We start from the raw sequence: 144,179 nt of genomic DNA on the forward strand, positions 1-144,179 counted from the left end.
TTATAGTCTGGCCAAGGCTCTGTACAACTGAAACATCACTTCCTCACTTTAGTATTCCAATCCGCTTGAGATAAAAGCCAACATTCCATTATCCTTTTTGTACCTGTGCACTAGCTTAGCGATTCGTGTACATGGACACCTAAATCTCTTTGCTCCTCCACAGACCTTAGTCTCTCACCATTAAGAAAATAATGCAAATTGTACTACTCGAATAACCTCACGCTTCACCACATGGAACTCCATCTGTCATAGTTATACCCACTCTCAGTCTGTTTATGCCCCTTTGTACTTTGCTACTCCCAACTACACAATGTATTATGCTTCCTAACTTAGAGGTTGATTTTAACCATTCCTGCCCAAGGGTACTGAGTGACAGTTTGGTGTAGTAGACCATCCCTTTCTCCTTGCAACTGTTTTCACTTTTTTGCCACAAATGTCATAGTTTGTCCTGCATCTCAAAAATGGGCTGAACAAAATCCTTCCATTGTACACCTAGAAGCTCCATGAAAGAGAACTGTTTGCACATGTGCCTTTTAAAACAAGCTAAACTTGCATTGAGACTTTGCTGTCATTGAAGAAACATAGGAACAGGAGTAGGCCATTTAGCCCCTCAAGGTTATCCGCCATTCAATGAGATCATGGCTGATCTGTGACCGAACTCCATATACCTTTGGTTAACAAAAATTATGAATTTCAGATTTAAAATGAACAATTGACCATAACCAACTGACGTTTGTGGGAGTGAGTTCCAAACTGTGTAGAAGTGTTTCCTAACTTAATTCCTGAAAGATCTGGCTCTAATTTTTAGGCTATATCCCCTAGTTCTAGACTCCCCAACCAGCAGGAATAGTTTCTCTCTACCCTATCAGTTCCCCTTAATATCTTGAAAACTTCGATCAAATTATCTCTTAACAATCTAAATTCCAGGGAATACAACCCTAGTTTATGTAATCTCTCCTCGTAATTTAACCCTTGGAGTCCTGGTATTATTCAGGTAAACCTACGCTGCACTCCCTCCAAGGCCAATATATCTTTCCTAAGGTGTGATGCCCAGAACTGAACACAGTACACCAGGTGTGGTCTAACTAGGGCTTTGTATAGCTGTAGCATAACTTCTACCCCCTTGATTTTTTGTCGTCTAGATATAAAGCCAGCATTTCATTAGCCTTTTTGCTTATTTTCTGTACCTGTTCATGACATTTTAATGATCTATGTACATGGACCCTTAAGTCTTTTTGGACCTCCATTGTTTCTGGCTTTCTAGAAATGAGAAAGACGAGAATGACCTTTTCCTCCTCACACTGGGGACCTGAAGAACTATGTTAAAGTTAAAATTGGCATCCACCAAATCCCCAGGTACCAATATCAATCAATTACTCTGACAGATGATTTTTGTATCTTCCAATTAATACCCTTTAAGATCTTCCCTTGAGCCATGCAAATTCCTAATGTATTTGGGAGACCCACTACCATATTGCATAGATTAACTCATTGTTCAAAAATAAGTAGAGTTCAGTACATTGCCAGGTAAGTTTCCAAGCAACAGCTGCAAAAAAGCATCACATTTCAGATCATAGTTGTGTTTTTGAGGAAGTACTGAGTGGAGACCAGGTGCTCTCCACAGGAGGAATAGAAGTTGGGAGAACCGTGATCCTAGTTCACTGTTGCACAGTAGTTAGGTGTGTGTGTGTGACATTTTGGCCTATGAGTGGATCATCCACCTGCTTCCTTGACATCAGGAGATAATGATGGGCTGCTGAGAAAATAGAGGAGTAAAAAGTGAAATTTAGTTTAACGTTTTTAACCTAGAACTTTAAAAACTAGTTAACAGAAGCTGCCTGCCAGTGGCAGTTAACTGTCAGTCAGCTGTAAGTGTTTCTCTTGAATAGGTGTTAATCACCAGGAGAAGGGGAGTTGAGTCAACACAGAGCAGGATTAAAATGGAGTGTACTTAAACAGTGTGTTTTATTTGGGAAGAGGTTGCTGCTTTTTGCCTACACTACTTGTAGTGCTTTGTGTTCCAGCTAGATATTTAATTTCAGTACCCATTACTTAATCTAGATCAAGTAGTCAAGAAACTACACTGTAAACTAAGTTACCTAATTACAAATTAAATTAAATAAAACAAGGTCATATAGGGATGGCAGTGCAGGTGGTGTGCCGCAACTGCAACATGTGGGAGTTTGTGGAGAGCAGAGTGATCCCGGACAACCACGTTTGCAGTAAGTGCCTGCATCTTGCGGAACTTCAGCTCAGAGTTTTTGAGCTGGAGTCTGAGGTGCAGACATTGCGGGGCATCAGGGAGAGTTACCTGGACACTTTGATCCAGGAGGCAGTCACACCTGGAATATTGTGTACAGTTTTGGTCTCCTTACCTAAGGAAGGATATACTTGCCATAGAGGGAGTGCAACGAAGGTTCACCAGACTGATTCCTGGGATCGGGGGGGTTGTCCTATGAGGAGAGATTAAATAGACTAGGCCTATATTCTCTAGAGTTTAGAAGAATGAGGTGTGATCTAATTGAAACATACAAAATTCTTACAGGGCTTGACAGGGTAGATGCAGGGAGGATGTTTCCCCTGGCTGGGAAGTCTAGAACCAAGGGTCACAGTCTCAGAATAAGGGGTCGGCCATTTAGGACTGAGATGAGAAATTTCTTCACTGAGGGTGGTGAATCTTTTGAATTCTGTACCCCAAAGGGCCATGGAGGCTCAATTGTTGAGTATATTCAAGACAGAGATCGATAGGTTTTTGAATATTAAGGGATATGGGGATAGTGTTGGAAAGTGGAGTTGAGGTAGAAGATCAGTCATGATCTTATTGAATGGCGGAGAAGGCTCGAGGGGCCAAATGGCCTACTCCTGCTCCTATTTCTTATGTTATGTAATTAAAAACAAGCTTAGTTTATGGTAATTTTATTTTCACTTGTACTTGGATATACACTTGAAGTGCCATAACCTGCAAGGCTACGGACCAAGAGCTGGAAAGTGGGACTAGGCTAGAAAGCTCTTTTTCAGCCGGCACAGACACGATGGGTGTAAATTTCTATGATTCTATAAAGAAAATCTTTGACCTGGTAGTCCCTCTTAAAGAGGTAGTAATGTCTTGTTGAGAATAAAATTGCTGGAATTATATCCATTTTCATTACTAGTGGGTTAATAGAAGTAAAGCAGCATAATATAAAACAATAATATTGAAAGGGGAAAGAATTAACATTTGATTATACTCACTGCATCAGTTTTATGCAGTGTCTTGTGTATTCCTGATTTTAACTGAGCCAGTAGGAGGCAACACAGTTACTGTTGAATTTGTTTAAAGGATCAAAAGACTCAAGGCGGGTGAAAACTGCATTAACATGGCATCAGCACTGAAGAAGCACTCAAATGTAAATATGTTTGCTGTTGAATGTCTGAGGTGCTGTCTTCGGATGAGATGTTAAACTGAGGCCCCGTCTGCTCTCTCAGGTGGACGTAAAAGATCCCATGGCGCTATTTTGAAGAAGAGCAGGGGAGTTATCCCTGGTGTCCTGGCCAATATTTATCCCTCAATCAACATCAATAAAACTGATTATCTGGTCATTATCACATTACTGTTTGTGGGAGCTTGTTAGGCACAAATTGGCTGCTGTGTTTCCTACATTACAACAGTGATTACACTTCTAAAAGTACTTCATTGGCTGTAAAGTGCTGTGGGACATCTGGTGGTCGTGAAAGCCGCTATATAAATGCAAGTCTGTTTTCTTTTATGTATTTTATGTGAATCCCCTGATGGCAAATTCCCAGCTTTTTAAATTTGTTATATAAGCTTATATTCATCAAAGCTTAAATGACAACAGATTTGGCTTTATTTATCATGTACAGTGCGTATACGTCTTTTAAATTTTTCACTGCACTTGAAAAAGTTTTAATTGGTTTCCATATTACAGAATACAAAATAAAGTCCACGTGCAACACAAATACATCTGTTATACTTTTGGGTTCACAGTTTGCCAAGGTTAATAAATGCTTGACAGTTTCATAATTACTTTTATGCAAGTGGTAATAAATTGAAAAGCACTGAACTGTCAAAGAGGGGAGGAGAAGAAACTAACTCATTGTTTCTATAAATTAAAATATATTAAAGAAATGAATAGATTTCAAGACCAAATCAAACTTGGAGAATTTTCTTTGAAGATCAAAAGTACATGGGGTTAGAATAGCTTTGAAAAAGGTCTCCCTATCCAGGTAATGTTAAAAAAGGCACTTCTACTTTTAAGGAGAGATTCATGTATTTAATCTTTCCCTGTGGATCAGCTACTGGGATACTATCAAGTGGTTCCACAGAGAAACCTGCAGATTGGCATCTGCCTGAAAGGATTCCAATCAGGTGCTAACATCAGCTGGGTACATAGCAGTACAACTTTCCATTAATTTGCAATTAATATAAAAATTAGTAGTTGATTTGAATCTGTTCCAAAATTGTGTTTCACCAAATGGCTATTAAATTAACTTGCCAGAGTCAAGGTACTCTGGGATTTTTAGACATTGTCTTATTCCAGTTTTATTTGACTAATGCACTGATGGACAATATGGTACACATGAAGCCGAAACAGGTTTAAAATGTAATGTTTTTCATATTGATGCAGTAAGTTGACCAGAATATTAATTATACAGTAACCTAGTGGCATAATTGGTAAATTTACTAACATGCTGTGAATCAAAGCAAATTTTGTTAGCTGATAGACAAGGGATAAATATGCCAGAACTCAGGTGCATTACAGCTAAAGAATGAAGTATCCTTTTGATTATTATTTTGTGTGTATGTGTTCCCTAAGGTGAGGGGTGCTAGCATCAAGCCAATCTAGGTCATTAAGGATGGCTAGATACAGAGTACTGATTTTTAAGGTAGTCATAATTGCCATCACATCACATTTGTTTTCTTAGTTGTATAGCAGAGGCCCAGAACTGGGACAGTTCGGTTGATCTGTAACTTTCATCCATGGGATACTTCTGCCTCTTTTCAAAACCAAAAACCTATACTGTGAAGTTAATGGGATTATAAACATAAAATTCATTATCAGTGGCAGATTCCATGTGACCTAATTATTTACACAATTGTCATGTCAAAACAAGGGGATAAAAGACAGAACCTTTCTTTTGTTCATCAATTTTTACTGGATTTCTGAAGGTTGTTCAAAATAAAAAGTTTTGTTCATGTGAAACATAGAGATACAGTGAAAGACTTTCTATCAAGAGGCTGTAAGAAGGAACTAATGGAACATTGAGCTGTAATGGACAAATTATGCATATCTTTTAAAATATTGTACTTTTGTCCAGCTCAGTGAGATTACTTGGCTTTGTTTCAACCTTACTTATCTGATGGTAGCCAGAAAATCTCCAGCAATGGCCACTCTTCCCATACCACACGGTTACCTTTGGAGTCCCCCAAGGGTTTATCCTTGGCCCCCTCCTCTTCCTCATCTACTTGCTTCCCTTTATCAAAATCATCCAGACATCAGATCAGTTTCCACATGTATGGTAGTAGTGCCCAGCTCTACCTCTCCACCACCTCTCTCAACTTCTCCACTGCCTCCGGATGAGCAGCAATTTCCTCCAGTTAAACTTAGGGAAGACTGAAGCCATCGTCTTTGGACCCACCACAAACTCTATAGCCTTGCCACTAATTTCATTCCCCTCACAGCCATTATCTCAGGCTGAACTAGTGTTTGTAATCTCAGTGCCCTATTCGACCCTGACCTGAGCTTAGACCCCATACACTCTCGATCAGAAAGATCGCAGTTAGAATATTTTAAAGTGGTTTAAATGGTCAAAGTATCCCAGCATGCTTTGCTTTAGCATTTTAGCCAGGGAGCAAATGAGGAAGAAAGGGTTTTGTGTTTGTACCGCTATACACAACTACATCTTATATATATATATATATATATAGATAGATATAAAAGGATCGTGGTGTCTGTCTGTCTGTCTGGGGCATCACTCAAAAGTTATAGAGCGTACCTACACATATGTTATATCAAAAGAAAGCTTATGATTAGGGGAGTCTCATAGGTGTATTTACTTTTTGGTCAGACAAAAAATTTTCGGACAGTATACAAAAAACGTTCAAAAATCTTCTCATTAGCGGTTGGCCAATCATATGGGGGAATCCGCTCATTAGCATTGAGTGACGTGAAGGTTGACCAATCCTACAGGGGGAGCGTGCTGCGTCATGGGGGGCATTTCATAGTGTGTGTGGGCGGGGCCTAATCTTTCATACTGCCGTTAGTGCCTCACAAAATGGCGGCCGCCCCTCTTCACCTGCAGATCTCACACCGGTTCTTACCTTTTAGCGGGGGAGAGGCTGCTTTAAATTACACTCTTCACCACTTTTGTTTTTCTTTTCTCTGGCCGGCTGCGCGGGAAAACAGACAACCACACGGCCCGAGAGACAGCGAGTGGGGGAGCAGTGGCGGCGGGCCGCAGCGGGAGCGGGCCGCAGCGGGAGCTGAGCTCCGGTGAGCGGCAGCGGGCCGCAGCGGCAGGTGAGCTCTGGTGAGTGGCGGCGGGCCGCAGCGGCAGCTGAGCTCCGGTGAGCGGCGGCGGGCCTGAGGCGCTATGCCGTGCTCGGGGGCTCTGCTTCACCGGAGCGGGAGCTCATCGGGGGTTTTGCGACGGGTGTTTTTGCTGTCTCTCTCTCCTTCCCTCGCTCTCTCTCTCTCTCCTTCCCTCTCTCTCTCTCTCCTTCCCTCTCTCTCTCTCTCCTTCCCTCTGTCTCTCTCTCCTTCCCTCTGTCTCTCTCTCCTTCCCTCTCTCTCTCTCCTTCCCTCTCTCTCTCTCTCTCCTTCCCTCTCTCTCCTTCCCTCTCTCCTTCCCTCTGTCTCTCTCTCTCCTTCCCTCTCTCTCTCTGTCTCTCTCCTTCCCTCTCTCTCCTTCCCTCTCTCTCTCTGTCTCTCTCTCTCTCCTTCCCTCTCTCTCTCTGCTTCCCTCTCTCTCTCTGTCTCTCTCTCTCTTTCCCTCTCTCTCTCTCTCTCTCTTTCCCTCTCTCTCTCTCTCTCCTTCCCACACAGACAGACAAACTCATTTATATATATAAAAATTATTTCTACTTTTTTCATAACAACATGCCCTCAAAAAACCCTCGGCACCGCCGGGCACTCTAGCTAGTAAAATAATAAAGCAGCAGAGACTGAGAGTAACTTCAAGTGATCTTTACTGGTTAACTGGAACTTCGGCACTGACTATACAAATCAATACGCGTCTGTTATATACGCTCGCAACTAAGGATGTACATCCGCAAAACAAAGTAGTCCCTTCAATGTTGTATACATTACACTTCCTCCCCCTTTAGTTTAATAGTATATTAACGCAAAATTTCTATAATTAACATACAGAGCCTGTCTTTACAGTAACCTTTTTTGTTTTCTTAAAAGTAACAAAATTCAAATTCCAACATAACATTTTATTTTGTCAACAGCCCTTTTACAAGTCAAGTCTCTGGGGAGGCCTCCTCTGCCTCTCTGGGTAACGTCTCTCCAGACTCTTCTGCTTTGGGGAATGAGACTGTACAGGTACAGTTGCATCAGGTGAGCTATCAGCACAGGTAGAGCTCTCAGCTGTGGATGAGGCTGGTGCTGATGCTGATGAATCAGGAGTGTCTGTTTCCATGTCAGGTGAGTCTGGGCGAGGGATAGGGGTGTTTTCCACCTGAACATCCAGAATTTGGTCCACATGACGTCTCAAAACGTTCTCTCCCACATCCACTGTATACATCAGTGGTCCCTCTCTTGTGGATATTGTCCCTGGTTGCCACTTTTCCGTCCGGAAATCACGAGCAAGAACTGACTGCCCCACACTGAAGCTTCTTGTTGGCTTAGCATTCAAATGTTTGAACTGTTTGTTCTCTACATCGCGACGTACATTCGGTTTAAGAAGGTCCATGCGAGATCTCAGGTTCCTGTTCAGAAACATCATCGCTGGTGTCTGATTAGTGGCTGCGTGTACTGCATTCTGAAATTGAAGAGGAAATTGTCTATCTTGTGTTGCAGTGGTAGATTCTCGCTGTACATTGCTTTGATGGCCTTCTTGAAAGTCTGTACAAATCTTTCTGCCAAGCCATTTGTAGCTGGATGGTACGGGGCAGATGTGTAGTGCTGGATTCCATTTTTCCTCATGAAACCTTGGAATTCGTCAGAGACAAATTGTCGTCCATTGTTTGTGCAGATTTGTTCTGGTAGGCCATTTCTAGTGAATATGGTCCTCAGAACTGAAATGGTCTTTTCAGATGTGGTTAATTTCATTTTAATGACCTCGGGCCATTTGGAATGTGCATCGACTGCAATCAAGAACATGGAGTCCATGAACGGTCCAGCAAAGTCGATGTGCACATGTTGCCATGGTGATGAGGGCCATTCCCATGGATGGAGAGGGGCTTGTGGTGGTGCGTTCTGGACCTTTTGACATCCTGAGCAACTCTTTGTCAGGTCCTCGATCTGTTTGTCAATTCCCGGCCACCACACGTATCCACGGGCAAGGCTTTTCATCTTTACCGTACCTAAGTGGCCTTCATGCAGTTCATCTAGCACTCAGTTACGAAGCTTGGCAGGATTCACAACTCGTGAGCCGCACATCAGTGTTCCCCGACACACTGATAACTGCTCCCTCCTAGCTGAGAATGCTGGAAACAACGAGTCACCATGCGCTGGCCATCCTTTCACAGTGATGTCATAAACTTTTGACAATGTAGGGTCATTGCGTGTTTCTCTTTCAATGAGGGAGTTTGTCACTGGTAGCTGCTCAACTATTGTTGTGTGAAATACCTCTGCTGAGTCAACTGTTGTAGTTCTCTCTGAGGTCGGCAGTGGTAAACATGACAAACCATTGGCGTTGCCATGTTGCTTGGTCCCCTTGTATTCAATATCATACAGGTGAGCCCCTAGGAAGAGTGACCATCGCTGTAGCCATTGTGCCGTCATCACTGGAACGCCCTTCCTTGGGTTGAAGATTGAAACGAGAGGCTGGTGGTCAGTTAACAGTGTAAACTGTTGACCATACAAGTAGTGGTTGAATTTCTTGACTCCCCACACAAGGCTGAGGGCCTCTCGGTCAATCTGTGCATAATTGCGTTCAGCTGTAGTCAATGATCTTGAGGCAAAGGCTATTGGTCTTTCTGAGCCGTCTGGGAACTTATGTGACAACACAGCACCAATGCCATGGGGTGAAGCATCACATGCCAGTCGAATAGGTAAGGATGGGTCAAAGTGAGCTAGCACCTCTTCTGAAGCAATGAGTCTTTTACTCTCTTGAAAAGCTTGTTCTCAGCTGTCACTCCACTTCCATTGTGACCCTGTCTGTAGCAGTGCATTTAGTGGATGTAACACTGTGGATAGGTTGGGCAAGAACTTGTGATAGTAGTTCACCAGTCCAAGATATGATCTCAACTGAGACACATTTTCAGGTGTTGGTGCATTAATCACAGCTTCAATCTTGTCTGGAGACTTGTGTAAACCGTCCTTGTCAATCACATGTCCACAGTATGAGATTTCCTTTTTGAAAAACTCACACTTGTCTCGGTTCGCTCGGAGCCCACACTCCTGTAACCTGATGAGCACCTGTTTGAGGTTGGAAAGGTGATCGTTGTCATTCTTGCCAGTAATGATGTCATCAAGATAACACTGAGTACCTGGGATCCCCTGCAGGACTTGGTCCATTGCCCTTTGCCAGATTGCAGGAGCTGATGCTATTCCGAATACTAGCCGATTGTACTGGTAAAGGCCTTTGTGCGTATTTATTGTCAGGTACTTCTTTGATGCATCATCAATTTCCATTTGGAGATAGGCCTGGGCCAAGTCAATCTTTGTGAAGCGTTCCCCTCTTGACAGGGAAGCAAAGATGTCCTCAATGCGAGGCAATGGGTTGTACTGTGTGGAGGACTGGGTTAACAGTCACTTTAAAGTCTCCACAGATGCGCACTTTTCTTGGCTTTCCTGGTTTTGTGCTGGAGGTTTTCTTCATCACTGGAACTATAGGTGTGGCCCATTCACTCCAATCCACCTTGGACAGGGCCCCTAATTGCTCCAAGTTCTACAGCTCTGCTTCTACTGAAGGGCGAATTGCATAAGGCACTGGTCTGGCCTTGTGGAACTTTGGATTTGCGTTCTCCTCAATCTTAATTTTTGCTTTCATGCCCTTAAGTGTTCCTATTCCCTTCTTGAACACTTCCTGAGAGTCAGAGAGTATTTGTGACAGTCTCTCAGGAGTGGCGTTGCTGTCCTCCTTTGCTGACACAAACAGTGCTTGGATGGTGTGCCAATCCAACTGTATTTTCCTGAGCCATCCGCGTCCCAGCAATGGTGGTCCTCCATTGTCCACTACATAGAGGTTCAATTGTGGTATTTTTTTTTCTTTGTATGTCACTGTCACTTTTATTTTACCTTTGGGGCACACTCTTTGTCCTGTGTATATCTTTAACAGTACTTTAGTTGGCCTTAGCGGTATGTGTGAAAACAGTCGTTTGTAGTCATGTACAGAGATCACTGTTAAAGCTGAGCCTGTGTCCAACTCCATTTTCAGCCTAACTCCTGCCACTTCTGGAGTAACCCATATTATTCTGTGATCCCCTGTCTCTTTCACACTGTGTAGTTTTAGACAAGCCAGATCCTCTTCCTCTGAGTCTGTGTCACTTTTTTCTTTATCTGAACTGTCTTCAGTCATGTGGTGTACCTTCTTGTATCTATCTTTGAAAGGTTTCTTGTTTTCAGTCACTTGATGTACCTTTTTGTTACTCTGTATTGTATCAGTTTTCGGCTTCTTATTTGCTATGCAGACTCTTTCAATGTGCCCTCGTCTGCCCCATTGTCTGCAGTCTTTGTCTTTAAACCAACAGTCATTGTGATCATGTGACATTTTGCCACAGTGATAGCACTTCTTTTCTTGTTTCAGTGACATTTTATTAGTTGAATATTCCAGGAATTTTTGTTGAATTTCTAAAGCGCCACGTGCTGCTGCTTCCATTGATATTGCAATACTTAGAGCCTTCTCCAATGGGAGGTCTTTTTCAGACAGGAGCTTCTTTTGTGTGCTTTCACTTTGCATGCCACACACAAACCTGTCCCTCAATGCATCTGATAAGCCCACTCCAAATTGGCAATGTTCTGATAATTTGCGCAACTTTGCCAAATATTCAGGAATGCTTTCATTTTTGCTCTGGTTCCGTTTATGGAATTTAAATCTTTCGGCTATGAGCAGTGGTTTGGGACTTAAGTGGTCTTGGAGTGTGTCCACTATTTGTTTGAATGTTTTGTTTGCTGGCTTTTCAGGGGTTAAATAAACTACGTAGCAGCCCGTATGTCTTTGCGCCCATAACACTCAGCAAAACAGTGGCTTTCTTTTCTACCTCCACTCCGTTAGCCTCACAGTACAACTCCACTCTTTCAATGTAAGTTGCCCAGTCTTCAATGCTGCTATCAAATGCTGCAATAGTGCTAATCATCGCCATTTTTTTTTTCCAAACCTGTTTTTCTTTCTTTACTAGTTAGCTAGCGTCATGCAAGTCCTGTGCACTTTTCACTTGACTTACGTATCCCCTGCCTAGCTTAGCAAGCGTGCTCCGTTTTCTCTACCTTCTCGCTCCTTTCTTCCAAGTTTCGGTGTACTCTGGATGCGATGCCAGAATAGGAAGACGTAGGTTCATAATTTTCGTCGCCAATTTGTTGTGTTTGTACCGCTATACACAACAACATAAAATAATAAAGCAGCAGAGACTGAGAGTAACTTCAAGTGATCTTTACTGGTTAACTGGAACTTCGGCACTGACTATACAAATCGATACGCGTCTGTTATATACGCTCGCAACTAAGGATGTACATCTGTAAAACAAAGTAGTCCCTTCAATGTTGTATACATTACAAAGGGGAAATTGAATCTTGTCTCAATGTATGAACAAAGACAGTTTGGAAACTCAAAAGACAGAGAATGATAAACACCCAGGTCAAGAAATGGCCCATACAGAGATAAGGGGGCAGTTGCTAAGACACCACATAACACAGTAAAGGATAGCATTGAGATACTACTAAGGCAGTCAGAACTATGAAAGCCTGCAAGGCCACTTGGCCTACACATTTAAAGTACAATAAACAAAGCTTGTAGAATGGAGGTGGAAGCCAAAAGTTAGAAGTGGGGTAAATACCTCAATATGTGGCCTCGGCAAACGTGCACCAACACATACTGTTGTGCGTAGGTGAAGCCCAAGGTAGCCAAATAGTATAAGAATGGGACCTGTGTCCTCTAAAAGCTAGAGCGTTCCCGGGACAGTTGGAAGTCCATTCGCCTTAATGGTGACCCACAAATGTTACAAATCTGATCAGCTTGAACAAGACTTCATGGAGGAAACAGGTTGTATTAATTGCTCACCATTTAATGTAATACTGTAGAATAGTTGTATAAAAATAATACTGTTATCAGTCAATGTATATTAAAGCTTATTGTTTAATACCACTCGGGCCTGAATCATGCAGAGGTTATCATTGCTGAACTAACACCACCTAGAGCGATAGTAGCTCATTGTTTTAATAGAGCTTTCATTATCACTACGAATGCGAGGAGAGCCATCCATTCCTGGTGATCTCTTGCTTTCTCTCACTTTTCACTGACAGAAAGCAAGAGAAAAAACATTTGCAAATCCCATAGTAATCAGAAGTGTTATGAAGAGAGAAAGATGAGGAAACAATTAAGAGGAAATGCATGAATACCACTTGACTGGCCCATAAAAGGACATGCAGCCTAAAATTTTTAACTATATTTAGGTTTTTGGCAATGAGTGGATGCCTCAGGTATACAGCTCACAACTAAAAATTGAGCTTGGATTTGTCCAGTGCTGGCACTTTAGATACAGTGCCTTCTGTAAAGTCTGTAGGTATTATGGCGAATTAATACACAGACTACAAGAGTAACTTTAACAGGACTTTACTATTCGAAGGTCAGGGCGAATCTGCCCAATAAATCCTGACACAGCACTTATATACCGGTGTGGTCACCATCGGTATTACAGTATACAGCAGCCAAGATAAAGTAGTGCCACGCCTAAAATAGTTCCCTTAAAGGTGGACGGTTACATACAATAGTTCTCGTAAAGGTAGAACAGTTACATACACTACAATCCTCCCTTTTTAGCTTACAACATACTTATTCCCCATTAACATAACATCATAACATATATAGCTCTTATGCAAAACAGTTCACAGATTCAGTCTCTTGGGAGGCTTCCTGACTCTGTCCGGATAACGCCTCGGTGGTGTAGTAGCTTTCGGCGGGGTAGTAGGCTCTTCTGGCAAGGTCGATTCGGCTTGAAGGACAGTGTCAGGTTCATCTGATTCCAGTATTACCAGATCGGAGGTAGGTGCTCTGGGTATCTCTGCTTCAACATTAGCCGTGTAAGGTTGTGGAGTAGGTTGGTCCTTTGTGGATGACCCTATGATCTGGTCAACATGGCGCCTTATTATGCTGTCACCAATGTCCACGGTATACATCAGCGGCCCTAGCCTTTTCCCAATAGTTCCAGGCTGCCATTTCTCGGTACGGTAGTCCTGGGCCAAAACTTGTTGACCTATCTGAAAGGATCTAGTTGGCCTTTCATTCATGCCCTGAAATTGCCGGTTCTCTACGTCCCTTCTGACGTTTGGCTTAATCAAATCCAGCCGGCATCTTAGTCTTCTATTGAAAAACATCATGGCGGGAGTTTGGTCTGTGACCGCATGTGTTGCATTCCTGTACGCCAACAAGAAGTTATCTACCTTATGTTGTAGGTTGATGTCTTCATTACCCATGGCCTTTATGGCCTTCTTGAAGGTCTGGACAAACCTTTCAGCTAATCCATTGGTGGCGGGATGGTATGGGGCTGACGTGTAGTGCTTGACCCCATTCCTTTTTAAGAACTTCCTGAATTCTTCGGACACAAATTGCGGTCCATTATCAGAACAGATCTGTTCCAGCAGCCCATTCCTGGCAAATATGGTCCTTAATACTGTGATGGTTTTTTCCGTGGTGGTGGAGGACATCTTTATTACCTCCGGCCACTTGGAGTGTGCATCCACCGCGATTAGAAACATTGAGTCCATAAATGGACCAGCAAAGTCGACGTGTACCCTTTGCCAAGGAGATGAGGGCCACTCCCATGGATGCAGAGGAGCTTGTGGTGGCGCGTTTTGGACCTTCTGGCATCCTAGACAGCTCTTGGTTATTTCTTCGATGTCTCCATCAATACCTGGCCACCACACAAACGCTCTTGCTAGGTTCTTCATTTTCACTCCACCCAGATGCCCCTCGTGAAGCTCCTTTAGCACCTTATGCTGAAGTTTGGGTGGAATCACCACTCTAGATCCACACATCAAGGTTCCTCGGCACACTGACAGCTGTTCTTTTCTTTGCGAAAATGTGGGCAGCATTGGTTCGCCATGTGCTGGCCATCCCTCCACTGTTAAATCGTAGACTCGTGAGAGAGTCGGGTCATTTCTTGTTTCATTTTCGATCATCGAATTTGTTACTGGTAGACATTCCAGTATGGAGGAGTGGAACATCTCTACCGGGTCCACTGTAGCCGCCTCTTCTACTACTGGCAACGGTAGGCGCGATAACCCATCAGCATTTCCATGCTGTTTGGACCTTTTGTATTCGATGTCATATTGGTGTGCCCCAAGTAACACGGACCACCTCTGTAGCCTTTGCGCTGTCATAGTGGAAACGGCCTTGTTAGGGTTGAATATGGACACCAACGGCTGGTGGTCTGTCAGTAATGTGAACTTCTTGCCCTGCAGGTAATGATTGAATTTCTTTACTCCCCACACAAGGCTGAGGGCCTCCCTATCTATCTGAGCATAATTCCGCTCAGCGGAGGTCAATGATCGGGACGCAAATGCGACTGGCCTTTCCAAGCCATTTGGTAACTTGTGTGAAAGTACTGCTCCAATTCCATAAGGGGAAGCATCACAAGCTAGACGAAGAGGTAACGTTGGGTTGAAATGAGCCAACACTTCCTCAGAGGTAATCAACGCCTTGCTTCTGCGAAAGGCCTTCTTACAGTCCTCGCTCCACTTCCATGGTACTTCTTTCCGCAACAGAGCATTCAGCGGATGCAGCACCGTGGATAGATTTGGCAGAAACTTGTGGTAATAATTAATCAACCCCAGAAACGATCTCAACTGTGATACATTTTCCGGAGCGGGGGCCTTCACGACAGCTTCTATCTTGTCAGGTGACTTGTGCAGCCCCTCTTGGTCAATGACATGACCGCAGTACGAGATCCGTTTCTGGAAGAACTCACATTTCTGGCGATTAACTCGAAGGCCATATTCCTTCAACCTGGTGAGCACCAGTTTCAAATTTGTGAGGTGTTCCTCCTCGTCTTCTCCCGTAATCAGGATATCGTCCAAGTAACACTGTGTGCTTGGAATACCCTGTAAGACCTGCTCCATGGCCCTCTGCCAAATTGCTGGAGCTGAAGCTACTCCAAAAACCAGTCTATTATAACGATACAAGCCTCTGTGCGTGTTGATTGTGAGATACTGGCGCGACTCTTCCTCGACTTCCATTTGTAAGTATGCTTGTGCCAGGTCTATCTTGGTGAAGTGTTTCCCGCCAGACAATGAAGCAAAGATATCCTCAATCCGCGGGAGCGGGTATTGTACCGTGTGAAGCACCGGATTAACTGTGATCTTGAAGTCTCCGCAGATGCGGACCTTTCCCGGGCCCCCTGGCTTGTTACTTGATGAAGACTTCATGACGGGAACAATGGGCGTGGCCCACTCACTCCAGTCCACCTTAGACAGTACCCCTGAACGTTCAAGCTCTTCCAGTTCTGCCTCCACAGCAGGTCGTATCGCGTAAGGTACCGATCTGGCTTTGAAAAATTTTGGGCTTGCATGTTCTGCAATCTTGATTTTTGCTTTAATTCCTCTCAGTGTTCCCAGTCCTTGCTGGAATACCTCTTTAGCTTCGTCCAATATTCTGGACAACCGTTCAGGTTTGACATCTTCCTTTCCGGAATCTACCGTCATTGTGTTTAGTGAATGCCAGTCTATCTTTATTTTCCTGATCCACTCCCGTCCCAGAAGTGGTGGACCTCCCTTGGGCAGCACATACATGTCCATCCCTTGGTGATCTTTGTCCTTGTATCTCACCTTGACTTTTATCTTTCCGATGGGGTATACTTTGTGCCCCGTGTATGTCTGCAATACTATCTCCGTATCCCGTAGGGGAATATGTTTGAATAACTTTTTGTAATCTTGCTTATTCATGACCGTCAACGCCGATCCGGTGTCCACTTCCATCTTCACTTGGACTTTTGCAATCTGTAGTGTGACCCAGATAGTTTGTCGGTCAGCTTCTTTACTCACATTGTGAATCCTCAGACTACCCAGTTCCTTGCTGTTGGAGTCTGAGTCCGAATTCTGTTCATCTGGACTCTTCCCAGTCACCTTATGTACCTTTCTGTACTTCTTCTGCGGTGACTTATTATTGCTGGTCTTCTTTCCTGACCGGCATACCTTAGCTATGTGACCAAGCTTGCCACATTTTCTACATTCCTGGTTTTTAAACCAGCATTGGTTCTGGTCGTGTGTTGTCTTCCCACAACGATAACATTTCGTTGTACCCGAAGTCATTTGATCCACACTGAGTACCGCTGTCTTCCGCTGCATTTCCGCCGTGCCTCTCGCTGCGGCTTTGTGCGATGCTGCAATAAGGACAGCCTTATCAAGTGTAAGATCGTTCTCTTCGAGCAGTCGTTTTTGTGTTCCTTCCTTCGACATCCCGCACACGAACTTGTCTCTCAGTGCCTCTGTCAGATTTACCCCAAACTGACAGTATTTTGCTAGCCTACGCAGTTCAACCAGGTACTCCGCGTTGCTTTCCTCTTTTCGTTGCGTTCTCACGTAAAATTTTGATCGTTCCGCTAACATCAGCGGTGCGGGGTTAAAATGATCCTTCAGGACAGCAACAATATTAGCGAAAGACTGATCCGCCGGTTTAGCTGGTGATAAAAGATGCTTCAATAACCCGTATGTCTTCGCACCCATTGAGTTTAGTAAGGTTAGAGCTTTGTCATAATTTGCTATCTTATTGACCTTACAATATATCTCGATGCGTTCTACATACGTGGCCCAATCTTCCACATCAGAATCGAAACCGTTGATGTTACTACGCTTAGGCATCTTCACACTCTTCCTGAGAAACAACAACAAAATATTTCTTTAACTTTTTTTTTTCAAAATGGCGGTTTCCCGCGCTTGTCTTCTTTCCCCGCCCACTGGCGGCTTCCCGCGTTTCTTCCCCTGGCGGGAGGGGTAAGCTTTTCCCTCGGGCGACGACCGCTGGCTTTCGGGGTTCGCAGCCTGCGCGTCGGCTTCAGTGCGTTCCTTGTTCCCTTTTCTCGGCAGGGCAACCGGCGCTGGGTACAACCCGTTGACGGCGAACAGTTTCAGCCGCTGGGCTGGATCTTGCTCAGTCTCCCTCGCTCGGGCTCTGTCTCTCCCGCTCGCTCGGGCTCTGTCTCTCCCTCAGCGGCTTCCAATCGCGCCTCCCAGCCCTCTCGCAGTCAGGTGCTTTCCTCCCCGGCTGCGGCTGAGTTCTCCGTGATTTATTTATTTTTATATCTTCCCGCGCCTTACGATCCCGGTCGCAGCGCCTCGTGGCCTCGGTAGCTGCCCGGCCTTTTTCGCCGGTCACGGTCTAGCTGTCTCATGACGCCGTTGCGTCTCCCAGCCCGCTTGTACCGCGGCTTCCGTGCTCCACGCTGCCCCAGTCTCAGCGCCTCTGGGCCCGACTTCTGTCCGGCTCCTTTCCCCCGACCGTGGTCGAGTTCACCGCCCTTATCCTCCGTTTATTTTCCCTTTACTCACAGTCACCGTGGCCGACTTGCTTCTCGTGCTGATCGGCTCACTCACCACCGTGGCAGAAGGGACAATCAGTGCCTGTTGCTGATGGAAGGCTTCGTGTCTGAATTCTTCCTTCTTCCTTGCTCTGCAGACTCGAGTTTTCTCTCAGCAGAACGACGAGGGCGGGTGCCTCTTCTCGACGCTCGTTAACTGCTTCGGAAGTATTGTTGCCACAGGGTAAGATCGAACTCGTCGCCACTGTAAAGTCTGTAGGTATTATGGCGAATTAATACACAGACTACAAGAGTAACTTTAACAGGACTTTACTATTCGAAGGTCAGGGCGAATCTGCCCAATAAATCCTGACACAGCACTTATATACCGGTGTGGTCACCGTCGGTATTACAGTATACAGCAGCCAAGATAAAGTAGTGCCACACCTAAAATAGTTCTCTTAAAGGTGGACGGTTACATACAATAGTTCTCTTAAAGGTAGAACAGTTACATACACTGCACCTTGCACACACAGTAAGCAGCATCAGAAGACAACCACTGTAAAGGCTCTTTAAAGAAAGGGGACAGCAGGCAGCACAAGCTGTGCAGACACACACACACAGGAAGCGGCACAGGCGCAGGATCTGCAGACACACAGACAGGAAACAACACACGAGCTGCACCGAAACGGCTTGTGTCAGTGCGAAGTATTTTGGGCAGAGCCAGGGGCGCCATCCCGGGAAGGGAACCTGCTGCTGGGCCGGTAAAATGACGCAAGTGGAACAGGATAACGGCAAAGAGAAAGAAAAGGAGAAGGAGCAGCGCGGGGTGAAGCGGCCGATAGTCCCCGCCGCCATCCCAGAGTCTGTACTCGAGGTGAGTACGAGAGAGGAGTCGGCGCCAACCACGGGCCCGGGGCAGAGGGGCCAGAGACGGTAACTGGCTTCACCGCGGTACATCCAACACAGCGGCCTTCGTCTGCTGGGCATTGGGGCCGGGCCTGGCCTGGCGGTGGACTCCTAACCTGCAGCTCCTCCCCTCAGTACCAAAGCGATGGGAATTTGTCCCTAACTTTGGGTAAAGATGTACCTTTCTTCCATAAACTGCCCACGAGTGCAGCAACACAACTTACTGTGCGCTATAATTAGGGGGGGGAAAAGTTAAAATCAAGCTGAAAATATAATATGTTGAAGAGGATGCAGAGGCAAATAGTGCTCAAGAGCAAAGGGGATGAGTTGTGACTACTGAGAAATGAAATTAGCACAAGGTGCTTTAAACTTTTTTTATTAAAACTTCTGTACAAAATTTGAATGATGCTGTTCAGGCTACATTTATTGGCGCTCCTAAGTTGCCCTGAGAAGGTGGCAGTCTGCCTTCTTCAACTGCAGTTATTGTAGTGATGGGTGCTAGCGAGGGAATTTCAGAACTTTGACTCGGTCACAGTGATCGGAATGGTGGACGATATATGTCCAAGTCAGGGTGTGTGTGACTTGGAGGCTATGGTGTTCCTATGACATTGCTGCTCTTGACCTTCTCGGTGGTGGAGGCCGCAGGCAGCGAGGTACCACCATTGCTCCTTTTCCGCCGCCTTCGTCTCCGTGCCCACTCCTTTGGCCAGGAGTCTTTTCCCCCCCCCCCGCACGACTGACCCTTTCTCCCGCTTGCAGAATTCCCGTTCTACCTGGACCCCTCCCCCTGGCCTCTTACCCTCTCTAGATCTTTTCATCGCTAACTGCCGCCGTGACATCGGCCGTCTCCATTTCTCTGCTCCCCTCACTCACTTCAACCTACCTCTCTCTGAACTTGCAGCACTCCATTCTCTTAGATCCAACCCTGACATTGTCATTAAACCCGCTGACAAGGGTGGTGCTGTTGTTGTTTGACGAACTGACCTCTACCTAGCGGAAGCTGAACGCCAACTCTCCGACACCACCTCCTACCTCCACCTGGACCATGACCCCACTACCGAACATCAAACCACCGTTTCCAAGACTGTCACTGACCTCATCTCCTCTGGAGATCTCCGCCCGCCCCCCGCTGCCACCAACCTCATAGTTCCCCAACCCCGCACAGCCCGCTTCTACCTCCTTCCCAAGATCCACAAACAGGACTGCCCTGGTAGACCCATCGTTTCAGCCTGTTCTTGCCCCACAGAACTTATCTCTTCCTATCTCGACTCGTATCTTTTCTCCCCTTGTCCAGTCTCTTCCCACCTACATCCGCGACTCTTCGGACGCCCTCCGCCACTTTAACAGTTTCCTGGCCCCAACCGCTTCCTTTTCACCATGGACGTACAATCCCTCTACACCTCCATCCCCCACCAGGATGGCCTGAGGGCGCTCCGCTTCTTCCTTGAACAGAGGCCCGTCCAGTCCCCATCCACCACCACCCTCCTCCGCCTGGCTGAACTTGTTCTCACATTGAACAACTTCTCCTTTAACTCCACTCATTTCCTCCAAATCAAAGGTGTTGCTATGGGTACCCGCATGGGTCCTAGCTATGCCTGCCTTTTTGTGGGATATGTGGAACAATCTTTGTTCCAGTCCTACTCAGGTCCCCTCCCTCACCTCTTTTTCCGATACATTGATGACTGTATCGGTGCCGTTTCCTGCTCTCGCCCCGAACTAGACAATTTCATTCACTTTGCCTCCAATTTCCACCCTTCTCTCACCTTCACATGGTCCATCTCTGACTCTTCCCTTCCTCGACTTCTCCGTCTCCATCTCTGGGGATAGGTTATCGACCAATATTCACTACAAGCCCACTGACTCCCACAGCTACCTGGACTACACTTCCTCCCACCCAGCCTCCTGTAAGGACTCTATTCCATTCTCCCAGTTTCTCCGTCTCCGCTCCGACGATGCCACCTTCCACACCAGTGCTCCCGACATGTCTTCCTTTTTCCGCAACCGAGGATTCCCCTCTACCGTGGTTGACACGGCCCTCGACCGTGTCCGTTCTATCTCCCGCACTTCTGCCCTCACCCCTGCCCCTCCCTCCCGGAACCATGATAGGGTTCCCCTTGTCCTCACCTTTCACCCCACCAGCCTCCACATTCAACGGATCATCCTCCGCCATTTCCGCTACCTCCAAAGTGATCCCACCACCAAACGCATCTTCCCCTCCCCTCCCCTTTCAGCATTCTGTAGGGACCGCTCCCTCCGAGACACCCTAGTCCACTCCTCTATCACCCCCAACAGCCCTTCCCCTTCGCCTGGCACCTTCCCGTGCAAGCGCAGGAGATGTAACACCTGCCCCTATACCTCCCCCCTTCCCACTGTCCAGGGCCCCAAACACCCCTTCCAGGTGAAACAGCGATTTACTTGTACTTCTTGCAATCTAGTATACTGTATTCGCTGCTCACGATGCGGTCTCCTCTACATTGGGGAGACCAAACGCAGATTGGGTGACCGCTTTGCGGAACACCTCCGTTCAGTCTGTAAGGGTGACCCCGAGCTTCCGGTCGCCTGTCATTTTAATTCACCGCTCCATTCCCACTCGGACCTCACCGTCCTTGGCCTCTTGCATTGTTCCACGGAAGCTCAACGTAAACTCGAGGAACAGCACCTCATCTTCTGATTAGGCACTTTGCAGCCTTCCGGACTCAATATCGAGTTCAACAATTTCAGATCATAACCTCGGCCCCTAAGACTTATTTACTTATTTTTTTCCACCCCTTTGTTTTGGGTCCTCCTTCCCCCCCCCCCCCCCCCTTTCCTTTTGTTTCTCTCTCCCACCTGGCAGCTGTCTCTTATCCTGCCAGTACACTTCATACCTAATCTCAGCTGTCTTTTGTCTCCACTGGCCTATTACCATCTCGTCTGGTTTTGAATACCTTTTAATGTCTCTTTTACTTCTTTTGTTCGATCGCAGCCCTGCCTTCGATCTATTTTATTTCCTTTCCAGTTTTGAAAAAGGGTTTCGACCCGAAACGTCAACTCAAATTTCTCTCCACGGATGTTGCCTAACCTGCTGAGTTTTTCCAGCATTTTCTGTTGTTATTTTGGATTTCCAGCATCTGCAGTATTTTGCTATCGCATTAAGCTAATGTAGGTCTGTTGCTGCAGTGCATCCATAGATACTACATACTGCAGTCAGTGAGCAGTGGTGGTTGAGTGAACTGATATTGACCCAGAATTTGCGGTCCTGATGACCGTGAAGTGGCAGCGTTCGCCGTCATTCTGCCTTTAAAACTGACCACAACTTCAGGATTTAGCGCATACACAGCCTATTGCAGAAAGCCTGAAGTTGTGGTCTGTCATTCACTGCTCTGACATAGCCTGCGCTGTTCCCCCTGCCCCCACACAGCCGGCAATTGGTGCAATCTCAAATCATGGAAACTGATGAAAACTTCAGCTCTTCCCCAGTAATTACGCTGTTAAATACCCCATAATTTAAATTTTGTGCAGTGTCAAATGTATCAATTTTAATAATTTTTAAGAAACTAAAAAAAACCATCTTTTTTAAGGTTCATCTTTATTTCAGGTTTGTCTTTTCCCCATGTGAGAGCTGCAATTTTTGTTTTGCTCTCTAACATTTTTAAAAAAGTTATAATTTTAAGAGTCCTGTTTCGCTGTCTGAGAATTCTGCATTTTGATTGGCTGCTTAGACAGTTTGTTGACGTCACAGCAGTTTGTACTATGGGGTTCCCACTATACTACGTTGATTTGAATTACGAGTCGGAAAACCCGAACTTCTCGACACAGGTATTGTGAGATTTTTGTGCAAAGCTTATTTTGGGATTAGCGGTGAACGCCTTTGCTTCGCCGCTGGCCGCAAATTCTGGGCCATTAAATCTAGTGACGGGCGCCAATCAGACTGCTATATTCTGAATGGTACTGAGCTCGATTGTTGTGGCTGCATCCATCTAGGCGAGTATCGAGTATTCCATCACACTCCTGACTTGAGCCTTTTAGATGGTGGAAAGGCTTTGAGAGATCACGAGCCATCATCACAGAGTACCCGACTTCTGCCCTATTCTTGTTAACATGGCGTTAATACGGCTGGTCCAGTTAAGCCCTTAGTCAATGATTTAAAAAAAAAATGTATTCATTCCTGGGATGTGGGCGTCATTGGCAACGCCAGCATTTATTGCCCATCCCTAATTGCCCTTGAGAAGGTGGTGGTGAGCCGCCGCTTTGAACTGCTGCAGTCCTTGTGGTGAAGGTACTCCCACAGTGCTGTTAGGAAGGGAGTTCCAGGATTTTGACCCAGTGACGATGAAGGAACGGCGATATATTTCCAAGTCCAGATAGTGTGTAACTTGGAGGGGAACTTGCAAGTGATGGTGCTCCCATGCGCCTGCTGCCCTTGTCCTTCTAGGTGGAAGAGGTCACGGGTTTGGGAGGTGCTGCTGAAGAAGCCATGGCGAGTTGCTGCAGTGCATCTTGTAGATGGTACACACTGCAGCCATGGTGCGCCGATTGGTGCAGGGAGTGAATGTTTAAGGTGATGGATGGGGTGCCAGTCAAACAGGCTGCTTTGTCGTGGATGGTGTCGAGCTTCGAGTGTTGTTGGAGCTGCACTCATCCAGGCAAGTGGAGAGTATTCCATCACACTCCTGACTTGTTCCTTGTAGATGGTGAAAAGGCTTTGGGGAGTAGGGGGTGAGACACTCGCCGCAGAATACCCAGCCTCTGACCTGCTCTTGTAGCCGCGGTATTTATGTGGCTGGTTCAGTTAAGTTTCTGGTCAATGGTGACCCTCCAGGATGTTGATGGTGGGGGATTCGGCGATGGTAATGCCGTTGAATGTCAAGGAGCAGTGGTTAGACTCTCGCTTGTTGGAGATAGTCATTGCCTGGCACTTGTGTGGCGCGAATGGCACTTGTGTGGCGCGAATGTTACTTGCCACTTATCAGCCCAAGCCTGAATGTCATCCCGGTCTGCTGCATTCGGGCATGGACTGCTTCATTATTTGAGGAGTTGTGAATGGAACTGAACACTGCAATCAGCAGCGCACATCCCTCCATCATAAGGTCAGAAATGGGGAAGGTCATTGATGAAGCAGCTGAAGATGGTTGGGCCTAGGACACTGCCCTAAGGAAATCCTACAGCGATATCCTGGGGGTGAGATGATTGACCTCCAACAACTACAACCATCTTCCTTTGTGCTAGGTATGACTCCAGCCAGTGGAGAGTTTTCTCCCTGATTCCCATTGACTTTAGTTTTATTAGGGCTCCTTGATGCCACATTCTGTCAAATGCTGCCTTGATGTCAAGGGCAGTCACCCTCACCTTGCCTCTGGAATTCAGCTCTTTTGTCCATGTTTGGACCAAGGCTGTAATGAGGTTGGGAGCCGAGTGGTCCTGGCGGGACCCAAACTGAGTATCAGTGAGCAGGTTATTGGTGAGTAAATGCTGCTTGATAGCACTGTCGACGACATCTTCCATCACTTTGCTGCTGATTTGAGAGTAGACTGATGGGGCGGTAATTGGCCGGATTGGATTTGTCCTGCTTTTTGTGGCCAGGACATACCCGGGCAGTTTTCTACATTGTCGGGTAGATGCTAGTGTTGTAGCTGTACTGGAACAGCTTGGCTAGAGGCGCGGCTAGTTCTGGAGCACAAGTCTTCAGCACGACAGCCGGGATATGGTCAGGAGCCATAGCCTTTACTCTATCCAGTGCGCTCAGCCGTTTCTTGATATCATGTAGAGTGAATTGAATTGGCTGAAGACTGGCTTCTGTGATGGTGGGGACTTCAGGAGGAGGTCGATATGGATCATCCACTTGGCACTTCTGGCTGAAGATGGTTGCTAACGCTTTAGCCTTGTCTTTTGCACTCGCGTGCTGGGCTCCGCCATCATTGAGGATGGGGATATTCATGGCGCCTCCTCCTCCTGTTAGTTTACTTGTCCATCACCAATCACGACTGGATGTGGCAGGACTTTGATCTGATCTGTTGTTTGTGGGATAGTTTAGCCCTGTTTATACCATGCTGCTTCCGCAGTTTAGCATGCATGTAGTCTTGTATTGCAGCTTCCCCAGGTTGGCGCCTCATTATTAGGTACGCCTGGTGCTGTTCCTGGCATGCTCATTTGCACTCCTCATTGAACCAGGGTTGGTCCTCTGGTTTGACGCTAATGATAGTGAGGGATATGCCAGGCCATAAGACTACAGATTGTGATCAGTTTTGAGCTGCTAGATCTGTTCCGAATCTATCCCATTTAGCACGGTGGTAGTGCCACACAACACGATGGAGGGTGTCCTCAGTGTGAAGATGGGATTTCGTCTCCACAAGGACTGTGCGGTGGTCACTGCTACCAATGCTGTCATGGACAGATGCATCTGCGACCGGTAGGTTGGTGAGGATGAGGTCAAGTAGGTTTTTCCCTCATGTTGGTTCTCTCACCACCTGCCGCAGTCCTAGCCTGGCAGCTATGTCCTTCAGGACTTGGCCAGCTCGATCAGTAGTGGTGCTACCGAGCCACTCTTGGTGATGGACATTGAAGTCCCCCACCCAGAGTACATTCCGTGCCCTTGCTACTCTCAGTGCTTCTTCCAAGTGGTGTTCAACATGGAGGAGTACTGATTCATCAGCTGAGAGAGGACAGTAGGTGGTAATCAGCAGGAGGATTCCTTGCCCATGCCATGAGACTCCGGACCCCAAGTTGAGGACACCCAGGGCCACTCCTTCCTGACTGTATACCACTGTGCCGCCACCCCTGGTGGGTCTGTCCTGCCCATGGTGATGGAGGAGTTTAGGACATTGAAAGGTATGATTCTGTGAGTATGACTGTCAGGCTGTTGCTGACAGCTCTCCCAATTTTGGCATCGGTCCCCAGATGTTAGTGAGGAGGACTTTGCAGGGTCGACTGTGCTGGATTTGCCATTGTTGTGTCCGAAGCCGGTGCTGAGGTCATTCGTCCGGTTTTATTGTTATTATCTTTCGTAGCGGCTGTGTACAACTGAGTGGCTTGCTAGGGCATTTCAGAGTCAGGCCAGACCCACAGGATGGCAGATTTGCTTCCCTAAAGGACATTAATGAACCAGATGAGTTTTTACAACAATCCGATAGTTTCATGGTTACCATTACTGATACTAGCTTTTTATTCCAGATTTATTTAATTGAATTTAAATTCCTCAGCTGCCATGGTGGGATTTGAACTCCTGTCTATGGATCATTAGACCAGGCCTCTGGATTACTGGTCCAGTAACATAATCACTATGCTACCCTTCCCCTCTCCAAGACGTTGATGGTAAGGGATTTAGCTGTGGTGGTGCCATTGAAGATCAGGCGGAGATGGTTGAGCTTTTTAGCGATGGTTATTGCCTGGCATTTATATTCCAAACCGAGATGTTCAGTTCCTTCTGTAGGCTGACATTGCCTGTTTCGTTATCAGAGCTCTACTCCTGAGCTTATTTTGAAGGAAACTTAGAAAAACATACACGCGCACGGGAGAGGATGTAGAGGCGAGCAATACAACTAGTCTCCAAGTGCATATGGGATGAGTTATGACTGAGGATAACACTTATGTACCACCTTCAACATAATATGTGACCCAAAGTGCTTTAAACTTGAGCTGTACAGTAAAGAAAGAAAGCAGTTATAGGAGGTACACTTAATTAATCACTTTAGGTTTGCTTTATCTAAGCCAGGAAAGTAGGATCAGAGGTTTCAAATTAAATTAGTGAAAAGTGAATTAAAACATTGTTAGAAAAAACTTTACCCAAGGATTAATAAATGTTTGGAATAATCTACCAGCAAGGGTTAGGGTACTAGAAGTGGTAATGCTTTTTTTCATTCTTGACTTTTCTTGTATATGTTCTTAGGATGGATTATAAACTGAGGTTTTTAATATTTACTTTTGAAGCCAATACAGAGTAACTTCATTGTGGTTATTCACCCTGGTTCATCCACTCTGAGGATTGGTCGAGCTGCAGATACACTTCCTGTTGGTGTATCTCATGTCATTGCCCGAAGACATAAACAACAAGGACAGACTCGATATGAGGACCCATGGCTCCAAAGGGATGGCCTCAATGTAAGCTTGTTTTTTTGTTGTGTCCTTTTTTTTAATCGTGACTAAGTTCAGCCTTTTAGTCTGCAGACATTCAGGTTGTAGATGAGGCGAAGAATTCATGCTTAGGGTTAAATCCTAGCAGGCCAATCGTTGCCTGAGAAAACCAATTTCATTTTCACAGGAGAAATGTGTTTTTTATCTGATGATTAACTTAATTGCTAATGTGAAGATAATCTAAAATTGAAAATCCACAAATAAATTAAATTGTGTTTTTTTTTTAAGAAACCAGAAAGTAATGACCAAAGACAGAATGGTCTTAAAATGGTGGATCAGGCCATATGGTCCAAAAAGATGTCAAATGGTGCGAGGCGAATACCAGCTCCACCAGATCAGGTAAAGTAATACAGTTTGCTGGCGCAAGATTACATTACAGCACTGATTTTGAACATGGGGAAAGATGGGCATCTTTTTAAAAAAAAAATAAAAAAAAACTGTTGGTTAATATCTGCCTTCCTTATTGAAATATTACTTTGATGCAATAAAGTATGATCAGCAATTCAGAAGATCACTTATTATTGTTAAACACTCTTATAGTTTGACATTTTCCATAAAGTTTAGACTGTAAATTTTTGTGCAATGGAAACAGACATTTGCTTGAAACCCAATATGGTAAAAAACTACAGCTGGTGGCAAGGCAAATGTTTCCCCAGTACACGTGGTATGAATTTGAGAGCTTTTTGAGTAGTGGATGGCACATTATAACATTTTATGTACTTTTCAGGTGAGGGCATATAACAAGCAGATGAGACCAGCAGTCTTGGACACCAATTCTGGGGTCAAATGGACAAACACCTCACATCAACCTGAGTTTCTTGTAGGAGAAGAGGTCATTTTTTTTAACTTGATATGTAAACCTTGTGTTGTGTATGTCCTATATAAATAGACATTTTACCATTGGATGATATATGGATTATACGTGAATAAGCCCTGGTGCCTAAGGTTCTATAATCTCAAATGTGGCTGGTTATCAATCCTTTATAAAGTCAGAAGAGGAAGTGAACCACACAGTTGTTATTTAACATAGAAACATAGATGATAGGAACAGGAGTAGGCCATTCGGCCCCTCTAGCCTGCTCCGCCATTCAATGCGATCATGGCTGATCATCCAAATTCAGTACCCTGTCCCTGCTTTCTCCCCATATCCCTTGATCCCCTTAGCCTTAAGGAATATATCTAACTCCTTCTTGAATATATTTAATGAATTGGCCTCAACTGCCTTCTGTGGTAGAGAATTTCACAGGTTCACCACTCTCTGGGTGAAGAAATTCCTCCTCATCTCAGTCCTAAATGGCTTACTCCTTATCCTTAGACTGTGACCCCTGGTTCTGGACTCCCCCGCCATCGGGAAAATCCTTCCTGCATCTAGTCTGTCTAGTCCTGTTAGAATTTTATAAGTTTCAATGAGATCCCCTCTCATTCTTCTAAACTCTAGTGAATATAAGCCTAATCGACCCAATCTCCCCTCATACGCCATCCCAGGTATCAGTCTGGTGAATCTTCGCTGCACTCCCTCCATGGCAAGAACATCGTTCCTCAGATAAGGTGACCAAAACTGCACACAATACTCAATGTGTGGTCTCACCAAGGCCCTGTACAACTGCAGCAAGACATCCTTGCTCCTGTACTCTAATCCTCTCGCTATGAAGGCCAGCATACCATTTGCCGCCTTAACCGCCTGCTGCACCTGCATGCTTACCTTCAGCGACTGGTGCGCAAGGACACCCAGGTCTCGTAATGATCTAGACAAGGGAACTAGATGTAATATCTCCAAATTTGCAGACGACACAAAGCTGGGTGGGCGTGTGTGCTGTGAGGAGGATGCCGAGAAACTACAGGATGATTTGGACAGGTTGGGTGATTGGGCAGAAGCATGGCAGATGCAATATAACGTGGATAAATGTGAGGTTATCCACTTTGGTGTCAAAAACAGGAAGGCAGATTATTATCTGAATGGCAATAGATTGGGAGAAGGGGGAAGTGCAACGAGACCTGGGTGTCCTTGTGCACCAGTCGCTGAAGATAAGCATTCAGGTGCAGCAGGCGGTTAAGAAGGCAAATGGTATGTTGGCCTTCATAGCGAGAGGGTTTGAGTACAAGAACAAGGATGTCTTGCTGCAGTTGTACAGGGCCTTGGTGAGACCACATATTGAGTATTGTGTGCAGTTTTGGTCGCCTTATCTGAGGAAGGATATTCTTGCCATGGAAGGAGTTCAGCGAAGATTCACCAGGCTGATACCTGGGATGGCCGAATGACTTACGAGGAGAGATTGGGACGATTGGGCTTGTACTCGCTGGAGTTTAGAAGAATGAGAGGGGATTTCATTGAAACTTATAAAATTCTGGCAGGACTGGACAGACTAGATGCAGAGAGGATGTTCCCGATGGTTGGGGAATCCAGAACTAGGGGTCACAGTATAAGGATAAGGGGTAGGCCTTTTATGACAGAAATGAGGAGAAATTTCTTCACCCAGAGAATGGTGAACCTGTGGAATTCTCTACCACAGAAGGCAGTAGAGGCCAATTCATTAAATATATTCAAGAAGGAGTTGGATATATTCCTTAAGGCTAAGGGGATCAAGGGATATGGGGAGAAAGCAGGGACTGGGTACTGAACTTGGATGATCAGCCATGATCGCATTGAATGGCGGAGCAGGCTAGAGGGGCCAAATGGCCTACTCCTGCTCCTATCTTCTATGTTTCTATGTTTCTCCTTTTCCCAATCTATTGCCATTCAGATAATAATCTGCCTTCCTGTTTTTGCCACCAAAGTGGATAACCTCGCATTTATCCACATTATACTGCATCTGCCATGCATCTGCCCAATCGCCTAACCTGTACAAATCGTACTGGAGCTTCTCTGCATCCTCCTCACAGCACACACGCCCACCCAGTTTTATGTTGTCTGTAAACTTGGAGATATTACATCTGGTTCTCTCGTCTAGATCATTAATATATATTGTGAATAACTGGGGTCCTGGCACCGATCCCTGCGGTACCCCATTAGTCACTGCCTTCCACTTGGAAAAAGACCCGTTTATTCCAACTCTTTGCTTCCTGTCTGCCAACCAGTTTTCTATCCAAGTCAGTACCTTACCCCCAATCCCATGTGCTTTAACTTTGCACGCTTGTCTCTTATGCGGGACCTTATCGATAGCCTTCTGAAAGTCCAAGTACACCACATCCACTGGTTCTCCCTTATCTATTCTACCGGTTGCATCCTCAAAAAATTCCAGTAGATTAGTCAAGCACGATTTACCTTTTGTAAATCCACATTGACTTTGTCCGATCCTGTCACTGTTTTCCAAGTGCTCTGCTATTACATCTTTTATAATGGACTCTAGCATTTTACCCACTCCCGATGTCAGGCTATAATTCCCCGTTTTTTCTCTACCACCTTTTTTAAATAGTGGGGTTACGTTAGCTACCCTCCAATCCATGGGAACTGTTCCAGAGTCTATAGAATTTTGGAAGATGGCCAGCAATGCATCTACTATTTCTAGGGCCACTTCCTTAAGTACCCTAGGATGTAGATTATCAGGCCCTGGGGATTTATCGGCCTTCAATCCCGTCAATTTCCCTAACGCCATTTCCCTACAAATACTGATTTCATTCAGTTCCTCCCTCTCGTTCCCCGACATCTCTGGGAGATTATTTGTGTCCTCCTTTGTGAAGACAGAACCAAAGTATGTATTTAATTGGTCTGCCATGTCTTTGTTCCCCATTATAAATTCCCCTGATTCTGACTGCAAGGGACCTACGCTTGACATTACCAATCTTTTTCTCTTCACATATCTATAGAAGCTTTTACAGTCAGTTTTTATGTTCCCTGCAAGCTTACTCTCATACTCTATTGCCCCCTCTTAATTAATCCCTTTGTCCTCTTTTGCTGAATCCTAAAATGCTCCTAATCCTCAGGTTTGCTGCTTTTTCTGGCCAATTTATATGTCCTCTCCTTGGATCTTATGCTATCCCTAATTTCCCTTGTTAGCCAATGTTGAGTCACCTTTTTTGTTTTATTTTTATGCCAAACTGGGATGAACAAATTCTGTAGTTCATCCATGCAATCTTTAAATATTTGCCATTGCCTATTCGCCGCCAACCCTTTAAGTAACATTCCCCAATCCATCCTAGTCAACTTGAGCCTCATACCATCGTAGTTTCCTTTATTTAAATTCAGGACCCTAGTCTCTGAATCAACTACTTCACTCTCCATCTTAATGAAGAATTCTATCATATTATGATCGCTCCTCCCCAAGGGGCCTCGCACAACAAGATTGCTGATGAATCCTTTCTCATTACATAATACCCAGTCTAAGATGGCCTGATCTCTAGTTGGTTCCTCGACATATTGGTCCAGGAAACCATCCCGTATACACTCTAGGAATTCCTCCTTCACAGTATTGTTATTAATTTGGTTAGACCAATCTATATGTAGATTAAAGTCACCCATGATAACTGCTGTGCCCTTATTGCACGCATCTCTAATTTCCCGTTTAATGCCATCCCCAGCCTCAGCATTACTGTTTGGGGGTCTGTATACAACTCCCACTAATGTTTTCTGCCCCTTGGTATTTCTCAGCTCTACCCATACAGATTCCACATCATCAGAGCTAATATCCTTCCTTACTATTGTGTTAATCTCCTCTTTAACCAGCAATGCTACCCCACCGCCTTTTCCTTTTTGCCTGTCCTTCCTGAATATTGAATACCCCTGGATGTTGAATTCCCAGCCTTGGTCACCCTGGAGCCATGTCTCCGTAATCCCAATTATATCATATCCGTTTACATCTACTTGCGCAGCTAATTCATCCACCTTATTTCGAATGCTCCTCTCATTAAGACACAAAGCCTTCAGGCTTGTTGTTTTTTTAACACTCTTAGACCTTTTAGAATTATTGTTTACTGTGGCCATGTTTGATTTAAACCCTTGATTTCTCTGACTTCCACTTTTGCTTTTCTCCTTGTCTTTTGCTTCTATCCTTGCTTCCCTTTGCTCTGTCTCCCTGCACAGGTTCCCAACCCCCTGCCATTTTAGTTTAAACCCTTCCCAACAGCACTAGCAAACACTCCTCCTGGGACATTGGTCCCCGTCCTGCCCAGGTGCAAACTGTCCAGTTTGTACTGGTCCCACCTCCCCCAGAACCGGTTCCAATGTCCCAGGAATTTGAATCCCTCCGCCTTGCACCATTCTTCTAGCCACGTATTCATCTGAAATATACTTCTATTTCTACTCTGACTAGCACGTGGCACTGGTAGCAATCCTGAGATTACTACCTTTTGAGGTCCTATTTTTTAATTTACCTTCTAACTCCCTATATTCAGCTTTTAGGACCTCATCCCATTTTTTACCTATATTGTTGGTACCTATATGCATCACGACAACTGGCTGTTCACCCTCCCCCTCCAGAATGCCCTGCAGCTGCTCCAAGACATCCTTGACCCTTGCACCAGGGAGGCAACATACCATCCTGGAGTATCGTTTGCGGCCGCAGAAACACTTATCTATTCCCCTTGCAGCAGAATCCCCTATCACTATAGCTCTCCCGCTCTTTTTCCTCCCGTCCCGTGCAGCAGAACCACCCATGGTGCCAGGAAGTTGGTTGCTGCTGCCTTTCCCCGATAAGCCATCCTCCCCAACAATATCCAAAGCGCTATATCTGTTTGAGAGGGGGATGGCCACAGGGGACCCCTGCATTACCTGCCTGCGCTTACTACTCTGCCTGGCGATCACCCATTCCCTTCCTGCCTGTGCAGCCTTTACCTGCGGTGTGACCAACTGATTAAACGTGATATCCACGACGTCCTCAGCATCGCGAATGCTCCAGTATGTATCCGTTCGCAGCTCCAGCGCCGCAATGCGGTCTGCCAGTAGCTGCAGCTGGATACACTTCCCGCACACATGGTCGTCAGGGACACAGGAAGTGTCCCTGATTTCCCACATAGTGCAGGAGGAGCATGCCACGGCCGAGCTTTGCTGCCATGACTTATCCTTTAATTAATTTAAATTAAATCAATACCACCAATTATACTACAATTAAATGATATACTCAAGGGCCATTGTTTCCTAGCACTCCCTGCTACACAAGAGACTTTAGAAACTATAACCACAAAATTAAGACCTTCTAAACTTTATAAACTATGAACCTTAACTGTCGAGCTATAGAGTAGTATAAGTACTCACCCAATCAGCTGCTTCCACCTGCCCGCGTCACGTTTAGAATCGTGACGTGGTTCTGGAACGCCGCCACCGGTCTGCGAGATTGGGCTTTTTTTTTCCACAGGCTTACCAAAGAAGTGAGTTTAAATACTCACTGAACCTCTGCTCTCACCACTCCCGACAATGACCTGTGGGAAAAAAAGCCCGCGAAAGTGAGTTTAAATACTCACTGAACCTCCGCTCTCACCGCTCCCGACAATGGCCTGTGGGGGAAAAAAAGCCCGCGAAAGTGAGTTTACATACTCACTGAATCTCCGCTCTCGCCGCTCCCGACACTGGCCTGTCTTAAGGTCAAGCCCTTTTGTTTATACTGGGAACAAAAGAGCTGAACATCAACGTTGTGTCAAATAAAAACACTCCGACATTACAACACAAATACAATAGCAAAATACTGCGGATGCTGGAAATCTGAAATAACAACAGAAAATGCTGGAAACATTCAGCAGGTCAGGCAGCATCTGTGGAGAGAGAAACAGAGTTAACGTTTCAGGTCAATGACCCTTCATCAGAACTGGAAACAGTTAGAGATGTAACAGGTTTTAAGCGGGTGCAGAGGCAGGGAAAGGAGGAGGGGAGGAAAAAACTAAAGGGACGGTCTGTGATAGGGTAGAAGGCAGGAGTGGTTAAATGTTGCAAATGGGGATGGAGAATCATCAACAGCTGCCGCCTGAAAAAATAGGGGCAGAGGTTACAATCTAAAATTGTTGAACACAGTGTTGAGTCCAGAGGCTGTAAAGTGCCTAATCAAAAGATGAGGGGCTGTTCCTCGAGCTTACGTTGAGCTTCATTGGAACAGTGTAAGAGGCCGAGGACAGGGATATCAGAGTGGGAGTGGAGCGGAGAATTAAAGTGACAGGCGACTAGAAGCTCGGGGTCACCCTTACGGAGATGTTCCGCAAAGCGGTCACCCAATCTGCGTTTGGTCTCCCCAATGTAGAGGAGACCGCATCGTGAGCAGCGAATACAATATACTAAATTGCAAGAAGTACAAGTAAATCGCTGTTTCACCTGGAAGGTGTGTTTGGGGCCCTGGACAGTGGGAAGGGAGGAGGTAAAAGGGCAGGTGTTGCATCTCCTGCGCTTGCATGGGAAGGTACCGTGGGCAAGGGAGGGGCTGTTGGGGGTGATTGAGGAGTGGACCAGGGTGTTGCAGAGGGAGCGGTCCCTTCGGAATGCTGAAAGGGGAGGTGAGGGGAAGATGCGTTTGTTGGTGGGATCACGCTGGAGGTGGCGGAAATGGCGGAGGATGATCCGTTGAATGTGGAGGCTGGTGGGGTGAAAAGTGAGGATAAGGGGAACCCTATCGTGGTTCTGGGAGGGAGGGGATGGGGTGAGAGCAGGTGCGGGTAATGGAATGGACATTGTCGAGGGCCATGTCAACCACGGTAGAGGGGAATCCTCAGTTGAGGAAAAAGGAAGACACATCGGAAGCACTAGTATGGAAGGTGGCATCGTCCGAACAGATGCGGCGGAAACCAAGAAACTGGGAGAATGGAATAGAGTCCTTACAGGAAGTGGGGTGGGAGCAAGTGTAGTCAGTGGGCTTCTAGTGGATGTCTGTCGATAGCCTACCCCCAGAAATGGAGACAGAGAAGTCAAGGAAGGGAAGGGAAGAGTCGGAGATGGACCATGTGAAGGTGAGGGAATGGTGGAAATTGGAGCAAAATGAATGAAATTTTCTAGTTCGGGGCGAGAGCAGGAAACGGCACCAATACAGTAATCAATGTACCGGAAAAAGCGGTGAGGGAGGGGACCCGATTAGGACTGGAACAAATAATGTTCTACATATCCCACGAAAAGGTAGGCATAGCTAGGGCCCATGCGGGTTCCCATAGCAACACCTTTAATTTAGAGGAAGTGAGTGGAGTCAAAGGAGAAGTTGTTCCATGTGAGAATAAGTTCAGCCAGGTGGAGGAGGGTGGTGGTGGATGGGGACTGGTTGGGTCTCTGTTCAAGGAAGAAGCGGTGTGCCCTCAGGCCATCCTGGTGGGGGATGGAGGTGTAGAGGGATTGGACGTCCATAGTGAAAAGGAGACGGTTGGGGCCAGGAAACTGGAAACTGTTAAAGTGGTGGAGGGCGTCGGAAGAGTTGCAAATGTAGGTGGGAAGAGACTGGACAAGGGGAGAAAAGATAGAGTCGAGATAAGTTCCGTGGGGCAAGAACAGGCTGAAACGATGGGTCTACCAGGACAGCCCGGTTTGTGGATCTTGGGAAGGAGGTAGAAGTGGGTTGTGCGGGGTTGGGGGACTATGAGGTTGACAGCCATGGAGGGAAGATCTCCAGAGGAGATGAGGTCAGTGACAGTCTTGGAATCAGTGGCTTGATGTTTGGTAGTGGGGTCATGGTCCAGGGGGAGGTAGGAGGAGATGTCAGAGTTGGCGTTCAGCCTCTGCACGGTAGAGGTCGGTTCGCCAAACAACAACTGCACCACCCTTGTCAGCAGGTTTAATGACAATGTTAGGGTTGGATTGATGAGAACGGAGTGCTGCAAGTTCAGAGGGAGTTAGGTTGGAGTGAGTGAGGGGAGCAGAGAAATTGAGACAATCGATGTCACGCCGGCAGTTAGCAATGAAAAGATCTAGAGAGGATAAGAGGCCGACCCTGAGCTTCCGGTTACCTGTCACTTTAATTCTCCGCGCCACTCCCACTCTGACCTCTCTGTCCTCGGCCTCTTACACTGTTTTAATGAAGCTCAACGTAAGCTCAAGGAACAGCACCTCATCTTTCGATTATGCACTTTACAGCCTTCTGGACTCAACATTGAGTTCAACAATTTCAGATCATAACCCCTGCCCCTATTTTTTCAGGCGGCAGTTGTTGATGATTCTGCAATTCCCATTTGCAACATTTAACCCACTCCTGCCTTCCACCCTATCACAGACCGTCCCTTTTGTTCTTTCCTCCCCTCCCCCTTTCCCTGCCTCTGCGCCTGCTTAAAACCTGTTACATCTCTAACTGTTGCAGTTCTGACGAAGGGTCACAGACCTGCAACGTTAACTCTGTTTCTCTCTCCACGGATACTGCCTGACCTGCTGAGTGTTTCCAGCTTTCTCTGTTGTTACTTTACACCCCAACATTACGCCAGCGGTGAAACTTTATTCACCACTTGTGCCCATGGCGCTTAAGCAGAGTAACTACAAAATAATAGTTACTAAACTTCAAAAAGTAATCCATTAGCTGTGAAGTGTGTTGTGAGATCCTAAACACATTAAAGGCCCTACATAAATTGTAGTTGTACGAGTTTCAGCCTTGGTTCAGTGGTAGCACTCTCGCCTCTGAGCCATAGAAAACATTAGAAACATAGAAGATAGGAGCAGGAGTAGGCCATTCGGCCCTTCGAGCCTGCTCCGCCATTCAATGAGATCATGGCTGATCATCCCAATTCAGTACCCTGTCCCTGCCTTCTCCCCATATCCCTTGATCCCTTTAGCCTTAAGAAATATATCCAACTCTTTTTTGAATATATTTAATGAACTGGCCTCCACCACCCTCTGTGGCAGAGAATTCCACAGGTTCACCACTCTGTGGGTGAAGAAATTCCTCCTCATTTCAGTCCTAAATGTCCTACCCCTTATCCTTAGACTATGACCCCTGGTTCTGGACTCCCCGGCCATCATAAACATCCTTCCTGCATCTAGTCTGTCCAGGCCTGACAGAATTTTATAAGTTTCGATGAGATCCCCTCTCAATCTTCTAAACTCCAGTGAGTATAAGCCCAATCGACACAATCTCTCCTCATACGTCATTCCTGCCATCCCAGGTATCAGCCTGGTGAATCTTCGCTGCACTCCTTCCATGGCAAGAACGTCCTTCCTCAGATAAGGCGACCAAAACTGCACACAGTACTCAAGGTGCGGTCTCACCAAGGCCCTGTACAACTGTAGCAAGACATCCTTGTTCCTGTACTCGAACCCTCTTGCTACGAAGGCCAACATACCATTTGCCTTCTTAACCGCCTGCTGCACCTGCATGCTTACCTTCAGCGACTGGTGCACAAGAACACCCAGGTCTCTTTGCACTTCCCCTTCTCCCAATCTATTGCCATTCAAATAATAATCTGCCTTCCTGTTTTTGCCACCAAAGTGGATAACCTCACATTTATCCACATTATAGTGCATTTGCCATGTTTCTGCCCAATCTGTCCAAATTGTACTGGAGTTTCACGACATCCTCCTCACAGCATACCCTCCCACCCAGCTTTGTGTCGTCTGCAAATTTGGAGATATTACATCCAATTCCCTCGTCCAGATCATTAATATATATTGTGAACAGCTGGGGTCCTAGGACCGATCCTTGCGGTACCCCACTAGTCACTGCCTGCCACTCGGAAATTGACCCTTTTATTCCAACTCTTTGCTTTCTGTCCGCCAACCAGTTCTCTATCCAAGTCAATACCTTGCCCCCAATCCCATGTGCCTTAATTTTGCACGCTAATCTCTTATGTGGGACCTTATCGAAAGCCTTCTGAAAGTCCAAATACACCACATCCACTGGTTCTCCCTTATCTATTTTACCAGTTACATCCTCAAAAAATTCCAGTAGATTAGTCAAGCATGATTTACCTTTTGTAAATCCATGTTGACTTTGTCCGATCCTGTCACTGCTTTCCAAGTGCTCTGCTATTACATCTTTTATAATAGATTCTAGCATTTTCCCCACTTTCTAGCATTTTCCCCACTACCGATGTCAGGCTTACCGGTCTATAATTCCCTGCTTTTTCTCGACCACCTTTTTTGAATAGCCAGAAGGTTTTGAGTTCAAATCCCACTCCAGAGATTTGAGCAGATAATCTAGGCTCACCCTTAAGTGCAGTACTGAGGGAGCACTGCAGTGTCGGAGGAGCTATCTTTTGGGTGATAAACCAAGTTTGCCTTCGCAGGTAGACATAAAAGATCTCATGGTGCTATTTGAAGAAAAGCAGGGGAGTGCTCCCTGGTGCCCTGGCCAATATTTAGCCATCCACTAACAGCACTAAAACAGATTATTTGGTTAGGGTTAGGGTCAGGGTTGATGTTTGTGGGACCATGCTGTGTGCATTGTAAAGTCCTTTGGGGTGTCCTAAGGTCACGAACAGCACTTTATAAATGCAAGTTCTTTGTCTAAATTCTTCTATTTTTTTCTTTCTCAGTTTATTGTACATAAAATGTTCAAATGCAGGGCTAACTTGCTTTACATCCTTTGAGTCAACAGGACGACTCTGGGTTTATCCGTTGACAGCCTAACGCATTTTCCCTAGACCTTTTGTGCTTGCACTAGGGTACAATTTATGAGCCATTCTCCTGTTAGATTTGTCTCTTCATAGCCTCTTATGACACCAAATATACAAACTGCATAATCTTGCTCGTTATCACAGGTTTTTTTTCTTCTGCAGTTGGAAGTGTTGGTATTAACACTTTCATTTTAGTTTAACCAACCAATCTTGTGAAACTATTTTATACTTGCTCTGTGGTATTTTGTGTAACTTTACTAACAAGAAAGGGCACTGTGGCAATTAAGTTAATCATTAGGCAATAATGTTTGTGGTTTTTCGAGGTGAGAGGACTATGGTCTATCCCAACCTCTGTAGCACCTAATTCACTGGTCTTCTAATCCATCATGTTAGCCTCTCTTTTGTTCTTTCTACTTTTTTTTTACATAGAATTTACAGAAACAGGGCATTTGGATCAACTGGTCTGTGCCACTGTTACTAGAATTTGATCTGCCTAGCTTTTGGGTTCATTTAGTAACGGATAGAGCAGCAAATTTGTTTCATAATAGAGGTTGAAATTGTACAATCCAAGGCTAAGCATGATGAACAGTATTGTCATCCCATTCTCTTCCAACAGGCATTGTATGTAAATCCATCAGACTGCTACAATATACATTGGCCAATTCGCAGAGGTCAGTTTAACCTTCATGCAGGACCTGGAGGCTCTCTCACTGCAGTACTGGCTGATCTGGAGTCTATATGGACATATGCTATTCAGAAGTTCCTAGAAATTCCCCATAAAGATTTGAAGGTTAATAACTGAACTTTCTTGATGTAAACGGAAAAACTCCGAAGTGTATTAGGATTTGTTCTATTGTGAAATATTTCAATTATTGACCACTCTGCCATCAATCATATGTTATAGTGAGAATGTTTTATTATAAACTGCATTTTAACTTTAAGTTAAGTCAAATGGACTGTAAGCTATTCACTTTTGTTGCATAATTCTCTTTAATTAATTCAGTTATACAACGAATTCCTGATAAGAGCATAAAAGGCAGGAGTAGGCCATTCGGCCATTCGGCCCTTCGAGTCTGCTCCGCCGTTCAGTAAGATCATGGCTGATCTTCTACCTCAACTCCACCTTCCCACACTATCTCCATATCCCTTGATTCCCTTAGTATCCAAAAATCTATTGATCTCTGTCTTGAATATCCCGGCAGACTGGAAAACTGCTAATGTAACACCCTTATTTAAAAAGGGCAGTAGACAGAAGGCTGGAAACTATAGACCGGTTAGCCTAACATCTGTGGTAGGTAAAATTTTGGAGTCCATTATTAAGGAGACAGTAACAGGACATTTGGATAAACATAATTTAATAGGACAAAGTCAGCATGGTTTTATGAAGGGGAAGTCATGTTTGACAAATTTGCTGGAGTTCTTTGAGGAAGGAACATATAGGGTGGATTAAGGGGAACCAGTGGACGTAGTGTATTTAGACTTCCAAAAGGCATTTGACAAGGTGCCACACAAAAGATTATTGCTCAAGATAAAAAATCACGGGTTTGGGGGTAATATTCTGGCATGGATAAAGGATTGGCTATCTAACAGAAGGCAGAGAGTTGGGATAAATGGTTCATTCTCAGACTGGCAATCAGTAACTAGTGGTGTTCCGCAGGGGTCAGTGCTGGGTCCCCAACTCTTTACAATCTATATTAACGATTTGGAGGAGGGGACCGAGTGTAACATATCAAAGTTTGCAGATGATACTAAGATGGGAGGGAAAGTAGTGAGTGAGGAGGACATAAAAAACCTGCAAGGGGACATAGACAGGCTAAGTAAGTGGGCAGAGATTTGGCAGATGGAATACAATACTGGAAAGTGTGAGGTTATGCACTTTGGCAGGAAAAATCGTAGAGCAAGTTATTATCTTAATGGCAAGAAACTGGAAAGTACTGAAGTCCAAAGGGATCTGGGGGTCCTGGTGCACGAAACTCAAAAGGTTAGTATGCAGGTGCAGCAAGTGATTAAGAAGGCCAATGGAATGTTGGCTTTCATTGCTAGGGGGATAGAATATAAAAATAGGGAGGTATTGCTTCAGTTGTACAAGGTATTGGTGAGACCGCACCTGGAATACTGCATACAGTTTTGGTGTCCATACTTAAGAAAAGACATACTTGCTCTCGAGTCAGTACAAAGAAGGTTCACTCGGTTAATCCCGGGGATGAGGGGATGGACATATGAGGAGAGGTTGAGTAGATTGGGACTCTACTCATTGGAGTTCAGAAGAATGAGAGGCGATCTTATTGAAACATATAAGATTGTGAAGGGGTTGGATCGGGTAGATGCGGGGAGGATGTTCCCGATGATGGGTGAAACTAGAACTAGGGGGCATAGTCTTAGAATAAGGGGCTGCTCTTTCAAAACTGAGATGAGGAGGAACTGCTTCACTCAGAGGGTGGTAGGTCCATGGAATATGCTGCCCCAAAAAGCTGTAGAAGTTACATCATTACATAAATTTAAAACAGAAATAGACAGTTTCCTAGAAGTAAAGGGAATTAAGGGTTACGGGGAGCGGGCAGGAATTTGGACATGAGTCTAGGTTCGGATCGGTCATGGCCCTGTGGGTAGCGGAGCGGGCCCAGGGGCCGTGTAGCCTGATCCTGCTCCTATTTTGTGTGTCTTATTCTGTTAGATTCAGGAGATGGTTCTGTGATAGTAGATTGGCAGTTAGGATCTGATCAGCCATGATCTTATTGAATGGCGGAGCAGGCTCGAGGGGCCGATTGGCCTACTCCTGCTCCTATTTCTTATGTTCAAAGACTGAGCCTCCACAGCCCTCAGATTCACAACACTTTGAGTGAAGACATTTCTCCTCATCTCAGTCCTAAATAGCTGACCCCTTATTCTGAGACACTGACCCCCTAGTTCTAGACTTCCCCACCCAGGGAAACATCCTCCCAGCATCTACCTGTCAAGCCCTTTAAGAATTTTATATGCTTCAATGCGATCACCTTTCATCTTCTAAATTCTAGGGAATATAGGCCTAGTCTAATCAATCTCTCTTCATAGGACAATCCCCTCATCCCAGGATTCAGTCTACATAAGCCTTTACCAAAAATGGTCATATTCATGAGAAGTTCAATGAAACAACAGTAAGATTTTTTTAGTACAAAATTTCTATTTATTGTGACCTCTTCTTTTGTTAATAGTGTACCATTTCCATGTTCAACCATTAGACTCTCAATAAGTCCAGGGTAATAATGCACTGTGATGGTGGGACAGACAGTAACAACATTTTCAGGAGTAAAATGAACACTGTTTAATTCAGATTAAAGATAAACTCTTGAACTCTACTTCCCTTTCCTTCTCCTCCCTCTTTTTTAAGCCACATTTTTACTTTTTCCCTTTAACCTAACCTCCTCATATCTTTTTCCTCCTGGTTTCCATCATCCATTTTGGCGGTGTCAGCAACGTCCAATAACTTGGGCTTTTACTTGCTGAAAATTTGCCTCAAGGCTGGCTTCTCAGCAAATCAAGATTCCTTAGTAAATGAGCATGCCCATATGAGTAAGTGTGTACCCAACACACAGAAGGTTAATTTGCTGGAGTTTGTTTTACAATAACATTGAGAAATGCTATAACATTTTATGCAGAAGATCAAGGTAAGCTTAGTAAAATATGTAATCTGGCCAAAAAAAGTTACTTAAAGGAGATCTTCCATTTAATACTACAGAACATATATCCAAAATTTCAGAATAAAGTATTATCCCCACCTATTTCCAAGTTATAGAAGATTTTATTCCCTCCTTTGGACACCTACCATTAGACTCTCTAAGTCCAGGGTAATAATGCACCAACCACTTTAGAGTCACTTTTCACAGCGAGCAACTCTGAAGTTGCTCCAGTGACACAGGTTATGGAGGTGTACAGGAGTACCTCTACAGCAACTGGAAATTGGTGCTTCAGACTAGCCTAGCTACTGATGCGAGCTAGTACATGTTAGTATTGTCTGAGTACGTAAGAAGGTAATGCATAGAATTTGAAAAATTGTTTGATCTATCAAGACTGCTTTATCCAGAGACCGTGTTCAATCTGCCCCATCATGAATTCTGTTTTGTTTAATCTCTTAATGGAGAGTCTGCAGAAATTTCTCTCTGACCCAAAGACAGTCTAGTAAAAATACAAACATCCATCAACATTTACACCTCCACTATTCGAGAATAGTCGAGTTGCTATTAACATATGGTTTCGTGGTCACAGAAGCCATCATGTTCCTTAGAATATTTGATCAACTGTAATTGTATGGTCCAGTGGCTTCAATCCCCACTCCAAGGACTTGAGCACATAATCTAGGCTGACACTTCAATCCAATATTGAAGAATGCTGCATTATTGGAAAAAACATCTTTCAGTGATATGTTAAACTGAGGCCCCAGCTGCCTGTGTAGGTGGACGTAAATGATCCCATGGCACTATTCGTGACCTGGCTAATGTTTATTCCTCAATCAAAAGATTAACTGGTCATTTATCTCATTGCTGTTTGTGGTATCTTGCTATGTGCAGATTGGCTACTGCGTTTACCTACAAAACTACAGTGACTGCACTTCAAAACCAATTCCATAAGCTGTGAAGTGCTTCGGGACATCCTGAAGACATGAAAGGCACTACATGAGTGCAAGTTCTTTCTTTGCAATCTTTAATCCCATTCCTAACAAAATATGCATTTGGCCTTTTTTTGAAAAAGCTAAAGGATACAGCATTAACATCTTTGGCTGGGAACCTATTCTGCATATCCTCTACTTGGAGAGAAAGGGAATTTCCATTTCCACTCGTGTGAGGCGTGTTATTTGTGTCCTTTAGTTCTGTGCTCACAACCCAAGGTACACAGCCTACATATATATTTACATTATCTGTGCCTTTCTAAATCATCTTCAATGAAACATTCATCATGGTGAGTCTCCTCTCAACTTAGAATGCCAAATCCCCAAATTCCCCTTTACGCTTATCTGAATCCTCTCCAATGCACAATCTCTTTTGATATATCTAAAATTGCATATAATATTCCAATTATGGATTTGCCAGGGATCTGTACATGGTTCGAGTAACTTGTTTCAACTCCTGAACATCATTATCTAGATGGTACTAAACTTGTCCCAGCTTGGGTGTCAGGATTGATATTTAATGTCGTCTGAAGTGCCTGTTTCCAGGTTAATCTGTGAACCCACTCTTGCATCAGTGAGCAGCTCCAATGCGTGATAGAGTGCAAGAAGTGACCCAACATGATGGATCTTCATTGTAGCCAATATAACTAATCAAATCAACTTGTAGGAGAAATTTGCAGCCATACTTGTTTTTATAATCCTTGTAGGCTACCAAATTTATTACATCATCTCTCGTTGATTGTTTGTATTTTTTATGTGTGAATTCCACGTGTATGCAAGTAAACTATGTCTCTATTACCTTTTCTTCACACTGACTGAAGATTCAATGGCAGCCATTAATCCAGCACAAATGGAGCTTTTGCAAACACGTATCAATATTTACAATTGGAAAGCCATCTTGTGAGGGAGCAGCAGAGAAAACAACCTTCACTTTTTCATTGCAGCACTTCTTCAAAACTGCACTAAAGTGTCAGTCTAGATTATGTGCTCAAGTCCATGGAGAGAATTTGGGGGCAAAATATTCTTTCAAACTTTTAAAATGTATTTTGCTATTGATAGAACCTGACATAGGAGTTTTCAAAGCATTTTGAAACCGAATGTTGCGACCCATTCAACATTTATAATATATAATAGATACATCAAGGCACCTTTTCCTTTTGTATTGAACTTTAAAAAATATTATGATGATTCTGGGATTTATTTGATTCTTTTGTTTTGATTACACAAGTATTACAGGTGTATTCTGCTAATCCCAGATATCTACAACAGACAACATGTTAAAGAGCTGATAAACCTACTTTTGAACAATATAGGATTCTCGGGTAAGCGTACATAGTATATTTATTATTGCAGTTGATCTAGCCGCACACATTTAATTTTAACGTGGCCCTGTACCAAAATATTCAATAAAAGAGTACTCTCAATTGTTTCTGTAAGAAAAAGGGTAAAATTTTGGGTGTGCCCCTTCCTCAGAATTTAAAACTTCAATCTTTCCCTTTCACATGCTGATGAATCTGTTGTGCATTTCCTGTTTTATTTCACATTCATGATTTTTAATTTTAAATCTAAAATAATTTTTCTATTTGAAAGTATTAACTGAAATTAATAACTGCTCATATTGAATGAGGTAATTAATGTTCAGTTAAACGAGAATCAGCTGAATTCTTCCTTGTGCAATATCGTTTTAAAATTGTGCATATTTTCTCATTTTTAACACCTTTTGATTATGACTGATTTTAGTTATTCTTTGTCTTTTTATGATGTTTTCCAGGTGTTGTTGTCCATCAGGAATCAATCTCTGCTACATTTGGAAGTGGTTTAAGCAGTGCTTGTGTTGTAGACGTAGGGGAACAGAAGACTAGTGTGTGTTGTGTAGAGGATGGAGTTTCACATCGAAATACCAGGTCAGGTACATGTTCCATTTTTAATGGTGGATTAAAGACTTCTTTTCATTCGTACCTAATTGGGTTTGGATCCTGGTAACCAGTGGAATAACCTAACCTGCCTCTATTATATCTGAGGAAAAAAAAGCTCATAAGTGTTTTAACTTGGGCATAGATTTTTTTTAAGCAGGCACTAACTATAGAAAGGAAATATCTGCAATCCAGATCTGTCAGGTCTCACTCATTTGGAGTACAACTCAACTCCATATTAGTCTGAAGTGTAATCTATTTAATGTATGCCATTTTCAAAGCTAAATACTGCTCCATATAGTTAAATGGCTTTGCAATCTGACTTGCTATTTTTGGTCATGAATTGTACTCCTAATATTTTCCTGAAGTTAACCGCACTGCCACAGCTTGCAGCTTTAAGTCACAATGGTGACCGTTGATAAATTGTAAATGGTCTGGTGCCGCTGTAATGTTAAAAGAAAATCTTGTTTAAAAATATGCTATGGTGTTGGGCTGTTGACTGGGAGACTTATTCACATTCCAATGGTGATAACTTTTCATTTGGCCACATTTGCCAGTCTCGTCTGGCACATTTGAGGATAAATACTTGTGTCAATTTTAGCTCTTTATGGAAGGAGTTTCCATGAGCTGGATTGTTCTGACCTTACAACGAAGGCTGATGGTACAGATCTGGGATAGGGAAAGAAAGACCAGGGCTCAAGTACACATTAACATCTCTGCTTTGTGCATGTGCACTAATGTAGATAGAGACATACGTTCTTGGCTGTCCTTCAACTTATTTTCATTTTTTAAACGTAATTTGGTTTATTGAACTAGTGCCTTATACAGTGAAACTTAACGGAATATATATAAACAACTTACATTGTATAGTGCCTTTAACATTGTAAAGCACTTTGGGGCATTTTTCTGAGGCCTAATCGGATGAAAATGGACTCCTAACCAAAATAGGAGACATCAGAGTGGTGACTAAAAGTCCGGACAAAGAGGTGGGTTTTAAGGAGGGTCTTAAAGGAAGAGAAGGAGGTGGCAAGGTGGAAGGGCTTAGGGAGGGAATTCCGGGAGGGAATTCCAGAGCGTGGGGCTGAGATGGCTGAAGGCACAGCTGTGAATGGTGGGGGTGCGATTGGGGTGTAAATCTTAATGAACATGTGCTAGACCACGTGAGTTTTTTAAATAATCAATTTGTTTAGATTTGTACTTTTTCTTCTAATCCTTATACCACCAATAAACATGTATAACTAAAGGTAATGTGCATGTTGACTAAACTGATTAATCTGTGATCTACAGGCTACGTTTAGCATATGGAGGATCTGATGTGACCAGATGTTTCTTCTGGCTTATGCAGCGGTCCGGTTTCCCATATAGAGATTGTCAAGTATTCAATCGAATGGACTGTCTTCTTCTTCAGCAGCTTAAAGAGACATTCTGCCATCTAGACCAGGTCAGACATAACTCCAGTAAAAGTCTAAATAGAGAAACTCCAGAAAAACAAGTGAAAAATATAATTCTAGATCTTGTAATCTTGAGTAAAAAAGGAGTTCGGCAATGTTTTAAAATAATATATTTTGGGAAAGGCTCGCAAAGTTGATTTTATAATTCTCTCATAAATTGAAAAATAATTTAGAAAATAAGTTTTTTATATGTATTTTGATTTTTGAAGTTAACCCATCTTTTAATTCTCCAATTAAAATTACACGAATTGTGAAAAGTGCAACCAGTCCCTTATTGCACTAAACTTCAGCGAGAGCCCGATCTCCCGAAATGATACATAATGATATAGGAGTGGTAGATGCTGAATCCAGTGTGAGCCAAGAGTTGACTCGATTTCATTCTGTTAATGTGCTGCCCTCCCAGGCACCTTTCACAAGAAATTTTTAAAAATCAGCAATTAAATTAGAACGTGCTGGATGCAAGTGAAGATTTTTCCTAAGCCCTGCACCCAGGCACGCTGAATCACTTGGGTGCAGTAAATATCAGAAAATTAGCTATGCAACATTGGAGCACACGCCTGTACAGGAACTCTATAATTTTCCTTCACTATTTTAAATGGAGAAAAATCAGCTGGGTACCTAATAAAGGTGTGCGCTCTGACCCACCCAATTTTCTAATACTAACTTCACCCAGGTCATACATCCAGTGTATTTGAACACAGACCCAGGAAAATCTCCCCTTGGGTCCAATATTCTGTTCTCCTAAAATGAATGCAGGGCTGCAGGAAAAGGCTGCACTCATCCCAGTACATGGGTCTGCCATTGGAGTAAAGTTAAATTGTGTGTTGCTTTTTTAACATCCTGCATTTTGTAAGGGACACCTGTCGAGCATGACTTGAGTCTTCCATAGAATAACCCTTAAATTACTAAATTAATCATTTTCATCTTTACAAGTAGTCCCATACTGCAACTTTTTAAGTAATTGGGATATAACTCTTTCAGGGATTACTTTAGTAAACTAGATTAAAATGGGAGTTTCTCGGACCTTCTTTCATCCCTTCCTGTCTCTTTCCCCCCCCCCCCCCCCCCCCCGGCCTCCCAAGGTTTTAAGGAAGATTGTTTTATGATGAGCTTTAAGTATTATGATTCTGTCATTAGACTTTCTGAATGCTGATAAGCTGAAAATTTTATAAAGGTGTAGAATAAAACCTTCCTATTGTTCCACTTCACTGAACAGGATATCTCTGGAATTCAGGATCATGAGTTCAAGATCCGTCACCCGGATTCTCCAGCGTTATTATACCAGTTGCGACAAGGAGATGAAAAATTACAGGTGACTGAAACGTGTATTTTAAAGATATTTTCTTTTGAGTAACTTTATAATTTGTAGTGACTGAAACATTCTCGTCTTTTTTCTAAAGAAGAATTTCAAGTTCAGTCTGAGACAAATATTGTATTTTGGAGAAATAGCAATATTGAATTTTACACTCCAGGTGGCTGCCATAGTTTTCTTATCTTAGTGTGTTCTGGGTATAAGAATGTTTAGATTTTTATGCATCAAAATTCAGTCTAAAGTCTAAAGATAGTTGTAAAGAACAAACTAGCTACCATGGTGTCTCAGTATGGACTCTAAAGGAAGAGTAACAGCATCTTTTGATAGTGAAAAAAATGCATTATTACAAGCAGAGATGTGCTTTTCTTGCATAGAGCAGCAACAAGCTGTTGCGATCATTAAGGAGATGATTGTAATTGCAAGTAAACTAAAAAAGCTTACAAGTTTTTAAATGACCTGGCAATTCTCTCAATAAAAGCCATTTTCAATGCATTATTAATATTTCCACTATAAACTTATTTCTGCATTTAAAATGGGACTGCTTTGGACTTGCTTTATCTTGGACAGAATGAAGACTTGATGTCTTTGATAGGCACTTGGGAATATTGGCTTGTAAGCTTCCATTCAGAGTGCTTATTCAGAACCAAATAAGACAGACTATTTTGAGCTTTGAATGCCAGTTAATAAATTCAGTATTTGCATACATCCAAACTATAGGCACCAATGGCCTTGTTTTATCCAGCTACCTTTGGAATTGTGGGACAGAAGATAACCTCATTACAACACAGATCACATGGTGACTCGGAAGATCCACATGATGAACATTACTTAGTGGCAACGCAGAGTAAGCAGGAACAGGTGAGGATGTGAATTTGGTAATACATAACAGGACAGTCTGTATTATGACGGATACCCAGTAAGATAGAAAAGAAATTAGTTAAATCATTACTCACTACAAAATACAGGAAAAACTCTTTTAACCGGCACCTAAATATCCAGAAATCTTTCTTAATCGGCAAAATTCAGGAGTCGGTTCAGGTAAGTTTTACTATATATTAGTGGCCATGTAACCGGGGTTCCTGGATCTGTGGCCGTGTAACCGGGGTTCCTGCACCTGTGGCCGTGTAACCGGGGTTCCTGCACCTGTGGCCGTGCAACAGGGACTCTTGGATCTGTGGCCGTGTAACCGGGACTCCTGCACAAGTGCCGTGTAACCGGGGCTCCTACACCTGTGGCCGTGTACAGGGCTCTCGTACCTTGGTAAGTATACCTCTCTGTAATCCAGACTTTTTGATCAACCGGCACTGTAGTGTATGTACCTTTTAAGAGGAATTATGTTTTTGAAGCCCCTGTATACTGTAGTACCAGTAGTGACCACTCGGGTATATAAGCCTGTGTAGCGTCTTGTGTAGTTAGTTCACCTCCAGACTTTGTTCAGTAAACACTTGTTAAATCAACTCCTGCATTCCGTGTCTCCATTAACACACAGATCTAACAGGCACCACGCCGGTCCTGTCGGTGCCGGATAAAAAAGAATTTCCTGTAGTGTGTATACATGCTTGTTGAAGAATCTGCAGAACTAATTATAATGGTTCTGTGCTTGTACTTTCTTGAAATAGTTGCACGTATTTTATACCAAGCCAGTTAATTTGTTAATTGCCTAGGCTGCCAAAGCTATTGCCGAGAGGAAAGCACTGGCTAAGTATGCAGGATTTGAAGCAGAATCGGGCGCTCAGAATTCTGACAGTGCAGAGAAGTGTCATTCTCATGAACTAGAACTTGGAACTTCTCAGCATGATTGCCTACTGGCAGGAAATGATTCTGAGGATCTACCAGCAGCTCTGATGGCCAGAAAAACAACTGTGTCACAATTTGAAGGAAAGGCTTTGGGGCTTGATAAATCAATACTGCATAGTATTGATTGCTGTGGTAAGAACAATGTACTGTAATTTCATAAAATTGTATCATTCAAGGATGAAACATTTGAAGTTCATACTATTTTAATATCCTCCTGGTCCTGTACATCACATAAGAAAAACATGTACACTTTCAGGTTCTGATGAAACGAAAAAGAAAATGTACAGTTCCATTTTGGTGGTTGGAGGAGGTCTAATGTTCCACGGGGCTCAAGAATTTTTACAACACAGAATTTTGAACAAAATGCCACCATCATTCCGAAGAATAGTAGAAAATGTTGAAGTTATCACAAGACCCAAGGTGAGAAAAATATCTCCTTTTATACTATACCAAAATATTATATAGTGTTATTAAAAGGTCCGTTTAAATACCTGTCTGATCCAGACTACTGACCGCTCTGTCTGATCTAGATGACTTGACAGTTTAGTAGACCACCAAAGATGCACTGTTTTACCTATGTCATCTAAGGCTTCAACTGGCTAATGGTTACTTTAGTATTAGTCCTACAGGATCCATTCACTTGATAAAAGATAGGGGTCATTTTAATTCCTGGAGCGAAGGCGGCAAAATGAACGGCGTGCCTGTCTGGGAGCAGCAACAGGCAGGCGTGGCTCCATTAGCATGCCGTTGCTGACTTCCCGACCAAAAGACCATGAAATGGCTGTCCGGACATTATAACCTGGCAGCAGGAGGCCACCGCTGGTGACCCTGGGGAACAGTCCGCGCTACAAGATAAGTGTTATGGGAGGGGAATCCTCCTGACCCAGGAGGAAACCTCCAGAAAAATGTTTCAAACTCGCCATACTGGCTTCTTCTGGCCCTGGCTGCTGTTCCCAGCAGGTTTTCTTCAGGAGGAATTTCAGTTGTTCGAGTACTAGAATTTCACAAAATAACTCCAACTCCATAAATTTGGGATTTTGCTTCCCCGCTCTGGCCTCCGGTTAAAATCACATCAGTGGAGCCTGATCTGCATATTTAAAGAGAACCCCTCCAGCTAGGGCGGATGTTCTTGCCGCCTATAATTTAAAATTGCAGTCAGCCAGATCAGAGCGGGGAAGGACTGGGTAAGATCCCCTCGCTCCATTTTAACACTCTCCCCTCTATTTCCACCCCCCCCCCCCCCCCCCCAAAACTTGGTTTCCAACAAGCAGGGGATGTTAAAATAGACCCCAATGTTGAGAGATGAGTTTGCAACTAAATTCACTGGGCGTGCTGGTTGACAGTATGTACAGTATAAATGAGGTAAATTCTGAATGTTTGCAGAACATGTGAATTTAATGTAGCCTAGGGTAAGTGAATAGAGTAAATGGAAGTTGAGCTGCTATCAGGAGCTTTAATTATTGATGTAGTTTGATTCATTTATAAATGCTGTTCCATTCAAATTAATTTGTATGTAAAAGACAAGAAATACATTTTAAAATGGGGTCTATGATTCTACGATCTGGGGTAGTAGAAACTGGCACTAAATGACAGTGGATTAAAGGTCATCCTCAATCACTGACAGAAACACCACAAAATATTCAGAATGATGGTCACAGTTTGTAGTGTACAAATATTTAAAGAACATGAAAATTAACTTCAAACCAACTTACAGGTAGGCCAGGCACAGATGATACAGTAATTTCTAAACTTTGAAATGAGGTTTCCAAGAGGCTTAATGGGTGAAACTGAGCAATATAAGCAAAGAAAGTCCCAGCTTTGATGCCTGATCAGTGCTGAAGTAGCTGATCTCGGACAAAGGGGTGCGATAACTGGCTTCAGTACCCTGTGTTAGAGAAGGTAATAAAACATCCAGTGCTCCTCCTCTTGATTACTATCAAGTGTTCCATCAGTACCTACTGGAATGTGTATGTGATCTTGGTGATGGTCCCCACAGTCTAACAACCTGCCACCACACATGTCAAGGCATACACTAGGGCCGCGATTTTCTCAATCAATACGGCATGGGACGGGCCAGGTGGCTTCCAGGTTCCAGTCCCACCCCCAACCACATCTGGCCCACAGACGTGATTTTACGTCAGTTGGCCTTGTTAAGCCCGCCCTGCAGGCTTGCCGGCCAATTAAGACGAAGCCGGTCAGATGACATCATTTGATGATGCGTCATCTGCCGGTTTTCTTAAAGGGGACCACTCACAATTTTTTTTTGACAGCTGATTTCTCAGTGTTTGCCAGCATTGAGGTGCTGCAAACACTGACAATCACTGTACAAAGGTGAGCTCTTGCACCCAGGCTCTCCAATGGCTCCCTCCTTCAGCTAGAACAGATGGCAGCTGCAGATGGGGTTGCAGAAGCGATCTGTCACTGGCGAGAGAGGTTCTCCCAATGAGGTGGGACTAGACATACAAATCAAAACTTGTTTAAAAATGAATTTCCCAACATTTTCTTACCTCAAACTCACCAGTGCACCATCGGATCCTTCACACCACTTCTGCAGCTGTCATCAATGCAGAAACATTACAGCAGGCTCACAACACATTACACTTACCTGGCGTGGTGTCCGGACGTCAGGAAGCCTGAAGTAGAAGTGTCAAAATTGAAAAAGAGCCTGCTTAACTGCCTGTTAACAACCTTTAACAGGCAGTTAAGTGGCTATAATCCTCTTCCTGCCGCTAGGTGTCGGGTCCATGCGCAAGTCGGGGACCTGACACTTGGGAAGATTGATTGGAGGCAGGTTGACAGCGGGTTTCCTGCCCGCTGTCAATCTTTGCAATTTTGCCGGAGGTCCCGCCTCCAAACCCGTCCCCTGAGCGCCGGCAAAATTCCGGTCTTGGTGTCAGCAGACTAACAACATTAATGGAAAAATATCCTAGTGCAAAGATAGTATTAGATAGGAAAACTTTAATGTCTTTATATGAAAATGTTTTAATTTTTGCATATCTGAGTTTGAAAGATTGACACATACTGTCCATTCTTCATATTTTCATGTATGAAATACAGCTTTTCTCCAACAAGCTCAGTTTCTATATTTTCCTATCTAACCCTGACCAGAATCAGGTCTGGAAATGATTCACATGGAACACTTTAATCGGGTATGATTTCCAGGTATCCTGCAGAATTGGCAGAGTATCTTTCTGAAATGCATTGAATGGTCAGTTAATTGTAAATAAATACTACTTGCCTAAATTGCATATTTTGATTTGTTCACATCACAAAGCATTATAGAATAAATGGGTAGAGAGAAAAGGTGGTAGAGAGAAAACGGGGAATTATAGACCGGTAAACCTGACATTGGTAGTGGGGAAAATGCTAGAGTCCATTATAAAAGATGTAATAGCAGAGCACTTGGAAAACAGTGACAGGATCGGACAAAGTCAACATGGATTTACAAAAGGTAAATCGTGCTTGACTAATCGACTGGAATTTTTTGAGGATGTAACTGGTAAAATAGATAAGGGAGAACCAGTGGATGTGGTGTATTTGGACTTTCAGAAGGTTTTCGATAAGGTCCCGCATAAGAGATTAGTGTGTAAAGTTAAGGCACATGGGATTGGGGGCAAGGTATTGACTTGGATAGAGAACTGGTTGGCAGACAGAAAGCAAAGAGTTGGAATAAACGGGTCTTTTTCCGAGTGGCAGGCACTAGTGGGGTACCGCAGGGATCGGTCCTTGGACCCCAGCTATTCACAATATATATTAATGATCTAGACAAGGGAACTAGATGTAATATCTCCAAATTTGCAGACGACACAAAGCTGGGTGGGCGTGTGTGCTGTGAGGAGGATGCCGAGAAACTCCAGGATGATTTGGACAGGTTGGGTGATTGGGCAGAAGCATGGCAGATGCAATATAACGTGGATAAATGCGAGGTTATCCACTTTGGTGGCAAAAACAGGAAGGCAGATTATTATTTGAATGGCAATAGATTGGGAGAAGGGGAAGTGCAACGAGACCTGGGTGTCCTTGTGCACCAGTCGCTGAAGGTAAGCATGCAGGTGCAGCAGGCAGTTAAGAAGGCAAATGGTATGTTGGCCCTCGTAGCGAGAGGGTTTGAGTACAGGAACAAGGATGTCTTGCTGCAGTTGTACAGGGCCTTGGTGAGACCACATCTTGAGTATTGTGTGCAGTTTTGGTCACCTTATCTGAGGAAGGATGTACTTGCCATGGAAGGAGTGCAGCGAAGATTCACCAGGCTGATACCTGGGATGGCAGGAATGACGTATGAGGAGAGATTGTGTCGATTGGGCTTATACTCGCTGAAGTTTAGAAGAATGAGAGGGGATCTCATTGAAACTTATAAAATTCTGACAGGACTGGACAGACTAGATGCAGGAAGGATGTTCCCAATGGTCGGGGAGTCCAGAACCAGGGGTCACAGTCTAAAGATAAGGGGTAAGCCATTTAGAACAGAAATGAGGAGGAATTTCTTCACCCAGAGTGGTGAACCTGTGGAATTCTCTACCACAGAAGGCAGTAGAGGCCAATTCATTAAATATATTCAAGAAGGAGTTGGATATATTTCTTAAGGCTAAAGGGATCAAGGGGTATGGGGAGAAAGCAGGGACCGGGTACTGAATTTGGATGATCAGCCATGATCGCATTGAATGGCGGAGCAGGCTTGAGGGGCCGAATGGCCTACTCCTCCTATCTTCTATGTTTCTATGTTTCTGAATGCTATGATTTAGTGTTCCCAATGCATGGCTTCGCACGATTAATTTACAGATGGAAAATCTTGCAGGCCCCAGATAATGCACGCTGCGCCTGAATTCCCAATATGCTCTCTTGTTATGCGAATCTGAAAGGTAGGCGCACTAAATCCTAAAGTTTACCTCAATGTATTTTGAGACGACTAACTAGCATCATTTCTCCTGATGGTGTAAAATAATCATCTATGTTTGTCACCATCTCCTCCTCTGACCTCAAAATTGAGCCCTCTATTGCTAAAGCTGTCTCCAAGAATCTTGGTTTCCTCTCGTGTCAAACATTTCACAGCTCGGCACTCTTAAATTGCAGTCTGATGCTATGAATGAATTAAATACTGCTCTCATATCTGGAGAGATTTCTAAGTGACCACCTCGGTGAGAAATCTGAAGTCTTGAGACATGCTTACAGGAGAGGTGAGGGTGTAAAATTGGAGGGAAAGAAAATCACCACAATCTAGTTAAAGAAATGTCCTTGCCACGAGTTTCTTCCCAGCCTACATTTCAGCATATTCACTTAATTGCAAATCCAGTTATATGTATGCTTTACAGCACAATAGCAACATTTTTTTTCTGTCTTTTTTTTGTGAAACATTGTTCTGTGCCTTTAGGAAATGGTATTTATTCTTAAGTAATTTTCTCCACACCTGTGATATATTTTGTATTAGCAATGTGTTTGTAAAATAGTGCAGTAAAGAATGGTGACTGATGATGTATGTTTTGATTTCTCTTTAAAGTTAGTTGTCTTAGTTTTGAAGAATTTTGTCAGTTTTGAGAGAGGATCTACTGGTGGATGTACATTCTGTGCTTTCCCCCAGGAAGCAGAAGTGGTCACTACACCATTCTCTGGGCAAGATATGCTGGCCTTCAGGAATTCAGTTGAATATCCTAATTAGAACTGTGGAGAAATCTGCATTTCTGCTTGCTCTGTTATTTTTATTCCCTTTGCCCTTCAACAGAGCTTTAAAAATCCTCAACAGTGTTTCTAGAAAATGAGAGAAAGCAATAAGGCACAGTTTTAAGTTGCCTTTCAGCAATCTGTTGGTAAGATTCATAAGCTGATTCTTTTTCACTATTTATATCTTTTTATAATTAGGACATGGATCCACGCTTAATAGCATGGAAAGGTGGTGCTGTTCTGGCTTGTCTGGATACAACCCAGGAGCTCTGGATACACCAGCGCGAGTGGCAGCGGTTTGGAGTGCGCATGCTACGGGAGAGAGCACCATTTGTATGGTGAACAGTCCTATCCACAATGAGCCTTACAAAATAAAAGTCCATGACTGACTTTTCTGAAGGCATGGAAATATTATCAATATTGCATTTTTTTAAATAACCTGTTTGGATAAAATTAGTACAATTGCAAAACTGTTATAATTAAAAGGTCTACTGATGTATGTATAGTATTTTATGAAGAGTTTATCCAAACCCGTGTCACTGCTGCAAAAAAACCATGATCCTGATGATGCAGTTACTGTGCAAATATTTTGTATTCATTATAAATAAAAATTTTCCTGTCTCTCATTTGTCTCAAATTTTAGGCATGTTAGCACATCTGCCAAACTATTTACAAATTATCTTTTATATTTAAAATGACTGTGTAGAAGAGTTGATCGCTGTTTACTTGTTTCAGACACCATTTGAAAAGATTTCACTCCGACAGCCTTTAATTTTGCTTGGCCAGGCAAGGGATTTCTTCTTCCAGTGAACTACCAATCTTTCCGCTGTGGATTGCTTTGCCTCCTATTCCCAGTCTGCTTATGGTATCTTGGCTGAGAGTTTTCGGTACCAATTTAGCTGAGGGTAAAGCATTCAAGTCACAAATGAAGCGTTCCCCCCCCCCCCTCCCCCAATCTTCATTTTGAAGACAACTCACTGGCAATATAATTATGTCTATATGCTGTAGCATGGTGCAAAGGTTTGCACTGGTGTTGGAGAAAAAAGGCCACAATCAGATCTAGATCCAATGGAAGAATGGGCACACGTCTGGCAGATCACATTTAATGTAGATGATGTAGTGTTGTACACATGGGTAGGGCTAATGGCAAGCACGTATGTGCCATTCAGGGCTTCAAACTTAAGTCTGTACAGTGGGAAAGCGATCTAGGTGTCATAGTGCATGAGTCTCTTTAAGATTCACGATAAGTGCCATGAGGCTATAGTAAAAGCTCACAGGATATTAGGATGCATTGCTAGAACAATCCAATATAAGACAAGAAGCACGATAGTGACCTTGTACAAGGCCTTGGTTAGGCCTCCTCTAGAATATTGGGGGTGATTTTGCCAATGGGGGCGCGTTGGAGGCGGGACTGCTGCTGGTCTGGTTTTAGTCTCGCCTCCATCGACTCGTGGCCAACCCATGCTATTTTCCCTTGATTGACCTTGTTAAGCTAGCCCAGCGGGCTTAGCAGGCCAATTAAGGGAAAGCCGGTTACAGAAAACGTCAGCGTATAACGTTTCATCTGTCAAAAACCTTTGACAGATGAATTGTCATGGTTTGACAGCTCTGTGAAGCTGTCAAACTCTGACATTCTCTGTTGTTTGATGAGTTCTTGTATTCAAGACTCATCAAACCTATCTGCTGAGCAGAAATCAGATGGTTGTTGCATCGGAGAACGCAGCAGCCATTCTGTCATCTCTGCTGTTGAAGCCTGCAGGAAGAAACAAAGGTAAGTAAACATTTTCTATCACTTTTCACTCACCTCACATAATTACCTCTCCACTCTTGCACTCATCACTCACTTCCACAGCGCACTTTTTCACCCCGCAGACCCACTGCTCGCCTCGGTGACCCTGGTGGCGTTTCCAGACGTCAGGAAGCCCGCACCTCTAGTGGAAAAATGGGGATAACCCTCTTAACCACCTGTTAACAGGCAGTTAAGTGGCTGTAATCCCCTTCCCGCCTCCAGGAGACGGGACCCGGCGCGGGTCATCTACCCGCCTCCTGGGAAGATGGCACTGGGGCTGGGATGGGTACCCGCCCCCCAGATTCTGCCATTTTCCCGGCAGTCCCGCCTCCCCAGGGCTGGCAAAATTGCCCACACTGTGTCCAATTTTGGTCCCCTCACCTCCGTGATGTAGAGCCTCTGGAAAAGATTCAGAGGAGGGCCACTAGATTGATACCTAGGTTAGTTATCACGATAGGCTTAGAGAGCTGGGTCTTTTTGCTCTAGAAACATATAGACTGGGGAGATTTGAGATATTTAAAATAATGAAGGGACTAGACTGCGTCCATGTGGATAGACTATGTGAATTAGATAAGTTAGAACCAGGAGACCTGGATATAAGTTAGTATAGAAACCAGTTAGATGTCAAGATCAAAAATGGAAACTGCTGGAACACTCAGCAGGTCAGGCAGCAATTGCTGAGTGTTTCCAGCATTTTCTGTTTTTATTTCAGATTTCCGGCACCCGCAGTATTTTGCTTATGTTTTAGATGTTGAGATTTTTCCCAGCGGTTCATTGACCTCTGGAACCTGTTGCTGGTTTGTGTAGCGAGTGTAGATTAGATTTGCTGCAAGTGTTCAAAAGGAAGCTGGACGAGTCCCTGGCTGAGGCTAATGCCTGCGTACAAAAAGGTAGGTGGGATGTTGGGTGACGTGCCTCATGATCAATGTGTTTTGATCACCTTTGAAAGTTGGAGAGGCATTTTTCTGATTTATATTTTCCCCTGAACTTGCCTTGGGTTTTTTTTATCTGCCTTTTTGCCTCTCCCAGGAGATTACAGGGCTGGTGGGTGGGGAGAATTATACTTAATTGCAACATAACTCTGGTACAAGTTTGATGGACCAGATGGTCTTTTCCTGTCTTGTCATTTTTGTACATATGTAAAAGCCATAGTACAGGAAACTTTTTTATCCGTCACGGACGGGACCGACGTGGTGCCGGTTCATCAAAAATTCCGGATAACCGAACCTATAGTAAAAGATACGGAGCTGAGAGCTCCGTATAAAGCAACAAACCCTGCAGCTTCAGAACAATGGCCACAAGTTGCTAAGCTACAGAGACGCTTGCAACAGCTGCAGCCACACCCTTGCACAGCAGCAAATGGAGGAAGGCAAGTCATAAAAGTTACCTGAACCTACTCCTGAATTTTGCCGGTTAACCGAGATTTCCGGTTATTTAGGTGCTGGTAAATTGAAAGTTTCCTGTAATGTAAAAGTCATAGTAAGTTCTATCTGTGAAATTCATTAAATGATCATCACTTAGACTCTTCTGACATGGGAAAACAAATTTCTTATAATTGTATGCTTATTTTCAGGACTTCGAATTTTTTGTGACCTATTCTTCCCTTCCACACGTGCATTGTAAACAGTTGGATTATGGAGGGTAAGTTTATTGTTTCTTACATTTGCCTCTGATGTTGCAGATATTCCTGCAATGCATGAGACTTTGTTTTTTAATGGATTGCAAGGGGACTTCTAATCTTAGACTGACGATCTACACATGAGAATGTGTGCCCTTTGGAGACCATTATCTCCCTTAACACAAGGTTAGCAGTTAGGGCTATTTTCACACACACAATTGTCAGATTTGGCTCACTAGTAGCACTCTCATCTGTGTCCAAAGATTGTGGGTTCAGGCCCCACTCTGAGACTTGAGCGCATAATGTAGGCTGACACTTCAGTGCAGTGCTGCGCAGTCAGAGGTGCCATCTTTCAAATGAGACATTAAACCGAGGCCTTGTCTGCCTTCTCAGGTGGATGTAAAAGATCCCATGACACTATTTGATGAAAAGTAGGGGATTTTGCACTGTGTCCTGGCCAACATTTATCCTTCAACCAACACCACCAAAACAGATTATTTATCTTGGTATGTCTCCATGCTGTTTGAGAGACCTTGCTTACAACAGTGTCTACACTTTAAAAGTGTCTCGCTGTCTGTGAAGCACTTTGGGACATCCAGAAAGGTACTATATAAATGCAAATTCTTTCCTTTTATAATAAAAGTTTTGCATATACACTTCCTGTTAGTCTCAAAGTTTCTGTAGTGTTTAATTCCATCACTATTTTTCCAGCACGCTATGCCGTCACACTATTTCCAAAACATTATTGCTGTCACATTTCAAATTTCCTATTCATTTTAATGTATTGATTTGAATCTCTTCGCTGAACGTCCCAAATTATATTACTTATATACTTGGCCGATTGGCTGTAGAGGATCACATAAGCCCCAACTTGCAGGTCTGTCTGCCCGTTCACTTTGTGCTTTTATTGCGGCCCACTACTTCTGTTGGCCATGCCATTCAAATTGAGGGCTAAGGTACACTGGCTTCCCCATACCTGCCAGCTGCATTCTAGCTGCCCAGTTGGGATTTTGGGCTTGTTCGTCCCTGCTCCTGGCCTCTTTTTTTTTCTCCCTGCCCTCAAAGTTGAATTTTTCGGGGCTACTTACCCTCTGTTCTCTCCATTTACCCTCACCTGATTCTCCCATCAGGCTGTGACCTACCCACCTACCTGCCTTCCAGGTCTATTCACCTCATTGGTATCTGTTGTTGGGTCTCCAGCCCTTTATCCACATTCGTCATGTTTCACTTCTCACCCATGACATTGACAAACTTCATGCCATTCCCAGAACCACAAAAGCCATTTGTAGGACTTTTCAAATGAACACAATGCCACTTTGTTCGCATCACCAACAGCATTTTATTCACTTTACTTGACAACAGAATTATGCAGCGATACAGCTGAGGAAACAATGGGAATGGGGGGGGGGGGGATCAAGAATAGGCTGGGGCAGACCAATTCTGCTGCCGCTGCCCCAGCACCAACCACCACCCCCCCCCCCCCCCAGCCCAAAAAGTGTTTTGTGGCCCACCTACTTGCATGCTGACCCTGCGTGTTTCTCAGTTCTGCATCCGGAGTACTTGCCAGCTCATGTTCGCTACCCTCTCAAGAGCTTCCTGGCTCGCTCGCCCATTTTTGGGAATCTCCCAACTTGCCAGCCTGCTGTGATTGCACGCTGACATATTTTGAGAGCATTCCAACCCACCAGCTAACCCTCCCATATCCCCAACCAAACCGGAGTGCTTTCCAGCCGTCTACTTGCATGCTTGCTCAGCCTGACACACCTGCCCTGAGTGTTTTCCTACCTGCTCACCTGCCTAGTCCTAGTGCTTCCTGGTCCCCGTTGCATGCTCACCTCGGGTGGTTCCCAGGTCACCCACTTGCCCAACTGTTTCCTGGCCCACCAAGACGTGAAAGGTGAAATAGTAAAATGATAGATTGCAGTCGGGTAAAGGAGGAGAGTGAAAGAGTGAGATCAAACAAGAATTGAAGAAGGCCATGACTGAAACGTAAAGCTGGAGAGTCATGAGAGAGGAGATATAGATATGGTGGCGAAGGAGATAGAGTGAAACGTAGAATCATAGAAGATAGGAGCAGGAGTAGGCCATTTGGCCCCTCGAGCCTGTTCTGCCATTCAGCGAGATCATGGCTGATCATCCAAATTCAGTGACTTGCTCACTGAGGTATAATTGATCATCTGACAATGTCTTGAATAGAAGTGTGGGGTTAGTAGCACAGAGGGAGGTATTGTAACTCATAGTGACTTTATGAGCAATCACAAGGTATGAAATATTTAATGACTAGATCACTAGGGGAAGAAGAGGACGTAGGGGAAGTAGCAGAAAATAAATGGGGGGGAGGGAGGGGATGAAGTCCTTGCTTTTGGGGGGATTTCAGGGAGTTATTTTAAATTTCACTTCTTTCTTTATATGTGTGTTTTGTTTTTGCTGGGTGCCTCTGCTCTGTTCAGAAGGGCCTAAAGATGGCTCTCAGCATTAAATGGTGGCTAAAGGTAACTGATGGGAAGGAAGAGTGAGGTTTCATTCATGCCAACTGACTGGGTTTGATATGGAGGCACTGGCTGCATTTGCGGATGAAAATCAGTGTGGACCAAGCTCCTCCTTCCTGGTGGAAGCAGATTCAACAATGGCCTGGATTTTGGGGTCAGCAGCGAACGAACTGCACCAGCCGTTCATTACACTTGCACTTGCCCACACTTTCTATGGGCTTTTGCACTAGGATTTGCTGTGATTAGAAAGCCATTTTGGCTCACCGCCCTCTACAGGGGATCTGGGACCTGCGTGAACAGGGCGAGCAACTGTGTATCTCCTTAACCAATCAAATTGAAGAATCCTTACTGAGGCATGCAGCGTCTGAACAAGGAAGTGCCAGTTAGAATAGTTAATTCAGTGCCGGATCATGTACACAAAGCAAAATAAAGAGAGGGAAAGAAAGATGTGATTGAGAGAGATAAAAGAGGCAGAAAGAAAAATGTTTAAAAAAAAAAATGTATTTAAATTTTTAAATTTTTTTAAACTCTCCAACAATAATTCAAATCTGAAGGAATGAGACTCCACACTTGTAAAAGTTAATTTTCAGTGCCAGAGAGGTTGTTTGGACTTATCACGCCATAAAAAATGTACTAACACTGGACTGGACAAACCATAACTGTTTCTGGCGAGTTTAGTGGGTATCTATTTGCTAACACTGGAATGGACAAACCGTATCTGTTTCTGGCGTGTTTAGTAGGTATCTATCACATAATAATCAATGCCGAGTCCCTGGGTGAGGTACTGATGTAGCGACGCTTCTGGAAGAGCAGGGCAACTTGAAAAGATCTGCTCTCGCCGCATCCTGAGATCCACGCTCAACGCCATGCAGCGCCACATGAACACTCTCGACTTCTCCCTTCAGCAACACCGGCGCACTCTATCTCAAAGCTGTCCGGGTCCACAGTTTCATTTCATCCTTCGACTCATCCGACGCTTCAACAAAAAACTTTTCTTCTTCCTTTCCGATGTCAAAGATCGCAAGCTTCATCAACTCTTGGACACCAACGCCCCTCCGGAACCTTCTTCCCCTTCACTTGCCTCTGACCCCCCTTCTCCCAATCTCACCCCCTGCCGCGTTTTCACTATCCCCTCTGACCTTCCACTCTGACCCTGAACGATTAGTCCTCAGCAAAGGCCTGAACTTCATCCCCTTACGCCCCCACCTCAATGAATTTCAAGCTCGACACGATGTTGAGCTCTTTTTCCGCCGCCTTCGTCTCCGTGCCCACTTCTCTGGCCAGGAGTCTTCCCCCCGCACAACTGACCCTTTCTCCCGCTTGCAGAATTCCCGTTCTACCTGGACCCCTCCCCCTGGCCTCTTACCCTCTCTAGATCTTTTCATCGCTAACTGCCGCCGTGACATCGGCCGTCTCCATTTCTCTGCTCCCCTCACTCACTCCAACCTACCTCCCTCTGAACTTGCAGCACTCCATTCTCTTAGATCCAACCCTGACATTGTCATTAAACCCGCTGACAAGGGTGGTGCTGTTGTTGTTTGGCGTACTGACCTCTACCTAGCGGAAGCTGAACGCCAACTCTCCGACACCACCTCCTACCTCCACCTGGACCATGACCCCACAACCGAACATCAAACCACCGTTTCCAAGACTGTCACTGACCTCCTCTCCTCTGGAGATCTTCCTCCCGCTGCCACCAACCTCATAGTTCCCCAACCCCGCACAGCCCGCTTCTACCTCCTTCCCAAGATCCACAAACGGGACTGCCCTGGTAGACCCATCGTTTCAGCCTGTTCTTGCCCCACGGAACTTATCTCTTCCTATCTTGACTCTGTCTTTTCTCCCCTTGTCCAGTCTCTTCCCACCTACATCCGCGACTCTTCGGACGCCCTCTGCCACTTTAACAGTTTCCAGTTTCCTGGCCCCAACCGCTTCCTTTTCACCATGGACGTACAGTCACTCTACACCTCCATCCCCCACCCGGATGGCCTGAGGGCGCTCCGCTTCTTCCTTGAACAGAGGCCCGACCAGTCCCCATCCACCACCACCCTCCTCCGCCTGGCTGAACTTGTTCTCACATTGAACAACTTCTCCTTTAACTCCACTAATTTCCTCCAAATCAAAGGTGTTGCCATGGGTACCTGCATGGGTCCTAGCTATACCTGCCTTTTCGTGGGCTATGTGCAACAATCTTTGTTCCAGTCCTACTCGGGTCCCCTCCCTCACCTCTTTTTCCGATACATTGATGACTATCGGTGCCGTTTCCTGCTCTCGTCCCGAACTTGACAATTTCATTCACTTTGCCTCCAATTTCCACCCTTCCCTCACCTTCACATGATCCATCTCTGACTCTTCCCTTCCCTTCCTCGACTTCTCCGTCTCCATCTCTGGGGATAGGTTATCGACCAATATTCACTACAAGCCCACTGACTCCCACAGCTACCTGGACTACACTTCCTCCCACCCCGCTTCCTGTAAGGACTCTCTTCCATTCTCCCAGTTTCTCCGTCTCCGCCGTATCTGCTCCGACGATGCCACCTTCCACACCAGTGCTTCAGACATGTCTTCCTTTTTCCGCAACCGAGGATTCCCCTCTACCGTGGTTGACACTGCCCTCGACCGTGTCAGTTCTATCTCCCGCACTTCTGCCCTCATCCCTGCCCCTCCCTCCCGGAACCACGATAGGGTTCCCCTTGTCCTCACCTTTCACCCCACCAGCCTCCACATTCAACGGATCATCCTCCGGCATTTCCGCTACCTCCAAAGTGATCCCACCACCAAACGTATCTTCCCCTCCCCTTTCAGCATTCCGCAGGGACTGCTCCCTCCGAGACACCCTAGTCCACTCCTCTATCACCCCAAACAGCCCTTCCCCTTCGCCTGGCACCTTCCCGTGCAAGCGGAGGAGATGTAACACCTGCCCCTATACCTCCCCCCTTCCCACTGTCCAGGGCCCCAAACACCTCTTCCAGGTGAAACAGTGATTTACTTGTACTTCTCGCAATCTAGTATACTGTATTCGCTGCTCACGATGCGGTCTCCTCTACATTGGGGAGACCAAACGCAGATTGGGTGACCGCTTTGCGGAACACCTCCGTTCAGTCCGTAAGGGTGACCCCGAGCTTCCGGTCGCCTGTCATTTTAATTCACCGCTCCATTCCCACTCGGACCTCACCGTACTTGGCCTCTTGTATTGTTCCACGGAAGCTCAACGTAAACTCGAGGAACAGCACCTCATCTTCCGATTAGGCACTTTGCAGCCTTCCGGACTCAATATCGAGTTCAACAATTTCAGATCATAACCTCGGCCCCTATTACATTTTTTCTTGTAATTTTTCCACTCCTTTCCCCCCCCCCCCCCCCCTTTCCTTTTGTTTCTCTCTCACACCTGGCAGCTATCTCTTGCCTTGCCAGTACACTTTACACCTAATCTCAGCCTATTACCATCTCGTCTAGCTTCTAATACCTTTTATTGTCTCTTTTACTTCTTTTGTTTTATTCTTTTGTCCGATCGCAGCCCTGCCTCCGATCTATCTTCTTTTCTTTCCAGTTTTGAAGAAGGGTTCGACCCGAAACGTCAACTCAAATTTCTCTCCACGGATGTTGCCTGACCTGCTGAGTTTCTCCAGCATTTTCTGTTGTTATTTTGGACAGCAACTTCCTGATTTCTGTGTTTAACTGGTTGCCGTTTTTTTTCTGTCCAGTTTACACTTTAATAATGGTGAACGCTGATAGCTTCACCGTAATTTTTACCGCAAAATCAGGGCCATTAATTTTCCAAAGGGAATTGGATAAAAATTTGGAGGGCTATGGGAAAAGGGCAAGAAATTGAGACTAATTGGATAACTCTTTCAAAGAGCTGGCATAATGGGCCGAATAGCCTCCTTTTGTTGTATCATTCTATGATTTGCATACTTCAGTCTGGAATATTCTGTAAATTTGCACCAAAGCAAATGCATATCACAGAAATCACAGAAACCCCACAGTGCAGATAGAGGCCATTTCAGCCCATCGAGCCTGCACCGACACATATCCCACCCGATCCCCGTAACCCCTACACCAACACATATCCCACCCTATCCCTGTAACCCCACGTATTTAATCCCCCTAACACTAAGGGTCAATTTATCATAGCCAATCAACCTAACCTGCACATCTTTGGACTGTGGGAGGAAACCGGAGCACCCGGAGGAAACCCACGCAAACACGGGGAGAATGTGCAAACTCCACACAGACAGTCACCCGAGGCCGGATTCGAACCCGGGTCCCTGGCGCTGTGAGGCAACAGTACTAACCACTATGCCACCGTGCTGCCCATCTGCATAATTGTGTCGTAATGCTGATTTCTGGTGCAAAAGATTGAGGAAATTTGAGCACAAGTGACTTGCGTCCATTGTTTTACGATGCCTAAATTTCATCGATTTTTTTTTTTTTTTTTTTTTTTTTTTTTTTTGTGCTGGTTCTTCAAAACCTCTGGCCAGAGCCTCTTCAGCTCATTACCATAGCTTCACCTCCCATGCAAAATTTGAAGAGCCTGCCCTTATCAGCGCAATCGGCGGCATTTCGCAGTTTCAACTTGAGGGCGTGCATGTTTGTGGGCGGGACTTGATCCAGCGAATTGAATCTTAAACCAGCGTAAAAGATTGTGGAAAACACGAACGCAACTCACCTTACTTAAAATTCCCTGATCTTTTGCGCTGGTTAGGTCACGGATTGTACTGATGTTACTTGTGAAAACGAGCGAAAACTCTACCCCGCTGTGCCTAATGTGCAAACTTTAATTTTCATACTTAAAGGAAAATATGTGAGTTTTGCACTTACCTCAGGCTCCGATTGTTTATGCTGATTTCCACTGATTTTTACATTCCACCGTATGTTAATGAGATCGGCAGGAAATTGCTATCAGAAAAATGGGTGTAACAGAGAGCATAAATTTTGGTGTAACTTGCTGATTAAACCATCACAGGAAAGTCCGGGCCTCAATGTTTAAGTGCAACCAATGATTATTCTGTTGTCTGACTTCTTCTTTGATAATTGGCAAAAAAGGGTTAATTAATTCACTCAGTAACTTGTGCGGATCCTGATGGGAGGTTGGTAGTGTAAATGCTAATATAATCCATATACTCATTGATGTAAGAAAGTTTGGCGAGTTAAATTTAGGCATAGACTGGGTTATAAACCGTTGACCTGAGCAGGATTTAATTTGGTGCCCGTGATATTTTTGTCAGGGTATCGATTCTAATTTTCTTAAAAGGGGCATCTTAAAATACATTTTATAAATGATACAAGTTTACATTGACACTTTGTACAATGTTATACTGTTTTGTATTTTTTTTCTATTCCTTTTCTCATTTTTCTTCTTTCTTTCAATTTTTCATTCTCCGTGATCATTTTAACCTCCTGTACCACTAGAGGGAGCTATTGTATAGTTAACGATAAACTTCACCCCTACAACCCAAGTGGGACATATTTTAGTCAAATTGAACATGACTAATAATTTCATATTGGATGTACTTACAACTAGCAGAAAAATTATAAGAAGTTGTAACAAAATCTAAAACTATTCTAGATAATTTGCTTTGTACTTTTTAAGTAGTTTTTTTTGGCTTTCATTCTGAATAAATCCTGAAAATATGCTAAATAAAATCAAACAGTCCAACTGAACAGCAACTGTATTGTTGAGGTATATATTGACTTTGCACACGAGATCTTTTGTCTTATTTGTCAAAGAAAACTAAGGTTTGACTAAATTATGCACTAACTGAACTTTTGATTTGCATGATTGTAATCCCATTTCCTCCATAATTTAAATAACCTGTTATTTAAATAGTTCCTTATCGTGGGAGGGGAATTTTTGTGAGAATTGCTTCCTTCTAGTTTGTCTTATTAGCACAATCTCAAATTCCTATTCTATGGTAATCTGTGGCGGTGGAGCGTTGACATGCATGTTTCTATTGCAAACACTTAAAAGTTGTGTAAAATAGTGAATTATTCTGATAGTATGTTGTGAAGCATTCAAGCATTTTATTAACTAAACTATTAGTACTAAAAGTTTATTGTTTTGGAATAAGGAGTAATATAACATACTTATTTAAGATGGGAGGTGCTGAATGTTAATTTTCTAAAGGAGGAGGAGGATAAGTTGAGCTCCCATACCCCGAAGCCTTTATAGAAATGTAAATATCAGTCTCTAAAATACATATAAAGGCCAGAATTTTCCATTCTTCCTTTGCTGTTTTTTTTGGGGTAGGCATATTGCAAACTGATGCGAATAAGGGAAATATATCCTCCAACATCATTCCGGTAATCTGTGCCCCAACTCGGCTACCTCAGAGAAACCCCTTCTGAGTCCACAATTGCACTTTGGAGGACAAGACACATCCAGCAGTTTCAGTTTGTCTTGGATGTGTAATTAGATCCTGCCTGCCTGAGTAATCAAGTACTTTGCAATGTGTAATATGATCCTTCATTGTGACAGCCAACTCCAGAGCTCAACAGCGCCAACACTGCTGCTTTCAGAGAACAGGCAGGGCTCGCCCTCCTGAGTTAGGAGCACTCACACTGCTGAGCTCAGATAGGAAGGGATGAGGCCATGGAAGGATTTTAACATGAGGATGAGAATTTTAAAATCAAGGTGTTGGGGGGGGGGGGAACAATGTTCACCCTAATACAAAAGCAAAATATTGCAGATGCTGGAAATCTGAAATAAAAACAAAGTGCTGGAAATATCTTGAGGAAGGACGTTCTTGCCATGGAAGGACTGCAGCGAAGATTCACCAGGCTGATACCTGGGATGCAGGAATGACTTATGAGGAGAGATTGTGTCGATTGGGCTTATACTCACTGGAGTTTAGAAGATTGAGAGGGGATCCCATCGAAACCTATAAAACTCTTGTCAGGCCTGGACAGACTAGATGCTGGAAGGATGTTCCCGATGGTCGGGGAGTCCAGAACCAGGGGTCATCGTCTAAGGATAAGGGGTAAGCCATTTAGGACTGAAATGAGGAGGAATTTCTTCACCCACAGAGTGGTGAACCTGTGGAATTCTCTGCCACAGAGGGCGGTGGAGGCCAGTTCATTAAATATATTCAAGAAAGTGTTGGATATATTTCTTAAGGCTAAAGGGATCAAGGGATATGGGGAGAAGGCAGGGACAGGGTACTGAATTTGGATGATCAGCCATGATCTCATTGAATGGCGGAGCAGGCTCGAAGGGCCGAATGGCCTACTCCTGCTCCTATCTTCTATGTTTCTCTCTCCACAGATGCTGCCTGACCTGCTGAGTATTTCCAGCACTTTCTGTTTTTATTTCAATGTTTCCCCCTAATTTTTTTTTGGGTGCGCAGTCCCTTTAATGGGCTGCGGGGGACCTCCAGAGAGCTGCTCGTCTGTGCAACTTAGCAAGCATGGGTGCATGGAACTTGCTGCGTGTTTGGATATGTGCCGCAGCGTTTTGGATGAGCTTAAGTTCGTTTGAGGGTGGAAGATGGGAGGCTGGCCGGGAGAGCATTGGAATAATCGAGTCCGGCAAATAACAGGCAAATGTAATGATATGCATGGTGTAGGATCAACACGGAATGCGCTCTCATTTTTAAAAATTCATTTATTTATTTCCCATCCCTAGTTGCCCTTGAGAGGGTGTAGTGAGCTGCCTTCGTGCACCGCTGCACCCTGGGGTGGGGTGAGGGGATGGTGGGGTGGTAGAAGAGGGAGAGCATGGTTTAAAGGGAGTGGGGGTGGAAGACCATGATCCAGTGCTAACTGAAGGCGGGAGAACATGATCCAGCTTCCCATCTGGATCACGTTCTTGTTCTCATTTCCCCCCACCCCCCCTTTTAGACCTGGATCACATTCTTACCCCCTCCCCACTGTTCTCGCTGTGCTCCCCCCGCCCCCCCCCCCCCGCAACAAGTTCCTGACTGTCTCTCCCTGAGCTCCTGACCTTCTCCATCTACTCCGATCCCCTCTCCCCCTCCTTCCCCGATCCCCTCCTCCTCTGATCCTCTCCTCCTCCTCCCCCCCCCCCTGATCCTCTCCTCCTCCTCCTCCCCCCCTCCCCGATCTTCTCTCCTCCCCCTCCCCGATATTCTCTCTCCTCGTCCTCCCCCCCCCCGATCCTCTCCTCCTCCTCCCCCCCCCCGATCTTCTCTCCTCCCCCTCCCCGATACTCTCTCCTCCTCCTCCTCCCCCCCTCCCTGATCCTCTCCTCCTCCTCCCCCCCCGATCTTTTCTCCTCCCCCTCCCCGATACTCTCCTCGTCCTCCCCCTCCCTGATCCTCTCCTCATCCTCCCCCCCCCTCCCCAATCTTCTCTCCTCCCCCTCACTGATCATCTCTCCTCCTCCTCCTCCTCCTCCTCCCCCCCGATCCCCTCTCCCCTTCCTTCCCCGATCCCCTCCTCCTCCTCCCCCTCCCCGATCTTCTCTCCTCCCCCTCCCTGATCCTCTCTCCTCTCTCCTCCTCCTCCCCCTCCGATCCTCTCCTCCTTCTCCCCAGATCCCCTCCTCCTCCGATCCTCTCCTCCTCCTCCTCCTTCCCCACGCTGATCATCCTCTTCCCCCATTCCGATCCCCTCTCCTCCTCCTCCACACTCCCACCCTACTCCGATTTCCCCCTCTCTCTCGCCCCCTCTCCGATCTTGCTAGATTCTTCTATGTCTATGAGACTTGAACAAAGTGTGAATTGTGGGGTTTAAATACACATCATCCAAGCTAACTACTTTAATATACTGAATAAATGTGGTTACCTAAAATAAATGTGCCTAATACAAATGTATGATTAGCAATAACAGTACGTGTGGTTACATATTAAATGCATTTCATGATTACGTACATTGCGATAAAACAATTCTTTGATACTTATTAGAACTTATTAGATTTTTAGTACATACCAGCATAGTCAAACACCAGCTCGCGCCCGCTTTTACATCTAGGCAGCTATTATCTACATAGCAATAAGTTGGCATGAAATTGCCAGGAGAGTTTAATTTGTTTATTATTTGTTAAATAATTAACGTTTGATAAATATTTACAAATATATGTGGCGTTGGATGCTTTTTAATTTGTTGTTACCATAATATATAGGTACGATAATGTCATAACTTAGTCACCATTCCTAGGAACTTCCTTTAAGAAGTCATTATTTTCGGATCACCTTTCTTGCCAATGGGACTGAAATCTGAGAGGAGCAACACATGTTTATCACAAAGTTCTTTCCTTGAATAGGTGGAAGGCTTAATCAGAGCCTAACGAAATTTGAGATAACAAATGTCTCATTAAATCAGTTCATAACGATTTCCAGTATTTTCCAACCCCACACATTACTCATGCACCTTGAATGAGAATTTATGTGGGTTTGTTTTTATTAATCTGTGCATAGGTGAGAATTGATGAGCACTTGCATGCAGTAGCCCATTTCACTATTATATAATGTGTAGTTTGTGCGATCTAAACCATAAGCTTAAACTTAATTGTAACTTTTGTGATGAAAATCTAAGTCCTAGGGGGCGATTTGCTCACTGGAGGAGAGATGGAGGCAGGTTTCAGTTTGGGTGGGTTTGAAACCCGCCTCCGCTGATAGGTTTCAAATATTTGTGATTTTTCCCATGACTGGCCACTTGATTTCAGAGGTGTGGGATGCCCTTGGTCAGTTAGTGTTTTGGGACTGAAACTCGCCTGTTAACAGCACTTTTCCAGTCTGATTTTATGGCTGCTTGCTCCCTTGGCTGATTCCACAGCATTTCTGCGTCTCCTGCTCCACCTCCAACATCTTTTGAGAAACCACTATGTCCAATGGTAGGCAAGGGCCTACCCGAGGCTCCCGGATGAGGCGCTGCAAATGTTGTTGGAGGGGGTGACAGTTAGCATGGAGGTGCTCTTCCATTCATCTCGGAGGAAGAGGCCTGCCAAAGAAACCACGGCTGTGTGGGCACAGCTGGCAAGGGACATAACCTCCAGGTCTGTGTGCAGATTGGGAGACATAGAAACGTAGAAACTAGGAGCAGGAGTAGGCCATTTGGCCCTTCGAGCCTGCTCCGCCATTCAACGAAATCATGGCTGATCATCCAAACCCTAGCACCCGGTCCCGACACCGACGGCCATCCCACCCAAGCCCTATCCCCGTAACCCCACGTATTTAATCCCCCCTAACACTAAGGGTCAATTTTTCTTATCATGGCCAATCAACCTAACCCGCACATCTTTGGACTGTGGGAGGAAACCGGAGCACCCGGAGGAAACCCACGCAAACACGGGGAGAATGTGCAAACTCCACACAGACAGTCACCCGAGGCCGGATTTGAACCCGGGTCCCTGGCGCTGTGAGGCAACAGTGCTAACCACTATGCCACCGTGCTGACTGTTCCTGTGTATTGATGAAATGCCATCCCTGTTGGAAAGCATTAAAATGATTTGAAGCCAAAATATTGGCATTATGCCACCTGTCCTTTCGCCTTAGGCAGCTCCACATTGCAGGCACCACCACATTTGTGTTGTCAGGTTGGTGGCCTGAGTGAAAGGAGGCCAGAGAGTGCATTGTCAATGATGTCCTAGGATGGAGCAAAGGACATGTGCCAACTTGGGCAACCTATGCAAATCTGGCCATGATAAGCTCATCCCTTGCGTCCCGGGCTCTGACCTCCTCCTCCTCCTCATCTGAGGTCAATGCAGAAAGAAAACGAATGGTTCCCATGCTGCTTGTAGATTCCTCCTTTGGGGAAGCGCTCATTGCAAGTGGGAGAGGGTCTTCCAAGGAGGTCCCACAGTTGATGGAGTTGAGCTGCAGCACCTCCGACTTCGGAAGGCCTTCTAAAAGTGCTCAGAGACCTTTTAAAGCCAAGGTCTGGCACCTGCAAGTAATCCTTGCTGCAATAAACAATGTCTTGTTAGACCTGCAGCAGTGAGGAGGCCACCCACGAGTCAACCCGCCAGGTTTACCTGGCGTCGTTTAGGAGGTGCGTGGATCATACAGAAAAGCTGGAAAAATCACGAGGGCCTCTCAAAATAGGCTTAGAGAGGCCCTTAATGAGTATTTAAGGATCTTTAATAGCACAATGGCCAGCTGGAGGCGGGAGCGATTCCCGACCTCCAAAACCGGCACCAGCAAAATCCCTTGGAGGCGGGTTCCGAACCTGACTTCTTTGAATCTGATTTTCCCCGCCTCCAAACCCACCTCCTCTGACGTCAGAAAATCGCTCCCCTAGTGTACTTGCTGGCTGATAATAAGTGTGTTCAGGGGCTGATGCGCTATCAATTACTCATAAAAGACTGAGAGTTAGAAGAGTAACCAAAGGCTTTTATTAACAACAGAATGGAGGTCTGCCTCGCGTGGTCGACCGGTCCATGATACTAAGGGCTGGGGAGCAGTCACCTTTATACTAGGACCTGTGGGAGGAGTCAGCCGAGGCATGTCCAGGCATGTACACAGTGGAATACAAACAGGACAAACAGGAATACAAACAGTGGTTTACCACATTCACCCCTTGTTTAAAATTGAGTCCGGCGGGGTGAAGTGTATTAAAAGTTAGTGTATTGGAGTCTCTCCGGAGGTCTTGTCTGCCGCTGTGATCTGCGTGGCGACGGCAGGGGTAGTGAAGTTTCCGGCGTCGAGTCCAGCGTAGGCTGTGGCACAGGCGTGTCGTCCTCGTAGATGTCGAGCGGGTCGCGGGGCCCAGGCCTGCCGTCTGCTGGGGCTGGATATCGGATCGTGGGGGGGGGTGGTAGTGGGTTACTGCGGCCCCCGAGGGTGCAAGGTCTCTTATGGAGACTGTGTCCTCCCGCCCGTCCGGGTATGCGATGTAAGCATACTGGGGGTTGGCGTGGAGGAGGTCGACCCTCTCGACCAGGGGGTCCGTTTTATGGGTCCTCGCGTGTCTTCTCAGTAGGACCGGCCCTGGGGACGTCAGCCATGGCGGTAGCGATGTCCCCGATGTGGACTTCCTTGGGAAGACAAACATTTTCTCATGAGGGGTGGCGTTAGTGGCAGTGCAGAGCAGTGACCGACTAGAGTGGAGCGCATCAGGGAGCACATCCTGCCAGCGGGAGGTTGGAAGGCACCTAGACTTTAAGGCTAGCAGGACGGCCTTCCAAACTGTCGCATTTTCTCTTTCCACCTGTCCGTTCCCCCGGGGGTTGTAACTGGTGGTCCTGCTTGTGGCAATACCCCTAGTTAGCAGGTACTGACGGAGTTCGTCGCTCATAAACGATGAGCCCCGGTCGCTATGGATATAGCTGGGGAAGCCGAACAGGGTGAAGAGGTTGTTCAGACATTTAATGACCGTGGCACTGGTCATGTCCGGGCAGGGGAAGGCGAACGGGAAACGGGAGTACTCATCAATAATATTGAGGAAGTACACATTGCGGTCGGAGGAGGGGAGAGGCCCTTTAAAATCGACGCTCAGGCGCTCGAAGGGGCGAGTGGCTTTTATCAGGTGGGCCCTGTCTGGTCTATAAAAGTGCGGTTTGCACTCAGCGCAGACTTGGCAGTTCCTGGTCATGGTCCTGACCTCCTCAATAGAGTAAGGCAGGTTGCGGGCCTTGATGAAGTGGAAGAACCTGGTGACCCCCGGGTGGCAGAGGTCATTGTGGAGGGCCCGCAGTCTGTCGATCTGCGCGCTGGCGCAGGTGCCACGCGATAGCGCATCCGGGGGTTCATTTAGCTTCCCGGGCCGGTACAAGATCTCGTAGTTGTAGGTGGAAAGTTCGATTCTCCACCTCAAGATCTTGTCATTTTTGATTTTGCCCCTCTGCTTGTTGTTAAACATAAAAGCAACTGAACGCTGGTCAGTGAGCAGGGTAAATCGTTTTCCAGCCAGGTAGTGCCTCCAATGACGCACAGCCTCCACAATCGCCTGGGCCTCCTTCTCAACAGCGGAGTGTCTGGTCTCCGGGCCTTGGAGGGTTCGTGAAAAGAAGGCCACGGGTCTCCCCGCCTGATTGAGGGTAGCGGCCAGGGCAAAGTCGGACGCATCGCTTTCCACCTGGAAGGGGATGGATTCGTCCACTGCGTGCATGGTGGCTTTGGCAATGTCCTCCTTGATACGGTGGAAGGCTAAGCGGGCCTCTGCCGTCAAGGGAAAAGAGGTGGACTTGATCAGCGGACGGGCCTTGTCCGCATAGTAGGGGACCCACTGGGCGTAATAGGAGAAAAACCCTAGGCACCTCTTCAGGGCCTTGGGGCAGTGGAAGTTCCATAAGGGGACGCATCCGGTCGGGGTCGGGGCCGATGACTCCGTGTTCCACAACACAGCCAAGGATGGCGAGGCGGTTTGTGCGGAATATGCACTTCTCCTTGTTATATGTCAGGTTTAGGAGTTGGGCGGTGTGGAGGAATTTTTCGAGGTTTGCGTCATGGTCCTGCAAGCCACGGCCGCAGATGGTCACATTGTCCAGATATGGGAAAGTGGCCTGCAACGCATTTTGATCTACCATCCGGTCCATCTCCCTTTGGAAGACGGAGACCCCGTTGGTGACGCCAAAGGGAACCCTAAGGAAGTGATAGAGGCGGCCGTTTGCCTCAAAGGCAGTGTACTGGCGGTCCTCAGGGCGGATGGGGAGCTGGTGGTACGCTGATTTCAGGTCAATGGTCGAGAAGACGCGGTACTGCGCGATCTGGTTGACCATATCAGCTATACGGGGGAGTGGGTAGGCGTCCAGCAGGGTGTAGCGATTTATTGTCTGGCTGTAGTCGATGACCAGGCGCTGCTTCTCGCCGGTCTTAACGACCACAACCTGGGCTCGCCAGGGGCTGGTGCTGCCCTCAATAATCCCTTCTTTCAGGAACCGCTCCACTTCGGTTTTAATGAAAACCCTGTCCCCGGCACTGTATCGCCTGCTCTTTGTGGCGATGGGCTTACAGTCGGGGGTGAGGTTAGCAAACAGTGGGGGGGGGGGGGTGACTGAGTGTGGAGAGGTTGCACCTGGTGCGCGGCGGGCAGTTTGGAAGCTGCTGGCTGCGGACTGTGAGTGGGGGTAGGGGTCCACCGTACGCCATCGTAACACTTTTAAGGTGGCACTGAAAATCTAACCCCAGCAGGACGGCAGCGCAGAGGTCAGGCAGGACCAGAAGTTTAAAATGATCGTACACGGTCCCGTCTACTACGAGTGTCACCACGCAGTAGCCGCCGATGTCCGCCGACTGGGACTCGGAGGCCATAGAAATCCGCTGTTGCGCAGGCAGGACTGGGAGAGAGCAACGCCGCACCGTGTCGGGGTGGATGAAGCTCTCCGTGCTCCCAGAGTCAAAAAGGCAGATTGTATCGTGGCCATTTACCTTAATGTCCATTGTGGAACTGGCCAGTTGGTGCGGTCTCGCTTGGTCCAGTGTAACGGATGCCAGCGTAGGGGTCGGTGTGTCGCTGCGGGTATCAGATGAGGCGGTGTCGGGGGCCTGCTGCGTCCCGGCTGTCGTCCAAGATGGCGGCGTCCATGATCCCCATGTGGCTGGAGGCGTCCAAAATGGCTGCTGTACCGGTGATTCGCACATGGCCGGGGAGGTCCAAGATGGCGGCCCGCATGGCCCACACGCGGCGCTGCTGGGGTTCGGGGTGGCTTTGGCCCTGCAGACGCTAGCGTAGTGTCCCTTCTTCCCGCAGCCCGAGCAGATCGCGTTTTTCGCCGGGCAGCGCGCTCTGGGGTGTTTTGCCTGGCCACAGAAGTAGCATTTCTGGCCTTGGGACACTGCTGCGGTAGTTGGGCCGTTGTTGGGGTGTGGCTGGGGTGGCACGGCGCTATGAGGCGGTCCTACCGTGTCCCAGGCTGTCATTCCCCGCGGCGTCCACGGTGCAGAGGAGTAGGCATCCATGCCCTGGTAGGCTGCATCCAACGATAGTGCGAGTTCAGAGGCCTTGTTGAGGTCGAGGTTACTCTGCTCCAACAGTCGCTGTCGGGTGTAATTGGATCTGTGGCCCGCTACAAAAGCGTCCCGGATAAGTTCCTCTGTACACGGCGGCCTTTACATCCTTACAACCACAGGCCCGGCCAAGCACAGACAGTGCCTGAAGGTATTCCACGGTCGATTCCCCAGGTTGTTGTTTACGACTCCCCAGGAGGTGCCTGGCGTACACTTCGTTCACTGGGCGCGTGTACTGGTCCTTGAGGAGCTTGATAGCGTCCGCGTACGAGGTCGCGTCTTGGATGACCGAGTACACTCGGTGGTTCACTTTGGAGGTCAGGACATCCAGTTTGTCCTCGTCCGATTTGATTGCTTCGGAGGCGGTCAGGAATTTTTCGAAACACTTAAGCCAGTGAGTAAACTTGGTGGATGAGTCCGCCTCCCGATGATCCAGGCATGCTGGTGTGAGGATCTTCTCCATTATAAAAATGTTGTTAATAAAATTGATGCGCTATCAATTACTCATAAAAGACTGAGAGTTAGAAGAGTAACCAAAGGCTTTTATTAACAACAGAATGGAGGTCTGCCTCGCGTGGTCGACCGGTCCATGATACTAAGGGCTGGGGAGCAGTCACCTTTATACTAGGACCTGTGGGAGGAGTCAGCCGAGGCATGTCCAGGCATGTACACAGTGGAATACAAACAGGACAAACAGGAATACAAACAGTGGTTTACCACAGGGGCAATATGTGGAAATACAATGTTCACAGGATAATTTTCATACAACACCTGGTATGTGTTTTATCCATTTTACATGATTTTAGTACTTTCTGATAAATGAGAGACTCTGCAACCGTTATAACCATTGTTTATAATCTTGTTAGAGTTCTAAATTTCATCATGTAAAAATTGCTGCAATTATTCAAAGCTGACGAGACACTTTAGGGCCGATTTTTAACTCCCACCGGAGTCTGAGGCCCAGCAGATTTTAACGGCTGCCTCATTAGAAAGCTGGTGGTCATTGGCTCAGCCGTTACCAGCAGAAAGCGGCAGTTGGCATCAGGAGAGGGCTTTTGGCAGCCTCCTCGCCCCCGACCCCCTCACCACCTCCTCCTCGCCCCCCCACCCCCGACCCCCTCTCCTCCTCCTCCTCGCCCCATCCCCCCTCCTCCTCCTCCTCCTCCTCCTCTTCCTCCCCCTCTCTGATCCCCTCTACTCCTCCTCACCCCCCGACCCCCTCTCCTCCTCCTCCTCCTCCCCCTACCGCCCCAATCCCGTCTCCTCCTTGCCACCCCCCGATCCCCCTCCTCCTGCTCGCCCCCTCCATCCCCACTCCTCCTCGCACCCCCATCCCCTCACCTCCTCCTCCTGGCGCCACCCCCCCCCCCCGATCACCCTCCTCCTCCTCCCCCACCGATCCCCCCCTCCTCCTCCTCCTCCCCACTCAGATCCCCTCTCCTCCTCCTCCTCCTCCTCCCCCCCCCCACTCCGATCCCCCTCCTCCTCCTCCTCCTCCCCCACTCCGAACCCCTCTCCTCCTCCTCCCCCACTCCGATCCCCTCTCCTCCTCCTCCCCCACTCCGATCCCCTCTCCTCCTCCTCCTCCTCCTCCCCCACTCCGATCCCCTCTCCTCCTCCTCCCCCACTCCGATCCCCTCTCCTCCTCCTCCTCCCCCACTCCGATCCCCTCCTCCTCCTCCCCCACTCCGATCCCCTCTCCTCCTCCTCCTCCTCCTCCCCCACTCCGATCTCCTCCTCCTCCTCCCCCACTCCGATCCCCTCTCCTCCTCCTCCCCCACTCCGATCCCCTCTCCTCCTCCTCCCCCACTCCGATCCCCTCTCCTCCTCCTCCCCCACTCCGATCCCCTCTCCTCCTCCTCCCCCACTCCGATCCCCTCTCCTCCTCCTCCTCCCCCACTCCGATCCCCTCTCCTCCTCCTCCTCCCCCACTCCGATCCCCTCTCCTCCTCCTCCTCCCCCACTCCGATCCCCTCTCCTCCTCCTCCTCCTCCCCCACTCCGATCCCCTCTCCTCTCCTCCTCCTCCTCCTCCCCCACTCCGATCCCCTCTCCTCTCCTCCTCCTCCTCCTCCCCCACTCCGATCCCCTCTCCTCCTCCTCCTCCCCCACTCCGATCCCCTCTCCTCCTCCTCCTCCTACCCCACTCTGATCCCCTCTCCTCCTCCTCCTCCTCCTCCTCCTCCTCCCCCACTCCGATCTCCTCCTCCTCCTCCCCCACTCCGATCCCCTCTCCTCCTCCTCCTCCCCCACTCCGATCCCCTCTCCTCCTCCTCCTCCTCCTCCTCCCCCACTCCGATCCCCTCTCCTCCTCCACTCCGATCCCCTCTCCTCCTCCTCCTCCTCCTCCCCCACTCCGATCCCCTCTCCTCCTTCCCCCCCCCCCCCTCTCGCCCATCTCCTCCGATCTTGCTAGATATTTCTATATCTATGAGACTCGAACAAAGTGTGAATTGTGGTTTAACTACACATTTTTTAAAAATTTGTTTTATGGGATGTGGGCGTCACTGGCAAGGCCTGCATTTATTGCCCATCCCTAATTACCCTTGAGAAGTTGGTGGTGCTGAGCTGCCTTCTTGAACCGCTGCATTCCGTGTGGTGAAGGTACTCCCACAGTGCTGTTAGGTAGGGAGTTCCAGAATTTTGACCCAGCGACGATGAACGATCGGCGATATACTTCTAAGTCAGGATGGTATGTCACTTGGAAGGGAACTTGGAGGTGGTGGTGTTCCCATGCACCTGCTGCCCTTGTTCTTCTAGGTGGAAGAGGTCGTGGGTTTGGGAGGTGCTGCCGAAGAAGCCTTGGCAAGTTGCTGCAGTGCATCTTGTAGACCCTGCAGCCACGGTACGCCGGTGGTGGAGGGAGTGAATGTTTAAGGTGATGGATGGGGTGCCAATCAAGCGGGCTGCTTTGTCCTGGATGGTGTCGAGCTTCTTGAGTGTTGTTGGAGCTGCACTCATCCAGGCAAGTGGAGAGTATTCCATCACACTCCTTACTTGTGCCTTGTAGATGGTTGAAAGGCTTTGGGGAGTCAGGAGGTGAGACACTCGCTGCAGAATACCCAGCCTCTGACCTCTTGTTGCCACAGTATTTATGTGGCTGGTCCAGTTAAGTTTCTGGTAAATGGTGACCCCCAGGATGTTGATAGTGGGGGATTCGGCGATGGTAATGTAGTTGAATGTCAAGGGGCGGTGGTTAGACTCTCGCTTGTTGGAAATAGTCATTGCCTGCCACTTATCAGCCCAAGCCTGAACATCATCCAGGTCTTATTGCATGCAGGCATGACTGCTTCATTATCTGAGGAGTTGTGAACACTGCAGTCATCAGCAAACATTCCCATATCTGACCTGATGTTTGAGGGAAGGTCATTGATAAAGCAGCTGAAGATGGTTGGGCCTAGGACACTGTCCTGAGGAACTCCTGCAGTGATGTCCTGGGGCTGTGATAATTGACCTTCAACCACCACAACCACCTTCCTTTGTGCTAGGTATGACTCCAGCCAGTGGAGCGTTTTCCCCCCGATTCCCATTGACTTCAGTTTTGCTAGGGCTCCTTTATGCCACACTCTGACAAATGCTGCATTGATATCGAGGGCAGTCACTCTCGCCTCACCTCTGGAATTCAGCTCCTTTATCCATTTTTGGACCAAGGCTGCAATGAGGTCGGGAGCCGAATGGTCTTGGTGGAACCTGGGCATCAGTGAGCAGGTTATTGGTAAGCAAGTGCCGCTTGATAGCACTGTCGATGACACCTTCCATCACTTTGCTGATGATTGAGAGTAAACTGATGGGGTGGTAATTGGCGGGGTTGGATTTGTCCTGCTTTTTGTGGACAGGACATACCTGGGCAGTTTTTCACATTGTTGGATAGATGCCAGTGTTGTAGCTGTACTGTAACAGCTTGGCTAGAGGCGTGGCTAGTTCTGGAGCACAAGTCTTCAGTATGATAGCCGGGACGTTATCGGGGCCCATAGCCTTTGCTGTATCCAGTGCGCTCAGCCGTTTCTTGATATCACGTGGAGTGAATCGAATTGGTTGAAGACTGGCTTCTGTGATGGTGGGGACCTCAGGAGGAGGCCGATATGGATCATCCACTCGGCACGTCTGGCTGAAGATGGTTGCAAACGCTTCAGCCTTGTCTTTTGCACTCACGTGCTGGGCTCCACCATCATTGAGGATGGGGATATTCATGGAGCCTCCTCCTCCCATTCGTTGTTTAATGGTCCACCACCATTCACGACTGGATTTGGCAGGACTGCAGAGTTTTTATCTGATCCGTTGATTGTGGGATCGCTTAGCACTGTCTATAGCATGCTGCTTCCGCTTTTCAGCATGCATGTAGTCCTGTGTTGCAGCTTCCCCAGGTTGGCACCTCATTTTTAGGTACGCCTGGTGGTGCTCCTGGCCTGCTCTTCTACACTCCTTATTGAACCAGGGTTGGTTGGTCCCCCTGGCTTGATGGTAATGGTAGAGTGAGGGATTTGCTGGGCCATGAGGTTACAGATTGTGGTGGAATATAATTCTGCTGCTGCTGATGGCCCACAGTGCCTCATGGATGCCCAGTTTTGAGCTGCTAGATCTGTTCTGAATCTATCCCATTTAGCACGGTGGTAGTGCCACACAACACGATGGAGGGTGTTCTCAGTGTGAACACGGGACCTTGTCTCCACAATGACTGTGCGGTGGTCACTGCTACCAATACTGTCAGGACAGATGCATCTGCGACGGGTAGATTGGTGAGGATGAGGTCAAGTAGGTTTTCCCCCTCGTGTTGGTTCTCTCACCACCTGTCGCAGGCCCAGACAGGAAGTTATGTCCTTCGGGACTCGGCCAGCTCGGTCAGTAGTGGTGATGTCGAGCCACTCTTGGCGATGGACATTGAAGTCTCCCACCCAGAGTACATTCTGTGCCCTTGATACTCTCGGTGCATCTTCCAAGTGGTGTTCAACATGGAGGAGTATTAATTCATCAGCTGAGGGAGGGCGGTAGGTGGTAATCAGCAGGAGGTTTCCTTGCCCATGCTTGACCTGAAGCCATGAGACTTCATGGGGTCTGGAGTCAATGTTGAGGACTCCCAGGACCACTCCTTCCCAACTGTATACCACTGTGCTACCACCCCTGGTGGGTCCATCATGTCGGTGGGACTGGACATCCCCAGGGATGGTGATGGAGGAGTTTGGGACACTGGCTGAATCATCCAAGCTGACTACCTTAATATACTGAATATAAATGTGGTTACCTAAAATAAATGTGCCTAATACAAATGTATGATTAACAATAACAGTACATTTGGTTACATATTAAATGCATTTCATGATTACGTACATTGCGATAAAACAATTCTTTGATACTTATTAGAACTTAATTAGATTTTTAGTACATACCAGCTTAGTCAAACACCAGCTCGCGCCCACTTTTACATCTAGGCAGCCATTATCTACACAGCAATAAGTTGGCATGAAATTGCCAGCAAAGTTTAATTTGTTACGTGTTTGTTAAATATTTACAAATATATGTGACGTTGGATGCTTTTTAATTTGTTGTTACCATAATATATAGGTACGATAATGTCATAACTTAGTCACCTTTCCTAGGAACTTCCTTTAAGAAGTCATTATTTTTGGATCACCTTTCTTGCCAATGGGACTGAAATCTGAGAGGAGCAACACATGTTTATCACAAAGTTCTTTCCTTGAATAGGTGGAAGGCTTAATCAGAGCGTAATGAAATTTGAGATAACAAATGTCTCATTAAATCAGTTCATAACGATTTCCAGTATTTTCCAACCCCACACATTACTCATGCACCTTGAATGAGAATTTATGTGGGTTTGTTTTATTAATCTGTGCATAGCTGAGAATTGTTGAGCACTTGGATGCAGTAGCCCATTTCACTGTATTATATAATGTCTAGTTTGCACTATCTAAACCATAAGCTTAAACTTAATTGTAACTTTTGTGATGAAAATCTAAGTCCTAGGGGGCGATTTTCTCACTGGAGGAGAGATGGAGGCGGGTTTCAGTTTGGGTGGGTTTGAAACCTGCCTCCCTCCACTGATGGGTTTCAAAAATGTGTGATTTTCCCATGATTGACCACTTGATTTCAGAGGTGTGGGATGCCCTTGGTCAATTAGTGTTTTGGGACTGAAACTCGCCTCTGTTGACAGCACTTTTCCAGTCTGATTTTATGATTCCTTGCTCCCTTGGCTCAGTCCACAGCATTTCTGCGTCTCCTGCTCCACCTCCAACATCTTTTGAGAAACCACTATGTCCAATTCCAAGGCAAGGGCCTACGCGAGGCTCTCGGATAAGGCGCTACAAATGTTGTTGGAGGGGGTGACAGTTAGCATGGAGGTGCTCTTCCACTCATCTCGGAGGAAGAGGCCTGCCAAAGAAACCAAGGCTGTGTGCGTACAGCTGGCAAGGGATATAACCTCCAGATCTGTGTGCAGATTGGGAGACTTTTTCTGTGTATTCTAGCCGACAACCACGACGTGCGTGGATTCTTCAGCGCAGTCAAGACCATCTACGGCCCAAGCAACCAAGGCCCAACCCCACTGCGGGCCAAGAACGGAGAGGTACTCATCAAGGACAGAGAGGCAGTCAGTGCCCGCTGGACGGAGCACTTCGAAGATCTCCTTAACCACGACTCTGTCTTCGACGCAAGTGTCGTCAACTCCATCCCACAGCATGCTAGCCGCCACCATCTCAGCACAAACCCAGCCCAGCATGAGGTTGAAAAGGCCATCTGACGACTGAAGAACAAGAAGGCCTCAGGAGCAGATGGAATCCCCGCTGAGGCACGAAAGCATAGCGGAGAAGCTCTAATGGCGCGAATTCATGAACTCATTTCTCTTATCTGGAAGGAGGAGAGCATGCCAGGGGATCTCAGAGATGGCGTAATTGTGACCATCTTCAAGAAAGGTGACAAGTCCGATTGCGGTAATTACAGAGGAGTTTCCCTGCTGTCTGCCACAGGGAAAGTCATCGCAAGAATCCTCCTCAATCACCTTTTCCCAGTGGCTGAAGAGCTCCTTCCAGAGTCCCAATGCGGATTCCGCGCACTAAGGGGCACAATGGACATGATCTTCACCGCACGTCAATTACAGGAGAAATGCAGGGAACAGCACCAACTGCTGTACATGGCCGCCTTTGCTCTCACAAAGGCCTTTGACACTGTCAACTGTGAGGGATTATGGAGTGTCCTCCTCAAATTCGGCTGCCCTCAAAAGTTTGTCACCATCCTCCGCCTGCTTCACGACAACATGCAAGCCGTGATCCTAACCAACGGTTCCACCACAGACCCAATTCACATACGAACCAGGGTCAAGCAAGGCCGTGTCATCGCACCAACGCTCTTCTCGATCTTCCTTGCTGCAATGCTCCATCTCACCCTCAGTAAGCTCCCCACTGGAGTGGAGCTAATTTACAGAACAAACGGGAAACTGTTCAACCTCCGTCGCCTCCAGTCCAGATCCAAGGTCGTCCCATCCTCTGTCGTCGAATTACAGTATGCCGACGACGCTTGCGTCTGCGCTCACTCGGAGGTCGAACTCCAAACCATCGTCAACACCTTCACCGAAGCGTACGAGAGCATGGGCCTTACACTAAACATCCGTAAGACAAAAGTCCTCTACCAACCTGCCCCCACCACACAGTACTGCCCCCCCGATTATCAAAATCCACGACAAGGCCTTGCACAACGTGGACCACTTTCCATACCTCGGGAGCCTACTGTCAACAAGGGCAGACGTCGACGACGAAGTCCATCACTGCTTTCAGTGTGCCAGTGCAGCTTTCGGTCGCCCGAGGAAGACGGTGCTTGAAGACCAGGACCTCAAACCTGGCACTAAGCTCATGGTCGACAGAGCAGCAGTGATACCCACCCTGCTGTATGCCTCAGAGACATGGACCATGTACAGCAGGCACCTCAAAGCACTGGAGAGATACCACCAACGCTGCCTCCGCAAGATCCTGCAAATCCATTGGCAGGATAGGCGCACCAATGTCAGTGTTCTTGCTCAGGCCAACATCCCCAGCATCGAAGCTTTGACCAAGCTCAATCAGCTCCGATGGACGGGTCACATTGTCCGCATGCCCGATGCGAGACTCCCAAAACAAGCGCTCTACTCGGAGCTCCGGCACGGCAAGATAGCCCCAGGTGGGCAGAGGAAATGCTTCAAGGACACCCTCAAAGCCTCCTTTGAAAAAGTGTAACATCCCCACTGACACCTGGGAATCCCTGGCCCAAGACCACACAAAGTGGAGAAGCATCCGGGAAGGCGCCGAACACCTCGAGTCTCTTCGCCGGGAGCAAGCGGAAGCCAAGCGCAGGCAGCGCAAGGAGCGCACGTCAACCCAAGCACCCCACCCACCCGCCCCTTCAACTACCGTCTGCCCCACCTGTGACAGAGACTGTAGGTCCCACATTGGACTCATCAGTCACCTGAGAACTCATTTTTAATGGGGAAGCAAGTCATCCTCGGTTCCGAGGGACTGCCTAAGAAGAAGATTGATGAAATGTCATCCCTGTTGGAAAGCATTAAAATGATTTGAGGCCAAATTGTTGGCGTTATGCCATCTGTTCTTTCGCCTTGGGCAGCTCCACACTGTGGGCACCACCACACTTGCGTTGTCAGGTTGGTGGCCAGAGAGTGCATTGTCAATGATGTCCTAGGATGGAGCAAAGGACATCTGCCAACTTGGGCAACCTATGAAAATCTGGCCATGATAAGTTCATCCCTTGCATCCCGGGCTCTGTCCTCCTCCAGATCCTCCTCCAGATCCTCCTCATCCTCATCCGAGGTTCATGCAGAAAGAAAACGAATGGTTCCTATGCTGCTTGTAGTTGCCTTCTTTGGGGAAGTGCTCATTGCAAGCGGGGAGAGGGTCTTCCAAGGAGGTCCCACAGTTGATGGAGTCAAGCTGCAGCACCAACGACTTCGGAAGGCCTTCTAAAAGTGCTCAGAGACCTTTTAAAGCCAAGGTCTGGCACCTGCAAGTAATCCTTGCTGCAATAAACGATGTCTTGTTAGACCTGTAGCAGTGAGGAGGCCACCCACGAGTCAACCCGCCAGGTTTACCTGGCGTGGTTCAGGAGGTGCGTGGATCACACCGAAAAGCTGGAAAAATCACGAGGGCCTCTCAAAATAGGCTTAGAGAGGCCCTTAATGAGCATTTAAGGATCTTTAATAGCGCAATGGCCAGCTGGAGGTGGGAGCGATTCCTGACCTCCAAAACCGGCACCGGCAAAATCCCACGGAGGCAGGTTCCAAACCTGACCTCTTTGAATCTGACTTTCCCGCCACCAAACCTGCCTCCTCCGACGTCGGAAAATCGCTCCCCTAGTGTACTTGCTGGCTGATAATAAGTGTGTTCAGGGGCAATATATGGAAATACTTAATGTTCACAGGATAATTTTCATGCAACACCTGGTATGTGTTTTTTCCATTTTACATGATTTTAGTACTTTCTGATAAATGAGAGACTTTGCAACCTTTATAACCATTGTTTATAATCTTGTTAGAGTTATAAATTTCATCATGTAAAAATTGCTGCAATTATTCAAAGCTGACAAGACACTTTAGGGCCGATTTTTAACTCCCGCCGGAGTCTGAGGCCCAGCAGATTTTAACGGCTGCCTCATTAGAAAGCTGGTGGTCATTGGCTTAGCCGTTACCAGCAGAAAGCGGCAGTTGGCATCAGGAGAGGGCTTTTGGCAGCCACCTCGCCCCCCGAACCCCTCACCACCTCCTCCTCGCCCCCCCGACAACCTCACCTCCTCGCCCCCCGACCCCGTCCCCTCACCAGCTCCTTGCCCCCCGACCCCCTCTCCTCCTCCTCGCCCCCCCCACCCCCGAACCCCTCTCCGCCTCCTCCTCGCCCCCCGACCCCCTCTCCTCCTCCTCGCCACCCCGAACCCCTCTTCTCCTCGCCCCCTGACCCCCTCTCCTCTTTCTCGCCCCCCCCCACCCCGACTCTCCTCCTCCTCCCCACCTCCCATCCCCTCTCCTCCTCACCTCCCATCCCCTCTCCTCCTCCTCCTCCTCCTCCTCCTCCTCCCCCACTCCGCCATTCAATGCGATCACGGCTGATCATCCAAATTCAGTACCTGGTCCCTGCTTTCTCCCCATACCCCTTGATCCCTTTAGCCTTGAGAAATATATCTAACTCCTTCTTGAATATATTTAATGAATTGGCCTCTACTGCCTTCTGTGGTAGAGAATTCCACAGGTTCACCACTCTCTGGGTGAAGAAATTCCTCCTCATTTCTGTTCTAAATGGCCTACCCCTTATCCTTAGACTGTGACCCCTGGTTCTGGACTCCCCGACCATTGGGAACATCCTTCCAGCATGTAGTCTGTCTAGTCCTGTTAGAATTTTATGTTTCGATGAGATCCCCTCTCATTCTTCTAAACTCCAGCGAGTACAAGCCCAATCGATCCAATGTCCTCATAACGTCATTCCTGCCATCCCAGGTATCAGCCTGGTGAATCTTCGCTGAACTCCTTCCATGGCAAGAACATCCTTCCTCAGATAAGGCGACCAAAACTGCACACAATACTCAAGATGTGGTCTTACCAAGGCCCTGTACAACTGCAGCAACACATCCTTGTTCTTGTACTCAAACGCTCTCGCTATGAAGGCCAATATACCATTTGCCTTCTTAACCGCCTGCTGCACCTGCATGCTTACCTTCAGCGACTGGTGCACAAGGACACCCAGGTCTCGTTGCACTTCCCCTTCTCCCAATCTATTGCCATTCAGATAATAATCTGCCTTCCTGTTTTTGCTACCAAAGTGGATAACCTCACATTTATCCACGTTATATTGCATCTGCCATGCTTCTGCCCAATCACCCAACCTGTCCAAATCATCCTGGAGTTTCTCGGCATCCTCCTCACAGCACAAACGCCCACCCAGCTTTGGGTTGTCTGCAAATTTGGAGATATTACATCTAGTTCCCTCATCCAGATCACTAATATATATTGTGAATAGCTGGGGTCCAAGGACCGATCCCTGCGGTACCCCACTAGTCACTGCCTGCCACTCGGAAAAAGACCCGTTTATTCCAACTCTTTGCTTTCTGTCTGCCAACCAGTTCACTATCCAAGTCAGTACCTTACCTCCAATCCCATGTGCGTTAACTTTACACGCTAATCTCTTATGCGGGACCTTATCGAAAGCCTTCTCAAAGTCCAAATACACCACATCCACTGGTTCTCCCTTATCTATTTTACCAGTTACATCCTCAAAAAATTCCAGTAGATTAGTCTAGCACGATTTACCCTTTGTATATCCATGTTGACTTTGTCCGATCCTGTCACTGTTTTCCAAGTGCTCTGCTATTACATCTTTTATAATGGACTCTAGCAATTTCCCCACTTCCGATGTCAGGCTTACCGGTCTGTAATTCCCCGTTTTCTCTCTACCACCTTTTTTGAATAGTGGGGTAACATTAGCTACCCTCCAATCCATGGGTACTGTTCCAGATTCCATCGAATGTTGGAAGATGATCAGCAATGCATCTACTATTTCTAGGGCCACTTCCTCAAGTACCCTAGGATGTAGATTATCAGGCCCTGGGGATTTATCGGCCTTCAATCCCATCACTTTCCCTAACACCATTTCCCGACAAATACAGATTTCTTTCAGTTCCTCCCTTTCATCAGACCCTATGTTCCCCGACATTTCTGGGAGGTTATTTGTGTCCTCCTTTGTGAAGACAGAACCAAAATATATATTTAATTAGTCTTCCATTTCTTTGTTCCCCATTATAAATTCCCCTGATTCTGACTGCAAGGGACCTACACTTGACTTCACCAATCTTTTTCTCTTCACATATCTATAAAAGCTTTTAGTCAGTTTTTATGTTCCCTGCAAGCTAACTCTCGTATTCTATTTTCCCCTTCTTAATTAATCCCTTTGTCCTGCTTTGTTGAATCCTAAACTGCTCCCAATCCTCAGGTTTACTGCTTTTTCTAGCCAATTTACATGTCCTCTCCTTGGATCTTATGCTATCCCTAATTTCCCTTGTTAGCCACGGTTGAGTCACCTTTTTTGTTTTATTTTTATGCCAAACTGGGATGAACAATTTCTGTAGTTCATCCATGCGGTCTTTGAATGTTTGCCAATGCCTATCCACCGTCAACCCTTTGAGTGACATTCCCCAATCAATCCTACCCAACGCGCGCCTCAGACCATCGTAGTTTCCTTTATTTAAATTCAGGACCCTAGTCTCTGAGTCAACAACTTCATTCTCCATCTTAATGAAGAATTCTATCATATTATGATTGCTCCGACCCACGGGGCCTCGTACAACAAGATTGTTAATTAATCCTTTCTCATTACATAAGAACATAAGAAATAGGAGCAGGAGTAGGCTAATCGGCCCCTCGAGCCTGCTCCACCATTCAATAAGATCATGGCTAATCTGATCCTAACCTCAAATCTACTATCACTCTCTATCCCACCCGAACCCATGTGATCTCCCGGGAGAGGCGAAAAACCAGTTTAAAAAACCCAATGGCCAATTTGGGAGAAAAAAATCTGGGAAATTCCTCTCCGACCCACCTAGGCGATCGAAACTCGTCCAGGAGATCACTCTGTCCCTGTATTTCCTACAGTACTTTCCTTCTGTAAAAGGTGATCTTCACCCCAGCCAGGAACAGGCCCAATTTACTCTTGAAGGACACCTAGCTGGCAGCCTGTTCGATGTCTCCACTAATCCCTGTGAATAGAACCATCTCCTGAAATCTAACCCAGAATTAGAACACAAGAAGCAGGACCAGGCTACACGGCCCCTGGGCCCGCTCCGCTACCCACAGGGCCATGACCGTTCCGAACCTAGACTCATGTCCAATTTCCTAACCGCTCCCCGTAACCCCTAATTCCCCTTCTAGGAAACTGTCTATTTCTGTTTTAAATTTATTTTATGATGGAGCTTCCACAGCTTTCTGGGGCAGCAAATTCCACAGACCTACTACCCTCTGAGTGAAGAAGTTTCTCCTCATCTCAGTTTTGAAAGAGCAGCCCCTTATTCTAAGATTATGCCCCCTAGTTCTAGTTTCACCCATCATTGGGAACATCCTCACCGCATCCACCCGATCAAGCCCCTTCACAATCTTATATGTTTCAATAAGATCGCCCCTCATTCTTCTGAACTCCAATGAGTAGAGTCCCAATCTACTCAACCTCTCCTCATATATCCACCCCCTCATCCCCGGGATTAACCGAGTGAACCTTCTTTGTACTGACTCGAGAGCAAGTATGTCTTTTCTTAAGTATGGACACCAAAACTGTATGCAGTATTCCAGGTGCGGTCTCACCAATACCTTGTACAACTGAAGCAATACCTCCCTATTTTTATATTCTATCCCCCTAGCAATGAAAGCCAACATTCCATTGGCCTTCTTAATCACTTGCTGCACCTGCATACTAACCTTTTGAGTTTCGTGCACCAGGACCCCCAGATCCCTTTGGACTTCAGTACTTTCCAGTTTCTTGCCATTAAGATAATAACTTGCTCTATGATTTTTCCTGCCAAAGTGTATAACCTCACACTTTCCAGTATTGTATTCCATCTGCCAAATCTCTGCCCACTTACTTAGCCTGTCTATGTCCCCTTGCAGGTTTTTTATGTCCTCCTCACTCACTACTTTCCCTCCCATCTTAGTATCATCTGCAAACTTTGATATCTTACACTCGGTCCCCTCCTCCAAATCGTTAATATAGATTGTAAAGAGTTGGGGACGCAGCACTGACCCCTGCAGAACACCACTAGTTACTGATTGCCAGTCTGAGAATGAACCATTTATCCCAACTCTCTGCCTTCTGTTAGTAACCAATCCTCTATCCATGCCAGAATATTACCCCCAATCCCGTGATTTTTTATCTTGAGCAATAATCTTTTGTGTGGCACCTTGTCAAATGCCTTTTGGAAGTCTAAATACACTACGTCCACTGGTTCCCCTTTATCCACCCTGTATGTTACTTCCTGAAAGAACTCAAGCAAATTTGTCAAACATGACTTCCCCTTCATAAAACCATGCTGACTTTGTCCTATTAAATTATGTTTATCCAAATATCCCGTTACTGTCTCCTTAATAATGGACTCTAAAATTTTACCAACCACCGATGTTAGGTTAACAGGTCTATAGTTTCCAGCCTTCTGCATACTACTCTTTTTAAATAAGGGTGTTACATTAGCAGTTTTCCAATCTGCCGGGACCTTTGCTGAGTCCAGGGAGTTTTGGAAAATTATTACCAATGCATCCACAATCCCTACCACCACTTCCCTCAAGACCCTAGGACGTAAGCCATCAGGTCCAGGGGATTTATCTGCCTTGAGCCCCATTATTTTACCAAGTACCACTCCCTTAGTGATTTTAACCGTATTTAGCTCCTCCCCCCCTAGAGCCCCTTGTTTGTCCAGTGTTGGGATATTCTTAGTGTCCTCTACCGTAAAGACTGATACAAAATATTTGTTCAGCGTTTTTGCCATCTCCATGTTTCCCACCATTAATTTCCCGGTCTCATCCTCTAAGGGACCAACATTTACTTTAGCCACCCTTTTTCTTTTTATATAACTATAGAAACTTTTGCTATCTGTTTTTATATTTTTTGCTAATTTACTTTCATAATCTATCTTCCCTTTCTTAATCAATCTTTTAGTTATTTTTTGCTGTCTTTTAAAGACTTCCCAATCTTCTATCCTCCCACTAGATTTGGCTACCTTATATGCCCTTGTTTTTAGTCGTATACTATCCTTAATTACTTTACTTAGCCATGGATGGCTATCTTTTCTTTTGCACCCTTTTTTCCTCAGTGGAATATATATTTTTTGGAAGTTGTAAAATAACTCCTTAAATGTACACCACTGATTACCCTTTAATCTATTTTCCCAATCCACTCTAATCAATTCTGCTCTCATACCTTCATAGTCTCCTTTATTCAAGCTCAGCACGCTTGTTTGAGATCCAACCTTCTCACCCTCTAATTGAATATGGAATTCAACCATGTTATGGTCACTCATTCCAAGGGGATCCTTTACTAGGACATTTTTAATTAATCCTGTCTCATTACACAGGACCAAATCTAAGGTTGCTTGCCCCCTGGTCGGTTCAGTTACATACTGCTCAAGAAACCCATCCCTAATACACTCATTGAACTCCTCCTTAAGGCTGCCCTGCCCAATTTGATTTGTCCAGTTAATATGATAGTTAAAATCCCCCATAATTATAGCTGTTCCCTTATTACAAGCCTCAACTATTTCCTGATTAATACTCCATCCAACAGAGTTGCAACTGTTCGGAGGCCTATAGACTACGCCCACTAGTGTTTTTTTCCCCCTTATTATTCCTTATCTCCACCCAAACTTTCACTATCCTGATCCTTTGACCCAATATCCTTTCTCTGTATTACAGTGATTCCTTCCTTTATTAACATAGCCACCCCACCTCCCCTTCCTTCCTGCCTGTCCTTCCTGATTGTTAAATAACCTGGTATGTTTAATTCCCAGTCATGGTCACCCTGCAGCCATGTTTCTGTAATGGCCACAAGATCATACCCATATGTAGTTATTTGTGCCGTTAACTCGTCCATTTTGTTACGAATGCTACATGCATTCAGATAAAGAACTTTCAGATATGTTTTGTGACACTTAGTTCCTGTTTTTTCCCCTTTTACTACTTTACCTTTTACTCCACACCTTCTGTCCCTTCCTGACACGCTCTGGTTTTTAATTCCCCCACTGCTACCTAAGTCTATGACCTTCTCCGTTGTCATTTTTATTATTTGCTCTCTAGAAACCTCCCCCCCACTAATTAGTTTAAAGCCCTCTCTACAGCCCTAGTTATATGATTCGCCAGGATTCTAGTCCCAACACTGGCCAGGTGAAGTCCGTCCCAACGGAACAGCTCCCTCCTGTCCCAGTACTGGTGCCAGTGTCCCAAGAAGCAAAACCTATTTATCACACACCAGTCTTTGAGCCACGCATTTAACATAATACCCAGTCTAAGGTGGCCTGATCTATGGTTGGTTCCTCGACATATTGGTCCAGGAAACCATCCCATAAACACTCCAGGAATTCCTCCTCCACAGTATTGTTACTAATTTGGTTAGCCCAATTTATATGTAGATTAAAGTCACCCATGATGACTGCTGTGCCCTTATTGCACGGTTCCCTAATTTCCCTTTTAATGCCATCCCGAACCTCCGCATTACTGTTTGGAGGTCTATATACCACTCCCACTAACGTTTTCTGCCCCTTGCTATTTCTCAGTTCTACCCATACAGATTCCACATCATCAGAGCTAATATCCTTCCTTACAATTGTGTTAATCCCTCCTTTAACCAGCAATGCTACCCCACCTCCCTTTCCTTTTTGCCTATCTTTCCTGAATATTGAATACCCCTGGATGTTGAGTTGCCAGCCTTGGCCACCCTGGAGCCATGTTTCCGTAATCCCAATCAAATCATAATCGTTTACCTCTATTTGCGCAGCTAATTCATCCACCTTATTACGAATGCTCCTCGCATTAAGACACAAAGCCTTCAGGCTTGTTTTTTTAACGCTCTTAGACCTATTAGTATTATTATTTACTGTGGCCATGTTTGATTTAAACTGTTGATTTCTCTGACTGCCACTTTTGTTTTTCTCCTTCCTATCTTTTTCTTTTATCCTTGTTTCCCTTTCCTCTGTCCCTCTGCTCAGGTTCCCAACCCCCTGCCATTTTAGTTTAAACCCTCCCCCCAGAGCCCTAGCAAACACTCCCTCTAGGACATCGGTCCTGGCCCTGCCCAGGTGCAAACCGTCCGGTTTGAACTGGTCCCACCTCCCCCAGAACCGGTTCCAATGTCCCAGAAATTTGAATCCCTCCCCCTCACACCATTCCTCTAGCCACATATTCATCTGAAATATCCTTCTATTTCTACTCTGACTAGCACGTGGCACTCCTGAGATTACTACCTTTGAGATCCTATTTTTTAATTTGCCTCCTCAACTCCCTATATTCAGCTTTTAGGACCTCATCCCATTTTTTTACCTATGTCGTTGGTACCTATATGCACCACGACAACTGGCTGTTCACCCTCCCCTTCCAAAATGTTCTGCAGCCGCTCTGAGACATCCTTGACCCTTGCACCAGGGATGCAACGCACCATCCTGGAGTCTCGTATGCAGCCGCAGAAACGCCTATCTATTCCCCTTACAATAGAATCCCCTATTACTACAGCTCTACCCCTCTTTTTCCTCCCGTCCTGTGCAGCAGAACCACCCCTGGTGCCAGGAAGTTGGCTGCTGCTGCCTTCCTCTGATAAGCCATCCCCCCCAACAGTACTCAAAGTGGTGTATCTGTTTGAGAGGGGGATGTCCACAGGGGACCCCTGCACTACCTGCCTGTGCCTAGTACTCTATCTGTTGGTCACCCATTCCCTTTCTGCCTGTCCAACCTTTGCCTACGGTGTGACCAACTGATCAAACGTGCTATTCACGACATCCTCAGCATTGCGAATGGTCCAGTATGAATCCGATCGCCGCTCCAGCGCCACAATGCGGTCTGCCAGTAGCTGCAGTTGCACACACTTCCTGCACACATGGTTGTCAGGGACACAGGAAGTGTCCCTGAGTTCCCACATATCGCAGGAGGAGCATACCACGGCACCGGGCTATCCTGCCATGACTTACCCTTTAGTTCATTGCAATTAAATTAAATCAAATCAATCCCACCAATTTCACTACAGTTAAATATATATTTAAGGGTCCTGGTTTACAAACAGTCCCAGCTACACTACAGAGAGCTTAGAAACTATAAACCACAGAGTTAAAGTTTAAAAAGAGAGAAATACCCACCAACCAATCACTTACCTGCTTTCTGGTGATGTCACACTTCGATTACTTTTTACTTCTCTCTCTCTCTCTCTCTCTCTCAGATTGGAGATTCATAAGCCTACCTGGTGTCTCGGAGCCTTTTATAGCCCCGCTGCCGCCCCTGAGTTTCCTGCCGATGCTGTGAGGCCTACCTGGTCTCTGGGGCCTTTTATAGCCCCGCTGCCGCCGCTGAGTTTCCCGCCGACGCTGTGAGGCCTGCCTGGTCTCTGCGGCCTTTTATAGCCCCGCTGCCGCCGCTGAAATTCCCGCCGATGCTGTGAGGCCTACCTGGTCTCTGGTCCTCCCCCACTTCGATCTCCTCTTCCTCCTCCTCCTCCTCCCCCACTCTGATCCCCTCTCCTCTTCCTCCTCCTCCCCCACTCTGATCCCCTTTCCTCTTCCTCCTCCTCCCCCCCAATCCGATCCCGTCCTCCTCCTCCTCCTCCTCCCCCACTCCGATCCCCTCTCCTCTTCCTCCTCCTCCTCCCCCACTCCGATCCCCTCTCCTCTTCCTCCTCCTCCTCCCCCACTCCGATCCCCTCTCCTCTTCCTCCTCCTCCTCCCCCACTCCGATCCCCTCTCCTCTTCCTCTTCCTCCTCCCCCACTCCGATCCCCTCTCCTCTTCCTCCTCCTCCCCACTCCGATCCCCTCTCCTCTTCCTCCTCCTCCCCACTCCGATCCCCTCTCCTCCTCCTCCTCCCCCACTCCGATCCCCTCTCCTCTTCCTCCTCCTCCCCACTCCGATCCCCTCTCCTCTTCCTCCTCCTCCCCACTCCGATCCCCTCTCCTCCTCCTTCTCCCCCACTCCGATCCCCTCTCCTCCTCCTCCTCCTCCTCCCCCACTCCTCCTCCTCCTCTGAGCCCCCCTCCTCCTGCTCCTCCTCCTCCCCCACTCCGATACCCCCTCCTCCTCCTCCTCCTCCTCTTCCTCCCCCACTCCGATTCCCCTCTCCTCCTCCTCCTCCCCCACTCCGATCCCCTCTCCTCTTCCTCCTCCTCCCCACTCCGATCCCCTCTCCTCTTCCTCCTCCTCCCCACTCCGATCCCCTCTCCTCCTCCTTCTCCCCCACTCCGATCCCCTCTCCTCCTCCTCCTCCTCCCCCACTCCTCCTCCTCCTCTGAGCCCCCCTCCTCCTGCTCCTCCTCCTCCTCCTCCTCCCCCACTCCGATACCCCCTCCTCCTCCTCCTCTTCCTCCCCCACTCCTCCTCCTCCTCTGAGCCCCCCTCCTCCTGCTCCTCCTCCTCCTCCTCCTCCCCCACTCCGATACCCCCTCCTCCTCCTCCTCCTCTTCCTCCCCCACTCCGATTCCCCCTCCTCCTCACTCTGATCCCCTCTTCTCGTCCTCCCCCTCTCCGATCCCCCCTCCTCTTCCTCCTCCACTTCTTCTCTCCACTCTGATTTCCCCCCCTCTCTCGCCCATCCCCTCCGATCTTGCTAGATATTTCTATATCTATGAGACTCGAACAAAGTGTGAATTGTGGTTTAAATACATTTTTTTTAAAAATTTATTTTATGGGATGTGGGCGTCACTGGCAAGGCCAGCATTTATTGCCCATCCCTAATTACCCTTGAGAAGGTGGTGGTGGTGAGCTGCCTTCTTGAACTGCTGCAGTCCGTGTGGTGATGGTACTCCCACAGTGCTGTAGGGAGTTCCAGGATTTTCACCCAGCGACGATGAAGGATCGGCGATATACTTCTAAGTCAGGATGGTGTGTGACTTGGAGGGGAACTTGGAGGTGGTGGTGTTCCCATGCGCCTGCTGCCATTGTCCTTCTAGGTGGAAGAGGTCCTGGGTTTGGGAGGTGCTGCCGAAGAAGCCTTGGCGAGTTGCTGCAGTGCATCTTGTAGATGGTACACCCTGCAGCCACGGTACGCCGGTGGTGGAGGGAGTGAATGTTTAAGGTGATGGATGGGGTGCCAATCAAGCGGGCTGCTTTGTCCTGGATGGTGTCGAGCTTCTTGAGTGTTGTTGGAGCTGCACTCATCCAGGCAAGTGGAGAGTATTCCATCACACTCCTTACTTGTGCCTTGTAGATGGTTGAAAGGCTTTGGGGAGTCAGGAGGTGAGACACTCGCTGCAGAATACTCAGCCTCTGACCTGCTCTTGTTGCCACAGTATTTATGTGGCTGGTCCAGTTAAGTTTCTGGTCAATGGTGACCCCCCAGGATGTTGATAGTGGGGGATTCGGCAATGGTAATGTAGTTGAATGTCAAGGGGCAGTGGTTAGACTCTCGCTTGTTGGAAATAGTCATTGCTTGCCACTTATCAGCCCAAGCCTGAACATCGTCCAGGTCTTATTGCATGTGGGCATGGACTGCTTCATTATCTGAGGAGTTGTGAATGGCGCTGAACACTGTGCAGTCATCAGCAAACATCCCCATATATGACCTGATGTTTGAGGGAAGGTCATTGATGAAGCAGCTGAAGATGGTTGGGCCTAGGACACTGCCCTGAGGAACTCCTGCAGTGATGTCCTGGGGCTGTGATGATTGACCTTCAACCACCACAACCACCTTCCTTTGTGCTAGGTATGACTCCAGCCAGTGGAGCGTTTTACCTCCGATTCCCATTGACTTCAGTTTTACTCGGGCTCCTTTATGCCACACTCTTGTCAAATGCTGCCTTGCTGTCGAGGGCAGTCACTCTCACCTCACCTCTGGAATTTAGCTGCTTTATCTGTTTTTGGACCAAGGTTATAATGAGGTCGGGAGCCGAATGGTCTTGGTGGAACCTGGGCATCAGTGAGCAGGTTATTGGTGAGCAAGTGCTGCTTGAAAGCATTATCGATGACACCTTCCATCACTTTGCTGATGATTTAGTGCAGACTGATGGGGCGGTAATTGGCGGGGTTGGATTTGTCCTGCTTTTTGTGGACAGGACACCTGGGCAGTTTTCCACATTGTCGGATAGATGCCAGTGTTGTAGCTGTACTGTAACAGCTTGGCTAGAGGCGCGGCTAGTTCTGGAGCACAAGTCTTCAGTATGATAGCCGGGATGTTATCGGGGCCCAAAGCCTTTGCTGTATCCAGTGCGCTCAGCCGTTTCTTGATATCACATGGAGTGAATCGAATTGGCTGAAGACTGGCTTCTGTGATGGTGGGAACCTCGGGAGTAGGCCGATATGGATCATCCACTCGGCACGTCTGGCTGAAGATGGTTGCAAACACTTCAGCCTTGTCTTTTGCACTCACATGCTGGGCTCCACCTCATTGAGGATGGGGATATTCATGGAGCCGCCTCCTCCCATTAGTTGTTTAATGGTCCACCACCATTCACGACTGGATTTGGCAGGACTGCAGAGCTTTGATCTGATCCGTTGATTGTGGGATCGCTTAGCCCTGTGTATAGCATGCTGCTTCCGCTTTTTAGCATGCATGTAATCCTGTGTTGCAGCTACCCCAGGTTGGCACCTCATTTTTAGGTACGCCTGGTGCTGCTCCTGGCATGCTCTTCTACACTCATTGTTGAACCAGGGTTGGTCCCCTGGCTTGATGGTAATGGTAGAGTGAGAGATATGCTGGGCCATGAGGTTACAGATTGTGGTAGAATATAATTCTGCTGCTGCTCATGGATGCCCAGTTTTGAGCTGCTAGATCTGTTCTGAATCTATCCCATTTAGCACAGTGGTAGTGCCACACAACACGATGGAGGGTGTTCTCAGTGTGAAGATGGGACCTTGTCTCCACAATGACTGTGCGGTGGTCACTGCTACCAATACTGTCAGGACAGATGCATCTGTGACAGGTAGGTCGGTGAGGATGAGGTCAAGTAGGTTTTTCCCTCGTGTTAGTTCTCTCACTACCTGTCGCAGGCCCAGACAGGAAGTTATGCCCTTCGGGACTCGGCCAGCTCGGTCAGTAGTGGTGATGTCAAGCCACTCTTCGTGATGGACATTGAAGTCTCCCACCCAGAGTACATTCTGTGCCCTTGCTACTCTCAGTGCTTCTTCCAAGTGGTGTTCAACATGGAGGAGTATTAATTCATCAGCTGAGGGAAGGCGGTAATCAGCAGGAGGTTTCCTTGCCCATGCTTGACCTGAAGCCATGAGAGTTCATGGGGTCCGGAGTCAATGTTGACGACTCCCAGGGCCACTCCTTCCCAACTGTATACCACTGTGCCACCACCCCTGGTGGGTCCATCCTGTCGGTGGGACAGGACATCCCCAGGGATGGTGATGGAGGAGTTTGGGACACTGGCTGAATCATCCAAGCTGACTACCTTAATATACTGAATAAATATGGTTACCTAAAATAAATGTGCCTAATACAAATGTATGATTAACAATAACAATACATGTGGTTACATATTAAATGCATTTCATGATTACGTACATTGCGATAAAACAATTCTTTGATACTTATTAGAACTTATTCGATTTTTAGTACATACCAGCATAGTCAAACACCAGCTCGCGCCCACTTTTACATCTAGGCAGCTATTATCTACATAGCAATAAGTTGGCATGAAATTGCCAGGAGAGTTTAATTTGTTTATTATTTGTTAAATAATTAACGTGTTTGATAAATATTTACAAATATATGTGGCGTTGGATGCTTTTTAATTTGTTACCATAATATATAGGTACGATAATGTCATAATTTAGTCACCATTCCTAGGAACTTCCTTTAAGAAGTCAATGGGTCGGGTGCTTCCCACGCGTGTAAGCCCCTGACCTGCACTTACCTCGTGCGCCGGCCATTGTGCTGTGGGCCTGCGTGGAATTGCGATCCTGGGCCTCCTCCAACTGCCGGCGCGCAGTGCTTGCGTATCCCGGGGCGCAGTTAGTTCGATGCGTCCCCTGGGATCACGTGGGCCATGGGAAGCCAATCGGAGCAGGGAATGCTTCATTCATAAGTTTGACAGGAAGGGCTGTCAAACTTATAAATACTATAAGCCCCAAAACATCACTAAATCTTCAAATAATTTTTTTTTTAAATCACATTTTTTAAATAAACTATAAATTACATGAAATAACTATTTTAAACAATAATTTTATTTTTTGAATTTTTTTTTTAATTTTCTAACGGGGCTAAAAATAAACTTACCTTTCTTTAAAGTATTTAAAAATAATAAACCTGTGGAAAAAATGTTTTAATTTTAATTAATTCACCACTTACCTTGTAAAAAGCAGGCCTTGCAACTGCTTTTTATATGTGTAACTTCTGGAGACTTACCCTCCCGGGAAAACCTGCAAAAAAAACGTAAGTTCGATGCGCACTCGCAGCCTCTCCTGTGCACGCGTTCGATCTCTTTCAGGGGATTGGAAATGCCGGTTTCCTGCGCAGTGCATGCAGGAAACCGGCACTTCCATCGGGCCTACGGGTGAGTACTCCGTGCGTACTCACCCGTGGAGACCCGAATTTCTGGGCCATTATCTTTCGGATCACCTTTCTTGCCAATGGGACTGAAATCTGAGAGGAGCAACACATGTTTATCACAAAGTTCTTTCCTTGAATAGGTGGAAGGCTTAATCAGAGCGTAACGAAATTTGAGATAACAAATGTCTCATTAAATCAGTTCATAACGATTTCCAGTATTTTCCAACCCCACACATTACTCATGCACCTTGAATGAGAAATTATGTGGGTTTGTTTTATTAATCTGTGCATAGCTGAGAATTGATGAGCACTTGCATGCAGTAGCTCATTTCACTGTACAGGTAGACTATCCTTTATCCGCACTTCTGAAAACCGAAAACCTCTGAAAACCGAAAGTTTTTTTGTGGAATGTAAGTCGTGCGCGCGACATAACCCGAGTGGCGTCAAACATGACCCAACGCAGCCGATGCTTTTCTGACCTGATTTGCGGGCCAGCTTAGCGTAGGAGTCAGCCGATATCCGGCTGTCCCACAACTGGCGGCGGCAGTCGAGCCCCAGACCCCCGCTAAGTCAAGGAATTCAGATACGGAGCAGGGGGAGCTGTGAACAGACTGTGAGCGGCAGCACAGAGAAGCAGGAAGGGGAATGAGACATGCAAGAGGTAGCCTGAACTTTTAAAATTTATTTTATATACAAATACTAATTACCAAATTAATTTAATGTTCAGAGTTTCCCAGTCTGAAATAATACCTTCTGAAATCCGAAAATTTCCGAAAACCGAAACACAGCTGGTCCCAAGGTTTTCGGATAAGGGATAGTCAACCTGTATTATATAATGTGTAATTTGCACTATCTAAACCATAAGCTTAAACTTAATTGTAACTTTTGTGATGAAAATCTAAGTCCTAGTGTACTTACGGGCTGATAAGTGTGTTCAGGGGCAATATGTGGAAATACTTACAATGCTCACAGGATAATTTTCATAAAACACCTGGTATGTGTTTTTTTCCATTTTACATGATTTTAGTACTTTCTGATAAATGAGAGACTTTGCAACCTTTATAACCATTGTTTATAATCTTGTTAGAGTTATAAATTTCATCATGTAAAAATTGCTGCAATTATTCAAAGCTGACAGACTTTAGGGCCTATTTTTAACTCCCGCCGGAGTCTGAGGCCCAGCAGATTTCAACGGCTGCCTCATTAGAAAGCTGGTGGTCATTGGCTCAGCCGTTACCAGCAGAAAGCAGCAGTTGGCATCAGGAGAGGGCTTTTGGCAGCAAGCCAAGTTCAGGATGGGGGAATTGCGAGGGTCTTGAGGCTGGGGTGGGGAAGCCTGGAGCAGCAGAAGCCTGGACTCCTGCACCTCCAGAACCCACTAAAGGAAAAAAAAAGTTAAATTACTTTCAGTGGCCTCGCTGGCTTAATGACAATTTCACCTGGTGGCTGGGTTAAAATTCCATTGGTGTTCCCATGTTATGTCATGGTACCCTGATTTGCATTTATTAATGAGGCTCCCGTCAGAGGATCATCCACTGCCAAAAGCAGTGGCAAATGGGAGTCACCCCATTTTAACTGTTCTCTGCTCCTCTCCCGCCGATTGAGAAGATGTATCCTGTCAGATAAATAAATTTGGAGGGTAATGTGGATCGGAGACCACGCACCTGATTAGTAGCAGCCATAATTTTGCAGCAAATAAAAGACTTGCATTTCTATAGGAACAGGACTAGGCCATTTAGCCCCTCAAGCCTGTTTTGCCTTTCACAACCTCAGGACATCCCAAATCGCTTTACAGCCAATTAAGTGCTTTTGAAGTAACAACAGATAATGCTGGAACCACTCAGCAGGTCAGGCAGCATCGTGGAGAGAGAAACAGAGTTAACGTGTCGGGTCGATGACCCTTCGTCAGAACTGTTCACGATGCGGTCTCCTCCACACTGGGGAGACCAAACGCAAATTGGGTGACCACTTTGCGGAACACCTCCGTTCAGTCCGTAAGAGTGGCCCCGAGCTTTGGGTCACCTGTCACTTTAATTCTCCACTCCACTCCCACTATGACCTCTCTGTCCTCGGGCTCTTGCACTATTCCAACGAAGCTCAAGAAACAGCACCTCATCTTTCGATTAGGCACTTTACAGCCTTCTGGACTCAACATCGAGTTCAACAATTTCAGACTATAACCTCGATCCTTATATTTTTTTCCTCACATGGCAGCTGTTGATGATTCTGCCATCGCCATTTACACCCCATCTGGACTCATCTCTTGTTTCTTAACTTGTCCCATTACCATCTCCTTTTGCCTTGCACCATCATCCCTTTTGTGTGGTGTGCAATCACTCCAAAAGGAAACTGCCACATCTGTCCTCCTGTCATATCCAAGGTGTTACACAGCCTTGCAGGATGATCTGCAATCTGCATATTGTAGGATACCACTAAGGAGTTTGGAAGCCATCATCTTGTCTCTATTGAACTAATTCCCTCTCAAATCTGGCAGTGATAAATTTGAAGCCAAATGTCTCCAGAGCCCTAGTCACAGCATTTCTGACAGAAATTGTCTACATTTAGTTCCTCTGTCATCTGGGGTTCCCCTGAAGATGCAGTAACATTTTCCTGTTTTTTATGATGCACTGCATTTATGTAAATCCTTCACACATTGCTGCACAGAGTTCAGAGGTACCCTGCTGCACATTCTTCAACAGTCTGTTTAACACAATCCCAAAAGATGTCTTGAAGACCTTTTGTTCATCAATCAACTCCCTTCTGGAGTTGGATGGCCCAGTATAGTACCATCCCTTGTTCACACAGCAGAGGAACACCTCTGGCAATGACCCTGGGCAGCTGTTTGCTGTATCTCCACTGTCAACTACACTTGCTCCTCACGTTTCATCCAGTGTTCATTCCTGAACCTTGCTATCTAAATGGGCACTATTTAGATCTCTGAGTGTACTTGCACAAGGTGGAGTGTATGATATGGTCTACTGTGAAGTGTGCATGTTCTGGCAGCCACCAACTGATGCCACCTCACCTTGGGAAGAACCTTTAGCAAGAAATAACATGTGTTGGAGGAATTCAGGATGGAATCAAATCAAATCAAATCAAATCAACTTTTATTGTCATTGTTAGTGCACAAGTGCAGTACAACGAAATGTAGGCTTGCGGCTCCCGAGAGTGTACAATTTGGATTAGGACACTTAAACATTTCAACATACATTTGTACATATATATTAGCATAAATAAATATGACCATAATAAAGTGCATCGGCAGATGTGCAGGCTTTAGTGTTTATTTGTGGAGTTCAGTAGGATGACAGCCCTGGGAAAGAAGCTGTTCATGCCAATACATGTGTACTATGCTACTGTTGCGCAATGTATGCCTGCGTTACTGAATGATAGGGAGTGACAGTAACCATGTAACTGCTAAACAATACTTTCTGGTCAGTGGCAGCACATCTCCAATCTCTACTTCCTCAACTCCGTGCACACAATCCAAACTAAAATTGCAAAGGCCTTCGCCTCATATCTTAACAGCTCCTGCCAATGCTGGTGCACACGTGCTCGCAGTGGTTGTGCACAGTTCTCTTCTGGAAGCGGACACAAGATATGTAGATGTTGGAAATGAGCAAAATGTCCAGAAAGCCACCCTTATGGCCAGTGCGTATCCCTCCTTGTGAGTGAATTCCAGTGTAGTATACATATCCATTCTACAGCGAGTGCTGGTTTAGAGCATACTTTTCAACTTTTATGCATCACAGTGCTATTTGTGTCCCTCTAAATGTTCTCTATACCTTTTCTGCCATATAACTGCATTTGGAAAGAGAAAAGGTTGTCTTCATATCTTTGAGAGAGCTACAGCTCACAACTTTGGTTTGTGCTGTGTGTACTATGCTCCATAAGTAAAAAGATTGGTACACTTACTTTGACACCAGCTGATACCAGAGACCTCCTTTCTAATTTGTTCCTAGGTTTTATGGACCTGGGTGACTTCATTTTCTCTTGGCAACCTCTGTCCAAGCAGATTTTAATTTTTCTTTTGTAGGGGTGTGGCCTCTTTCAAATATGCCAAAATCAGCTGCCATTACATCGAGGCTATGTTGTCCTTCCGCTGAAGTGCATTTACTGTTCAGGAAGTTAGACATGTGCAGATCTTGATGTTGGTATGATTATGTACTTATGCATGAATATTCATTCACTTAGAAAACCTACTTTAATACAATGCAAAGTAGGGTATGGACTTTTTGGGGAAGAACATCTCTCTCACGGTGGACTCCGCTTAGACGGCTCCTAGTGTCGTGAAGTCATGATGTGGTGCAGGCCTCTGGTGAACTAGTCTAATCCCCAATTTAGGTAGATAGGAATTATATTCATACAGATGTGAAACCGTGCATCCTCCTATGATGCACTTAGAAGTTAGAGCGCTGATCCGACTTCTGAGTTAACATTTACACTTGTCTTATAGCACAGCAAAAACTACTTTGCATCAACATAAAAGTGGTAAAATAACTCCAGTGTTGGTATTCAGTTTGAATTTATGTACACAATGTCTGTCATGTTCAAGTAGGTTAAAGCAAAGGGCCATCACCCCTTAGATTCTACATTAAAGTCATTAAAAAAAAACCTGAACATTAACATAAGATTGTGGGTTTTTTCACGAACCCCTTGGAAAGTCTCTGCAGCCCCTAATTTGAGAACCACTGTTCTAGAAGTCCAAGTGCAGTGCTGCATACCAGGTTTACTCATCGTCAACTGCTCACCTAGGTCAACACAAAATAACCTTTGGCAAAGAGATATGCCCTACAGGCTGATGTTCCATCCAGGGTACTGAATGATAGTTAGAGCCTTCCCTCCTTGTAGACGCTTCCCCATTTGCCCACAAATCCACCTTGGATCTTGCACATGGGCTGGAGAAAGCCCTTCCATAACACACCTAGAAATTCTGAGCTATGAAGGAAAACTGCTTGAACACGTCTTGTACCCCTGAATTAGAATGTTGCTGGAGAAAGATCTCAGCACACCGTCATAAAGTACTGTACCCAGGCTGAAGTTGGCATCTACCAGAACCCCAGGTACAGATATGAATCAACAGTTGAAACAGATGTCCCTTTATCTTGCAATCAGTACTTTTCAGCTCACACAGATATAACTGATTAGACTGATCTAGTATAGTGATCATTTGGGCTACTGGCTAAATCATTCAGTAACAAGATTCCACTGTCCCTGGATTTTCTTATTTTACAGGGAATAATTGCGTAGTGACCTTAAAGGGACAGGCCTGGGTAACAGATTAATATCACAACTATGCTCCAGAGTGCCTATACTTGTACGCAGTGTCACAGGAAATCAGCTGGACTGTTAAATTATCAGTCATGATATCTGAATTGTTTCAGTAACTGTTCTTTCAGTAACTGTTCTTTCAGTAGCCATGATCTGCTCTCTGAAACACTCAATCAAAATGTCTTCAGCTTGATACCTCTTTCTGCTTTCCAACGCCTCCAAAAAACCTTTGACTGTTTTTGCTTTGCTCTATAGTTTCATTTACTCTTGTTTTTTTTCTGCTCATATCCACCTTGGTAAGCACCCGGGGATGCTTTGTTGTCAAAGAACTATAGAAATGTAAAATCTTGTTCTTGTCGCTGAATTGATTATTTTTTAAATTTCAACTTTTATTAAATTTCAACTTTTATTACAGCACAACAGGAATATATATAGCCACACCAAATGAAGATTTCATACTTATTGAAGTGAAGTTAACAGTGGCTGTTTGTTTAAACCTGCACGTATATTTCAGAAGGTGAACAGACAGTTTTTTGTCCTGTGGTGATAATTAGTCATAGTCATACAGCACAGAAAGAGGCCCATCGTGTCCACACCGGCCATCAAGCCCTGTCTATTCTAATCCCATTTTCCAGCACTTGGTCCGTAGCCTTGTATGCTATGGCATTTCAAGTGCTCATCTAAATGCTTCTTGAATGTTGAGGGTTCCTGCCTCTACCACCCTTTCAGGCAGTGAGTTCCAGATTCCAACCACCCTCTGGGTGAAAAAGTTTCTCCTCAAATCCCCTCTAAACCGCCTGCCCCTTATCTTGAAACTATGCCCCCTGGTTATTGACCCCTCTGCTAAGGGGAAAAGTTCCTTTCTATCTATGCCCCTCATAATTTTGTGCACCTCAATCAGGTCCCCCCTTAGCCTTCTCTGCTCTAAGGAAAACAACCCCAGCCAGTCCAGTCTCTCTTCATAGCTGAAGCGCTCCAGCCCAGGTAAAATCCTGGTGAATCTCGTCTGCACCCTCTCCAATGCAATCACATCCTTCCTATAGTGTGGCGACCAGAACTGCACACAGTACTCCAGCTGTGGCCTAACTAGCGTTTTGTACAGCTCCATCATAACCTCCCTGCTCTTATATTCTATGCCTCGGCTAATGAAGGCACGTATCCCATATGCCTTTTTAACCACCTTATCTACCTGTCCTGCTCCCTTCAGGGATCTATGTACATGCACACCAAGGTCCCTCTGATCCTCGGTCTTTCCTAGGGTCCTACCATTCATTGTGTTATTCCCTTGCCTTGTTAGTCCTCCCAAAATGCATCACCTCACACTTTTCAGGGTTAAATTCCCATCTATATCGTCTTGTAGCCTTCTCTCTATTTTCTTGTCTCTTGTTGTGCTTGACATGACTTTTCAGATTAGTGGTTAAACTGCAGGAATGTCATTTCCATTTGAAGGATTTTTTTTTCAATAGCACTTGCTAAACAATTTTTTTAAACATTACCACCTTCAAAAATCTTCTAGAACACAAAAAGAATTTACAAATTTGAAAGGTTAATGAGAAAATAGGCTGAAGCTTTGCAAACACTATATTAAGATTTGTTTCATGATAAATTGGCAGAACTAGTGCAGGACGCATTGATAGCAGAAAATGATAATCAGGTGGGTTTGTACAGGAATATGATGAATGATCATTCTGAACATTCGAAGACTGCAAGGTGCTGAGTACATCATTTGTTTTTGAAACATCAGACAATTCATCGCTATGCTTTGATCTCAGACATGATTGTACTTGCCTATTTCTACCCTACAAGAACAACAAAGCTGAGTTTTTCTTTATTCTTAAAAAAGCAAGAAAGATATGATGGGTATAATAATGCAATTTATAAACAATTTAAAAATATACATCAAAATTATTTTATACATTAAATTACTGGATGCGTAGGGTGGTCCAAATTCATAAAAGAATGGCAAAGATCGTTTTTTTTTGTAAATATTTGATAACATCTGGGTAGAACTTTGTGATTAAGTGAACGACAGTGATGCTATGCTAACGGATGTCTCTCTTTAAATTGTGTTATTTTTATTTTAGTGCAGATGGAAGTGGACTTTCCACCTAGAGTCTAGATAGACAGTGAACGTCCGCTGTCCAAATAGATTTTCCTCCCCATAAAAGTTAGGGTCAAACTCTATCCTTGATTTTATAAGTTCATGTAAAAGTCAGCATTTAAAGCAGTCAGCTTAAAAAAAATTCAAAACATAAAATAGAAAGAGTACAACATATAAACACTTAACAGCATTTTTGTATACATACAATTGTATTGTTATTTTACATACAGAATATGATCACTTAAGAAAATATTTCTCTTATTTCAGTATGCATCACGGCACCTGACGTAAGAAAACTACTAGGCACTTGGTCTGAGTATTAAACAAGGCTTTAATCAACTGTTTTTCAACATGGAGATCTAGTTGTGTCCTTCACTAGTTCCTGTTAAAGAATGTCCTGAGCAAGCTGGGCCCATGCCTGATTATTTATACTCTCCCTGGACAGCACCACAGCAGGCCACCCAGTATTATTTCATAAGTCATTTCCACATGAATGACAAGATTCATGTCAGCACCTTTCCAGGCAAAATAAGCTAAATGGTACAATTTTAAAGGGGGTACAGGAACAGAGACCTGGGGGTGTCTGTGCACAAATCTTTGAAGGTGGCAGGACAATTTGGGAAGTCTGTTAAAAAAGCATATGGGATCCTTGGCTTTATTAATAGAGGAATAGAGTACAAAAGCAAGGAAATTATGTCCAACCTTTATAAAACACTGGTTAGGCCTCAGCTGGAGTACTGTATTCAATTCTGGGCACCACACTTTAGGAAGGATGTCACGGCCTTAGAGAGGGTGCAGAAGAGATTTATTAGAATGGCACCAGAGATGAGGGACTTCAGTTATGTGGAGAGACTGGAGAAGCTGGGATTGTTCTCCTTGGAGCAGAGGTTAAGAGATTTGATAGGTGTTGAAAATCATGAATGATTTTGATAGAGTAAATAAGAAACTGTTTTCAGTGGCAGAGGGGTCGGTCACCAGAGGACACAGATTTAAGGTGATAAGGAAAAGAACTAGAGGCGACATGGGGATTTTTTTTTATAAACATAAGTTGTTGTGTTTTGGAATGCACTGCCTGAAAGGGTGGTGGAAGCAGATTTAGTCGTAACTTTCAAAAGGGAATAGGATAAATACTTGAAGGGAAAATATTTACAGGGCTAAGGGACAGAGCCGGAGAGTGGGACAAATGGGGATAGCTCTTTCAAAGAGCCGGAACAGGCGCGATGGGTCGAATGGCCTCCTTCTGTGCTGCACCATTCTACGATTCTATGACAAGAAAGTGAGAAGTGAAGACTAGGAAGTTCCACCTCATTTCCATGGTATTCCTCATGTGCAAGTCCAAACAGCGAGTGTCAGCAGAATATTTGGCCGTGGGGGTCATCACACCTAAAGTCTGATTCCCATCCTCATTCAGTGTTTACATACATGTAATCCTAGTATGAGCTGCTTGATTAACAGCAGGAACTATGGACAGTTTTTCCCTTCCCAAGGACAGTGAGGTCACAGAGCCAGTGGTTGAGATTGGTCACCTCGGCACAGACCAAGAATAGAGGCTGAGACTTTCTCTGGGCTGTATAGCTCACTATTTAGTGCTATGGAGGAGGGTGTTCGGCCTCAAATTTGTTTGAAGATTTTCTGCATGTTGCAATTCTAAATCCTCCATTGCAATCTCAAGTATACTTGAAGTTGGATGAATATTCTGCCAATCTTTTAATTCCAAAATTGCATTTTTCATCTTTTGATTATATGACATCTTGTAATTATGATGCGGCATCAGAATAGAGCATTTACTATGTGTTTTCTGTGAGGCATCATGCAGATTTTTGAAAAACTTATTGATGTCTTTCCCAAGACAGTATTTCACACATGAACTGAAAATACTAGGAATATCTTTGGCTGAACTTATTTGATCAAAATAGACAATGCTATACTTATGCAGACGTGAGCCATTTTGCATATCACTACAAAATATGTTTACGGCAGTAGAATACATGTCCCCTGAATTACTCATTTTTTGATTGATGTTTGTTTTACAACAAATGGCATCCCACGTCATTTTGGCACCTTTTGAGCATACAATTATGACCTTATCTGCAGTCTCCTTCTGGGAGGCAAGCCATTGAGCAGGGCCCATTTCAGCAATGTTTCTCTTTTGCCACATATCAATGATTACCTGGATTCCATTGGAACTCTGCAGGAATTCCGCAAAAGTCTGGACAACATTTTGGAAGAGTGCATTGTCCATCGAATAAATGATTAGGACTTTAACTGGTTGCAGTAGTTGTGCTTCATTGTTGAGGAAGATTCTTTCATTGACTTTGCCTGTAAAAGAAGATTGGTTTCCTTTGAAGTTTTAATTGGTTTAAGAAATGCAGATTCCAATCACAAAAAGTAAGTTTTCCATACAGATCAGTATCAAAATTATATATGGATTAGATTGTTGCAGCGAAAGACTAAGATCAAAATATTGTGTTCAAGATCTCTAAAGGAATACTTGATTTGACTCCACTTAAAATAGTACTTAATTGGCTGTGAAGCACTTTGGGACGTCCGGTGGTCGTGAAAGGCGCAATATAAATGCAAGTCTTTTTTGATGATAAAACTATTGGTGGTGGAACCAAGTTGTCCTGATTTGATTGATGACAGTTATGTAATTAAACTGACTTCATTACTTTGTAGGAGGTTATCAAAATTACTGGGGTTCAAATCATGCCCTGTGATAGTAATATCACTAACACGGGTGTGCTAGGTGCAGCACTTTGACCAAATCCATCCCTCCCCCTTTCCCTGCCTATGTACTTAAAACCTGCTATATCTCTGCCAGTTCTGTAAAAAGGTCATCGACCTGAAACGTTAACTCTTTCTCTCGCCACAGATGCTGCCTGACCTGCTGAGTATTTACAACATTTTCTGTTTTTATTTCAGATTGTAACCTACTTTCACCCAGCCTACAGTTCCTTTCTTCTTCATGCACTTTCATGCAACACTGACTTGAGTTTTGGCTTTAATCTTTCTAGGCCTGAAAGATTAGAAAAGGCTGCTCTGATTGGTGAATATACACCAGTCAGGGAGCAGCCTTTACCAGTCCTCTGAGCCCAGGAGGTTTACAGAACTAAGAGTGAAGCCTCCAAGCATTCAAATTTTATGGCAGAGGTCACAGAAGTGACAGTAGACATGGAGGCAGCAATGACAACACCAGTGGAGGAAAATGCAGCAAAGGCAAAATGAGCAAGGGATGATCAGGACACTAAACCTGACTGTAGAAGAGGCAGCAGCTGAATGCTTGCTTTAATATGATCCCTCATACCCAGTAATGCTTTATTGACATCAGAATTTTGTATTTTTTAATTTGTTTATGGGATCTGGGCTTCGCTGGCAACGCCAGCATTTATTGCCCATCCCTAGTTGCCCTTGAGAAGGTGGTGGTGAGCCGCCGCCTTGAACCGCTGCAATCTATGTGGTGATGGTACTCCCACAGTGCTGTTAGGTAGGGAGTTCCAGGATTTTGACCCAGTAACTTCTAAGTCAGGCTGGTGTGTGACTTGGAGGGGAACTTGGAGGTGATGGTGTTCCCATACGCCTGCTGCCCTTGTCATTTTATGCGGTAGAGGTCGCGGGTTTGGGAAGTGCTGCCGAAGAAGCCTTGGAGAGTTGCTGCAGTGCATCTTGTAGATGGTACACACTGCAGCCACGGTACGCCGGTGGTGGAGGGAGTGAATGTTTAAGGTGGTGGATGGGGTGCCAATCAACATAAATTAGGGTTCCAATTGCTTGGATATAACATTTTCAGCTTGGAAATAACATTTTCAACTTGAAAGAAACCAAGATCTGGCATGTGCACTAACTTACATTTCTATATTTTATTTAAAGATAACTAGAATGACTTACCTAGTTTACAAATTAAAAACAGCACAGCTCCCAAAGCAAATAGGATCACAATCAGTACAACGAAACCCAAGATCAAATGTTCGTGTCCTGTACAGAAAATTTTAAAAAATGTACATTTTTTGCAATTTGGAAATGTTGTCAACCCTTTTAGAACTTTCATCCATCAGTCATACCAAAATTAAGTAAAGTGGAAATTGCTAATTGTAGAAAGTAGCTGTATTTTAACGAAGCAATTTCTAATTTTCTTTCACTACTGAAGCTTTGATTTTGTGAGGCTTTGCTCCTGGCATGGAAACTCAGTTGATGGGAGCATAGGCTACAGAACAGTGTTACAGCCCTACCTTGACCCACCTAGTCAGACTTCACACAGAATCTTGCAAAATTACCCCTCTTATACAAGACAAGAGATATCTCTATCTAATGATGGCTAGCTGAACTTCTGGAATTAATTAAAACACTGTGCAGAGTGTTGGAAATATTATTTACAGCTACAACAGTCTGAGGTTTGCAGGCAGTTTGTTCTCGTCACCTATTCGATCTGAATTTCTGGCTGACAGCTACTTTTGTTTGTTGTATCCCAGGCAGGCTGCCCAAAGTACATTGTTTCCTTGGAATCCTCTACAGGGCTACTTTTATATTAATTAATCTCAGTGATAGAATTCTAAAAATGTAGTTTCCTGTTGGATGTAATCCAGTCTGCTTGGAAGGGCATGAATACCACTCAAGAACAGACATAATGCCTGGGCCATTCTTCGGCTAAATTTTGCTAATACTCTGGTTGCCTGACTGCTGCAAAGAAATTGTTTGAACTTCAAAGGAAAAGACATCCTCTTAACCCAGGAATTTTCTCGGGTTCTTACGTTTCTGTTCACTGTGCCTCAATGTGCAGAGGGGGCAATTAGAGTTCTGCAAATACCATAGACTATGCAGATTCTAAGAACTTGCTGATATGAGCTTTTAAGAATTGTCGGTCTTGTGTGGGAGATTTTCAGATAAGGGTCTGATGATCTGAAAAGCCACAGTGAGTTAATCAAGCACTGAGAAAAACAGTATTATACGACAAGATGTATTAGGTGATTGGACATTTGGCCTACTTATCCAATCATGCATAGTCAGTCAACATTATTTTCCATTCTTTGCTTTAGCTACTGTATTTATTTAACCATTGAAGTGTAGTTTGTCCACATATCTGTAGTTTCATAGATGATATATTAGTGGCAGTGGAGTGCCCAGTTTATTACGAGTCCAAGAGGCATTATTAATCACAGATAAAATCATGAGTGTAATAAACTGGGTATTATGCTACACCACGTGATGTAGCACTGAGTCACAGAGAAGAGGAAGGCTAATGCATTGATTGCCTGACTGCTGCAAAAAAATTCTGCCAAGTTAGCTGATCTCGGCCAAATCTCTTGGCTCCACTGTCAGTCTACCTACATTTTTGGCTAGGAAGAGGGGGGGAAAAAAGCGATCGTTAATGTTTGCAATCACACCCACTGACTTTACTGGAAAGGTGTGGCTATTCAATGACGACAGGAGCAGACACAGTTGTGATGTGCTGTGTCCTGTTCCCCTAGTCAGCTAGTCTACTGCCACTCACCAGAGGCACACAGCTTGCTAAAACTTTACCCAAACAAGAAAACTGAATAGCTACTGTTGTAGGCCAGCTTCCACTCTATATCTACTGTGAGTAGTCAGCAAAAGTGTCAGATTTGATTTCTTTGTCCTTATCTAAGTTTACACCTTGCATTTCCCTCCACTCCCCCCCTCCCCTTCTTCTCTCATATCAACAATGTCATAAGCTGGGAATTTCTTTGGAGTTGCATCTGCTCCAATGCTGTAACTTTGCCAGAAGTGCTCTGGCAAAGTAATAGCGGCGGAGCAGGAGCAGTTCTGTGGAAATTCCTGGCCACGAGATCACCACACAGGAAAAAATAAACTCATTCTTCATATTTTTATTGGCTAGATTAAGAATTGAGGAACACAGTGTCTGATTTCCCTCATCGTTTCCACATCAATCTCTTTGACGATCATCATTTATCTCGCTCTTAAATTTACCATTGTTCAGATTTTCTTCCATTAATTTCATACCATTTTTGGTGCCATTGTTCGATTTCCCGCTATAGCCTAGAAATAAGACACTTCATTTAGTGTTTAAAGACATTATTATATCTAAAATTCTTAGTATTTATCATTTGAATAGAAAAAGTGGAAATATTTCCGAATTGAAGATTTTGTAATTTTAGATTGGAACATTGATTCAAATATTGTCTCAATGGCTGGGACTATCCTCGTAGTTGCTCTCATCCAGCCACCGTAGCTTCACCGGAAACCCTGTTTACACGTGTAAATGGGATTTCCACTGCTCTTCTGAAACTACCAGGAAATTTCCATCCAATGCTTTCATTTTGATAAATGCAAATAAGCAATAGAATACAAAACAGGATGATGTTTATGAAATGATAGCTATAAAGATAATTGAATTGTTCAAGTATGGAGCAAAAGAAAATAGAAATAGTCCATCAAAAATATGCTGCATACATGTGCTGGTGGAGGCATACTTTTAAAACATTCTTTACACCAACGCCCCCCCCCCCCCCCCTCCCTACTTGGACAATTGAAAGAGGAGTAATACATGGCTAGGTGTATCTGGCACAGACACGATGGGCTGAATGGCCTCCTGTGCTGTAAATTTCTATGATTCTAGGTGTTGTCTAAACTGCTTGAAAAGGAAATGCTGTGGTGTATGTGCCTTTAAGAGCAATTGTGGTGTATGTGCCTTTAAGAGCCCCAGGTGTGCGTAATGCCGGTAATTGCCACTTGGGCTATATAAGCCTGTGTATTGTGTATATCCTTTAGAAACCCCCCCAGACTTGCTTAGTAAATACCTATGAATCAACTCCTGTCTTCAGTGTCTTTATCTACACACGGACACTACAAATGCGACAAAAGCAGGAAGTAGCATAATAGCCAACCTAATTTGCCAAATTAGCTGATCTTTGTCAGAGCAGCAGTGATGCAAAGCAGTTGACTTCAATGTCTAGGCTAGGAAGGTGAAAAAATTATAATCAAGGGCCCCTGCTTGTGATCGCGACACGGTGGTTGTCCCCCATGTTCAAGTCCCACTCCAGAGACTTGGGCACAAAAGATCCCATGGCATTATTTGAAGAAGAGCAGGGGAGTTCTCCCTGGTGCCCTGGCCAATATTTATCTCTCAATCAACATCACATAATAATTTTTTTTTTTTTTTTTTTTTTTTTTTATATCTGCTCATCATCACATTGCTGTTCGTGGGAGCATACTGTGTACAAAATTGGCTGCCATGTTTCCTACATTACAACAGTGACTACACTTCAAAGGTACTTTATTGGCTGTAAAACGATTTGAGGTCGTGAAAGGTGCTATATAAATGCAAGTCTTTGTTTCTTTCATGTGGTGAGCCTCTGCCATTGTTCATGTGTTTGGGGGTTTTTGGGTGGGGGGAGGGGAGAAATTGGTCTTGATGGATGTGATGTCTTTTCATAGTCAAAGTTTCTATAATGCTTGATGTTCTAGTCTTCCCCGACCCTAATTTAATTTCTTCCCAAGGGAGTGAGTTCACTATGCTGGCAACCCTCCGGTACCCAATTTAGGTGGTCATTCTGCTTAAGCAGTGAAAGTGGGCTATTTCATATGGGGGAGGACATCATAATTGAGCTCATGATTACAGAATATTTTTCAGGAGGAAATTATATGCAAGTTATACAAAGCCTTGGTCAGACCCCATCTGGAGCACTGCGTTCAGTTTTGGGCACCACACCTCAGGAAGGATATTTTGGCCTTGGAGGGGGTACAGTGCAGATTCAACAGAATGATACCTGGACTTAAAGGGTTAAATTATAAGGACAGCTTGCATAAACTCTGCTTGTATTCCCTTGAGTTTAGAAGGTTGAGGGGGTGATCTAATTGAGGCATTTAAAATGATAAAAGGATTTAATAAGATAGATACAGAGAAGCTAGTTCCCCTGATGGGGGAATCAGGACATGAAGGCACAATTAGAGCTGGGCCATTCAGGAGTGAAATCAGAAAACACGTTTTCACCCAAAGGATAGTGGAAATATGGAACTCTTGCCCCCAAAAAGCTGTGGATACAGGCTCGATTGAAATTTTCAAGACTGAGATTGACAGATTTTTGTTAGTTAAGAGTATCAAGGGATATGGATTAAAGGTGGGTTAATAGAGTTCAGGTACAGATCAGCCACGATCGAACTGAATGACAGAACATTCAATTAGAGGGGGTGGGGTAGCTGAATGGTCTGCTCCTATTCCTATGTTCTAGCAAGATCACTGCATAGGAATTGCAAATGTATTTGTTGAGGACATTAATAACTATCCTGCCAGTAAGTGCATCTTTTTTTTTTTAAATGACAAACAAAATCCATCAAAAGGTGGGGTTAATTTATTCTGAATTCAGCACCTTTTTAGGGTGAGCAATAGCCAAATCACCGAGTTTCTTGTACCAATTTACTGATATGAAGATAATACAAGTGAGATTGTTGAACTGCTGACAGTTGTGTACAATTGAGTGGCTTTAAAGCAAAATGTCAATAAAAATGACAGCAAAAAAACGTACTTTTTTGTTCGGAACAGTTGAGCATTTTGTAATACATGATGCAGTCACGGCCACATCCAGGGAAATGTGGTTGTATCTAAAAATCAACAGCAATAAATGTCTTCAGTTACACATTCAATATAGACTTATTTTTTTTAAAAACAACTAGAACTCCCAATGTCTTGAAGCATTTCAAATTAAGATCTTTAGGGTAAAACATATTAATGAGAACTACTTACTATTACAAAATTTTCTTTAGAAAGATCCAGTAAAGCATTCCTCACAAATGTTACAGATATTCTTGATCCATTTGACTAGATGAAAGAAACAATGTTATTAAATAATACTTACATTTCTATTCACAAACACAACTATGATATAGTTCTGATTGAATGGTTTCAGTTTTTGCCTGTTTAATGCTTTTTCTTCCTTTTGCAGCACCATTTCAATGCTGAAAGCAGATGTCTTGTTTGCAGATCTCGACTGAAGCTGCTGTTGATGTGGCTGCTGAGAGGCCTGCCTTTTGTGATTTCTGTCCTTTTATAGGGATATAGTACCTGAATGATTTGACATCTACCCCAACAAGATGGCCAAGATCTTATTACTCATCAGTAAACATTGGAACATTAAACTATTGCACCATCACCATATGATCAGCCATGATCTCATTGAACGGCGGAGCAGGCTTGAAGGGCCAAATGGCTTACTCCTATCTTCTATTTTTCTATGTTTCTAAATCAACTACAAGAGGATGGCCGAATGAGTCTTCGACAGAGTAAGCGTTTCCCGAGAGAAGGTAAAGAAACAAATTTACCCTAACATGAGTTCACAGAGACAGAGTGTGCCTGAATCTGCAAGACTAGGCAAGTAAATCTCTGTTTGCGGAGTGTTGTTTGGAGAGGATTTGGGTAGATTGTACAAGCAAAAGGCAAGCAAAGTGTGACTTCTGCACCGAAACATAGCTGGCTTGAAGTTACTTTGAGTTTCTGAGCACAGTTATTATGACAGGACTGTGCAAATGTGTGTGCAGAATCCGCATGACGAGTGTGTTTCTGGGACACTCATGGGTGTAAGAAATTGCTCCAGGTGTACTCACACTAGCTAAAAATTAGAGAGCTTGGGAATAGTTAGAATTAGTCCATACTATATTTTGGATTCAACTGAGAAATAGCAAGGCTTTTGTCATACTGGTTGAAGTATATTATATAGTACCAAACAGTGGAAAGGATAGGAGGATGAAATTTGTAGACAAATTAATGTTGATGTAGATTTCTAGCATTATTTCAATTATCCAAAAAACAGACTTGACTAGGATAAATGTTTGTGCGGAGAAAAATATATATATATTTTTTTTTACACAACTATTTTTTCAATCAACATGCTGCTACTCCCAACAAGAAAGGTAGCAGTACTCAAGCTAGTTCTGGGTAATAACAGAGCATGTAGGTGAACATTTGGTAAGCAGTGACCACAATACAACTCCGTTCAGTGTAAGACGGCACCTCCAACAGTGCAGCAACTCCTGCAGTACTGCACTGGAATGACAGCCTAGATTTTGTGCTCAAGTCTCTGGAATGGGGCTTGAACCCACAATAGGGATGATGATCCGACCTTCCATTCATTTGCGGTTTGTGCTGTGCACAAATTGTCTGCCCAGTTTGCCTGCATAACAGTGACTGCACTTCAAAACAAATTCACTAGTTATAAAATACTTTGGGCCATCTCAAGGAGGGAATAAGGCACTATATTTAAGACAAATTGGTCTTTACAGGACAGATAATAAGGATAGCTAGGACAAATATAGAGAACATAGGAAAGTTGCAAAAAAAATTCGAAAGGCTAAGGAGGGAGTATGAGAGAAAATGTAAAGGGCAATAAAAAAATGTTTTTCAATCGTCGCATGTGTAGCAAGAGGGCAGTCAAGGTAGAGATAGGGCCACTGAGCAATGAAGGAGGCAAGCTTGTAAGGGAATAGCAGAAATGCTAATTAAGTATTTTGCCCAAGTATTCACAGAGGAAGCGGATATTGGGATTGTAGAATCAAAAGAGGTGCATGTACAATAATTAGTCAAAGTTACTACAGTATTCAAAGAGAAATCCTACTAAAGAAGTTACTCTAACTTAAGGCAGGCACATTACCAGGACCTGACTGTTTACATTAAGGGATCTTGAGGAAAGGTAGGGAAGAAACAGTGAAACTGGTCATAACATTTTCCATTCCACAGAATTTTAGAAAATGTTGTCGGGGGGAAAAGGCAAATGTGCTTCCCCTCTTTAAAAAAAAAAAAAGGTAAAATAATCGAGGAAATAATAGGCCAATTATTCATACTTCAGTTGCTGGTAAACTTCTGGAGTCTATGGGCCAAAAATTACAGTGCGTACACCATCGGAAGCCTTTTAAAAGGCCCCGCAAGTTCCGGGTTTCCTCATGCGTGAAAACCAGGAACTTGCGATCCGTTAAGGTTCGCCTCGACAGATCGTCCACGTGCACCCAAAAACACGAGCTATTTGCCCAACTACTGCCCAGAAAATGCTCACAAAACCCTTACACCTGGTAAAAGCAGACATAGGGCCTGCTTTTACCAGTGTAAGGGTTAAAATAAATGTTAAATTAAAATGTTAAAAATGATTGAAACATACAAAAACATTTAAAATTAGTTTATGCAAATTTTGGCTTGGATTAAAATGTTTAAAATTTTGCAAAAAATAACCAATTAATTTTGAACATGGGAACATTATTTTTATTTCAGTTGTGTTAATTATTTATTTGAGGATTCCTCATAGGCTTATGGGGGTTCCGCTCATAAATGGAATCCCCCAGGGATGCTTACAAACCACCTGTGTCCCTGGGCCTTTACGCAGGCGTACACCTGCAGGCCCAAGACCTGAAGACTCTGAAGCCCGGGAGCCAACAGGTAGGTTCATTTTTTTCCAAGTCGGAGGCGTACTCCGGAGATACGCCTCCGACCGCAAATGTCAGCCCTATATATTGCAGGATGAAATTATTGAACAGTAGGAGAACCATAAAGTGATTGGGAGGTCACCACAGATTTCTAAACGCCAGGCTGTGCTTGACCAACCACATAGAATTCTTCGAAGAAATAGCAGAGGATAAATGAAGAAAGTGTAGTGGGGATGTGGTTTCTATGGATTTTCAAGAAGTTGATAAGTTGCAACATAAGAGACTTGAGACAAAGATAATATATGGTACATATATGGAATTAAGGGAAATGTGGCCACATGGATAGAGATAGTTGGCGAATATGTATGAAAACCAGACAAGCCAGTTTGGGGAATGTCACACCTCAACCTATTTTCTGCACTTCTGCTCTCACCCCTCCCCCCCATCTTCCACCCCACCAGCCTCCATATTCAATGGATCATCCTCCACCATTTCCACCACCTTCAGTGTGATGCCACCACCAAAAACATCTGTCCCTGCCCTTTCAGCACTCCAAGGGATCATTTCCTCCGCAACACCCTGGTCCACTCCTCAAATCACCCCCAACACCCCCTCCTCTTCCCACGGCACCTGCCCTTTTACCTCTTCCCTTTCGACCCTCCAGGGCCCCAAACACTCCTTCCAGGTGAAACAGCGATTTACTTGCACTACTTTCAATTTAGTATACTGTATTCGCTGCTCACGATGCGTTCTCCTCTACATTGAGGAGACCAAATGCAGATTGGGTGACCGCTTTGCGGAACACCTCCGTGCAAACGTGACCCTGAGCTCCTGGTCGTCTGTCATTTTTATTCTCCAACCCACTCCTACTCTGACCTCTGTCCTTGGCCTCCTGCACTGTTCTAATGAAGCTCAACGGAAACTCGAGGAACAACACCTCCTCTTTTGATAGGCACTTTACAGCCTTCCGGACTCAACATTGAGTTCAACAATTTCCAAAATGCAAGACTCTCAAACCACTTACAGGACTGACCAGCGTTGCTTTGCTCAAGGGAATATCCAATGCTGATCCCAAATAGGATGGGGTAGAAATAATTTCTTTACACAGAAAAAGTTAGAATACAAAATTCTCTGTCACTCACTGTTACTAAAGCAATGTCTAAATTCTTCTGAAAGGGAATTAGATGCCTGAAAAAGAGGAATAGTAAAGGGTATGGGGAGGCAAATATTAGCTTAGATGGCTCATGCGGAGAAAAACAGCGGCATAGATTTGATGGACCAAAAGGCCCATTTCTGTACTAAAGAATCATCTGATTCAGTGAATCTTGCTTTTTATATACACAAGTTTAGTTTACATACCTGAGGAATAGTGGTTTTATTAAGTATTGGCTCAAAGTGATTGTCCATGAGCAGCTCAACATCATAACTTAATGAAGTTACACTGGTAGTAAAATTGATCACCACATCATTATTGATCATACACAGAGATATGTTTGGATTCCAATGATGAGCTGTAAATGTATAATAGATAGATAGATAGATAAATAAATAAATTTATTCCATCTAGGTTTCTGTTTAAGTGCTTAGATGAATGCAGTTTCAAAATGAAAAGACCAAAACCGATATTATAGTGAAATCAATTGATTTCACTAGGCGTCTAGTGGACACACATTCGCAATGTCGTCCCTCATTCTGGGAACAGGAGATACTTTGCATACTAAATTATATTCTAAATGAATAAAATGTGGCAATGCCAAGATTTTGTCCTAACTTTGATAAAGGTAAAGCAATTATAAAATAAGCTATAATAATTACATATCCTTTAGAAAATCTACTGTGATATAACTCCTCATAAGTCAGATGATATGCTGTTTTAGAAAGACGGCAGTGTTATACCATGTAATGCACAATGTAGAACTATCAATATCTAAAAAACAGTTTGGGTACACATTTTGTCCATCACACTCCAGGATACACAATTTGTTATAGAAACAAAACTATCTTTTAAAAGTGTAAACAATCCAGTATCTTCTGAACTGGAGTGAGAAACTGATGAGCATTTTCCCATTTTCACAGTTCCGTCACTAAACAATATAAAAAGAATTTATAATGGAAGTATGTAAAAATAAAAGGAAAGAATGGAGGAGCTTAAGCTCCAGGTTTCAGAGCTTGAGCAGCAGCTGGCATCACTGCGATGCATCCGTGAGGCTGAGCACTACGTGGATAGCACGTTTCAGGAGGTGGTCACCACGCAGCGCAAGAGTGTTCAGGTAGAGGGGGAATGGGTGACCGCCAGATAGATAAGGAGGACCAGGCAGGTAGTGCAGGAGTCCCCCGAGTGCATCTCACTCTCAAACCAGTATTCAGTATACTGGTGGGGAGGGGGAAGATCGGGAAAGCAATAGTGATGGGGGATTCGATAGTATGGGGAACAGACAGGCATTTCTGCGGCCGCAGATGTGATTCCAGGATGGTATGTTGCCTCCCTGGTGCCAGGGTCAAGGATGTCACTGAATGGTTGCAGAACATTCTGAGGGGGAAGGGTGAACAGCCAGAGATCGTGGTCCATATCTGTATCAATGACATAGGTAGAAAGAGGGATGAGGTCCTGCAGGCAGATTTTCAGGAGCTAGGAAAGAGATTAAAAAGCAGGACCTCAAAAGGTAGTAATCTCCGGATTACTCCCGGTGCCACGAGCTAGTGAGTATAGAAATAGTAGGATAGAGCAGATGAACGTGTGGCTGGAGATGGTGCAGGAGGGAGTGCATTAGATTCCTGGGACATTGGGACCGGTTCTGGGAGAGGTGGGACCTGTACAGGCCGGATGGGTTGGACCGCAACACAGCTGGGACCAATGTCCTTGCGGTGGGAGGTTGCTAGTACTGTTGGGGAGGGTTTAAACTAATTTGGCAGGGGAGGGCGGTGGGCACCAGGATGTAGCATTAGAAAGGAGAAACAAGGTGCACAAAGGATTGGGAGAGACACATAGCACTAGAGTCAGAAATAGCACAGTATTAGGTGGGCTCAGACTAAGAATACAAGAAGGTCGAAGATAGGTTTACAGTACATGTGTGTAAACGCACAGTGAGGTAAATAAGGTTGGTGAGCTGCAGGTGCAAATAGCCACATGGGAATATGATGTTGTGGCGATAACGGAGACCTGGCTCAAAAAAGGGCAGGATTGGGTAATAAATATTCCTGGATATAAGGTGTTCAGGAAAGAATGGAGGTGGGGTGGCAGTATTGATTGAGAATATTACAATGCTGGAGAGAGAGGATGTCCTGGAGGAGTCGAGAATAGAATCTATTTAGTTAGGGTTAATAAACAATAGAGGTGTCATTACAGATATGTAGAAATAATAGGGTAATAATAGTAGGGGATTTCAACTTCCCCAATATTGACTGGGATAGTCAGAATGTGAAAGGCTTAGAGGGTGCGGAATTCTTAAAGTGCATCCAGGAGAGCTTTTTGAGCCAGCATGTAGAAAGTCCTACAAGAGAGGGGACGGCACTGGACCTAATTCTAGGGAATGTAGCCGGGCAAGTGGTAGAAGTGTCAGTAGGAGAGCACTTTGGTGACAGTGACCATAATTCAGTGAGATTTAAGGTAGTCATGGAAAAGGACAAAGATGGACCGGAAATAAAGGTTCTAAATTGGGGGAAGGACGATTTTAATATGATAAGGCAGGATCTGGCCAAAGTGGACTGGGATCAGATACTTGTAGGAAAATCCACATCAGAGCAGTGAGAGTCTTTCAGAAAGGAAAGAGAGAGAGAGTACAACGCCAACATGTTCCCGTAAAGGTCAAGGGTGGGACCAACAAGCCCAGGGAACCCTGGATGTCAAGGGATATACAAGAATGGAATAGGAAAAAAAGGGAGGCTTTTGGCAGATACAAAGGACTAAAAACAGTGGAAGCCCTAGGAGTATAGAAAGTGCAGGAGGGTACTTAAAGAAATTAGGAGAGCGAAGAGGGGGCATGAAAAAACACTGGCGGGCAAAATAAAAGGAAAATCTCAAGGTGTTTTGTAAATATATTACGGGCAAGAGGATAACCAGGGAAAGAGTAGGGCCCATTAGGGACCAAAGTGGCAATCTGTGTGTAGAGCCGGAAGATGGAGGTGAGGTTTTAAATGAATATTTAGCAGCTGTGTTCATTATGGAGATGGACGATGTAGGCATAGAAATCAGGCAGGGGGATTGTGATATACTTGAACAAATTTAGTATTGAGGGGGAGGAGGTACTAGAGGTTTTAGCGGGCTTAAAAGTGGATAAATCCCCAGGCCCAGACGAGATGCATCCCAGGCTGCTGTGTGAGGCAAGGGAGGAGATTGCAGGGGCTCTGACACAAATTTTCAGAACCTCTCTGGCCACAGGGGAGGTGCCAGAGGACTGGAGAACAGCTAACGTAGTACCATTATTCAAGAAGGGTAGTAGGGATAAACCAGGGAATTACAGGCCAGTGAGCCTAACATCAGTAGTAGGGAAATTATTGGAAAAAATTGAGGGACAGAATTGGTCTCTACTTGGAGAGGCAAGGATTAATCAAGGATAGTCAGCATGGCTTTGTCAGGGGGAGATCGTGTCTAACCAATTTGATTGAATTTTGAGAGGGGGTGACTAGGTGTGTGGATGAGGGTAGTGAAGTTGATGCAGTCTACATAGACTTCAGTAAGACTTTTGACCAAGTCCCACATGGGAGACTGGTCAAGAAGGTAAGAGCCCATGGGATCCAGGGCAATTTGGCACATTGGATCCAAAATTGGCTTAGTGGCAGGAGGCAGAGGGTGATGGTCAAAGGTTGTTTTTGTGACTGGAAGCTTGTGTCCAGTGGTGTACCGCAGGGATTGGTGCTGGGTCCTTTGCTGTTTGTAGTGTACATTAATGATTTAGATATGAATGTAGGAGGTATGATCAGTAAGTTCGCAGATGACATGAAAATTGGTGGAGTGGTAAATAGCGAGGAGGGAAGCCTCAGGCTATAGGATGATAGGCGGGTTGATCAGATGGGCAGAACAGTGGCAAATGGAATTTAACCCTGAAAAGTGTGAGGTGATGCATTTTGGGAGGACTAACAAGGCAAGGGAATACACAATGAATGGTAGGACCCTAGGAAGGACAGAGGATCAGAGGGACCTTGGTGTGCATGTACATAGATCCCTGAAGGCAGCAGGATAGGTAGATAAGGTGGTTAAAAAGGCACATGGACACATATTCTATGCCTCGGCTAACGAAGGCAAGAGCAAGGGAGGTTATGATGAAGCTGTACAAAACGCTAGTTAGGCCACAGTTGGAATACTGTGTGCAGTTCTGGTCGCCACACTATAGGAAGGATGTGATTGCATTGGAGAGGGTGCAGAGGAGATTCACCAGGATGTTACCTGGGCTGGAGCGCTTCAGCTATGAAGAGAGACTGGACAGGCTGGGGTTGTTTTCCTTGGAGCAGAGAAGGCCGAGGGGGGACCTGATTTGAGGTGTACAAAATTGAGGGGAATAGATATGGTCGATAGAAAGGAACTTTTCCCCTTGGTAGAGGGGTCAATAACCAGGGGGAATATTTTCAAAGTAAGGGGCAGAAGGTTTAAAGGGGATTTGAGGATAAAGCTTTTTCACCCAGAGGATGGTTGGAATCTAGAACTCACTGCCTGAAAGGGTGGTCGAGGCAGGAACCCTCAACATTCAAGAAGCATTTAGATGAGCACTTGAAACGCCATAGCATACAAGGCTACGGACCAAGTGCTGGAAAATGGGATTAGAATAGATAGGGCTTGATGGCCGGCGCAGACATGATGGGCCGAAGGGCCTCTTTCTGTGCTGTATAACTTTGACTCTATGGCCTAGAAATTGGGTATAGCCCCGCTTGAGGCGTTAGAACTGGCGCTGCGCAAAGTTTATAGCCAGACGAAACTTATCGCTGCCTGGCGAGATATTGGGTTACATCGCCCCCAAAGGGGATTGAGGCGCTAACTCATTGCACTGGGCTCCTAAGCGCAAAAGTTCAGGCGCTACCCAATATCGGCGCGGACGGGCGCGTGATCTCAATTACTGGAGACCACGAGACTTCCAGGCGCCGGCCGGCTCTTAAAGGGGTGGGTCAGTCAGCCTGAGCTGCTACACTCAATGCCCTGCAGGCCTCAGAATCGGCGCTCGCCCTTCTCTGGCGCAGGAAACTTGGTGAGGATGGAGAAGGTGAGACAGAGAGCAGAGCGCTTCAGCACTGAGGCTCTGGACCAGTTGGTGTCTGCAGTTGAGCGCCGTCGAGATGTTCTGTATCCTGACAATGGCAAGAGGCCGATTCAAAAGGCTTACCGGCGATCTTGGAGGGAGGTTTCTCAGAGGGTCAACTCCAACAGCATGGCGACCAGGACCCCTGTTCAGTGCAGGAAGAAATTCAACGACCTCACTCGGGTCGTTAGGGTGAGTGTTGGTTATGCAAACTTCTGATTCCCTCCATCTGCACCTAACTTCGAGGACCCTGTTGCCATGATGCCCCAATGGCCATCTGTCAGCAAGCACCCATGGCCCTTTCTGGGCACACACATGCACATTTCACTCAAGGCCACATGTAAGGGCTCTTGCACCATGGGGGGCATCAGATGATCTCTCAAGGCATCATGTTACAGAACTTCCCCTTCTTTCCCCTGCAGTCCAAGCTGGCGGCGATGTGAAAGGAGCAGCGTCGAACCGGTGGCGGACCTCCACAAGTGGTCACTCTCACGGATCTCGAGGAGAGAGTGCACCAGATTCTTGGAGGAAGTCTGTCTGGTCCTGTTACCACTGCAGCTGCCGACCCCATTCTCGACAGCGAGGGTAAGGCTCTCACCTTTTGCAGCTGTCTCCTTCCACTTGGTCCCCCCGCCAGCATGCTTCCTCAGTGTGCCGCAATGTGCCATGCCTTTCCGCCAACCTGTCCTTTTGCTAAAGCCACTCTTCCACCTCCCTGCTTTCAGATGATGCATCACCAACTGGGGCTCCACACCCTGAAGCTGCCAGTGCCAGTGCCTCCGGAGGCGAGGATCAGGAGGAAGCCGGACCATCCGTTCCAATCTCAGGGGAGCATAGACATGTACAGACTGGGGATAGTAGTTCCCTGGAGGGGAGGGGAGGGGAGGGGAGGGGGCTGAGGATGAGGTAGTTGCCGGACCAAGCGGCATGCAGCAACGCAAGGGGGGTAGGCAAGTTCGGCCACCGTCTCCCCGGAGGGAAAGGCAGGTAGTGATGACTGCTGCACAGAGTGCAGAGGAGGTGCGTCGCCTGTCTGAAATGAGCACCCAGGCCCGGCTCAGGCACACTGAGCTGATGGCTGCAGTGGGGAGGTTGCCTCAGGCAATAGATACACTGGCAAAGAGTGTGTTGGACTTCGGGGCAACAATGGAGAGGTCTGTCGAGGGCTTCGGGCCAGCAATGGAGAGGACTGTCCAGGGCTTCGAGGCCCCTGTGGAAAGGACTGTTCAGGGCTTCGGACAATCCCTGGAAAGGTCTGTGCAGGGCTTGTCCGAGGCAGTGGAGCGGTCAGCACCGGCCTTGTCCGAAGCAATGGAAAGAACTGTCAAGGGCTTCTCCGAAGCACTGGCACCTGGCTCACAGGTCCTCACTGCTGCCACGCAGTCACTTGCCGGCCTCGTCCACACCCAGATTGAGGCAACGCGAACTCTCACTGCAGCCACCCTATCTGCATCAGCTAGGATCACCTTCCAGTCCCATACAAGGCCAGGAATCAGTAGAGCATGCGATTGTGGCGGATGAGCCGAGCCGGTCACCTCAGAGAGCCAGTGTCTCGTCCGACAATGGTGCAGGTGCCCTCTCTCAGCAGGTGACCATTCCACGTGCCAGCGCTGGCACGTCTGCAGTGCAGCTGCCACCACCTGCAGTGCACACTGCTTCCAGCCATGCTCAGATCAAGCATCCTGCGTCCGCACCCTCCAAGCCCAGAGGTCGGCCAGGCCGTCCCTCAGGGGCTTCTGCGCTTCCAGACAGTCAGCAGGCGTCCCCCAGCCTTCACCCCGCCACTGGGGTTCAATTACTTAGGAGCATCAGGGAGGGAAGGGGCCGAGCGTGAAAGAGAAGTCGTTCTCCATCAAGGGGCCAGCAGTAGAGGGAGGTGCCGAGACGTTTCTTTGGCCAAAATCAAGGAGACCCTCACTTGTTGGAAATAGTTTGTTTAGTTTGGCGGCTTTGCCAAAGAGTTAACTGTTATTTTGTTAGTTATGGTTTCTGTTGACATGACGTTGTTTTGCTGTAATGAAAGACTTTTGTGACAATAAAGAGAAGTTTAAATGTGCTATGGTGTACGTGACTAATTACAGTGATGCTGGCCTTCAGAGGCTTTGAAACATCCAAAGCGCGCAGCAGTTAAGACACTCATCATTCTGCCAGAGGAGCCTCCATACGAGTCCTCATGAGCCTGTGACGGATGGCCCTTCCACTTTCAGGAGCCCTTCCATCTTCCTCCTCCTCCTGCTTCTCCAGGGTCAGAGGGAAGGTGATGAATTGACGCCTTTGCCTATAAAGGGCAGCTGTAACTTGCCGGATGCAGCAGTGGACTGCAACCTGAGAGATATTCGCGATGTCCCCAATTGCTCACTGAAAGGATCTGTTGCCATAAAAATTGAGGCCAACAGTCAGTTTAGCGGCCACCGACAGAGGTCATGCACCGTAGACGCGGCTGCAGATCCTCAGCAAGCAGGTGGCACAGCTTAGTAACAACGTCCATCCCGAATCGGAGCCTTCGCACACTCTGCTCCTCCGGCATGTCAAGGTATGACACCTGCTGCCTAAAGACCCTTGCAGCATGCCCTCGGATTGGCCGACTTCCATTACCCCTCCTCCTTCTGGCCAATCCCGGCCCCCTCTGCCGCCGTCTCTCTGCCCCTTCATAGTGTTCGGCCATGAGGCCGTGGCCCTCCAAAGCATCTCCCATTCCGATGCCCGTTGGTCAAAAGGCTGTTAGGTCTAGTGCTCCAACTGCTCCGGACAGGTTTGAGGGTCCCAAGTACTCTAATGCTAAATTCCAAAAACTCTGCTCCACAGTAGCTCACCAACTCTCTCCACCAACGATCGCAACGAACAGGTCAAGTGGCTGAAGCTTCTGTACTAGAGCTGTCCCCTTTAAATAGCGCCCCCTGACTCGGAGAAGGGCCTGCTAACGCTCCTTCGAACTGTCACTAATAGCGCTAGGCGTAAAGGCTCCGGGCGCCACCCAATATCCGCTCAGGCGCCCCGAAAAGGCATTGCACAATGAAATGACGTCATGATCTGCTGGCGTGCGCAAACACTTAGCGCAGGCGTTAAATGTATAGTCAATATGGGAGTTGTCGTTATCTTCATTGCGCCCGCCCCAACATTAGGTTACGCCCCAATTCTCGGTCTCTTTAGGCGCTAACCACCGAATTTCTAGGCCTATGACACTGCTGGGTGTATTCTATAGACCACCAACTAGTGGGAAGGATATAGAGGATTAAATTTGCAGGGAAATTACAGAGAGGTTTAAGAACTATAGAGTAGTGATAATGGGGGACTTCAACTATCCTAATATAGACTGGGATAGTAATAGTGTAAAGGGCAGAGAGGGGGAAGAATTTCTGAAGTGTGTTCAGGAAAACTTTCTTGATCAGTAAGTTTCTGGTCCAATGAGGGAGGAAGCATTGCTGGATCTGGTTCTGGGGAATGAGGTGGGTCAAGTGGAGCAAGTGTCAGTAGGGGAACATTTAGGGAACAGTGATCAAAGTATCATACGGTTTAGATTAGCTCTGGAAAAGGACAGGGAGCAATCTAGAGTAAAAATACTTAATTGGAGGATAGCCAATTTTAGTGGGTTGAGAATGGATCTGGCCCGGGTAAATTGGAATCAAAGATTGGCAGGCAAAACTGTAATCGAACAATGGGCTGCCTTTAAAGAGGAGATGGTTCAGGTACAGTTGAGGTACATTCCCACGAGGGGGAAAGTCAAGAGTTCCCTGGATGACGAAAGAGATAGTGAGTAAGATGAAGCAGAAAAAGGGGATGTATGACAGATGTCAGGTTGAGAATACAAGCGAGAACTATGCTGAATATAGAAAGTTCAGAGGGAAGTGAAAAAGGAAATAAGAGGGGCAAAGAGAGAGTATGAGAATAGATTGGCAGCTAACATAAAAGGGAATCCAAAAGTATTCTATAGGCATATAAATAGGAAACTAGTAATAAGAGGAGGGGTGGGGTGAATTAGGAACCAAAAAGGAGGACTACACATGGAGACAGAGGGTATGGCTGAGGTACTAAATGAGTACTTTGCATCTGTTTTTATCAAGGAAGAAGATGCTGCCAAAGTCAGTGAAAGAGGAGGCAGTTGAGATATTGGATGGGATAGAAAATTGATAAAGAGGAGGTACTAGAAAGGCTGACTGTACTTAAAGTAGATAAGTCACCAGGACCAGATGGGATGCATCCTAGGACGCTGAGGGAAGTAAAGGTGGAAATTTCAGACGTACTGGCCATAATCTTCCAGTCCTCCTTAGATATGGGGGTGGTGCCAGAGGACTGGAGAATTACAAATGTTACATCCTTGTTCAAAAAAGGGTAGAAGGATAAACCCAACAACTACAGGCCAGTCAGTTTAACTAACATAATTAAGTTTTTTAATGAGGTAACAGAGAGGGTTGATGAGGGCAATGCGGTTGACGTGGTGTATATGGACTTCCAAAAGGCATTTGATAAAGTGCCACATGATAGGCTTGCCAGCAAAGTTGAAGCCCATGGAATAAAAGGAACAGTGGCAGCATGGATACGAAATTGGCTAAGTGACAGAAAACAGAGAGTAGTGGTGAACGGTTGTTTTTTTGGACTGGAGTAAGGTATACAGTGGTGTTCCCTAGGGGTCAGTACCCACTGCTTTTCTTGAGAGATATATAATGACTTGGACTTGAGAGTACAGGGCACAATTTCAAAATTTGAAGATGACAAAACTTGGAAGTATAATGAACAGTGAGGAGGAAAGTGATAGACAGGCTGGTGGAATGGGCGGACACGTGGCAGATGAAATTTAACGCAGAAAAGTGCGAAGTGATACATTTTAGTAGGATGAACGAGGAGAGGCAATATTAACTAAAGGGTACAATTCTAAAGGGCTACATGAACAGGGAGACCTGGGGGTATATGTGCACAGATCATTGAAGGTGGCAGGGCAGGTTGAGAAAGCGGTTTAACAAGCATACGGGATCCTGGGCTTCATAAATAGAGGCATAGAGTACAGAAGCAAGGAAGTTATGATGAGCCGTTATAAAACACTGGTCCGCCCTCAACTGGAGTATTGTGTCCAATTCTGGGCACCACACTTTGGGAAGGATGTGAAGGCCTTAGAGAGGGTACAGAAAAGATTTACAAAAATGGTTCCAGGGATGAGGGACTTCAGTTGCGTGGATAGACTAGAGAAGCTGGGGTTGTTTTCCTTAGAGGTGTTCAAAATCAGGAGGGGTCTGGACAGAGTAGATAGAGGGGAAACTGTTCCCATTGGCGGAAGGGTCGAGAATCAGATTTAAGGTGACTGGCAGAAGAACCAAAGGCAACATGAGGAAAAATTTTTAAGCAGCAAGTGGTTAGGATCTGGAATGCACTGCCTGAGGGTGGTAGAGGCAAATTCAATCGTGGCTTTCAAAAGGTGGGGGGGGGGGGATCTGGATAAGTACCTGAAGGAAATAAATTTGCAGGGTTATGGGGAAAGAGCAGGGGAGTGGGATTAGCTGAAGTGCTCTTGCAGAGAGCTGGCACGGGCTCGACGGGCCGAATGACCTCCTTCTGTGCTGTAACCATTAAAAAATGTACAACATTAAAATAGAGGCCGAATTATGGTCTGATTATGCCCAGCTTCTAACATGAAGACTACAACTGGTTTTGACTCCCAGATCAGATGATATCAAACTTTATTTCATTTACCATAAAAAGTGAACAGTAATTTAATGCATTTTTATGAACAGAGAAATGCGAGAAAAGATATTGAAGTAGAGTTTCCACTTTGGGCACCATCAGGAAATTGCATCCAAAATGTGCTCGATATTGCACTGGTTAGGTTAGGCTTCAAGTTTACGCTAAAATTCATTTGCATAAATAAAAAATGGAAAATCTTCCATGAACCAGTTCAGTCGGGCAGCGTAATGTAATAGTTTATTTTTTTCCCTTTCCATTATAAAATATTCCTAGATGTATTTCAGACATCTGATCTAGTGCAGTTTTACTAATATTTTTGGTGATAAAACCTAAGCATTATTAATATGTGTCCAGTTCTCATCTGAACGTAACCAGATTTAAAATCACTGAAAAATGTCCAAAAAATAACTATACTGAACCATTTAATAGTTTCATTGCTGTACACTAGTCAGTTTCTTGGTAAATTAAATATTTTTTGATATTAAACTTTTATAATGTGGCTGTGCGCATAAGAAAATGAGCGCAATTTGAAGAGCCTTCCCAAACCAGCGCAATTGGCGGAATTCTTGCAGTTTCGACCTGGGGACATGGCTAGTTTTGTGGGCGGTGAGGACATGGCTAGTTTTGTGGGCTTGGCCTGATTCGGGTGAATTAAATCTTAAACCAGTGTAAATGATCGCAGAAAACAAGAGCGCAAGTGGGTTTGGGCGTAACTCAAACTATGTTTAAAATTCCCCAATCTTTTGCACTGGTTTGGCCGATTCCGTCAGCAATGTGCTGATAACACAAGCGAAAGCTCGACCCCAAAAATCATCTTGTGTGATGCAGCATTAGCTTGTTGTTGTAAAAAAAAGTGATGTGGTGTATGTGCCTTTAAAAGCAATTGTGGTGTATGTGCCTTTAAGAGCCCCAGGTGTGCATAATGCCGGTAATTGCCACTTGGGCTACATAAGTCTGTGTATTGTGTATATCCTTTAGAACCCCCCCCCCCCGCCTCCTCCTTGCTTAGTAAATACCTATGAACCAACTCCTGTCTTCAGTGTCTTTATCTACACACGGACACTACAAGTGACAACAAATTTTATTTCCTTCCTGCAATATCTTCATTAGACTCCAATATGGCCCGGAATTTCCAGAAAACTTGCACTGAAACAATGGTGCGCGCAGGGTATAATGGCGATTTTCAGCGCTAAAAATCAAAGAAATTCAGGCATGTGACTTATGTCAGAGTTTCCTCTATCTTTTGCGCCGATTCCGCAAAACCTCCACCAAAACCCTCGACTGCTTCCAGGATTGCATTTGCTTGAACATGCGGTGACTCATTTGCATAAATAATGGTTTGATGGCTTCAAACTTTAATTTTCATAAAGAGGCAATTAAAGAAGGAATACGGGGCAAGTTCTGTGCTTTCCTTGGGTTGTTTACACTGGTTTTTACGTTCTGCAAAATGCTAATTAGATTGGCAGAGACCAGGGTAAATTTCACTTATCTTTTGATTTACCCTGAAATTCCCAGCCGATGTTAACATAACATTTGTGTACAACACATTAAAGTTTACACGAGAGTGATGGTGTTTGTGCACTCAAGGAATTCTTCTGCTACAGGTAATGCAATTAAACTCATTTTTAGTGCCTTTTTTAAATAAAGTTGTTTACCTTCACAGTTTTCATGATTTTTCATTGCCACATCATCACAACCTAAAAAAAGAGTCAGGTTCACAAATGCTGTACAAAAATTTTTTAATTACACAAAATTTTACAAATTCACTTTTTATACACTCAATCATTCATTGCTCTTGTTGAAAACTGGAATGGAGTGTAAGTAATCTATAGTGAACATCGTGCAAGATGTAACAACAGAAAACGCTGGAAAAACTCAGCAGGCCAGGCAACATCCGTGGAGAGAGAAACCGAGTTAACGTTTCAGGTCGATGACCCTTCGTCAGGACGGAGAAAAAAGTAGGAAATGAAACAGATTAAGAAGCAAGTTTGGGGGCTGGGAAATGGGGGAGGGGATGACAGAACAAAAGGGAAGGTCTGGGAGAGGTGGAGAGACATGAAGAGATATTCAAGGTGAGTCGAGATGGTAATAGGACAAGTAAAGAGACAAAGGATGGCTCTAGATGAAGTGTGAAATGCGCTGACAGAATGAAAGACAGCTGCCATGTGGGAGAGAAAAAAAAAAGGAAAAGGCACAAACCAAAAGTGTGGATAAAAAGTGATAGGGGCCGAGGTTATGATCTGAAATTGTTGAACTTGATATTGAGTCCGGAAGGCTGTAAAGTGCCTAATCGGAAGATGAGGTGCTGTTCCTCGAGCTTGCGCTGAGCTTCCGTGGAACAATGCAAGAGGCCAAGGACGGTGAAGTCTGAGTGGGAATGGAGCGGTGAATTGAAATGACAGGCGACCGGAAGCTCGGGGTCACCCTTACGGACTGACCGGAGGTGTTCCGCAAAGTAGTCACCCATCTGCATTTGGTCTCCCCAATGTAGAGGAGACCACATCATGAGCAGCGAATACAGTATACTAGATTGCAAGAAGTACAAGTAAATCGCTGTTTCACCTGGAAGGGGTGTTTGGGGCCCTGGACAGTGGGAAGTGGGGGGGGGGGGGGCGGGAGGTATAAGGGCAGGTGTTGCATCTCCTGTGCTTGCACGGGAAGGTGCCGGGCGAAGGGGAAGGGGTGCTGGGGGTGATAGAGGAGTGGACTAGGGTGTCTCAGAGGGAGCGGTCCCTACGGAATGCTGAAAGGGGAGGGGAAGATGCGTTTGGTGGTGGGATCACGTTGGAGGTGGCAGAGGATGATCCATTGAATATGGAGGCTGGTGGGGTGAAAGGTGAGGACAAGGGGAACCCCATTGTGGTTCCGGGAGGGAGGGGCAGGGGTGAGGGCAGAAGTGCAGGAGGTAGAACGGACATGGTAGAGGGGAAATCCTCGGTTAAGGAAAAAGGAAGACATGTCTGAAGCACTGGTGTGGAAGGTGGCATCGTCGGAGCAGATGCGGCGGAGACGGAGAAACTGGGAGAATGGAATAGAGTCCATACAGGAGGCGGGGTGGGAAGAAGTGTAGTCCAGGTAGCTGTGGGAGTCAGTGGGCTTGTAGTGAATGTTGGTCAATAATCTATCCCCGGAGACGGAGAAGTCGAGGAAGGGAAGGGAAGAGTTGGAGATGGACCAAGTGAAGGTGAGGGAAAGGTGGAAATCACCCCCCAGCACCCCTTCCCCCAGCACCTTCCCGTGCAAGCGCAGGAGATGCAACACCTGCCCTTATACCTCACCCCTTCCCACTGTCCAGGGCCCCAAACACCTCTTCCAGGTGAAACAGCGATTTACTTGTACTTCTTGCAATCTAGTATACTGTATTCGCTGCTCCGGATGTGGTCTCCTCTACATTGGGGAGACCAAACGCAGATTGGGTGACCGATTTGCGGAACACCTCCTTTCAGTCTGTAAGGGTGACCCCGAGCTTCCGGTCGCCTGTCATTTCAATTCACCACTCCATTCCCACTCAGACCTCACCGTACTCGGGCTCTTGCATTGTTCCACGGAAGCTCAGCGCAAGTTCGAGGAACAGCACCTCATCTTCCGATTAGGCACTTTACAGCCTTCCGGACTCCATATAGAGTTCAACAATTTCAGATCATAACCTCGGCCCCTATTATATTTTATATATTTTTTATCCACACTTTTGGTTTGTGCCTTTTCCTTTTTTTCTCTCGCCCACATGGCAGCTGTCTTTTACTCTGCCAGCGCATTTCACACTTCATCTAGAGCCATTGTTTGTTTCTTTACTTGTCCTATTACCATCTCGTCTTGCCTTGAATATCTCAATGTCTCTCCACCTCTCCCAGACCTTCCCTTTTGTTCTGTCATCCCCTCCCCCATTTCCCAGCCCCCAAACTTGCTTCTTAATCTGTTTCATTTCCTGCTTTTTTCTCAGTGTTGACAAAGGGTCTTCGACCTGAAACGTTAACTCTGTTTCTCTCTCCACGGATGTTGCCTGGCCTGCTGAGTTTTTCCAGCATTTTCTGTTGTTATTTCAGATTTCCAGCATCTGCAGTATTTTGCTATCGTAATAGTGCAAGAAGTATTGAATTAGCTTTGGACAGAACTATGCTGCTAGCCTAGATATTCCAACTGGGCAATTGGTGCCGTCTGATACATCACACAAATGGCCATTATTAATGGATGGAACTTGACAATGAATTTCAGCAGGCTGTTTGACCACGAGGGTCATCACAGCAGAGCCAGATTCTGCCATTATCTGATGTCCACACACACACACACACACTTCCATTAAGGGCTACTAGGTAGCAATCAGAAGCAGGAACCCTGGCCGATTTCCCTCTTTCCTAATTCAGATGCACTAAAACCAATTGTAGCGGCCTTTCTGCCAGATCAGCTGAGATTAGCTAACCCAGCAAAAGCCGTGGATCAACCCTGGGATCTTCTAGGTCTGTATGGTTTATTTGCTCACTGCATAAACTCACTAGCCATTAGGAGAACTAAAGATTCCTCTAAAGAATGAATAAGGGCAGACCATCGATTGAGGACCAGGAAAAGGTTGACTCTAAGTTCATTTTCAGATCAGTGTTCAGAAGATAGAGCTGCATGAGGGTTTCAGACTCTGTTTATAAGGTAGTTAAGAACAAAAGAAATAGGAGCAGGAGTAGGCCATACGGCCCCACGAACCTGAACATTCAATAAGATTATGGCTGATCTTCTACACAACTCCACTCTCCCGCCCTATCCTCATATCCCTTGATTCCCTTAGTGCCCAAAAGTCTATCGATCTCAGTCTTGAATATACTTAAATGACTGAGCATCCACAACCCTCTTGGTGTAGAGAATTCTGAACATTCACAACCCTCAGTGAAGAAATTTCTCTTCATCTCAGTCCTAAATGGCCAATCCCTTATCCTGATACTATGACCTCTAGTTCTAGACTCTCCAACCAGGGGAAAACAGCCTCAACATCTACCCTGTCAAGCCCCTTAAGAATTTTATATGTTTCAATGAGATCACCTCTCATTCTTCTAAACTCCAGAGAATATAGGCCCATTCTACTTGATCTCTCCTCATAGGGCAGCCCTCGTATCCAAGGAATCGATGTAGTGAACCTATGTTACACCCTGTCTAAGGCAAGTATAGCCTTCCTAAGGTAAGGAGACCACAACTGAACACAGTTCTCCTGATATGGTCTCACCAAACCCTTATATACTTGCAGCAAGACTCCCTTACTCTTGTACTGCAACCCCCCTTGCAAGAAAGGCTGACATACCATTTGCCTTCCTAATTGTTTGCTGCACCTGCATATTAACTTCTGGTGATTTGTGTACAAGGACACCCAAATCCCTCCGAATACCAACATTTACAAGTCTCTCACCTTTTTTAAAACAATATTCTGTTTTTCTATTCCTATCAAAGGGGATAATTTCACATTTCCACACATTATACTCCATCTGCCACCTTCTTGCCCAATCACTTAACTGGTCCATATCCCTTTGAAGCCTCTTTGCGTCCTCCTCACAGCTTACTTACTCATCTAGCTTTGTAGGTTATGGGATCATACACTTACCTGGTGTTAAAAGATCTGTGGATTTCTCAGGTGGGAATTCATCAATATTTGATGTTGGGATATTGAAAGCTGTCACATAGTAATGGGTTGCTGGAGCAACAGGAGAGACAGTATAATGAAACTGCCACTTGAAAAAGGAAGAAATGTTTAATTAACAAGGTATTATATTTCAGGAAAGCTTACAGTATTTACAATGTCCTGTACAATCCTAAAAAAAATCTGAAATGCAGTGTATCCCATAATAGACTGATGAAAGAAAGAGGAATATTGTTTTTATATATACAAACACAAGGATCCTCTGAGAATACATGTCCGAAACCAATAATCATTTAAAAATTCAGAATTTCCTACAGTAATGTGTTGCAATTAGTGTCCCTCATTTGTATAATCAAGTTTGAAAGAATGGAATTACTGTAGAAGCTAATTATATTTAATGAATTCCTGTCTAACGACAAGTATACATCATTTTATAAATGTTAGCTTATCCTGGTATAATGCATGTTAAATGTATAAGAAAATCTGTATAACTCACTGGTTGACCTTGAGGATTGCTTCCATTTTTGAATGATGCATTGTAATTGCATTGATAACAGAACCTTTGTTGACTTTGAATGCATATCATAGTAGCTCTAAGTTCTTGAATACTTCCTGGAAAAATAAATCACTTTTAGAAGATCTGAAGAATATAACAATAACTTGCACTTCTATGGCACCCTTATTGCAATAAAATGTCCTACGGCATAATTAAAAAAAGTACTCAAAGTATAATTCATCCAAATATTGGTGACCTCGCCAAAATTTTCTGAATTGGATGAACCTTTAAATTAAGTGAATGGAATTCTACCAACATATACACACTCTTACTTTAAAATTGATTTTGTTTTCTTTGATTTATTATGCACTATATCTGTCCGTCTGATGTGATTACGTAATCTATTAGGGAAGTCCAGAAGCATGCAAATAATGAATAAAAGGCCTGTATCTGTGACAACCAGATTTTCTTTTCAAACTTTTGTTCACTTTTTTTTAACAATTTGATCTGATAGAGAAGCAGGTTGCAGCCATCACACAAGCATGTTTGTAGGTTTTTGATCCTAAAAGGCAATTCCAGGAAAAAAAATTAAATTTGGAAAATTCATCAGGCCCAATGATCAAAACCAATTTTACACCTTTTATGTAGTCCATACAGGAAGTCTCAACAGCAACTTGTATATATTAAACAAAACAATAAATGGCCAAGAGAAAGTTTGGGGAAAAAAAATCAGATCTCTCACCGGCTTTTGAATTTAAACCATTTTTCTCCCCTCTGCTCCTCTCCTCACCTGAATTATGTTTATTGTTTGCTGGAGTACAGTACCATAGATGCTTTAACCTGTGGTACCTCACTCACATGCCTATTCTTCATCTGTGAACCCTGTCAAGTAATTGGAGCATTACAGCCAAGCCCAGTTCGCCCAAAAAATACATACACACACACAACAGGTGTATTTGGATAGCAAGCAACAGCAGGAGCCCTCGATGATTTTCCCTCCCTAATCTGGGGTGCTGTGTGTAGTGTCCGCGTATCAATAATACACGGACTGCAGGAGAATAACAACAACAGGTATTTACTGAACAGAGGGTAAGCTTAACCTGAAAGTACAGAAGCCTGCTATGGCTTTATATACAGGTGTGGTCACTGCCGGTACTACAGTATAAAGTCAGTTCTCTCTTAAAGGTACATACACAACACTGTGATCAATTGTAGCGCATTAACCATGGCCTCATCGGAGATCTGCCAAATCACCACAAGCCAGGAAATGAACAGGTCTTCCTGTTCTGCATGGTTCAGCTACTCTTTGCATCAGCCAGTTGAATCCTTGGGGAGCATCACATCCCTCTTAATTTTATATATAGTTATTAAAACAAAAAAAGCTATTTATAATATATTAACGCCAGTAATTTTCATGATCGCAGTAATGAAAACCCCACCGTCTTATAAATCATGAGACAAACTTTTAAAAATGACATGATTTTTTACCAAATCTTGTTTCTTTTTTCTCAAACATAAACCAATATAGATTGACAGTTTGTTTATAAACCTCATTAGTGGCTTTATTTAATCTTGAACAGGTCACAAATCTTTACAAAAACTATATTACTGCATCTGAAAATGCTTTACAAGAAGTTTAAAAAAAAATCCTACCCATTATCACCACACTGCTATGCATCTCAGTTTAAGGTTACGATGACTAATATAATAATAATTAGTTATATAATTAAGCAGATATATTTATGGCTTGGGCCACCTGCCAGCAGGAAGAGGCGAGCATTCCGCCCAGTGCCCGTCTGTTTGATGCCTGATGTTAAAATCAAGCCTCAACACTCCTGTGAACCAAAACCAAAACCTACGCTATTATACATGCTGTGTCTGAGATAGTCCAGAAGTAACCATACATTTTATCGTTTTTGGGGCACCACCATAAACTCTGCTCCTCATCACTGACTCCATCCTCCTCCCCAGCCTCTCATTCAGGCGGAACCAGACATTGCAAGAGCTTGACCAAAGCTGAGCTCCAAACACTACAACTTCTTGTTTCGAGCTCTGCAACACTATCCGTTTCTGCTCCTACCTCAACTCCTACACTGCTGAAACCCTTTATCCATGCTTTTGTCACCGACAGAATATTTTTCTCCAATGCCCTCTTTCTGGCTCTGATTCTCCAACCTCCATAATTTCTGACTTGTCCAAAACGTAGCCACTCGTATTCTTTTCTGCACTCAGTCCTGTTCACCACTTATCCCCATTTTCACAAACTAACTTTGGCTGTGTGTCCAACACTTTTTAAATTTAGAATCTTTGTCGGTGTCTTCAAATCCTTCACGACTCAACCCAACTTTCTGCAACCTCCTCCAGTTTTATACCCGCTGCTGCATCATTTAGCCTTTTGACTCTGGGCTTTTGTGCGTTCCCAGTCCCTTCCCCTCAGGTTGGGGTACCCGAGACCATCGGCCAGGAGCAACACCGTCCCGGGGCCGGCTCCCAGCAACTTTCAGGATCAAATTAAAGAAAATATTACCATCTTGGCTGATGATCCAGCTGATATTAAGCACTGGAAGCTGACTTTCTTCAGACAGTTGTACTTTAAGATCTGAAAGATCTGAAGGGGTGTTCTCATGTGATATTGTCCACTCCGGCGGAGGTTCATTAACTAAACAAAAAGTACTCTTTCAGATTGTTGCAAGCAATTATACACAATTGATACACTATATGTTGACATTAAAACGAATATAATTCACAAGCAGGATATTTGAAAATCGATCCCATAAATGCAATATATAACGGCAGTGAACGCAGGATTTTTTTTGGCATATTAGGTGGCATCGTTTCAGGATGAAGCTAAGGAAAACCGTAACAGGAATATATGTGTGTGAAATTTGATCCTGGAACTTGCTGGGAGCAGAGAGAGGTGAAAATTTGTACAGGGATATCAATAAACTTTTATTAACCTTTATATTGCAGGGAAGGAATACACATATTGCATCGGTTAACAAAACTGAATACCACTGGCTTCCCAATGAACAAAGAGGTTAAATCAAACACCATATATCTGCGCTTCGGGAACTGATTTAGCTGTTGCAACCAATTTTAGAACAAGTAAAACATAAAGTTAAGACAAGGGGAGAAACACAAGGAAGAAAGCAATGGTATGGCAATCAATTCCACAATAGATTTTCAAACTGGGGATCCCAGACCCTGAGGATCTAGGGTCTACAAGGTCAAATTTATCAGATTTATATATTTGTTGACTTACTAGCACATTGTTTCTTTTGCTGTATGCCAGTAAAATTCTGTAATGATAATACTTAATCTTTTTATAGTTAATACTGTTTTTTGGAATTTAGAACAGTGCATCAAAATCTGCAGCAAATCACCACATAGAAAAGTTTGAAAAACACTGAATTACACCACAATGTCCTCCCTACGATTACTCCTCCTTCCCAAGAGGGATGTTCAAGTATGTTAAGTGTTCTGTAGTGACAGCTAGTTCCACTAACTATTAAATCACATTTTCTGAATTGCTGAAACAGACTGGGGTGTGGATGGTATCAATCTATTATCTAACTAAAAACCCTGAAGGATAAGCTTGATTGAGTTTATTCAGTAAGTAAAGTCATACAGATCAGGAAAAATCCAGATTCGATCCCCCGCCCTCCTCAAACTTCAACTCATCCAAATCTCTGCAGCTCGTATCCCATTGCTGAACTGACCCGAAGGTCTTCTCAGGGGGGAAGAGAGGGAGACTGGGGAATGGTGGGAGAGCAAAGAGCGAGAGAGACTGGGTATGGGGCCCAGTGTTACCTGCACAGCCGAGAGCAGCAGCAGCATGGTGAGTGGGAGCAGCCAGTAAAATGTTGAGTGAAACCTGGGGGTAAATAGTGAAAGATTGTTTCCACTAGTGAACAAATGGGGAACAAGGCAATGAAGACCAAGGATTCTCACTGAAAGAACAAAGGAGGACGGTTTTTGAATTGAGTGCCATTAGACCATGGGATGCTTCACTCAAATGACTTGAGAGACAAGAACATCATTTAAAAGGGAATGGGCTAAGTATTTGAAAAGGAGGAATACAAAAGAATCTGCGGGGAAATGGGGTTACAGGACAGAGTTCCAACACCGGCACGAGCACGGAGGGCTGAATAGCCTCCTCCTGTGCTGTCATTTCTATAATTCTATGGAAACTCTCTTTATTGACTCCAAGCCCAGGGAGTAGTTTAGAAATGTTGATGTTGAGCTGAGTTTAGGACGATGTGCCTTGTGGGAAGTGCCCTTTGTGCAATCTCTCAGTTTGGTTCAGGTTGGTCTGTGCCGTGCAGTTTTGATGTATGAAATCCCAGTATAGATTGGGTCTGATCGAGACTCCCAATTCAGAGTTGTCACCTTCACACAGAACCCGAGTCCAAACCAGAAACCAAGAAGATATGGAGAGAGATCAGGCTTGTTTAAAGATGCATCAACTGGGGAGTCAAGACCGCACCAAATGCAGTGCAGGGGAATTCTGGCTGTAGTTACAGGGTGAAAATCAGTGAGTTATAAGATTACTACTGGTTACAGGTAAGATGTTGGAGCATTACACCTATTAATACCAGTTACATATAGACCATCAGTGAGGGGATTCATTGGTTAGGGGAACAGACAGGCGTTTCTGTGGACGCAGACATGACTCCAGGATGGTATGTTGCCTCCCTGGTGCCAGGGTCAAGGATGTCATCGAGTGGCTGTAGGACACTCTGGGTGGGTGGGTGGGTGGGTGGGTGGGGGGGTAAACAGCCAGAGGTCGTTATCCATAGCGGTACCAACGACATAGGCAGAAAGAAAGATGAGGTCCTGCAGGCAGACAATAGGGAGCTAGGAAAGAGATTAAAAAGCAGGACCTCAAAAAGGTAGTAATCTCCGGATTACTCCCGGTGCCACGTGCTAGTGAGTACAGGAATAGGAGGAGAGAGCAGATGAATGCGTGGCTGGAGAGATGCTGCAGGAGGGGAAAGCTTTAGATTCCTGAGGCACTCGGACCGTTTCTGGGGAAGGTGGGACCTGTACAAGCCGGACGGGTTACACCTCAACAGAGCCGGGACCAATATTCTTGCGGTGAGGTTTGCTAGTGTTGTTGGGGAGGGTTTAAACTAGCTTGGCAGGGGGATGGGCACCAGCATATAGGAGTAGAAATGAGGATTAAGGTACATAAAAGAGTGAGTGTGTTGGATAGTACTAGAGGCGGAAGTAATACCATTAGATAGGAGCAGACTAAGAAAGACTACGAAAAATTCAAAAATGGGTTTAGAATTCATGTACGTAAATGCACAAAGTGTGGTGAATAAGGTTGGTGAGCTACAAGCACAATTACCTGTGTGGCAATATGATGTGGCAATAATGGAAACGTGGCTTAAAAACAGTGAAGACTGGGCACTTAATAGTCAAAGGGTACAAGGTGTTCAGAAATGATAGGGAAGAAGAAAAGGGAGGTGGGGTGGCAGTGCTGATTAAGAAAGACATTGTAGTGTTGGAGGGGAGGATGTTCTTGAGGGGACAAGGACAGAATCCATTTGGTTAGAGTCGAGGAGCAAAAATGGTATGATCACGCTATTGGGGGTATTCTACAGGCCTCCAAATAGTGAGAAGGAGGTAGAGGAACAAATCTGCAGGGAAATCACAGAGATATGCAAGAGCTAAAGAGTGGTGATTTTGGGGGACTTTAATTACCCAAATATCATTTGGGATAATGCTCGGGTAAAGGGAAAGGAAGGGGAGAAATTTCTGAAATGTGTTCAGGAGAATTTCCTTGACCAGTATGTTCTTGGCCCAACTAGGAAGGACACATTGCTGGATCTGGTGCTGGGGAATGAGATGGGCCAGGTCGACCAAGTGTCTGCGGGAGAATACTTGGGTACGAGTGATCATCGTATCCTAAGATTTAGATTAGCAACGGAGAGGAGCAAGGAACAATCTAAAGTGGAACTTCTAAACTGGAATGCGAAAGGAACTAACCAGGGCAAAATGCAAAACAAGACTGACAGGAAAAACTAACGGAACAATGGGTGATCTTTAAAAAAAGAGATGTTCCAAGTACAGGCTAGGTACATTCCAACAAGAGGGAAGGGTAAGGGAACTAAATAAAGGGCTCCTTGGATGACAAGGGAGATAGAGAGGATAATGAAACAAAAATAGAGGATATATGATGCATGTCAGGTGAATTCTTCAAGGGAGAACCAGACCAAATACAATAAGTTGAGAGCGGAAGTGAAGATGAAAGTAAGATTGGCAAAGAGAATATGAGAGTAGAATGGCAGTTAACATAAAAGAGAACCCAAAAATCTTCTACTGGCATGTAAACAGTAAGCGGGTAGTAAGGCGGGGTGGGGCCTATTAGAGACAAAGGTGGTGATATATGCTTAGAGGCGCAGGGCAGGGCTAGAATACTCAATGAGTACTTCGTATCGGTGTTTACTAAGGAGATGGATGCTGACAAAATATTGGTAGAACTGGAAAAGGGGTGAAAATTGATAGACAGGGTGTACTAGAAAGGCTGGGTATGCATAGAGTGGATAAGTCACCTGGGCCAGATGGCTTGTATACCAGGTTACTAAGGGAACTGGGGGAGGAGATAGCAGAAGGACGTGCCATAATTTTCCAATCTTCCCTAGATGCGGGGGAGGTGCCAGAGGATTAGAAAGTGGCAAATGTGACACCATTGTTCAAGAAAGGGTGCAAGGACAATCCTAGTAACTACAAGCCGGTCAGTTTAACATCAGTGGTGGATAAAGTTTTAGAAACAATACTCAAGGAAAAAATTAATGGGCATTTGGAGAGGTTTAAGCTAATTAAGGAGAGCCAACATGGATTTGTAAAAGGCAGATCCTGTTTGACTAATCTAATTGAATTTTTTGATGAAGTAACAGGGAGGATTGATGAAGGGAATGCAATGGATGTTGTCTACATGGATTTTTGGAAGGTATTTGACAAAGTACCACATAGAAGGCTGGTTAACAACATTGAGGCTTAAGGAATAGGTGGGTCAGTGGCAGCTTGGATAAGGAATTGGCTTAAGGACAGAAAAGAGCAAGTTGTGGTAAATAGCTGTTTTTCAGACTGGAGGATGGTAGACAGTGGTGTTCCCCAAGGGTCAGTGCTGGGGCCACTGCTTTATATATATAAAAATAAATGACCTGGATATTGGAATACAGAGTAGAATGTCTAAATTTGCCAATGACACCAAACTTGGGGGTGTGGCAAACAGTGAGGATGATGCCAATCGACTGCAACAGGACATAGAAAGGCTAGCAGAATGGGCAGACAAGTGGCAGATAGAATTTAATACAGAGAAGTGTGAGGTGATGATTTTGGCAGAGGGAACAGGGAGAGGCAATATACACTTAATGGCACAGTTTTAGAGTGTGCAGCGACAGAAGGACCTGGAAGTTAATGTACATAGGTCCCTCAAGGTGGTGGGACATAATGAGAGAGTGGTTAGCAAAGCATATGGGATCTTGGGCTTCATAAATAGAGGTATTGAGTACAAAAGTAGAGAAGTTATGCTGAACCTTTATAAAGCACTGGTTAGGCTACAACTGGAGTATTGCGTCCAGTTCTGGTCACCACACTTTAGGAAGGACGTGAAGGCATTTGAGAGGGTGTAGAGGAGATTTAGCAGAATGGTTCCGGGGATGGGGGATCTTAGCTACAAGGACAGGTTGGAGAAGCTGGATTTGTTTTCATTGGAGCAAAGGAGGTTGAGGGGTAATTTGATAGAGGTGTACAAGATTATGACTGGTTTGGATAGGCTAGAAGCAGAAAGGCTGTTCCCACTAGTTGATGGTACAAGGACTAGGGGACACAGATTTAAGGTTTTGGGCCAGAGATACAGGGGGGATGTGAGGAAAAACTTTTTTACGCAGCGAGTGGTGAGGACCTGGAACTCACTGCCGACGGAAGTGGTGGAAGCGGAGACACTCAATGTTTTCAAGGGGAGACTGGATAGGCACTTGAGGGAAATAAACTTGCAGGGCTACGGGAATAGAGCGGGGAAATGGGACTGACTGGATTGCTCTACAGAGAGCTGGCACAGACTTGATGGGCCAAATGGCCTCCTTATGTGCCGTTATGACTCTATGAGTTATTGTATTACTGATGGTTATGAGAAGAATTTGAGTGTTACCAGTAAAACTATTAGTTATTGGTGCAATTTCAGTGAGTTACAGTTGGAATCAAAGTTCCTCCCACCTCTGGTTTCCCCCTTGCGAATCCCCCCAACCCCACCTTTGTTATCTCTTCTTCCCTGCCCTTCATTTCCCTTCTTCTCCTGCTTGCGGGTGGCCTCCTGGTGTGAGGTAATACATTTTGGTAGGAAGAATGAGGAGAGACCATACATACTAAATGGTACAATTTTAAAGGGGGCGCAAGAAGAGAGAGACCTGGGGATGTCTGTGC

At 45.3% G+C, this 144,179-nt stretch overlaps 3 protein-coding genes and 1 long non-coding RNA gene across 8 annotated transcripts in view; 3 read left to right on the plus strand and 1 right to left on the minus strand.

Moving 5' to 3' along the window:
* Positions 1 to 18,348: 18,348 nt before the first annotated feature.
* Positions 18,349 to 55,678, plus strand: actr8 (actin related protein 8). The gene is made up of 13 exons (XM_086001649.1): positions 18,349 to 18,710; positions 26,648 to 26,818; positions 27,080 to 27,190; positions 27,579 to 27,683; positions 38,901 to 39,074; positions 44,155 to 44,248; positions 44,698 to 44,830; positions 46,127 to 46,280; positions 47,507 to 47,602; positions 48,320 to 48,460; positions 49,267 to 49,531; positions 49,656 to 49,819; positions 55,253 to 55,678. The coding sequence occupies exons 1-13, from the start codon at positions 18,603 to 18,605 to the stop codon at positions 55,394 to 55,396; spliced, it is 1,860 nt and encodes a 619-aa protein (XP_085857775.1). The 5' UTR covers positions 18,349 to 18,602; the 3' UTR covers positions 55,397 to 55,678.
* A 51,220-nt stretch (positions 55,679 to 106,898) lies between these two features.
* il17rb (interleukin 17 receptor B) overlaps positions 106,899 to 144,179 on the minus strand; it is a 46,637-nt gene continuing 9,356 nt past the window's right edge. For 3 of the 4 annotated variants that reach the window (XM_086001652.1, XM_086001650.1, XM_086001654.1), the window contains exons 3-12: positions 138,274 to 138,405; positions 135,747 to 135,862; positions 135,215 to 135,341; positions 131,292 to 131,333; positions 119,096 to 119,247; positions 115,074 to 115,148; positions 114,856 to 114,931; positions 112,301 to 112,369; positions 110,243 to 110,329; positions 106,899 to 108,676 (exon numbers count right to left, since the gene is read on the minus strand). In XM_086001652.1, the coding sequence (XP_085857778.1) occupies positions 107,937 to 108,676; positions 110,243 to 110,329; positions 112,301 to 112,369; positions 114,856 to 114,931; positions 115,074 to 115,148; positions 119,096 to 119,247; positions 131,292 to 131,333; positions 135,215 to 135,341; positions 135,747 to 135,862; positions 138,274 to 138,405 (1,616 nt within the window). In that variant the 3' untranslated portion in view covers positions 106,899 to 107,936. The remainder of the gene's footprint in view (positions 108,677 to 110,242; positions 110,330 to 112,300; positions 112,370 to 114,855; positions 114,932 to 115,073; positions 115,149 to 119,095; positions 119,248 to 131,291; positions 131,334 to 135,214; positions 135,342 to 135,746; positions 135,863 to 138,273; positions 138,406 to 144,179) is intronic. The other variant, XM_086001651.1, reaches the window with a different exon arrangement.
* Positions 110,324 to 144,179, plus strand: part of LOC147111105 (uncharacterized) — a 42,322-nt gene continuing 8,466 nt past the window's right edge. For both annotated transcript variants that reach the window (XM_086001656.1, XM_086001655.1), the window contains exons 1-2: positions 110,324 to 115,630; positions 117,585 to 117,749. In XM_086001656.1, the coding sequence (XP_085857782.1) occupies positions 115,561 to 115,630; positions 117,585 to 117,749 (235 nt within the window). In that variant the 5' untranslated portion in view covers positions 110,324 to 115,560. The remainder of the gene's footprint in view (positions 115,631 to 117,584; positions 117,750 to 144,179) is intronic.
* LOC147111106 (uncharacterized) lies at positions 119,243 to 126,019 on the plus strand. The gene is made up of 2 exons (XR_015080040.1): positions 119,243 to 124,548; positions 124,689 to 126,019. It is a non-coding gene; the product is annotated as an uncharacterized LOC147111106 (long non-coding RNA).

This window comes from Somniosus microcephalus, chromosome 11 (genome assembly GCF_052327205.1).
Source record: "Somniosus microcephalus isolate GS21.2 chromosome 11, FLI_Smic_1.0, whole genome shotgun sequence".
NCBI lineage: Eukaryota > Metazoa > Chordata > Chondrichthyes > Squaliformes > Somniosidae > Somniosus > Somniosus microcephalus.

Bases quoted from the DNA above. Each gene is read 5' to 3' on its own strand.
- actr8 (XM_086001649.1), top strand. From the start codon at position 18,603: ATGACGCAAGTGGAACAGGATAACGGCAAAGAGAAAGAAAAGGAGAAG. The intron at 44,249-44,697 runs GTAAGCGTACAT...GATGTTTTCCAG, and splicing joins GAACAATATAGGATTCTCGG to GTGTTGTTGTCCATCAGGAA. The intron at 49,532-49,655 runs GTAAGAACAATG...GTACACTTTCAG, and splicing joins GCATAGTATTGATTGCTGTG to GTTCTGATGAAACGAAAAAG.